Below are 144,179 nucleotides of genomic sequence, written 5' to 3'. Positions count from 1 at the left end.
TAACATTATAGCAGCATAATAGTACTATATGGAGTTCATATGCTTAAAACAGTTTGTAATTCTTTATGTTGATGGGCAGAAGATATCACACTCTCCTCCCAAAAAGGTTTCTCCCATTTCTGTGTCTTAACCAGGAATCTGCAGAAAGCTGAATGGACAAGGGTAATCCATCATTTGCATAATGCCCTTGTTTGTTTCCACCACTTTCTACATTTCTTCTTATTTGTAATGTTTACTGCTCTCTGGAGAAGGAATTTCACCTCTCCCTAGCATTTTTGACAAATGGCTGCTGGGCTTTGGGAGGACACATATACAATTAAAACATAAAGTAGGAAAAGCTTGGAATATCGAAAGACCTCAATAATCCACAAGACTTCCTTGATGTGGTGTAGTCCTGAAATGTCAAAAAGAAGGTAGGACTCTGAAATAACAACATTAGAAGCTTCCCTATGGCTTTTTGTCCCAGTGAGTCTGCTCAAATTTAATTTTTTTGTTAGCATTTATTTATTTTTGAGACAGAGAGTGACAGAGCATGAACGGGGTGGGGGGGGGGGGAGGGTCAGAGAGACAGGGAGACACAGAATCTGAAACAGGCTCCAGGCTCTGACCTGTGAGCACACAGCCCAACACGGGGCTCGAACTCATGGATCGCAAGATCATGACCTGAGCCGAAGTTGGACACTCAACCGACTGAGCCACCCAGGCGCCCCAAGTCTGCTCAAATTTTAGGATATGATTATTGATGAAAATTATAAATGACACAAACAAATCTATATAGAAAGGGAATCATGTGTAGAATTCTTTGGGAAAGATTATTTCCTTGAATTAATCTGGAAACAGAATTGGCTCTCTTCTTATGTTATAGCTGGACATCATTAGGATAACGAGATCCAAAACTCTAAAATTTAGAGACACCTCATTCAACTCCTACTCCAGACCCTAAACAGTCATTACTATGGATAGGCTACTGATGAAAGTTAAAACAACAACAACAACAACAACAAAAACCCTCCAATATTTGTGCTAGACTATTTTTGAATACATTGTAACTCTTAATTTTTCATTGATATATATTTTTCTCAGTATGATGAGACATTGCTGCATCTGTCTGTATTCCACTCTTGTACAAGTGCCTTCTTGTCTCAATCCACCCTTCACTCCCATCAAATAAATCAACAACTTTATATAATGTTGGATTCCAGTTCAAAACATTTTAGGCAAGACCCTCAAGTTACTTCATATTTTATCTGCAAAATAAACTTTATGGGCTTTATGATAGCTGTTTCTTTAGTTTTTCTATCTACTTGTGAGAACACAAATGGACAGTGGTTGAGAATTTTCTAAATTCCAAACACTAGCTAGATAACATGGCAGTCAAAGCTATATCATTACATTTCGCATAAAGACTTATTCCAGACTGTAACTGAGAGACTACTAAACTAGACCACTAGAAGTCAAATACTTGGGGTTCCTGGGTGGCTTAGTTGATTAAGCGTCTGACTCTTGATTTCAGCTCATGTTGTGATCTCACAGTTTGTGGGTTCCATCCCTATGTCAGACTCCATGCCGACATTGTGGAGCCTGGTTGGGATTCTTTCTCTCCCTCTCTTTCTTCCCCTACCCTACTCATGCTCTCTGTCTCCCTGTCTCAAAATACATAAACATTATTTTAGGTTCAAATATCAAATACTGACATCCTTACAGGTAACCTGTATTTCTATAAATTCCAAGAAGACTCAGATCAGCTGGTCTAATTGAAACATGTAACATTAGGATTTTAGGAGGCTTCATCTAAATTTTAGAAAAATGTTTTGCAACCAGTATAATTTAAAATAGCATATTTAGGGGACACCTGGGTGGCTCATTTGGTTAGGCATCCAACTCTTGGTTTTGGCTCGTGTCATGATCTCATGATTTTGGGAGTTCGAGCCCCATATCGAGCTCAGTGCTAGTGGTGTGGAGCCTGCTTGGGATTCTCTCTCTCTCTTTCTCTGTCCCTCCCCCACTCACACTGTCTCAATCTCTCAAAATAAATAAACTTTAAAAAATTAAAAAAATAAAGTATCATATTTATATGCAATGACAACTAATTCTTTTGCAGTGTATTGGTGGGACAAATATATATATATATATTTTTCATTCTTTCCATAAATATTTGTTGAAAACCAAGTATGTATCAGGCATTGCCTGTGGTTCTGAGGGTACTGAATCAACAAGAAAGAATGTTCTTGATCTCAAGAAATTTACACACTGTGGGAGGAAAAGTCTAATAAAAATAGATTTAAAAAATTCAGAACAAACAGGGTTGATGGGGGATGGGAGGGAGGGGAGGGTGAGTGATGGGTATAGAGGAGGGCACCTTTTGGGATGAGCACTGGGTGTTGTATGGAAACCAATTTGACAATAAATTTCATATATTGAAAAAAATTCAGAATATGATGAAGTCTACAAAGGAAATAAAAATGCCTGTCAGTATAATGAGGGGCTGGACCAAGAGTAAGAGCTTACTATGAACAGAAGTGTCAGGGAAGGTCTCTCTCAGGAAGTACGCTTAGCTAAGACCTGATTAAATTTTCCACTTTAAGTATTCAGCTATCATTCAATGTAAACCAAAAACATTTTGGCATTTAAAAAAGTTTAGAAAGAAACTAAGCACAAACGAGGGTGGCAAAACTCAAAGGAAATGAAGGTAATGTAAAAGACACATTTGTGTTATATAATAGTGAAAATTCAGGATTTGTTTTTTAAAGCAGACTTCATTGTATCGATGAACATCCACTGGATGTGATTGAAAGCTCTAGTGAGTAAGTTATTACAGGAAGATACACTCTGTGCACATTAAAATGATGGAAGGTAGATAAAAAGCAGAAGTCTTATTAAAAATCACCTATCTCTATTTTTGCTTGGGATGACCCATATTTTCTGTCCAAATCACCTGCACATAGGAAAATAGGATTTGTCATGCTGGATTAGAGCATCACCCTATTACATGTGCAATGGCGAGTCCAGCAAGAGTCCAATAGCTATTGCATCATATGAAAGCAAAAATTTCTAAGATGGTTTGTCATACTCTCTGTGCTTTCGACAGGAGCCAAAATTCCATGGGGAGCTCTGACTCACTGGACTTTCATTTTAGATACAAGATATTTTATTCAAGAAATTTAAGACAACTTGTTTTATGAAGTTCTGTATAAATGTTAATATGGTCACATTTTCTGGCCTCCTTTCTCCTCTTCTAAAATAATTTTCCTTTATTTAACATCTGTACTCAAGTTGGGTGTCAGGGAAGGTGGAGGAGACCTGAAGGTAAAGAACTAGGGAGCTCCCAGAAGTGTGGTTGAGGCAACCACCATATTCGTCATTCAGACTGCCCTATAGAGGTTTTCTTTCTGCTTCAAAGAAACATCTTGCAGTTTATTTTACTCTGTTTTACTGCGATGTATTTTAGTACAAAGGATGCAAAGTGTGATTTACTGTGGTCCATGAGCTCCCAGAAGTGGCTCCATTATCATTCTTTAGAACCTACTCTGGCTGAAATGCCAGAAGATACAGAATGGACCCTACTCATATAAAAAGATGGTTAATTGTGAATAGAATTTTTTTTATGCCTAGTTAGGGATTAAGTCTTATGTCTCTGTGCATGCTAGCCATGCTTGCTTTACTTCCATATTTTCTTGCACATTGTAGGCATTCAATTAACTCTCTCTATAACAGCCTGTCAAATTTGATTTTTATTTTTTTTTAAGTTTTTACTTATTTATTTTTGAGAGGGAGAGAGTGTGGGCAAGGGAGGGGCAGGGAGAGAGGGAGAGAGAGAATCCCAAGCAGGCTCCACTGCCAGCACAGAGTCCAAGTAAGAGCTTGATCTCATGAATCGTGAGGTTGTGACCAGAGCCAAGACCAAGAGACTAATGCCTAACAGATTGAGCCACCCAGGCACCCCAAATTCGATTTTTCAATTGAAAAATTGAGGTTGTTTAATAAGAAAACTGGTGTGTTTGATTTTGTTATCTTATATTGAACTTTCTATTCTTCTGTTTTTCCTTTGGCATTTTCCATTCCTATTTACCTTTTTCTATAATGAATTTTCTTTTTTCCCCCTTCTACAGGTTTGTCAGTTATAAAATATATTTCCATATGTTGGCATTAATTTGGTATGTTTAACATATATATTTAAGTCAACAAAATTTAGAAACAGTCAGCATGTTTACCTACAGTCAAAACTATTAGAAGCTTTAACTCATCACCCTTTCTCCCTTATATTCTAATAACTAGTATTTTAGGTTTATCTTGTTTAAATTTAACTTCAAATTAGATACAGTTACTAATTTATATAGTCAGTGTTTGTATTTATTCACATAGATATGAGTTTTGTTCACCATTCTTTCTTGCATTAAAGGCTTTCCTTATGAAATCTGTTTTATTTCTTCTGAGGTATTTCCTTTAGTAAGAGTATGTGGGTAACTAACTCATTTTTGTTTGTCTGAAAATCTTTGTTTTACTCCCATTTTAAACATATTATTTCATTTTATAATACTCTAGCATTTCTAGGTTGTAGGGGTTTTCTCGCATTGTTTTGAAGTTATTATCCCACAGTTTTCTGTTTGTTTGTTTTTAGTTTCTATTATTTAAAGTATATTATTTAGTTATTATTTCTATTATTTATTTAAAGTCATCTGTCTAACTGCTTCTCCTTTGTAGGTAATTTGTCTTTTCTCTATGGCAGCCTTTAAGATCTTCTGTTTGTATATGATTTTCTGCATGCTCACTCTGATGCATCTACCTTTGAATGCCCTTGTGTGTATCATGTTTAAAATTTCATAGAGTGCCTGAATCTGAATCTCCAATCAGTTCTGGAATTTTTTGAGCCATTATCACTCTGCATATTATATTTTTCTACATATGCTGCTTCTGGAATTGAGATTAAATAATTGTCGAAATATTTCATTCTATTATTAATTTGATTTAACCTCTTTTTAATATCCCATCTCTTTTTCTTAGTATTTTCTTCAGATCTTTCATCCAATTTGTTAATACTTTCTTCAATTGTGTCTAACTTGTTTTTTAACTCATCTACTCTTCTTCATTATGACATAATTATATACTTAATTTGGGGGTATTTTTCAAAACTGTCAGGACAATATTGATAACCTCTATTCTACATCATATATTCAACATTTACCTTTATGTCTTTAAATATTTTAAACATATTTTTTGTGTCTGATTATTTTCTGATATTTATCTAAATTATCTGATTATTATAAATTATTTGAACTTTCTGTTTTACGTTCTCTAACGTACTTGGCTTCTACCCCTTCACAGTCCTTTATAATACAGTCTTAGCAACTGCTTGCTCTACCTGTTTCATTGGTCTATATCTTCCCACTTAATTTTAATCTTCTAGTAATTTTTTTCAAATCTTTCATTTACTGATGATACTTATTCTCTTTGCCATTAGGAGCTTATTTCTTTTTGTACATCTATACTTTGTTGAAGAGGATGGAAAGAGTGAAAAGGCAAGTGTTTTTATTCAAACATCTGAAGTGCTCTCTATTTAAATACTATCAAAATGCATCCTATTTAAATGAATTTTACAATGGATTGATCTGCCTTATCACCTATGTAACTGCTTTATATGTTATAAATATGTTTAGTTATCAAATGTTATTATGTGTCTCATGAGTGTTTGTTATGAACACGCATAGCTTCAAAGGATAAGAAAACATCTTCCCCGGATTCTTGTAAATAAAAATTATATTCCATTTTTTCTACGGTATTATAACACAGTCATTTACTCCTCTGGAATTTTGACTCTTTATCTGTTAAAAGTTAAGCCATATTCTTTTAACTAAATTTTCTCTTAAAAATTTAAATTTTATAAATATTTGAAAAGCTTGTATTATATAATCTATTGATGTAAGCATGGGAGGTCATAGATAATTTTTTGATGGTAGTTTTTGTTTTTCCATATTTGAGCTTTTTAGGCAACATAAGTTTTTTCATGTATTTGTTTCTTCTTCATTCCAAGACTATTTGCATGAGGTTAAATGTTTGCCTAATGGTGAACTTGTCAGAGGGGAATCCAGACTGCCTCGTAGTCTGAAGACTGAATAGTGGAAACCATGAGTATAGATAAGTCTTTCATGCAATTTGATATGAAGGAAAGGTGAGAATCAAGAGAATTAAGTGAAAGAGGACATGGAATCAAGCAGGGTTACAGTTTCAGGATGAAACATACTTGAGCATGTCAAAATGCAGATAGTGATTCACTATTAGAGAGGGTGAGATTAGAGATGCCAAAGAAGTTGTGACAACATCTAGAATGAGGTTCCAGAGAAGGTTGAAGAAAATGAGATCTAGAGCACAAGTGGATAGTGGAAAGATAAAACTTAGAAGGGGAAATATTTAATTTATTTTCATAAAAATTTAATAGAAATAAATAAGCAAAGGATTGGCGATTAATTGATTGAGGTAGCTGGATACTGCAGAAAGCCTATACCACAGCTCAGTGGCTCAAAATAACTTGTATCTATTTAGTTCACAAATCTGAAAATTAGCTAGGGGTTGGGTGAGATTAAGTTTAAAATCAATTACAAAAGACCACCTGGAAAGCAGAAAATATTTGGAAATTGAGTAATACTTCTAAATAAGCCATGAATCAAAGATGAAAAAAACAAAGGAAATAAATTATTTCAAATGAAATGAAAATGAAAACTCCAGAAAAGGCAAGTGGTGGGATGTATATAAAACTGTTTAAAAGAAAATATATAACCCTGAATGCTTATATTAAAAAAGAAAAAGTTCTAAAATCATAGATTATGCTTTCACCCTAAAGAGCTAGAAAAGAAATTTAAAGTACATCCAAAATACATAGAAGGAAGGAAATAAAGACTGGAAACAAACTACCTAGAAAATAACAATAGAGAAAATTAATGAAACAGGAATTTGTTTCTTAAAGATTAGTAAAATTTATAAGCCTCTGAATAGATTTATCATGAAAAAAGAAAACATACTAGCAAGATATAAATGATACCACTATCAAGATTGAGTGAAGCTACTTGGCCAGAAAGGCCAAAAATATTACAAGGATAATAAGGAAATACCGTGAACCACATTATACCAATAAAATTGATGACCTGAATGAAATGGACAAAGCCTTTGAAAGACACAAATTTCCAAGCTGACACTGAAAGAAATAGAACATATGAATATCCCTGTATTATTGAAGAAATTGGACTGTAATTGAAATTCCCCTCAAAAAGAAAAAAAGAAAACTTAAGTCTGGATGGTCTCACTATTAATTCTATCGCAAATCTAAGAAAGCTTTAACAGTTCAAAATTTCTTTCATAAAATAAAAAAAGAGGCAATGCTTTCCAATGTATTTTATGAGGCTAGCATTACCCTAATACCAAAATCAGATGAAGGCATTATAAGAGAAAGTAATCACAAATCAATACATGTTATTACTCCCCCTTATTGTTCTTGTACCATTTTACTGCTATGGAAAGTATGGCTTAGAATAACTTGTCTAGGATCAGATAGCTAGTAAGTGACAGATGTGGGGCTAGAACTCAGGAAGCCCTGCTTTTAATAACTAAACCTTTCTGCCTCTAAACGTTGCCAATGTTTTCTCCCAAAAGCAATGATTTCTAGTCCTTATCAGATTCCAGATCTAATGGCCTGTAATATTAGTACCTCTACAAATATCTGGTACGTGATACATTTTGCAAAATAATTGTTGCAATTGGGTATAGAAGTACCCAGGGTTCTCTAAAAACTGGATGTCTTACAATAAATATATGTATAATTTCCATTAAAAATACTAGAATTCTTTTCTTTTAATGTTTATTTACTTATTTTTAGAGAAAGGGAGAGCAGGAGTGTGCATGAGTGGAAGAGGGGCAAAGAGGGAGAGAATCCCAAGCAGGCTCTGCACTGTCAGTGCAAAGCCCAACGCAGGGCTGAACCTCACAAACCACTAACCATGAAATCGTGACCTGAGACAAAACCAACAGTTGGACGCCTAACCAACTGAGCCACCCAGGCACATCTAGCATTCTTTATTTTGGTTACTAGTTTTTAGGCAAGGGAAACAAAAGCAAAAATAAACTTTTGAGAAATCATCAAAATAAAAAGCTTCTGCACAGTGAAGGAAACAATAAAAAAAGTTAAAAGGCAACATACAGAATGGGAGAAGATATTTGCAAATGATTATCTGATAAAGGGATAGTATCCAAAACATATAGCAAACTTATAAAACTCAACTCTCCAAAATGAATAATCCAATTAAAAATGGTTAGAAGACATGAATACACACTTTTGCAAAGAAGATATCCAGATGTCCAGTATACATGAAAAAATGCTCAACATCACAGATCACCAAGGAAATACAAATCAAAACTGCAATGATATACCACTTGGCACCTGTCAGAATGGCTAAAATCAAAAACACAAGAAACAAAGGTGTTGGCCAGGATGTGGAGAAAGGGGAACTCTCTTGCATGTTTGGTGGGAATGCAAACTTCTCCCAACACTCTGGAAAACAGTATGGAGTTTCCTCAAAAAGCTAAAAATAGAACTACACTACAATCCAGCAATTTTGCCACTTGGTATTTACGTAAAGAATACACAAAATACTAATTCAGAGGGATACGTGCACCCCAATGTTTTTAGCAACATTACCTACAATAGCCACATTATGGAACCAATCCAAGTGTGCACTGACTGATGAATGAATAAAGAAGTTGTGATATGTACATATATCTCCACCATAAAAAAGAAAAATCTTGCCACTTGCAATGACATGAATGGAGCTAAAGAGTATTATGCTAAGTGAAATATGTCAGTCAGAGAAAGACAAATATGATATGATTTCATTGACATATGGGCGTTAAGAAATAAAACAAATGAGCAAAGGGAAAAAAGAGAGCGAGCGAGAGAGGGAGGCAAACCAAGAAGCAAACTTAAAAGTAGAGAACAAACTGAGGGTTGCTGGAGGGGAGGTGAGGGGGATGAGTGAAATATGTGATGGGGATTAAGGAGAGCACTTGTGATGAGCCCAGGAGCAGGGGGTGGGGGTGGTTATGAAATGTTGAATCACTATATTGTACAACTGAAGCTAATATTACAGTGTATGTTAATTGGAGTTTAAATAAAAATTTAAAAAAATAAATTAAATAAAGGAATTAAAAAAATCACGAAGTCTTAAATGCAAAAACTTTGCCCATTTCTGTAAATTTTTAACAATACTTGGCAAGCATAATAGAAATTAGAGTTGGAGAAAAATTTAAAGAGCGATTAGCTCATCTATTCCATTCAATAATCCCTTCAGGCAATTCCATGACATTTGAAGTGGGTAGTTTTTTTTTTTTTAATCACCGTTGATTCTGAAATTCTAATAAATAGTCACAGTTTCAGTCAAAAAATGAAGTTCTGAACTTTCAGATTTATCCTGTGTCTTGAATATGCCAACATGTGTCCTATCCCATGGCCCACACACGTGGAAAATGAGGAAATGGAAGAAGAAAACCTTACATTTGTAAGGGAGATACAATTCATAACACTTTCCATGTCAATTATATTAGTTGATCCTCAGAACTGTGAATGTGCCAGAATGGTTAGTTTCTTCCATTTTCAGAAAAGTAAATAGAAATCCAGAGATATTCAGTAGCTTGCTTGTCTAGGATCACGTAACTAAGAAGGAGCAAAAAGTATGGCAGAACTCAGTCTTTTTAAAGTTAAAATTTTTATTCGGCAATGTATGTCCACCGTCTCCTGATTTGATATAAGGATTTCTCAGGTTTTTCTTTTCCAAGAAAATAATCTGGGCATGGTTGTAGAGAGCTTATAATTTACATTTTGCACACTGAACATGAAGTGAAGTTATCAACAGAGGAAAAGCCTCATTGTAACTGATACTTCTTCAGAAACCAGGGCATAGTTACAGAGATGGCAAGCGCCTAAGTATTCGGTGAAGGAGTAATTTCTGGTCACTGCTCTTATATTTAGAAAAAGGCTGATCTGAACTGATGCCTGCTTTACTGCTGCACTTCTGATTTTTAAGGCTAGGAGCCCACTTTTCAGTTTGACTTATGAGTAGTAGGTATGTACTTTCTAACTGCCATGAACAGTGAAGGTACAGATGTCTCCTTTTGCTGTGTTTGTAAAGAAATCAACATACACTAGGAGCATACATGATGGCAAAGAATTCTCTCGATAAGAAGGGGAATAAAATACAAATAACTCTGCTATATCCAGGTGCATGCAGAATATATTATTCGTATCTTCTACTTGAAGCTAATAGCTTCTGAATAGATTACAAAACAATATTTCAAAAGATAATTTAACAAAACTGGCTAGATGAATTTAGTTTTTTTGATACTCAATCCAGTGCAGCTTCTCCTCCCTAATATCACTGGAAGCAAGCTAGGAGAATGTAATTAGTTACAGCTGACTTTGTGAGAATACTCCCACCAATCAAACAAATGGAGTCCTTTTTTTGGAAATACAACCTATTCCAGACATGTGAAACCTTGACCACTGTTGTTGCATTCAAATTAGTAATTTGAAAGCTATAAAGGTTTATTCAATAACTTGATTTAATGGTTCACTAATTATCAAAACGATAAAAATGTATTCATTTTTGTAATAAATGTTTTTGATGACAGTTATATAGAAAGCACTATAAAAGATTCTGAGATGGAGAGGACATCTGTCCCCAAAAGAGTTTACAGAAAAATAAGAGATTTGACAGTATCTGTCAATTACCATAACGGGAGACGGGGTATGATTAGAAGGGATGTACAACAGGGGATGGTTCGTGATCAATGGTGAGCAGGGAAGTTTTTCTGGAAGAAATGCCATTTACATAGGATCTTGCAAGATAAGCAGCTTTCACTAGGCAACAATCAAAGAGAATTCAAATGGCAGTTAAAAAAAAAAAAAAAGAAGAAGATAGCCTGAGAAAGGTGGACAGCGTAAGGCATTTTGGAAGACTGTAGCATAATAATGCCTGGACGTTTCTTTCTGAGGTAACAAATATACTTGATAACATGTAATATCAAATTATGTAATGAGTTATTAAATGTATGGTTCACATTGAAACATAACATTTTGGCAGGCTTTACTAATTTAAACTAATATCCTGACCCAACATTTTTATGAGCAGGCAATTAAATCTGTACCTGAAAAATAAAATTATAATTTTAATTACAAAGTTTTACTAAAATATTACCTGGCTCACTAGTGATGCTGAGTGTATGAGCAATCAGATACATCAAATCACTGTCTTTCCACCAGTATTGCATTTCTGACAGACATAAAAAGTCACAGCCTGTGAAAGTTCCAATTTCCTCATAAGTGCACTCAGATTAGAAGTATTTTAAAGAGGGGTGCCTGGGTGGCTCAATCGGTTAAGCGGCCAACTTCAGCTCAGGTCATGATCTCACTGTCCGTGAGTTCGAGCCCCGCATCGGGCTCTGTGCTGACAGCTCCCCTGTTCATGCTCTGTCTCTCCCTGTCTCAAAAATAAATAAAACGTTAAAAAAAAATTTAAGAAAGTATTTCAAAGAAAGCATCAATTTTATAAAGGATAAATGAATATGAATCAAGATGCATTCTGTTTTTGAACTCCACAAAGCAAATATTTATCTTGGTTACAAAGAATCAAAAGTTATGGCCATTTTCATGGTGAAAATAAATATTCATATTCCAATTTTAACATTAAATGAAAATAAAAAAAAAATTATGAGGAACCATTTCTAGGTATTCAAGGGAATGTAAACTAGTTTAGGTCTGAAACCTCTACTCCATTCCTTTGGTACCTCCTGACTCTGAGGGCACCTCTCCCCCCTCAGCAGCAGCATGAAGCACTGAATCTTGTCCAGGCCTGCCTGGCTCTACATCCCTTTTCTGAACATCCAGTTTATGGATCTGGTCGTCCTACCTCAAGATTCAATATTCTCCCATTCCACTTCTGCCTCTCTTTCCCAACTAGAAGAAAATAGTAATGAGGATTATTATATAGCCTTCACTCTCCTGATTCTGTAAATAAAAATAAATAAATAAATATGCCGCGGCCCTCAAAGTCAGCTCCTGGACATAGACAAGGGGTCTATCAGGATTTCTTGAATCTCATTACATGGTCTGAGGTAGACCTACTCTGCCAACTACAGTCTAAAGAACATTGCTTTCTTTTATGCTTCCCTAAAATATAGAACCTTCTTTCTCTCTCCTTTGGCACTTGCCATCTATGACTTTTGTATGTACTAAGAGGTCACCTTACCCTTTAAAATGTAAAGCTAGTATGTTTGTCATTCCACATTCAGTGCATGGTCTAAGAAGTCCCCTGTGAAAACTTCTGTGTATTTACCTAGGGCACATTCTCTCACAGGAACTTCTGCCCAGTCTCTGTTTTGGTGAACTTGGAGCTCCGTGAGTGCATCTCAATCTGTTTCCCTCTTTTCAGTCCTGACCCACATGGAAAACTTTGTCACTTTTCCATGATCCCTCTCTTTGCTTTACCCTGCTCAAAAAAAGAAGTTTAAATGATATACCAGCATTTTGTAGGCAGACTTGACTGTTCCAGACCTGCAGGTTGTTCAACCCCCTCCCCTCAGTCCTCTCCTTGCAGCCTTGTATTACCAGAGATCCTCTGGCTCTGCTAGGAAACTCATTCACTTTCCTGTTACCGGGCTCAGTAATTTAGCTCTTGGCCACCTCATCGGGGTAGTAGGGTTTACTTTTGTAGATCCAAAAACCCATTAATGTCTCTTCCTTTAATAGCCAAGAAGAACTGTCAGGGGCATTGCTGGCCCCCTTCCTCCACCAGTCTCTGCACAGGAAAGAGAGCAATAGGGAGATTTATTTTCTCACTGATGAAAATTTTGCCCCTGCTCCCATCTTAGATGGCTGCGAGAGGTAGGGTAAGTTTTGGTTTTAAATAACGTATTCCTCCATTGCACTTGTATGCCAGTTATTTGAGGGAATGTCCATTTTTCTCACGACAATCCTAGCTCCTTGAAGAAAGAGTGAGGGACTTTGCAACATGCAAGCACCTCACGGCATAACAAGGTGCTTTGCATAGAGTATTTCTTGAGGGGGAATATGAATGCATGGGTAAATGGATGAATAAGGAGAGGATTTTGCAATAGTGCATATACTCAGCGTACACTTAATACTTGATTAGTGGTCTGTGTGAGCAGTAGTTTGTGGGGTGGACAATATCCAATTTGTATGCTGTTCTTATGGTCTGTATGAGCCACTCAGTGAGATCACTTCTTAATATATTTAAATGCTAAATATTTATAGAGAGCCATTAGGAGAAATAATGGACATATAAAATTATACTGAACCCTCATAACATGAAGGATCTAAATAGAGTTCTTTACTTTCTGATGTAGTATAACAAAGTGATTAAGTATATGAAAATGAGAATAAAGCAAATCCAGTGCAAATCTTGACCTGTCACATGTAAGCCATGCAACTTTGATAAGTTACTTAACCCCACTTTTCTTACCAGTAAAATGGCTATCATCAAAGAAGAGGTGCCATGAAAATTAAGAGAGAAATAATCAGTATAAAGCACCAGTTCACTTAATGTAGTGTTTCCTATATGATCAGCAAATACAGTAAGTCACGCATAATTGTCATGACTACTATTATTTGCAAAGAACAGCAATAACTTGACCAGTTGATGATAAAGAACGTGCTATGCATCCATCTGAGAATTTTTTTTGGCTTCCACTGACAGAACTTACTAATTCTTCTGATTATCTGTAAAGTCAAATGAAATTTTGTAATTGTCCCTCATTCCAATTATTTTCAGCTGTGTTCAAGAGATACAAACTAAACTATATGAGACATCTGTAGTTCAATGAGATCAAAAGAAAAAAATCAAAATATTCTCTTATGTTACTGGCAAAAAAAAAAATGTCAGATTAGTCCAAGTGTAATTCAGTCCATGGCACACTTATATATATTTTACTCTAAATTGTGAACAGGAGCCAGTTGTACAGTTCATTGTAGCTTTTATTGCCAACCATTGGGAACATGGATAGGCAAATTATTTCAATGATTCATTTAACTGTCTTAAAATTATATCAGAAAAATGTGAGAACTCTCTTAAGACAATGATATGAAAAAAAAAAAAAAGATTTAATTCAGTGAGTGGGCTGTACTGTGATAATGTGCTGTCCAAAAACTATCGCTGGATTTCAAGATTGCTGTGTAAATTTTCACTGGGACTCAGTCATCTTTTCCCTTTCTGCATTTACGGTTGCCAAAAGCCATGGTGATTAGTATTTGTGGGCCTGATGGAGGTTTCGCTGGTCTGCAGGGTGCTAACTGCCTCCACTTTGTCCCTTTGTATTGAAGTCTTTATCCACAACTGTGTGGACCTCTTAGCTCCATATAAATCCTAAATCCTGTGAGAAATACGACTTCATCAAAGGGCAAACAGGATCCCATGCTGTTCTCTCTCCTCACATTTATGGATAATCAATGTCCATTTCGTTGTGTTCTCTAATGCATGGTGTCTGCCCCATTACATAAAATGAAGAATGTGAATAGTATTTATTAAACTGTTTCTGATTTCATAAAGCTAGAAAGGCAATTTTTAAACGCAGAAAAAGAAATTGGTAATTGCCAATACATATAATTCCTTTCATATCACAAATATATAAAAAGCATATATTCCTAAATAAGTACAATCTTAAGTGTGTCAAATCTCCAGGAAATCTCTATCAGAGTTAGATGAAAGATGGGAAAGAAGCTATATTTGGAAAGCAGATGAAAACTCCTACAAGCAGTCAGCTGCTTCCTATGAACAGTGTATCTGGGGAAAGACTCCTGTTCTTCTTTTTTGTGAAAAAACAACATTAGGTTTGATTCTTTTCTAGCCTGATTCATGTCCCACCATCCATCCCATAAGGACTCGGTGAAAGGGGAAAAATTCAAGAATAGAGAGATCCAGAACAGGATTTAAGGAAGGGACTATAAAGAATGCGGGAAAAAATCCTAACAATTAAATAGAAGAAACTGACCTCCCATCATGGCACATGGCATGGCACATGGACAGATGAGAAAGAGAGTGAGTCATAAGATGAGTTCACACATCCCTTTACATGCTCTTCCAATAAGTGTTCATATTTCATACAAACAAACAAGAGAGAGTAAGTGGGAATAGCTAAAACTATGTAGCCTATACATTAACATAGGTTATCTCAGGAGCCAATAGATTTTTATTTGATAATACAGAACATATTCATGAAGAAATACATCACAGTGTCATGGTTGGTCAACAGGTAGAAATATTTTGGGGTGCCTGGGTGGCTCAATTGATTTAGCATCCAACTTTGGTTCAAGTCATGATCTCACCGCTTGTGGGTTTGAGCCCCGTGTCGGGCTCTGTGCTGACAGCTCACAGCCTGGAGCCTGCTTCCTTAAACAGAAATTACCTGGAGCGAAGTATAATCCTGATATTTTTTTATCTTTGCGACAGAAAAATCAACACATAAAAGATTATTGATTGCAGTTTTGACTTTCTAGTCCAGACCTCAGATCTGAAATCAGATAGCAGTATTTAAAGCAGGTTTGTTTGTTTTAAATATTGTTTAGGTTTGTTCATTTTGAGAGAGATGGGGACAGGGTGAGCAGAGGAGCGGCAGAGAGAGGGAAGAGAGAGAATCCCAAGCAGGCTCTGCGTGATCAGCGTAGAGCCCAATGCGGGGCTCGAACTCTCGAAACTGTGAGATCGTGACCTGAGCTGAAACCAAGAGTTGGACACTTACCAAACCGAGCCACTCAGGAGTCCTTTTTTTTTTTTTTTTTTTAACATTGTCTAATTACTTTTGCTCCAATCAGTTCTTATATTCAAGCAAATAGTTTCTTTTTTTTTTTTCTATTTGAAACAGCTCATGTTCTCTTGCCTTAATATAAATTATTTACATTTCAAAACACAAGGTAGAGTATCTGCCTGCAGTTTCCTATTATAGCAATTCCTTTTCCTGTTTATTTTTTCTTTGAGAAACAGCCTTTTGTTTTATGCACGATGCAATGCTCAAACCAAAGGTAATTTGTATTACTTTTTGACACCATATGCTCTAAAACTGAGTTCTCAACACAGAGTTCCAATATGATAGGAAAAAATATGTTATTTTCCTTACTTTATAAAAGAAAGAGCACACTAACTCCCAGGAAGGTTAAGTCACTTGCTCAAAAGCATGTAGCAGGGAGGAGAATATAATTTATCATCCCTAAACTAGTATTTTATGAAATCTCATTTCCTCTTAACTCTTTTTTTTTTTTTTTTCAACGTTTTTTTATTTATTTTTGGGACAGAGAGAGACAGAGCATGAACGGGGGAGGGGCAGAGAGAGAGGGAGACACAGAATCGGAAACAGGCTCCAGGCTCCGAGCCATCAGCCCAGAGCCTGACGCGGGGCTGGAACTCACAGACCGCGAGATCGTGACCTGGCTGAAGTCGGACACTTAACCGACTGCGCCACCCAGGCGCCCCTCCTCTTAACTCTTAAAGGCATTATATTTACAGCACTATCATTCTGGGTCCTTTTGTTCCTTCTGGAATAATTATTTTTGATCCATACCTATGATAAACATTGAAGAATGGCATATTAGACCAATCTCATAGAAGAGGCAAAATTAATATACAATATATATCTCCTTAGTAGAATAGGGGGAAGTTCCTTGTAGTACGGTACAGTTGAAGACATACAAATCACCTTGGCATCCTGTAAATGTCCAGCTTGTAAAACCAATATAATTAATGAAAAAGTATGCATTTACAGAGTATTAAAAGAAGTGAAAAAATAATGGTTAGATTACAACATAGTTCAACATGCAACCATCTTTAAGAATGCCTTATTTCTTTGTGTTGTTCCAGGGCTCTTAGTTTCTGACAACAGAATCCACCTTAGCTAGTTTAAGCAGTAAGGCATCTATAGAGCTATACTGAACCATCACAAAGAATCATTAGGAACATCAGAAACATCTACTACAGATCTGACCTGAGCAGATTGCTTCAGACTCTAATGATGGCGCAACAATTTTGATTCTGCTATAATTGAAATTTTTAATTTAAGATGCTGCGTATTACCCACTTCCAGCCCCAGAAACACCATGCTTAACAGGCTCGATTAGGAACTCGTCACTCTGTCGACCCCAGAAACAACCATCTGATTCTACTACCTAAGCCAGCAAAGGACATTTTCCACATCGAGTCTGTTTGTTCACTGAGCCCAATTACAAACCAAAGGTCGGGGAGATTTGGTCTCATTGGAGGAAACTATATCATCTGTCTCACACTAATGGGAAGGGAAGATGAGGAATATAAGTTTGTGCATTCTACCTTGAGAAGGCAGCATTCAATAAGGCTATCAAAATGTGAGGAAAATGTTTAAAAGACTTTTGACAAATGGTCCTTTACAACTGTGCAAAAATACTGCTCTCATTTGTAGATGTATATAGAATAGGAAGAAAAAATTAAGTACTAACCATCTACTAAGTTTTTGCATGTAGATTACCCATAGCCCATTGGCTGTCAAATCTTCCCTTGGCAAGAAATTCTGAAGCAAGCTTTATTTTAAAATTGTAAAAGGTGTTCATATGTTTTAGTTGTAGTTATTTCAGAGAGTAGTCAAAGGAGACTTCTAAACTTAACGTTCTTCAAAGCGTCAAAGTATCTCTGGAATTAGTCGAAACAAATCTGTTTGACAGGGATGTGGTTAATGAGGCATATTGCTTTCTCAGCTTTCACAGTTGCACTTTTGTTAGGCTTAAGGTACAGTGCTAAACTTTATTTGCTTCCCTTCACTATAGACTTCTAAGCTTGCACATTTTTGGGGGGGTAAAAGTTTATTTTTTTTTTAATTTTTTTTAACGTTTACTTATTTTTGAGACAGGGAGAGACAGAGCATGAACAGGGGAGGGTCAGAGAGAGGGAGACACAGAATCTGAAGCAGGCTCCAGGCTCTGAGCTGTCAGCACAAAGCCCAGCGTGGGGCTAGAACTCACGGACCGCGAGATCATGACCTGAGCCAAAGTCGGCCGCTTAACCTACTGAGCCACCCAGGCGCCCCAGAGTTTTTTAATGTATATTTCTTTATTTTGAAAGGGATATAGAGAGGGAGGGGCAGAGACAGAAGGAGAGAAAGAATCCCAAGCAGGTTCCACGCTGTCAGCGTAGAGCCTGACATGGGGCTCAAACTCACAAACCATAAGATCACAACCTGAACTGATATCAGGAGTTGGACGCTTAACCAACTAAGCCACCCGTGTACCCCTCTGTGTTTTTTAATGTTTGTTTATTTATTTTGAGAGAAAGAGAGAGAGTAAGCAATTTTTTTTTTTTACTTTAACAAACTGCTATTTCCAAGTAGTTTGTTTTGGAAGATATTCTTCATCAATGAAGAGATGTTATTTTGCCTTGCTAATTAATCTAATCTGTGATCTATTTTCTCTCTCTCCTACATGTTGGTTTGAACACATAAAGTTGAATAATCAGGGATGCCTGAGTGCCTCAGTAGGTTAAGCATCTGACTCTTGGTTTCAGCTCAGGTCATGATCTCATGGTTCATGAGACCCAGCCCTGCCAGTGGGCTCCATGCTCAGCATAGTTTCTCTTAGTAGTCTCTCTCTGTCTCTCTCTCTCTCTCTCTCCCCCTCTCCCTGTCTCTCTCTCTGCCCATCCCCCATTTGTGTTCTCTCTCTCTCTCAAAATAAATAAATATTTTTAAAAATAAATAAAGTTAAATAATGAGGGAAAGGGGAGAATATTACTATCCAGATACTATCAACCATGGGATCATACCAGCAAAATCTTGTTTTGCTAGGAGGTCTGCTTTGTCTAACTGGCAGAGTATGTTTCCTGAGTTGCTCGTTTGTACTTTTGGATGCTAGTTTCATTCCATTATTACATGAATAACATTGAACAAATCATTTAAATTTTGTTATATTTTTCTAGGGCAGTAAAAGCTAAAGCTGATATGCGTGAGTTTTGCTTCCCAAGAATGTTGGTAAGATGGAATTGATAGCATGAGCACATGTTCTGTGTTCTTTTCAAGGAATGTATAAGACAAATACTGAACTGGGTTGGAAAAGAAGGTCCCACCTTTGGGTTGGAAAAGAAGGTCCATTCTTCTGTGTTTCTGTTGACCCTGCATCCTCCCTCTTTTCCTGGGTAACGGCATTCATCCTTGTCTTTGAGGATATCATCTTTCATGCTTCATATATTTCTGAAGGGGTTACCAAAGACAGAATCTCATTGCCGTGGTCAGGGGTATGAACATATACTTCAGGCCAAGTTTATTACATTTTTTTTTCTAGTTCCATGACTCTACTCATCCATCCAAAGGTTTGAGACATAACTAAAGCCAAGTCAATGTGAGCCTCTCCCTGAGATTGTTGTATGCCGGGGGAGACTGTCTCTTTCTTCTAGGGCAACGGTTCTCTCCAAACGTCAGTAAACTTCAGGATCACCTGGAGGGTATATTAAGACACAGATTGAGGATGGGGAGTGCAGGTCCAGGGTTTCTGAGTCAGTAGGTCTAGGATGTGACTCTGACATTTGCAGTTCTAATAAGTTTCCAGGTGTTGCTGATGCTACTAGTTCCAGGGAAACATTTTTGAGAACCACTCCCCTGGGGTCACTAAGATGCTGTGAGCCTAAAACTACTAATGATCAATTCCTCTGCTACACGGATAAACTCTGTTCACTTTTTTGGCATGTACTGAGGCCAAAGCTTATAGAGGTGGAGGAAAGAGAGCAAAGAAGACATGAGATAGAAAGAGAATGGTGAGGTCACCACTTAGGCTCTGGATCCGGTTGACCCAATACCTGGTTCCATCTCTACTTTTCCCAGTGATGTAAATAATTAAGTGTCTTGTCTAGGTTGTTCTAATTTGAGCTGACATTCTAGTTTTTGAAAATAAACAAAAATTCATATTCCCTTGGTTTCCAAAAAATAAAAGGAAATTTAATTTGGTAAGATCATTTAATGACACAAGTTAATTTAAGTAAAGCTCTGGAAAAATGTATGGCACTGAGGCCCTGTTTGACTATGCAGGAAAAAAATGGTCAGGCAGCTTTCTATATTATAATATTTTGTACCAAAGTTTTTCAAGTAGGTTTGCCACTTCATGTGTCATATGCTGGAATATATTAGATAGTCCACAGGATCAGTGCACCCCTGATTGGTTTCTTAAGAAATAGATACACGTAATTATTTTGAATTACCATTAAAGATGATATTTAATTTCAGCACAGCTTTTTCTCTGATCAACATTCTCAGTTGGGTTTTGAAATAGTTCATCAACAGAGTTCAAATTATAATTATATAGGGGCAACATAATATTTCACTCACTCACAAACACACTTCTAGGGCTCTCACTTGGAAAATACCCAAAAGGAGGGGAGAATCTGTCATTTTTTGCATATCTGCCCTCTCCATTTTACTAATTCTTGAATGACTCCCATCTGAATCTATTCAGAAGTTTAAATTCCTTTCCAAAAATAAAAGTAGAAGGGCATAAGAGAGTGGTGCAGGGAAGGTGCAGAAGAATTTTGATCATACTGCTAGGTAATTAACACAATAAGCAATGCCTTCTTTGCATGAGCTCTCAATCCCCCTACAGAGCCAATATCAAAGACTTTTCATCTTTTATTTTGCCCCCATTTCTAAGGATCTTTTCTTTACACTTTACTGAAAAGTCCTCCATTTCTCATTAATGCTTTGAGTACAAAGCCAGCTCGGGTGATGATATAATTTTTTCCAAGTCTAAATTAGGTTTCATACAGAGCATTACAAAGTCAAAAGGCAGAACTCATGCTGCTCTGCTATTTTACCTAGGGTTTATACAAACTAAGAAGCATGGAGTTTCAGAAGTTTGCTTTTTTTATTTTCTTTTCCTTTTTTAAATCAAATTTTTGTAGTTAACTTAGCATTTGTTAGAGCAAAAATAGCACAAGTGGTCAGTTTTGACTATTTTTATCATTAGACTGTTTTTCCTGCATAGATTACAAAGAATACATAGACTTTCATTCAATAGAAAATATTTGTGTATGTGGCCAAGGAAAGCTATCTAAATTTTAGCAAAAACCTTCTGTGTATTTGCATCATATGAGACTCTACTAAATTCTACCATGTGCTATTAAAACCCACTTTTTATTGGTTTCTTGTTGTTCTGGAGTTTTGATTAAACAAAATCATCTCATTCTACAGACATTGCTAGTACTAAACTTGGCCATATACTGGAATGCGCATCAGAATTTTGCATCAGTTCTTTAACATTCAGTGCTTTAAAATGTTGGCCATTCATCAGCAAATATATATGAAATATCTGTTTAGAATTAACATTATATTAAGAACAGTTGAGGATATAAAAGTTTCCCTTTCAAGAAAGTTCCAATCAACAATGAAAACAATATACACTATACATGCTAACACACACAGGCGCACACACACACACACACACACATACGTACACATATATACATAAAGCACATTTTTAGTACTTTTGTGATACTGTTTAATTTTTACTCAATTGTCCATCCAATATATGGGCAAATAATGTAATATTAATCAATTCTTTGTACACAATCATTTCTATTTCAAAATTAGTTGATTATTTTTCTCTTTCCTGATTGCTTTCTGGAAACTAATTCCTAGGACTCATTTAGTCTGCCTTGGAGCATTGTATGGTAGGAGGATGGGGAGAAAGGTATTTAGACCTCATCATCTGTATCTGTTCGTCCTGGCATATGCTGAAATGATGCTCATTCTCTTATCTGGTCTCAGGCAGAATCATCCCTCAATCTTTTGATATGTCCATCTCACTGTCAGTCTCCAATCTATTCTCATTTTGTCTGATTCATCCAAACTTAGAGGCCACTTTTACTAACTTCTCTTGCCTGTAAATGGGACAGGGAGTCTTTCAGTCTCTCCTATGTCACTCCAGGACTGTGGAGTGGCCAGCAAATGTGGCCATACCAATTTAACAAAACCGAACGTCAGCTCTTGGTTTTATGTCATTGCCTGCTTTTCCTCATTCCTCCACAGCTCAGTGAGTGACACCACTATCAATCCAATTGATTGAAAATCCAATTGATTTTCCTCCAGGAAAAACCTAGAGGTCTTGCCTAATGACATACCTAACTCTTCTTTCTTTCTACTTCTCCTTATTTCCCAGTCTTTAGTTTCTGCCCTGAACTGAGTGAGCCTCTATTACTTCTCACCAGGACTACTGTGATAGCTTGTTTACTGGTTCTCCTTCCTTGTCTTTAGTTGTCTCCAGCCCATTCCCACAGAGCAGTTAAAGTGATAATAGTTGCTCAGTGATTTCCCACTGTACTGAGAATAACATTCAACCTCTTTGCAGAGGCCTCCACCAATCCACATGAATTTGTCCTCTGCTACGTTACCAAAATTATGCTGGTCCATCCCCCATCACAACCCACCCCACTCCACACTCTGCCTCCCCTCCAAAAAGTTTTCTATGTATGCCCACACTGTCGGGTGGATCCTCCTTCCTCTGTTTCCATTACTTTTCCTCATTGAAGCCTGTTTTCTTTATGGTCCTTAAATGCTAAGTATATTTGCTGTTTTTTGTTTGTTTGTTTATCTGTTTTCTCACTTGATGATAAAAACCATATCCATTTTCTTCATCCCTATGTGACTAGGACTGTTCTCAACACTCTGCAATAAAGTAGGCCCTCAAAAGTATCTGTTGAAGTACGTACCAGATGGGCTGATGCAGAAGAATCACACTCAGCAAATTAACATTCTTCCTTCAAAGCAGTATTTCAAGGACAAATTCAAGAAATCCTGGAGAGTCACTCTGAAAATCCCTGAGGTTTAATTTTGTTGAGTAACCCAAAACTTGAGAGTCATTCTAGAATCTCCTCTCTCCCTCATTCACCACACTGGTCCTCAGTCAAGATCCTTAAACATTTTGCAGACCTGGACATTTCTCTTCTCTACTTCCCTAGTCTGAACTATTGCCATCTTTAGCCCCACGCTTCACAGTGGACTGCTGACCAGTGTTCTTGTCCCTAGTCTTGCCCTCCTCAAATCCACTCTCCAAACAGCAGTTAGGGTGACTTTTTAAATCTTGTAACATCCCCCCCCAACACACACACAAATTGTTTTGGGAATAAAGGCAAAACTCCATAACATAATTTTTACAGCCCTTCACAGTCTGCTTGCTGTCTTCATTTCTGGAAGCCTCGATGCTAGTCTCTCTCACCCACTTACAAAGCACCACTACTGGACTTCTTTGACATAACTCCTCCCTCCAGCCCTGCCTAAAACGTAATTATTTGCCATGTAGGCCTACTTTCTCTGGCCTACTCCTACTTTTCCTTCAGGTATCAACCTAAACATTCCTCTTGAAGACACCTTCACCAACATTAAATTCTTTTTTTTTTAATATGCAATTTATTGGCAAATTGGTTTCCATACAACAAACAGTGCTCATCTCAACAGGTGCCCTCCTCAATGCCCATCACCCACGCTCCCCTCCCTCCCCCCCCCCATCAAACCTCAGTTTGTTCTCAGTTTTTATGAGTCTCTTATGTTTTGGCTCCCTCCCTCTCTAAGCTTTTTTTTTTTCCTTTCCCTCCCCCCTGGTTTTCTGTTAAGTTTCTCAGGATCCACATAACAGTGAAAACATATGGTATATGTCTTTCTCTGTATGACTTATTTCACTTAGCATAACACTCTCCAGTTCCGTCCACAATGTTACAAAAAGCCAGATTTCATTCTGTTTCATTTCTAAGTAGTATTCCATTGTATGTATAAACCACAACTTCTTTATCCATTCATCAGCTGATGGACATTTAGGCTCTTTCCATAATTTGGCTATTGTTGAGAGTGCTGCTATAAACATTGGGGTACAAGTGCCCCTCTGCATCAACACTCCTGTATCCCTTGGGAAACACCAACACTAAATTCTACCAGTTTCTCCTGTTATAGCCCCTGGTCATGTAGAATTTTCCATCAAAATACTCCTCAGAATGTATTATAATTATTTATTTAATGTCTATTGCTTTCGTGACAGAATGAAATCTGACTTTTTGCCCAAAATATCCCTAGTACCTGGCAGAGTCTAACACAGAGCAGGCCCTCAATAAATTTCTATTTAAATAATAAACTCCCAGACTTAAACATGAAAGAACCCCTACCTTCAATGTTCCAAAAAGCCTGTGTACGTGCGTGCATATACGTGTGTGCGCATGTGTGTGCTCTCACCATAGGAGACATCACAATATGGAAACCACTGGCAACAAATGAATGTTGAGGCCATCCTCCCTACAGCAGCAAGCCCTGAGAATCCCGGAAAATGGGTACTTCCATTTCCATCTCCTCAAATAACATCATATGTATTTACTTACAAACTCTATCTGGCAATTAAAACCCTCCTCTCCTCACCACACACACACAAACACACACACACAAACGCACACACACATGCAAACACACACACACACACACACACACACACCTCCCACTCCCACCCTATTCCTGTCCCAGGTAATCTTTGGAAGATAACTTGAAAATTGGCAGAGATTTGATTCTGCCTTTTTAGAGGCCTACACACACAGTATCCATGGATCCCAGATTTTCTGGAACAGTCATAATGTCTAATAGACTATTTCATTACCTCGCTAAGTGCACTTGTAACTGGGCATTCTGATGGCTGGTTCAGAGAATACAGACACTGGACTTACAAACAATTACTCTGAAGGCAAGCTGCCTACTCTTAGCCACCTGCGGGATTGGCTCTTCAGGAGTGAGAAAACAGCTTCAAAGATATGGGGAGATCTGTGTTCTCTCCCCTCTGCCTTCCTGGTATCTGGCAACATGTTAGGACACAAAGAAAGACACTCTGTGATTAAAGGAGATATAACCTATGCCCCCTTTACATTGTATCTTCTTGAGCCGCATAGAACACCTACTAAAGTAAGAGACTGTATGAATAGCACTTATTCTACCACTCAGTCCATAGCAAAGGCTCAAATGAATGTTAGTAGGATTAATATATTAACGGTTGAATATGAAAAAATAAAATAATAGAGATTTGTAACTTCCCAAAGCTCTTAAAGCTACTTTACCTGATAATTTATTTCACAGGTGCCTGTCAACACTACATTAAAATAGGAAAAATGCTATTCTTATTTTCAACTAGTAAGTACATCATCTTAATCATTCTATAATCCTTTTAAGTAGTGTTCATATGCATAACAATATGTAAAGTATTCTGACAAGTAACCGAAATGGATTTTTTTTCAACCATGGACTTATTTCAATTTCAAATTAATATTTATTTCAAAGAAAGATATGTCATGTTAATTCATTAATCAAAAACATAGATTAGACAGAGTTGGTCAAATGCTAAAGAGATTATAAATGGCAATTATCAATAGTAATTGCAGTGATAAGAATAAAGTTTCCTTCCTTTGGGTAAATATCTCTTTTCTTTACTGAGAACTTACCTGGGAGCTCAACATACCAAATAAAAGAAAAATAACAAAATCTGAAACTGACTTTTAAATGCCAAAGTCATTTACATCTTGGCTGCCTTTCTTGCTATTTTATTTTCTTTGTCACTGTAGGAAACTAGTGGGCTAAGGAGGGAATGATCTATAGCTTGTACTTCTTGAAAAAGAGGTTATCACCTGAAAATCGAGAACTAACACGTAATAGCCTGCGCATGGAGAATGATTCTCCCTGGGAACACGGCTTTCATGAGTAAATGTATCTGTGAAGTAACCTGTTGTGAGTTTTCTAGTTTCAAATATATATTAGAATCTAAATGAGTAAAACATGTTTCTTGCAACACAAGTTACCTCAGTGAAGCTAGTTATCAAGTCACAGTGTTGATATTATGCTATAAAATTATTTCTGCATTACATTTGTAAACTCACTGAATAGAGATGATCTTAGATAGTACATGAGAAATAAAATATAATTGGTGTTGATGCAATTTTTCTCACATTTGATTATCTAAAAAATATGTTTTATTTATTTATGTATTTATATATTTATATAAAGTTTATTTATTTTGTGAGAGAGAGAGAGAGACAGAGTAAGCTTGGGAGGTGCAGAGAGACAGAGGGAGAGAGAGAATCCTAAGCAGGCTCCACACTGTTAGCCCTACAGGGCTTGAACCCATGAACCATGAGATCATGACCTGAGCCAAAGTCAGATGCTTAACTGAGCCACTCAGGTACCCCAAAAATGTGTTTTCTTTTAAAACAAGCAATTATAAACAGTTAAAGGAAGCAATGATTATACTGAGAGGCATCATTTAGAGAGCACCGTACTTAATAAATACTTAAATTAGAATACAAGAAAAGCTCAAAATTAAAAAACTAAAAATCCAATCTAAGAAGATACAAAATAGTTATAAATTTTAAAAACTTTATAAATGCAAATAATTAGGAAGAAGACAATAAAGATGAGAGCAGTCATTAATTAAACAGAAAACAAAGGCACAGAAGAGAATACAATCAAACCAAAATTTGTTTCTTTGAAAAGGAAAATGAGGGGCGCCTGGGTGGCGCAGTCAGTTAAGCGTCCGACTTCAGCCAGGTCACGATCTCGCGGTCCGTGAGTTCGAGCCCCGCATCAGGCTCTGGGCTGATGGCTCGGAGCCTGGAGCCTGTTTCCGATTCTGTGTCTCCCTCTCTCTCTGCCCCTCCCCCGTTCATGCTCTGTCTCTCTCTGTCCCAAAAATAAATAAAAAACGTTGAAAAAAAAAAATTAAAAAAAAAAAAAAAAAAAAAAAAAGAAAAGGAAAATGAAACAAATCTCTGATAAACTTGTTTAAGAAAGTAAGAGAAAGAGAGATGCATAAATTAAAGAATGAATAATATTAGGAAGGAAAAGTAAGAAGTAAATGAAGATCTGGAGAGATTAAAATATTAATAATATGAATAATATAAACTAATATATTCCAACAATACAAAAACATGAAATACATATACATGTATACACACATACATATATATACACATATACATTTATTACTTGTATTTGCTACAAATATATTTTTCTCATTTGTCTTGTCTGTTTCCTTTATATATTGTTTATTTATGGAAGCAGTGTTCTAAATTTCATGTAGCAAAATGAAGCAAACTTATTAATTTCATGGTTAATGCTTTCTGTGTCTTACCAACTATTTGTTCTTAAGTCACTTTGTTATGTATATTATACATATTTATTATATATATTGCCATCATATTTATATTCATATATTATATTCATCATATATAACATAAATATTTTATACAGATATATATTATATAATTATATAAGTTACACGATATATATTAATATAATTTTATACAAATTATATAAATATGTAAATTTGTGTATATGTATATATTAAAATTAAGTGACTCAAGATCAAATAGATCATAAGACACAGAAAGCATTAACCATGAAATGAGTAAGTTTGCTTCATTTTGCTACATGAAATTTAGAACACTGCTCACCAAAAGAGAGGATAAGGAAGTGAACAGACAAGGCAAATAATTCAAAACACTGAGTACATAAGGAACTAAATTTCACTGCATTCAAAAAGATTTTCTATGTTTAATGAGTTAAGAAACCATTTGTGGTAAACCAAAAGAAAGTTATACACTTTCTAAAGAAAAAAATGTTAATGATTTTTGTAAATAGAAACAAAATCTCCTCAAAATATTATATATATAATATATATAAATTTTAAAAAAATTGGTCAGTAAAAATTATTTACTTCAGCCACTGTGCTAGGGCTGGGAATTACATGAGTTTGTTCCATGCCCTCCAGGAAATGATACTGTAGTGGGGGATACAGGGAAGTAAAGCAGGAATGACAAAGTAGAATAAGTAAAAAGCAGATTTGTTCCAAAACGATGCTTTCGATGTTCATTCACTTAATAATTCATTTAGCAAACATTTGTTGTATATAATCTGTGTTTGTACTGTTCACAGGAATACTGAGGAATAAGACATAGTCTTTACCTTAGAGCAACTTATAGTTTACTGGATATCATCTTACCAAGCTCTTGTGATGATCAACATACACAAAATATGTTCTTAAAATTGGAAGATTTAACATTTATGCTTTTGTCATTCCAAAGAAAGTTGTAGGTCAATGACTTGTACAGTTTTGATATCCCTGATGCAAGGATTTAAGTACTGCAAAGTATGACCCAGTTGTGAGAATAATTATGGCATATACTAAAAGAAAGCCACCTACTAACGCTGACCTATAAAGTAGGGGTAATCAAGAGGGAATCTAGCTTTGTAAGATTTGACTGACCTGAAGAAAAAGTGAGCAGTCTAGAAAGATGATGGCTCTTAGTCATTAACCAGAAGTCTATGGGTCCCCTTGGTGGCTCAGTCCATTGAGTGACTGACTCCTGATTTCGGCTCAGGTCATAATCTCACAACTGTGGGATCCAGCCCCACACTGGGCTCTGCGTTGAGTGTGGAGTCTGCTTGAAATTCTCTCTCTCTCCCCACACCCCCCGCTCAGCTCCTCCCCCATGTGTGCTCCGTATCCTGATGGCTATTTGATTTGTAAGAACTCTCATGTACAAAGCTGAGCTAAGGGAAGGATGCCATATGCTGATATCTGAAAAGAACTCGTTTTTAATTATCACTATATAAATTAGCATTATATTCCATTTATATACCATTCTCTCTAAAAAAATCATCATCTATAACTTATACAGTGGAGGATTGGAATTATTGGTAGCTTAGATTCTAAGATTCCTTCTACCATAATTATCATAAGGGTAATGACGATATTGGTGATGATAATAGCTATCATCTATTTACAAGTGACTCCATGACAGGAATCACACAAAATACTTTGCACATACTCTCAATTATGGCTCATGACAGCAAGGGTTATAAGTATTTACAACTCCACTTTAAAGATTCAAAAACTGAGTCTCAATGACTATAATTTGTTGACAGGGGGCTTCCAGCATCTATCTTACTGCCCTGCAGAGGAAATGTCCCTGGAAAGAAGCCATATGGAGTCAAACAGAGCTGAGACCTTGAGAAAAAGACAGATTGCTAATGGAATCATTTAAACACCTGGAACCAACCATGTGTAAAGCTAGATCCCCCTCTTGGTCACCTTCATTTCATAGGTCAATGTCATTCCTTTCTGGCCTAAGCTAGTTGGACTCAGGGTTCTGTACCATACTATCAAATGAGGTCTAGTACGAAGAGTTGAACATTCACAACCTTCTTGAGATGTATCCCTCACAGACAATAATTTTTGTCCTTCACTGGGTAAGTGTAGGAAATCTTTGTAAGGATCACTGGAATCTTGGGCTGTCCTTAAAACACGCTTCATTGAAGCACAGTTTTCTCACATATTTTAGTGATATTAATACACCACAATCTTGGGCTTTCTATACCAGTGCACTGTCATAAGACATTTCAGACTGGCTCAGACCTAAGGTACACCCAGCCTAAGACTGATTTCTGAGAGCAGCACCAAAGCTGATTTGTAGATAAAGGTAAATGTTCCATCAGGGCGCCTGGGTGGCTCAGTCGGTTAAGCGTCTGACTTCGGCTCAGGTCATGATCTCGCGGTTCGTGAGTTCAAGCCCCGCGTTGGGCTCTGTGCTGACAGCTCAGAGCCTGGAGCCTGTTTCAGATTCTGTGTCTCCCTCTCTCTCTCTGACTCTCCCCTGCTCATGCTCTGTCTCTCTCTGTCTCAAAAATAAATAAACGTTAAAAAAAATTTTTAAATGTTCCTGCCATATTAATACTCAGAGATTAGGGTATACCAATTTCTCCCTAAAAGCTGATTGTGGAACTTATCATTCAAAACTGTATTTAGGTCGGTGTCTGCCAAAGTTCATTTTGTGAAAAGAGTCATTTGTGAGATAAGACAGGGCAGGAACTGTCCCTGAGTCTGTGGTCATATGTGGAGCCACTGTATCTAAGTATACTTGTTGGTCACTGCAGAAGAGTACCTGGCCAAGGTGAATGAGGACTGAATCCAGGTACTGCTTTGCCAGACTTTACAGTGGCCTGTGAACTGTGAATCTTTAAAATGGTGGCTATAATACAAGATGAATCTTAAATTCTATGCAACTAGACAGACAGTTATTCCCCTTACGATCTCAGAAGAAACAAAAACAGCTTGTTTTTACAGGGGTGGTGGTTAGAGAGAGGGGACAGAAGATAGAGGGAAGAGTATTGCCAGCCACTCTTTTTCTAAATAATGGGAGTTTTACTGGTGGTGTCTCAGGAGAAATCCCCCTCTATTGGATATATCTGTCAATGACTTTTTAATTATTTCTATCAGATATGGTAGCAAAGTGATGTTCAATATTGTTCATGGCTTAAGATAGAAAAGCTTTCTCCCTTCATTCAATCATCCATTCTTGATAGCATTAGACTTTTTTTTTTTCTTTTCCACCTTCCTTGACTTTTCTGGGGAGGGAATGTCTGTGTGCCCTTTCTGATTTGGTGGCACCTGACAGACTAATGCTTTTCTCTCTTGAAACATTTCATAAAATGGCAGTTTGTGAGATAAAACTCACTTTTTCCCCCTTTTTGTTTATTTTGAAAATGGAATCAACTTCCACCCAAAGAAAAATAAGTGTCTTGAGATCAGATTACCATAATCGTAGACAATGACGTTAAAACAACATAAAAAGTCCCCAGAAATTACTGGGAAGAAAATGGGAATTTTTCCCTATAGGGAATATAGTATATTCCCTAGAGGTCAAAGAGTTTAACAACAACAAGAACAACAACAACAAAAGCACATAGCATCAAGCATTTCAGTACTTAAGATACATGTGTTAACAGAGGAACTGAGTTCATGAGCAAATCAATCACTGGGAAACTGTTCTTTACGTAATCTTAATTTCCATATCTATATGGAACTAATCAAATATGTATTTTTTGTGTTTATCTTCTTATTTGTCCTTTGCCTTTACTCTATTCTCTTCTGCATCTGGTAAAGGGTAAAATCTGGCCCTGACAGCTTAGTTTAGTTTCATAACCTCCTGTATTGGTTATCTTTCAGCAGCATCAGCCAGTGAGAGGCAATGATGACAGTTTGGAAGGTGTGAGCAAGGGATATGCCTCAGTGTTCATCGCCCTTCCTTTCTGTCTAAGGTGGCAAATGGGCAATTCCATGTCTTTTCATAACTTCCCCTCCCATCGTACTGGTCAGTCATGTTTCCATTTGCCAGCAAGAAAACCAGCCCCTAGATTCCAGTAGTCACTGCTTGACTTTCTTCCTTCAGGGGATGATGACAGCTTCCCACTGTTGTTCATCTTGGACTGGTTCACCATCCTCTATTGTCTTCTCTGCTCCTCCATTGCCTATGTAACCAATTCCTTTCATTATATTCCTTCTGTTAAAAACACTTACAAGAAGTTCCCTTTCTTTTCAGGTGAATACCAAATTTAATTCCATTTTATGCTTCTTTTTTCACTTTATGCCTTAAGACAATTTGTGAATATGTATTTTAAAACCTGGGGAAGCCTTCTCATTGTTTACAATAGAATGAGATAAGACTCAAACATTGTAAAGCAGGACAAGGCATGAGCTCTATCTTCAAAGTCTTTCCCACTTCTTTCTTGAGTACGTTTCCTAATAACACCCAAAGAAAAAAGCATTATTCAACTGGGTGGAGAGAGCAAGTTTTAATTCAATGTGCCATATTGGAACGATCTCCTCTTTTTCCAGGAAACACTATACACAATAGCAAGTTTCAACTGGAACCCACAAAAAGTGTGTAAATGGCACAAACTTCTGATTGAACAGGAAGAAAACAAGGTCATAGTGCTCACAGTGTTATCCAATCTGAGATATATTGTTCTGGATGAGTTAAGTAATCTTTATGAACAATGTTTCCCTCATATACTCTTAACACAAAACAAAAAGACTACATATATACAAATAGACTGGTACATATACAAATATGCACCAAACGTGAGGTCTTTCTCATTGCTCATTCCAAGCTGAGGCAAGTAGGTATACCCATGGGCCTAGAAAGCCACAGTAAAGGAGAAACCATCCAGTCATCAATCAAATCAATTCTGCAAATAGTCCCAAGAATTGGTGAAATACTATGCCAACCACTATTTTCTGAAGGTTGATTCAGGGCCTTTGGATAATAAAGAGAGCCAAAGATGCTCTTTAAAGTTATAAAAATGAGGGGCCCCTGGATGGTTCAGTTGGTTAAACATCCAACTTCAGCTCAGGTCATGATCTCACAGCTCGTGAATTCAAGCCCCGCATCGGGCTCTGTGCTGACAGCTCAGAGCCTGGAGATTGCTTCAGATTCTGTGTCTCCCTCTCTCTCTCTCTGTTCCTGCCCCACTCACATTCTCTCTCTCTCTCTCTCTCTCTCTCTCAAAAATAAACATTTAAAAAAAATTTTTTTAAGTTGTAAAAACGAGAAGAAGCATCACTCAGAGAACGACACTGACTCCACAAACCTCAGGAATAGTATTTTCCTTGTCTCACCGGTGTGCTTCTGTCCCAACTAGTCTTGGCCTCTTCTTTAGATCTTAGTCTTACTGCTGGAAAAACATATCTTGTGTCTTCCTATGGGGCTTACTATTGTGATATTTTCTTTGTTTTTTCTTCAAATCTCTGGGATTAATTTCATTATCAATTGGGATCCTCAGAAAGGTGGTAAATTCTAAAACAGCACAATCTAGGCCTATAATCTAGACTCACAAACCACAATGAGAAAATCAATTCCAACAACTTTTATCCATTTACCTAACAGGGAAAAGGTTGTATCAACACATTCCCGTAGGTGTTTTTACTAGCGAGGTTAGTCATCTGGCATTTTAATGCATTGTCATTTGTTATTTCCTTAGTCTTTATCATCTGAAGAATGTTTTAAAATGTGTTAACACCTGTGGCAGAGACACATCACCTCACCTGTGCCATTTCAGTGGCCATCAGCCTGACATCCAACACCAGAACTGCTTTTCTTTGCCTGTTGGTTTTTTTCTTAACTGCACAACCTGCCAGACCAGACCAACCAGGAAACTCATGGCCTTGTGGAGCAGTGCTCAACCAACACACATCCTTCTTGGGTGAGATCAGAACACATTACCTGTCATACCATCTGCTTGGTAACATAGCCTTTGTTGTCTGCCTTCGGTGATCCTACATCACTACCCACTCTCTTCAGTGTTCCCTTCCCTGCTCTAATTATGTGCACTCAAACCTTTGCCTCAGGGGCTGCTTCTAGAGGAATCCAAACTGAGACAAAACCAGATTATTTCTCAGCCCACTGGGGTAAATTTGGCCAATCCTAACAAGGAGAATCAGTCCTGTGGGTATAATCTAGGGGGGAACTATGTGCATAGAACTGCTTCTGATGAAGCTGCAATGATTAATGGAGAAAGAATCCGCAGCTACACTCACCGTTCTGTGCTCGGCTTCCTTACATTTTCAACTTGTATGGCTTATCTAATCAGGACACCTTTGGGCACAAAAGCACAGAAAAGTTCCACAATGAAAATTCAGATGACAGAGTGTCCAGAAGTTGAAGACCATGGATAGCCCACCGTTGTAATAATAATTGGCTATGCTCACTTACTGATCAGCTTTGCTTTTTCATTTATGAGTTTGCCATTTAAGATGCCAGTGAATTATTAAAAGATTTTATCCTTTCCCAACCGTTATGAGGATGCTATTTTTGTTTCTCTGACTATAGAGAACTAAAATAAAAATTAGATGCAAATTAGTGCCAATTTAGCTTACTTTTTAGAATCTCGAGTACTGAACTGTGAAATGGTTGTGATAAAAGTCTATTTATTCTTTCTGACTCATGGCATCAGGTTGCTGTTTTCAGGGGTAAATATGTTATATTTCCAAATACAGCTTTGCAACTCGTTTTAAATAGACCTTATACAAAGTGTACTGGCTTCTAAAATTGTGTGTGTGTGTGTGTGTGTGTGTGTTAACACTCTACTTCCATTGTTAGCCTCTAAGATTTCCCATTACTTAACCAGTGATGGGGTTCAGGCCAGAATATGCCACTTTGACATACAGATTACTTTGAATTAAAGTTGTTTGAGAATAGCCAGTACAATGACACTCCTCTCTGTCCCCCTGAAAAAAGCAAATTAATCTCCTATGTGAAAAATACCCTCCTTGAACCAGGAAATAAACAGACATTCTGATCACCAGGGATGGGATATTCAGGGCTGAGCAAATGATGTGAACAAGGTCTGTTTAGTTTCTTCACTAATTAGTACCCAAACTTAGGTTTCTTTGTCTTGTCAATTCTTCAGAAATTTATGTACATACGTATGTATGTATGTATTTATTTATTTATTTATATTGTCTAAGAGGTATAAAAGCTGCCTGCTTCAGTCCCCTGTTTGAGTCTCATATTCTTATGGGGCCCCTGTATATACATAATTCCATTTGTTTTTCTGTTGCTCTGTCCTTTTTTTTTTTTTCAACTTTTTTTTTTTTATTTTTTTTATTTTTGGGACAGAGAGAGAGACAGAGCATGAACGGGGGAGGGGCAGAGAGAGAGGGAGACACAGAATCGGAAACAGGCTCCAGGCTCCAAGCCATCAGCCCAGAGCCTGACGCGGGGCTCGAACTCACGGACCGCGAGATCGTGACCTGGCTGAAGTCGGACGCTCAACCGACTGCGCCACCCAGGCGCCCCTGCTCTGTCCTTTTTAATTTAATTAGTACACCAACCAAAAGAACCAAGAGAGGAGGTGTGAATTTTCCCTCCCAGACACCAACTTCTTTAGAGCACAGGCCATTACACAGTATAATGAGTAAACTACCATAAAGAATAGTTATTTCCTATGGAGAGTTACTTTCCTTTTTAGTTAAGATTGCAAGTTAGGTTAAGACAAATGAAAAGAAACAAAATGTTAGCTTTTTGAGAGAAACAATTAATCTATTTCCATTGCTTTTGGCAAATTATCAGCAAGATTTGAATAAAGACAGCACTATTTGCCTGAAAACAAAATCATGAAAATGGTAAATTGGTATTTCCATTGCTTTTTTTGGTCTGAAATCCTCATTTGTTAAAGACAGAAACTACTTCATTTCTACAAAGGAATACCATGAACTTTTAAGACAAGCACTATTACACTTTTGTGAACTATCAAAGTCAAAAAGAATACTATCTTGAGAGGAAGAAAAAGACAGTCAGAGAACCGTAAAGCCATTTAGCTACTCTGCTGTCCTCTGTTAGTGTTTTTATATACTTAGTGATATGAAGGAAGCAGAAGCAGGGAGCCTGGGGTGAAACAAGAAAATAGGCACATTATAATAACAATGTGGAGAGACAAAGATTCCACTGTCACAGAGAACCTTACTTTGCTTAATTTCAATTTGAGGGGTTACTTAAGTGCACGGCCTTATGGAAATTTAATGATATGTTATGGTTCATCTGAACTTGTCAGTTGGCCCCAAGCTGCGATAATCAACTTTTCAATGTCAGATTCATTTACTCCTCGAAGAATCCTGAAATAGCCATTCTCTCCCCATGACTTTCCCCAGGAATTGGCAGCAATCTGCAGAAATGAGAGAGAGAGAGAGAGAGAGAGAGAGAAGATGAATATCATAGTTGGATATTTAATCCTGACTATAAAAACACAAGGAACTCATGTAGCTTTAAATGCTTTTGACTTATTATAGATCACAATTATTAAGAGCCTAAATATTTTCTAAATAAGAATAAAACAGTTATAGTATTTATCAGTTACTTTAATATGCATGCACACTCAAGTTCACAATAAGTAGACTTGGTATAAAACCTCTCAGTTCCCATGCGTATAATGGTAACATATATTTGTAATGCCATATCAAAAGATGTCAGACAAGCTGCAAGTGTCTCCTATGTGATTTGCTCTGTGCTAAGCACCAGGGGAACGAAGATAAATAATATCTTATTCTGTGTTCAGGGAGCTTAAGCTAAACTAATGAAGGACAACAACATAAGCCAAGTACTCGGGTAGAACTATGCACAGGGTGCTACTGAAGACAGCTGAGGGGCATCTCATTTATTTGGGTGGTTCAGAAAAGTCATCATGGAAGAAGTGCTATATGTGATCCATATTAAAACCTGGGAACAAATGAACCAGATAAAAACAGGAGGAAAGGAGATTCAGGTAAAGGAAAACAGCAAAAGCATAAACAACAGCAAAGCATGGAGCAGCATGAAGCCCTGAAATGAAGCAATGAAATTGTTGTAATTAGATCATAAAACAGAAGCAGGCTGGTGGGTTATGAGGCTGAAAGGGAGTTAAGGAAATACATACTGAGAAAATAATGGTGAAAATGATGACAAGGTCTTAAGGTACTTCCAGTAGGAGAGCAAGGTGGACAAATTTATATTTTGATGATATTACTCCATGTGATATGAGAAGGATGGATTTAAGAGGGTAAACACAAGAGGCAGGGAGACTAGCTAGTAAACTAGCCAGTAAGTCTGATGTCTTAACAGGGGCGGGAGGACTAGGAAGAGAAATAGAGAAAGTATTTGAGAAATATTCAGGAAGTAAATTCAATAAGAATTAAACATTTTCTTTCTACTTTTATTTTTTATTTTAAAATATGAGATTAACTAAAAAGTTAGAGTAGGTCCAGAATGTCTCCTGGGGTTTAGAGCTTGCCTGAATAAGTGTTTGGGGTAGGGGGTGAAAAACATTAATGGAGTATATAACGATTAACCTGAAGACTGGAAGGGAGTTAGTCCATAAGTAAATGTAGCAGAAAAAGCCCTGAAGGATATATTCCCAAAAGTGGGATTACTGGATCATATGGTAATTCTATTTTTTTAATTTTCTGAGGGAACTCCAAATTGTTTTCCACAGTGGCCACACCAATTTCCATTCCCATCAACAGTGCATGAGTGTTCCTTTTTCCCCACATCCTCGCTAACACTTGTTTTCTCCCGTCTTTTTGATATTAGCTATTCTAACAGGTGAGAAGTAATATTTCATTGTGGTTTTAATTTTCATTTCCCTGATGACTAATGATATTGAATACATTTTCACCTATCTATTGGCCATTTGTATTATTTCAGGGAGAAATTGTCTATTCACGTCTTTTGCCCATTTTTAGTTGGATTATGTGTGGTTTTTGCTATTAAGTTGCATGAGTTCCTATATATATATTTTGGATAGTAACCCCATATCAGATAGATGGTTTGCAAATGTTTCCTCCCATTGGTTGCCTTTTTAGTTTACTTACTGTTTTGCTAGGCAGAAGCCCTTGTTCCACTTGTTGATTTTTGCTTTTATCTTTGCATCTTTGGTGTCATATCCAAACAATCTTTGCAAGGATCAACATCAAGGAGATTTTCCCCTGTGTTTTCTTCCTGTATCTTTGTAATTTCTAGTCTTACATTTAAGTCTTTCATCCATTTTGAGTTCATTTTTATGAGTGGAGTACAATAGGGTTTCAATTCCATTCTTCTGCATATGGTTAAACACCTTTCTCAACACCAGTTATTGAAAAGACTATCCTTTCTCCATTGCCTCTTCTTGGTCTTTTTGTCAAATATCAGTTGATTATATGTAAGTGGGTTTTTTCCTGGGCTCTTGATCTTGTTCTATTGGTCCGTGTGTCTATTCTTATGCCAGTAATGTACTGTTTTGACTATTAAAATTTTGAAGTAAAATTTGAAATCAAAATTTGTGATGCCTCCAGTAATCTTTCTCAGGATTACTTTGGCAGTTCAGAGTCTCTTGTGGCTCCAAACAACTTTTAGGATATTTTTCATTTTTGTAAAAATTGTCATTGGAAATTTGATAGGGATTGCATTGAATTTATAGATGGTTTTGGGTAGTATGGACATTTTAACAATATTAATTCTTTTGATCCATGAACATGGGATATCATTTCATTATTTGTGTCTTCTTTAATTTCTTTTATCAATTTCTTATAATTTTTATTATACAGATCTTTCACATCCTTGGTTAAGTGCATACTAATACATATTTTTTATTTTATCATAAGTGAAACATTTTTTAGAATAGTTCACCATTAGCATATAAAAATACAACTGATTTTTGTATGTTGATTTTGTATCCTTCCACTTTGTTGATTTATTAGTTCTAATAGTTTTTTTGATGGAGTCTTTAGGATTTTATATATATATGATCATATCATCTGCAAAAAGAGACAGTTTATTTCTTCTATTCTGATTTGGATGCCTTTTGTTTCTTTCTCTTGTCTAATTGCTCTTTCTAGGACTTCCAGTACTATCTTGAATAGGATAAGAGTGGACATCTTTGTTTTGTTCCTGATCATAGGGTGAATGCTTTCAATCTTTCACTATTGAATTTGATATTTACTCTGTGTTTATCACATATGGCCTTTATTATGTTGAGGTATATTCCTTCTAAACCAAATTTTTGAGATTTTTTAATCAGTAAAGAATGTGAATTTTGTCAAATGCTTTGTCTATATCTATTGACATGATCATATAATTTTTATCTTTCATTTTATTAATGTAATGTATCACACTTATTGATTTGCTTATGCCAAACCATACTTACACCCCAGGCATGAATCCTTTTGTTCACAATTATGATCACTTTAATGTACTGTTGAATTCAGTTTGCTAGTACTATTTGGCGGGGGGGGGGGATTTTTGAATTTTTATTCATCAGGGATATTTTATTTTCTTGTAGTGACCTTTTCTGGCTTTGGTATCAGGGTAATGCTGGCCTTGTAAAAAGAGTTTCAGAGGGTTCCCTCCTCTTCAAATTTTTGAAAAAGTTTGAGAAGGATTTGGTGTTAATTTTTTAAATGTTTGCATTTAAATTCCAGTTAGTTAACATACAATTTAATACCAGTTTCAGGTATACAATATAGTGATTCAACACTTTGATACAACACCTGGTGCTCATCACAACAAGTGCACTCCTTAATCCCCATCACCTATTTTCCCATCACCCCATCCGCCTCCCCTCTGATAACTATCAGTTTGTTCTCTATAGTTAAGAGTCTGTTTCTTAGTTTGCTCCCTCCCTTTTTCCCCTTTGCTCATTTGTTTTGTTTTTTAAATTCTACACATGAGTAAAATGATATGGTATTTGTCTTTCTCTGGCTTTTTCCTTATCATAATACTCCCTAGCTATAAAGCAAATGGCAAGAATTCATTCTTTTTTCATGGTTAATATTCCATTACACATATATAGCACATATTTTTTATCTATTTATTGATGGACACTGGGCTGTTTCCATAATTTGGCTATTATAGATAATGCTGCTATAAATATTGGGGTTCATGTATCCCTTTGAATTAGTATTTTTGTATTCTTTAGGTAAATACCTAGTAGTGTAATTGCTGGATCACAGGGTAGTTCTATTTTTAACTTTTGAGAAGTCTCCATACTGTTTTCCCGAGTAGCTGCACCAGTTTGATTTCCCACCAAACAGTGCAAGAGGGTTCCCATTTCTCCACATCCTCACTAACATTTGTTGTTTCTTGTGTTGTTGATTTTAGCCATTCTGATGGTGTGAAGTGATATTTGATGGTAGTTTTGGTTTACAGTTCCATAATGACTAGTGCTATTGAGCACGTTTCATGTACCTGTTGGCCATTTTTATATCTTCTTTGGAACTAAGCGTATTCAGATTCTTTGCTTGTTTTTAATCTCATTATTTGTTTTCTTGCTACTGAATTGTATGAGTTCCTTAAATATTTTGGATATCAACCCCTTGTCGAATACATAATTTACAAGTAATTTCTCCATTCCAGGTTGGCTTTTATTGTTACTTTTGGTTTTGTTTTTGTCTTGCTGTGTGGAAGCTTTCTAGTTTGATGTAATCCACTTATTTATTTTTGTTTTTGCCACTTGTGCTTTTGGTGTCCTATCCTGGAAGTCATTGCAAAGATCAATGTTAAGGAGTGATTCCCCGTTGTCTTCACAGTTTCAGGTCTTACACTTAAATCTTTAACCCATTTTGTGTTAATTTTTGTAAATGGTGTGAAAAGGGGGTCCACTTTCATTCTTTTGCTTGTGAATACACTTTTCTCAACATCATTTATTAAAGATATCCTTTCCCCAGCCAGCTGTCAGTTAGGCTATTTTTTCTGAGGTTAACCTATCATTTAAAAAGCTCTACCATTTTTAAATTTTCCTTTTTATCATTTACTTTCAATTGTTTTATTATTAAATGCCTGGGCATAGTTTTTTTGTTTTTTGTTTTTTGTTTTTTTTTATTTCTCCTTCCTGGAGTTTATTGAGCTCTCTGAATTTTTGGGTTCATGTCCTTCAGTTTTGGAAAACTATTGGCTATTAAGTTTTTAAATATCGGGGCGCCTGGGTGGCTCAGTCGGTTAAGGGTCCGACTTCAGCTCAGGTCATGATCTCACGGTCCGTGAGTTCGAGCCCCGCATTGGGCTCTGTGCTGACAGCTCAGAGCCTGGACCTTGTTTCCAATTCTATGTCTCCCTCCCTCTCTGACCCTCCCCCGTTCACGCTCTGTCTCTCTCTGTCTCAAAAATAAATAAACGTTAAAAAATTTTAATAAATAAATAAATAAATATTGATTCTGACTCATTCTCTCCCTCTCTCTCTCTTTCTCTCTCTCTCTTAATCCTTCTGAGAATACAATTACATGTCTGTTAAACTGTTGATTGTGTCCTACCCTTTGTATTCACATTGTTCTGTATTTCCTTCTTTCATTGTTTTTCTCTGTGTACTACAAATTTCATTGACTTTTATTTAAGATCACTAATTCTGTTTGCCATTTAACCCATCCAGCAAGTTCTTAATTTCAAACATTGCACTCACAAATTCAATAATTCATTTATATATATATTTAAGTCCTTTGTTAAAAGTCTCCATCTTTCATGGGGCACCTGCATAGCTCAATCAGTTAAGCAGCTGACTTCAACTCAGGTCATGATCTTGTGGTTTGTGAGTTTGGGCCCCATGTTGGGCTCTGCACTGACAGCTTGGAGACTGGAGCCTCCTTTGGATTCTGTGTCTCCCTTTATCTCCACCCCTCCACTGCTCACACTCCGTCTTTCTGTCTCTCAAAAAATGAATATTAATTTTTTTAAGTCTCCATCTTTCATCCATATTTTTAAAATGATTTTTACAATGGCTCTTTTAAAGCCAACATCTAAAGTATTATCTATTGATAGTTTTTCCCCTTAGTTATTGGTCACATTTTTCTCCTTCACATATTTCAGAATTTTTAAATGTAAGCTGGACATGTTGTCCTAATAATTATAGATTGACCTGGGTATTATTTTCCTAAGAAGTTTAGCCCTTTCTTCTCCTAAAGAGATATGGTGAGGAATTAATCACCTCAATTTGTGCAGAAACTGAGTCAGGTCAGGGCTGGAGATGAGCTTTCATTAAACTCATTCCACTCCTGGTTTTCTTCCTATATTTGGGGTTTATGCCTATGATGTGTGTGTTTCAGGCTCTCTTCCAGTGGGACTCCTACTACAATATCTTCAAGGCTGCAGATTTCACTCTGCCTTCTTATTCCCCTCCTTAGCTACTCACACTGTTCTAGCAACTTATTAAATATTCCATGGAAAGAGATGGCTTTGTGTTTGGGGTTCATCTAAATTCTAATTCAGCTGGATTTTCTATCTCCCAGAGGTCTCTCTCTCTCTCTCTCTCTCTCTCTCTCTCCTTATTTGAAATGTAAACTTCAGCTTAAACCCAGACCTACCGAATGTTCACAGTATGGAAAATTGTCCCCATATTCAGCTCTCTCGTTTCTATAAAAATATGGTTTGGTATCTTTCTTTCTCTATGTTTTCACTCTTACGTGGTTCCTGAGAAACTTAACAGGAACCCATGGGGGAGGGGAAGGAAAAAAAAAGAGGTTAGAGTGGGAGAGAGCCAAAGCGTAAGAGACTCTTAAAAAATGAGAACAAACTGAGGGCTGATGGGGGGTGGGAGGGAGGGGAGGGTCGGTGATGGGTATTGAAGAGGGCATCTTTTGGGATGAGCACTGGGTGTTGTATGGAAACCAATTTGACAATAAATTTCATATATTTTAAAAAAATAAAAATAAAATAAAAATATGGTTTGGAAAATTAATTCTGATACTATTTTCAACTTATTTAGTGGTATATATGGCTTATTGTTATGTATTAAATTTTACTCAGTAGTGGAAGTCATCTACTTTTTAAAATTTTAATTTACTATATCATAGGCCTACATGTAAATATTTTAAAATGTTCATATATAATTGTGGGGCAATAAAACTTTTCTGAACTTCTCAGTGCCCTTGCAAAAAAAAACCTCTAATCTACTGGTGCACAAAGGGTGTATATGATATAGAGACACAGAATATTTGCTTTCACTTCTGCCAGAAATATTTTATCTTCACATTCAATGAGAATTAGATCTGTAGCCATTTGTCTAGTTAATTGATCTGATCCAAAAGGGTAATAAAACTTCTCTTATCTCCCCAAGAGGGCCAAAGAGTCAGAGACCAGACAAGGTCTTAAATTAAGCCCCATGGTGCCAGGAGTACTGGAATATTATCTCTCTTGGTTTTTACATGTTAAAAAAGGATGAAGTTCAGCATTTGGAGACATTATCTGTATTCATCTGACCCTTGCAAAGACATATTTATATTCCTAAGGGAAAGGGTAAGAACATAGGACCCTTTTCATCCCATTTTAATAGAATATTTTTTTTTTTTGTTCCTTGCAGAAAAGGAGGAGATTGCCTGTCTCCACTATATAAATGGAGAAAATCCATTGTTCTCTGTCCCTCATTTATGAGGTATCAGCTGCTACTTGTATGGAAAAACATTGTTGCCTCTTATCACTGCCAGACTGAAGTGTGAGGACTTATGTGGTGACATCTGGCTACTGATCTGGATGTAAGCATCAGTAAAGTACTCTTTTCTTCTGACCCATGTTTCTTAATTCAAGTAGGATAACATCTCAGACCCTTCATAATTCTTGCAAAACAGTAGTACTAAGTAAGAATTTCATATTTTAATTAACCCAAATATTAATTTTTATATAAAATGAAAACTATTTTAGTGACCTGACTAATTTTTCCTGATTGCATAGATCAATGTTATTCATTCAGTCAAGCAACAAGCATTGCGTAGATACCCATTATGTATCAGTCACTCTGCTCTGTCCTTTGGATACAGTAGTTAGTAAGGCAGACACAATACTGACCCAAGATGAGGATACAGTTAGGTGGAGAAAATATTAACTAAAATGTTCAATTTAATAAAATATGATAATTTTTAAATTTGATTCTTATATTCCTACCACTGATATTAATCAATTTATCTAAAAGAGTCACAGCAGAAAGAAATCCTGATTTTATGCCCATGAAATAGTTTTCTTAGAAAATTTTAGATAAGTAGTAAGTTCAGAATTGATAGGAATTGCAACAAAAGTAATCTAAAAGGATGGCATGCATGTATGTGTTGAATATATGAGAATGAGCGAGTATATGTGCATTTGTGTATGTCTGTGTGTGTGTGTGTGTCTGTGTGTGCGTGCATGTGCATGTATGTGTACACCATCCATGAGGCTCTAGGGAGGAAATGATGAGGTTGAAGGTGAGAGGGTCACAGAAAGTTGTTTGTTTGTTTGTTTGCACTTTCATTCATATTCACTCCACAAATAGCTATCAGGTGTATCAGGTGCTAAATGCTAAAAACTGTTGTGAATTCAATACATTAACCAAATTATTTGTTTTTGCCTGTAAATATTATATTATTATGATACTGAATAACTGTTTAAACTCATTTAGTAGTAATCCTATATAGAAACTTAATTGTAGGCATTCAAACAACATATCCCCTTTCACAAATTATGAATTTTAACTATGTAGCATTAATGTTAATTATTGGCTACTGCAAACTTTCTTTTCGTGAAGATAATGATATTTAAGAAAGTTAAGGTTATTTTAAGTTTATTTATTTTGAGACAGAGAGCACGTGAGCGAGAGCAGGGGAGGGGCAGAGAGAGAGAGAGAGAGGAAGAGAGAATCCCACACAGGCTCCACACTGTCAGTACAAAGCCCAATGCAGGGCTCAAACTCACCAATCATGAGATCATGACCTGAACTGAAATCAAGAGTCAGATGCTTAACTGACTGAGCCACCCAGGCGCTCCAAGAAATCTCAGTTTAAATACAAAGAAGCATCATTCTACTTAAAAGCAAAATACTTCGATTTGTCAACAAGACAAATATAAGAGGTGACCACATATGAGTCACTGTGATGACTATCACTCCTAATATTTAGGTCTATAAGTTATAATATGCTCTCTACTGTATATATTCAAATTCGAATTTCATAATAATTACCATTACCTATTCATTCTATTTCTGCCTTTTTGCAGAAATTAAAATTAAAATGCATATAATATAAGGACCTGGAACAATTCATCAAAGTTCATTGTAATTAATTGGATATTTGAGATAATATGTTCCAGTCCTCTTTAAAATGTTTCTTATGGGGGCGCCTGGGTGGCTCAGTAGGTTGGGCAGCCGACTTTGGCTCAGGTCATGATCTCGCGGTCCGTGAGTTCGAGCCCCGCGTCGGGCTCTGTGCTGACTGCTCAGAGCCTGGAGCCTGTTTCAGATTCTGTGTCTCCCTCTCTCTGACCCTCCCCCGTTCATGCTCTGTCTCAAAAATAAATAAACATTAAAAAAAAAAAAAATGTTTCTTATGTGTAACCTTCTATTAATTTTTATACTAGACATTGTTTCTTTCTCAGTGAAGGAACATGTATTTGTTATAATTGGCAAAAGCAAAAATAAAGCACTTTACCACTATGGGAAATATGTATACTTTATATCAATACCTAATATTGATACTAACATTACAAAGGCACCATCCATAGCAAAAATAATGTGAGAACACAAAACTGACATATGATAGAAGTCTAGCCATTCCTTTAACATGGATGAAAACAAAACAAAATGTTTTCCTGTTGATTCTTGCTTTGAAGAAAAAACACTTTTTCTTCTTTTATAATGTGAAATAAGAGGAACTGAGGAAAACTGTTACTTTAATACAAAAGATTATAAAGAATTTTCTGCCGGAGAAAATACCATTATTACAAACAATATCACTGTAACTTAGAGTGACTAAATAACACAAACCAGGAGGTAGAGACACAGATGATTCTAAAATAGTCACATCACAGTAGAAATGCAGTTGGAAAGAGGTACCTACCCAGAATTTTTCTTTCCGTCCTTGTGCCCCTTTCAGTGTGCCCCATCTACAGATAATAATAAAAACATATTGACATGGTTAAAAATGTTTGATTTGCATTTTGATAAAATGTTTCCACCTTGTTTTACTATGGAAGTGCCATCATTGTCCTACAAAAATGTGGCCGCACAGTTTTCATTTTTACCATAACCTTATTTACTTGCTCACAATATACTCCTCTATGTCCAAATGGCTTAAAATCATACTCATTTGTCAAAGAAAATAACTGTAGGACAACTGGGGCATGGAGGTTTTTAAAGTATTTAAAGATGTCTCCCCTTCACATCTAGCTCCCTGAAACTCTACTCTAAATGGCATAAACTAAAAATCTCCAAGACGGCCAACAAGCATAATATAAATACAGATGAATGTCCTCAATAAAAGAATTTTTCATGAAATATGTATATGTGTGTATTATTTTATAAAATGGGTAGGTACCTAATGTGGACTTTCTGTTCACACATGTAGGTATGGAAAGCCAATGTTTTACTCCTAGTACTGGTCCATTTTCAGTGTGGCATGTAACAACCCACAAAGAATCCAAACTTACCAAATATCTCATGTTTTCTCTTGACTAAATCCAGTGATGGAGATGTTAGTAACATGTTCCATCTACTAATGACATAACAAGACTTGTCTGATATCACAAAGTGGGAGGTGTTAGGCACAGGCTCCAAATCCCATGTTCTCCTTCATGTTATATTTCTCTCTAATGCATGTTTCTCTCTAATAAATATACAGTCCCCAACTGCAGCATGTCCTGAACAGCAACAGTGATATGTGGAGGAACCATGTGGACTCCCACGTTCATGTGCTCTGATGGATTGTGAGACTACAATTCTGCCCACACACAGCCCTGCCAGTCCATCTCTAGTAGTCCAGATCTCAACATCAGAGTTCCTTAAAGTTAAATCCCTGTATCCTATATCTGGAAGAGATACACATCCATTCAAATATTTTCAACATGTCCATTTGCCAGAAAGCTGTTTTTAATAGGGTACAGAATAAAATGATGGCACCATAGCACAGAGGTATTGCCTTAAGAAGGCAGGTTTATGGTGGAGATCACGGCATTCAAGAAAATACATTAATGCATTTAGATCATTTGACACAAAAAAGGAGGGGGGGAAATGATGTGGAAGTTGGGATAACACTGAAGAACAACTTTCCTTCATTTTTTTTCCGATCGAGGCTAGGAGTGTTCATTGCCCTGGTCCCCATCTCTCTCTTGGTTTTCTGCTACACACAGGGATAGTAGACTGGAATAGTTTAAGGTTTCAAATATTCTGGGCAGTTTAATGTGTAAGTTCAAGCTAGTTTAATTCTGAAAAACATTTTGCAGGGTTTTTTTTTAATTAATTTTTAAAATTTTTTAATTATTTTAAGAGACAGAACAAGCAGGAGAGGGGCACAGAGAGAGGGAAAGACAGAATCTCAAGCAAGCTCCACACTGTCAGCCCAGAGACCAATGCAGGGTCTGAATTCACAAACCGTGAGATCATGTCCTGAGCTGAAGAGTCGGACACTTAACTGACTGAGCCACTCAGGTGCCCCTATTCTGCAGTTTTAAAATTGTATTTACATCCTTGTAACTTTTGTACAAAAAGCTACCACGAGGGGCGCCTGGGTGGCTCAGTCGGTTGGGCGTCCGACTTCAGTTCAGGTCACCATCTCGTGGTCTGTGAGTTTGAGCCCCGCGTCGGGCTCTGGGCTGATGGCTCGGAACCTGGAGCCTGCTTCCGATTCTGTGTCTCCCTCTCTCTCTTCCCCTCCCCCATTCATGCTCTGTCTCTCTCTGTCTCAAAAATAAATAAAATGTTAAAAAAAAATTAAAAAAAAAAAAAAGCTATCACCAGTGAAAATTGTAAGTGCCTCCAGACCTTCAAAGGTCATTCCCGTACTTCAAGGAGTAGGTCATATCTGAAACTTCAAGTTGCCCATTTTCTACTCATTCATCATAACTATCCTAACAATTTCAGAAAGCATTTACCTCAATCAAACTTCCTTCCAGGTGCTCCGGCCACTAGTTACTTTAGCTATTTACATAAAATACAAGAAAAAATTAGATGTATCTAAGGACATCTAAGATGTATCTCTCCAAAATAAAACAGGCAGGAGAGGAATCCCATATCTGAGATTCCACCAAATATGGTGAGAAGTTCAGGGCACTTTGGTTTGAGGAAAGATAGAGCCTTCTAAGAAAGCAAGCCCAAGCAAAAAAGAGGTATCCAGACAGGACAAGTTTGATCCAGTAATTAAGCCATGATCAAGAAACAGTAGGAGTTGGGGCATCTGGGTGGCTCAGTCAGTTAAGTGTCCTACTTGGGCTGAAGTCATGATCTCATGGTTCATGGGTTCAAGCCCCACACTGACAGCTGGGAGCCTGGAGTCTGCTTTGGATTCTGTGTCTCCCTCTCTCTCTCTCTCTGCCCCTCCCTCACGTGTGCTCTCTCTCTCTCTCTCTCTCTCTCAAAAATAAATAAAGAAACATTAAAAAAAGGCAGGAGGAACAATTGAAAGGATAATTCTCTGTCACTCAGATCTGTCCAAGCTCAGCTCTCACACTGGATTCAGGTAAATTTAAAAACCAGAGACGGCTACTGCACTACAGCTACATATTGCATAAAACACACTAAATACCACTCAGAAGGGAATACCCCAAATGTGTCCTTCCCCTTTTCTAAGATCTTTCTAACTTCTTGGGCTCCAACGCATTGACGACTGTGCATGGGAAGACAAAGTAGTCCTCGACAGAGGGAGGTAAAAAGACACACAAGAATAATACGCCCTAAAATGATACTGCGTTTGTTGTCTAGTCCATTTCAGAGGCCCCTTCACACTCCCAGAACTACTGAGACACTGGAGACAGAAAATCGACAAATGCACGTGGGGTTAAGATTTAGCAAAATAATAACTACACATAATTCCACTACCAACAGATCAGAGACTAAATTTAAGGAAACAGAACATTTTCTCACAAGGGAGAAGACACTTAAGAATGTAATTGTTTGGGGGCGCCTGGGTGGCTCAGTCGGTTAAGCATCCGACTTCAGCTCAGGTCATGATCTCCCGGTTCGTGAGTTCAAGCCCAGTGTGAGGCTCTGTGCTGATGGCTCAGAGCCTGGAGCCTGTTTCAGATTCTGTGTCTCCCTCTCTCCCTTACCCTCCCCTGTTCGTGCTGTCTCTCTCTGTCTCAAAAATAAATAAATGTTAAAAAAAAATAAAAATTAAAAAAAATAATGTAATTGTTTGTCTTATTCTAGTATCACCAAACAAATCAAGAGTCGGACGCTTAACTGACTGAGCCACCCAGGCTAAACTCAAGTAAACTACCTCAGTTTGGAGACATCTAAGAAATACAAATGACTATTTTAACTTTTGTTCAATGGCTCGTGTTTTTCATACATTCCCTACATTTTGTTGAGATTATCTAAATAATATTTTCAATGATATAATAGACAGCAATAATTCTTGTTTTGCAAATCTATCAATGTCTTGGGGTTGCTATACGCCTCAGGAAACACTACTGCTTGTTACAACTTTACAGGCATTAGTTAAAATACTTTTGTAGCTCAGAGAGAATGCCAACATTCAGAGTATTACAAACATTCTCAAAATGGACAGAGAAGAAAATGAAGTCTTGAAATAGAGGTGAGAGAGGAAGAAAGGAAGGCCGCTGACTTTCAGAGTTTCAGAAACTAGGATGCTTGTGAAAGGAAATTATATACAAAAGATACTAACCATTATGCAAAATTCAGATAAAGAGAAAATATCACACCTCACCAAGGAAGCTATTGTACAGTTCCCTATGTTACAGCCTCTATGTCAAGTGACAAGCAAGGTCCATCCATCACCGGGTCTAATGTTTGCACTGCAAATTTCAGTTATCTTTTCTTGCCTGTATCTTTTTTACACAGTTTCTAAGATGGTAATCAACCCATAAAGTCGCAGTGGGGTATTACAGAGAAATACACCTATGGGTTGTTTTCTAAATATCTCATGGCCTCTGAAAGGCTGGAAAGATCACTTTGCCCTAGGAGAATTCCCACTGCTATCATAGCAAGTTCATGTAATTAAAACCTTTACCCAAACAAAAATAAAGGTTAATTGGTACAAAGCAAGAAGACTACTTATATTGTTCATTTATAGGAGAGAGTTCCTCTCTTCTTGGTCTATGAAGGGCATTTCTCTCTCCCTCTCTCTCTCTCTCTCTCTGTCTCTCTCTCTCTGTTTCTCTCTCTCTCCCTCTCTCTCTTTCTTTCTCTCTGTATATATGTATATGTATATAGTTACAGTTATATTTCTGAATTGTGGTACTAGACTTTGGCTTGCCATTATACCAGTAGGCTGAAATTTCTAGAAATAGTATTTATTTTCACAGATATCCTCTTATAAACCAATGGCTATCTCTAAGGACATAAGGGTCTTCATTACATTCATACAGACTCTAAATTATTTATACTCTTCTTTATTCAGTTATACAATTTCATTTTAAGGACTATTCATAAACATTTTAGTTAGACCAGGACCATAACCTTAATCTGTTGAGAATGTTTCCTTAACCCTGCTAATTTAAAACAAATTATACAATAGGGTCACAAGTTTCAAAGATCTTGATAGTAGCTTTTCTTCAAAAACTTCTACTTCACATGAACTTTAGATTGTTCTTTTGCATTTTTCTACCCCATTAAGTTAAACTGTTCCAATTATTTAATACCCATTAATACTTCTTTTCTCACAAACTTTAGTGACATCTGGAAAAATGCTACTATTGAGAAAAATCTGGCCAACTATTGTACTGCATTTGTTGAGGACGCCTGAGAATGGATGGTGAGTCTATGTTTACATTTCTCACTTCAAGCATGTGATCATTTAAGCTCTTCCTGTTGTATTCATCTTATTTGCCCACTTTTAGATAGCTCTGGAAATACTACTTTTTGCCTAATATCAAGAGTCTTTCTGGAGAGACCATAAATTCTGTGGAGTGAAACTTAAAACCCATTAAAGAATGATGTAAAATTTTGTATCGCTCAGGTACTAATGTTATGAATTTCATTATACATGTTCTCTTTAACAAGGATTTTGTTCTTTTCAGATAACTGTGCTAATCAATACTACATTTTCTAAAAACCATATTTTAAGCTATTTCTAGATACTAAAATTATTGGATCTGAATACTATAACTACTTTGAATATGATTTTAAATCATAGTCTTGCTGTTGCTGTTGCTGTTGTTGTTGCTGTTGTTGTTTGTCCCTTGGTTTTGGTTGATTTTTTTTGTTTGAGGGCCATACATTCAGTGGTGGTCATACTGGATATGGTGACCCAGAAAACCGCCAGAGGATTAGCAGAAGGGAGTCTCCGGAGTCAAGCGCAGACTAGAGGCCCACGGAAGAGGGTAGGAAGGGCGGCGAGGCGGTGCGCGCTCCACGGACTGGCGGGAGGGAGCCGGGGCGGAGGGGCGGCTCGCCGGCCAAGCGGAGCCCCCGAGTCTGGCTGGCAAAAGCGGAGGGGCCGGACAGACTGTGTTCCGACAGCAAGCGCGACTTAGCGTCTGGGAGGTCATAAGTTAACAGCTCTGCTCGGAAAGCGGGAAGGCTGGAGGACAAAGGGAGGGAGAGCTGCTGAGCCCCCGGACGGCAGAGCTCAGCTTGGCGGGGAACAAAGGCGCCAGCGCCATCTCCCCCGCCCATCCCCCAGCCAAAATCCCAAAGGGAACCAGTTCCTGCCAGGGAACGTGCTCGCTCCGCGCAAACACCCAACTCTGTGCTTCTGCGGAGCCAAACCTCCGGCAGCGGATCTGACTCCCTCCCGCTGCCACAGGGCTCCTCCTGGAGTGGATCACCTAAGGAGAAGCGAGCTAAGCCTGCCCCTCCACCCCCCGTGCACCTTGCCTACCCACCCCAGCTAATACGCCAGATCCCCAGCAACACAAGCCTGGCAGTGTGCAAGTAGCCCAGACGGGACACGCCACCCCACAGTGAATCCCACCCCTAGGAGAGGGGAAGAGAAGGCACACACCAGTCTGACTGTGGCCCCAGCAGTGGGCTGGGGGCAGACATCCGGTCGGACTGCGGCCCCGCCCACTAACTCCAGTTATACACCACAGCACAGGGGAAGTGCACTGCAGGTCCTCACCACGCCAGGGACTCTCCAAAATGACCAAACGGAAGAATTCCCCTCAGAAGAATCTCCAGGAAATAACAACAGCTAATGAACTGATCAAAAAGGATTTAAATAATATAACAGAAAGTGAATTTAGAATAATAGTCATAAAATTAATCGCTGGGCTTGAAAACAGTATACAGGACAGCAGAGAATCTCTTGCCATAAAGATCGAGGGACTAAGGAACAGTCACGAGGAGTTGAAAAACGCTTTAAACGAAATGCAAAACAAAATGGAAACCACAATGGCTCGGCTTGAAGAGGCAGAGGAGAGAATAGGTGAACTAGAAGATAAAGTTATGGAGAAAGAGGAAGCTGAAAGAAAGAGAGATAAAAAAATCCAGGAGTATGAGGGGAAAATTAGAGAACTAAGTGATACACTAAAAAGAAATAATATACGCATAATTGGTATCCCAGAGGAGGAAGAGAGAGGGAAAGGTGCTGAAGGGGTACTTGAACAAATTATAGCTGAGAACTTCCCTGAACTGGGGAAGGAAAAAGGCATTGAAATCCAAGAGGCACAGAGAACTCCCTTCAGACGTAACTTGAATCGATCTTCTGCACGACATATCATAGTGAAACTGGCAAAATACAAGGATAAAGAGAAAATTCTGAAAGCAGCAAGGAATAAACGTGCCCTCACATATAAAGGGAGACCTATAAGACTCGTGACTGATCTCTCCTTTGAAACTTGGCAGGCCAGAAAGGCTTGGCACGATATCTACAGTGTGCTAAACAGAAAAAATATGCAGCCGAGAATCCTTTATCCAGCAAGTCTGTCATTTAGAATAGAAGGAGAGATAAAGGTCTTCCCAAACAAACAAAAACTGAAGGAATTCGTCACCACGAAACCAGCCCTACAAGAGATCCTAAGGGGGATCCTGTGAGACAAAGTACCAGAGACATCACTACAAACATAAAACATACAGACATCACAATGACTCTAAACCCATATCTTTCTATAATAACACTGAATGTAAATGGATTAAATGCGCCAACTAAAAGACATAGGGTATCAGAATGGATAAAAAAACAAGACCCATCTATTTGCTGTCTACAAGAGACTCATCTTAGATCTGAGGACACCTTTAGATTGAGAGTGAGGGGATGGAGAACTATTTATCATGCTCCTGGAAGCCAAAAGAAAGCTGGAGTAGCCATACTTATATCAGACAAACTAGACTTTAAATTAAAGGCTGTAACAAGAGATGAAGAAGGGCATTATATAATAATCACAGGGTCTATCCACCAGGAAGAGCTAACTATTATAAATGTCTACGCGCCAAATACCCGAGCCCCCAGATATATAAAACAATTACTCATAAACATAAGCAACCTTATTGATAAGAATGTGGTCATTGCAAGGGACTTTAACACCCCACTTACAGAAATGGATAGATCATCTAGACACACCGTCAATAAAGAAACAAGGGCCCTGAATGATACATTGGATCAGATGGACTTGACAGATATATTTAGAACTCTGCATCCCAAAGCAACAGAATATACTTTCTTCTCGAGTGCACATGGAACATTCTCCAAGATAGATCATATACTGGGTCACAAAACAGCCCTTCATAAGTTTACAAGAATTGAAATTATACCATGCATACTTTCAGACCACAATGCTATGAAGCTTGAAATCAACCACAGGAAAAAGTCTGGAAAACCTCCAAAAGCATGGAGGTTAAAGAACACCCTACTAACGAATGAGTGGGTCAACCAGGCAATTAGAGAAGAAATTAAAATATATATGGAAACAAACGAAAATGAAAATACAACAATCCAAACGCTTTGGGATGCAGCGAAGGCAGTCCTGAGAGGAAAATACATTGCAATCCAGGCCTATCTCAAGAAACAAGAAAAATCCCCAATACAAAATCTAACAGCACACCTAAAGGAAATAGAAGCAGAACAGCAAAGGCAGCCTAAACCCAGCAGAAGAAGAGAAATAATAAAGATCAGAGCAGAAATAAACAATATAGAATCTAAAAAAACGGTAGAGCAGATCAACGAAACCAAGAGTTGGTTTTTTGAAAAAATAAACAAAATTGACAAACCTCTAGCCAGGCTTCTCAAAAAGAAAAGGGAGATGACCCAAATAGATAAAATCATGAATGAAAATGGAATGATTACAACCAATCCCTCAGAGATACAAACAATTATCAGGGAATACTATGAAAAATTATATGCCAGCAAATTGGACAACCTGGAAGAAATGGACAAATTTCTAAACACCCACACTCTTCCAAAACTCAATCAGGAGGAAATAGAAAGCTTGAACAGACCCATAACCAGCGAAGAAATTGAATCGGTTATCAAAAATCTCCCAACAAATAAGAGTCCAGGACCAGATGGCTTCCCAGGGGAGTTCTACCAGACATTTAAAGCAGAGATAATACCTATCCTTCTCAAGCTATTCCAAGAAATAGAAAGGGAAGGAAAACTTCCAGACTCATTCTATGAAGCCAGTATTACTTTGATTCCTAAACCAGACAGAGACCCAGTAAAAAAAGAGAACTACAGGCCAATATCCCTGATGAATATGGATGCAAAAATTCTTAATAAGATACTAGCAAATCGAATTCAACAGCATATAAAAAGAATTATTCACCATGATCAAGTGGGATTCATTCCTGGGATGCAGGGCTGGTTCAACATTCGCAAATCGATCAACGTGATACATCACATTAACAAAAAAAAAAGAGAAGAACCATATGATCCTGTCAATCGATGCAGAAAAGGCCTTTGACAAAATCCAGCACCCTTTCTTAATAAAAACCCTTGAGAAAGTCGGGATAGAAGGAACATACTTAAAGATCATAAAGGCCATTTATGAAAAGCCCACAGCTAACATCATCCTCAACGGGGAAAAACTGAGAGCTTTTTCCCTGAGATCAGGAACACGACAGGGATGCCCACTGTCACCGGTGTTGTTCAATATAGTGCTGGAAGTTCTAGCATCAGCAATCAGACAACAAAAGGAAATCAAAGGCATCAAAATTGGCAAAGATGAAGTCAAGCTTTCGCTTTTTGCAGATGACATGATATTATACATGGAAAATCCGATAGACTCCACCAAAAGTCTGCTAGAACTGATACATGAATTCAGCAAAGTTGCAGGATACAAAATCAATGTGCAGAAATCAGTTGCATTCTTATACACTAACAATGAAGCAACAGAAAGACAAATGAAGAAACTGATCCCATTCACAATTGCACCAAGAAGCATAAAATACCTAGGAATAAATCTAACCAAAGATGTAAAAGATCTGTATGCTGAAAACTATAGAAAGCTTATGCAGGTAATTGAAGAAGATATAAAGAAATGGAAAGACATTCCCTGTTCATGGATTGGAAGAATAAATATTGTCAAAATGTCAATACTACCCAAAGCTATCTACACATTCAATGCAATCCCAATCAAAATTGCACCAGCATTCTTCTCGAAGCTAGAACAAGCAATCCTAAAATTCATATGGAACCACCAAAGGCCCCAAATAGCCAAAGTAATTTTGAAGAAGAAGACCAAAGCAGGAGGCATCACAATCCCAGAATTTAGCCTCTACTACAAAGCTGTCATCATCAAGACAGCATGGTATTGGCATACTGGATATGGTAACTAAGAGAGCCGAAGGTACAAATTTCTTAAAGTAATATGTATATTCCCATAAATATCTCTTTCAAAAAAAAAAAAAAAAGCACAGCGTGTCTTGTATACTTCATCCACTTATTTCTGCCTTTATTCAGCAAACTATTGTGTAGTACAAAGAAGATATATCTGTTCCCTTCAAGAAGCTGACAATCTAATGAGAGTGATTGTTTCAGTTATTTAAGACCCATTGATACTTCTTTTCTCTAAAAATTGAGTGATACCTGGGAAAATGCTTGTTTTGAAAAAATCTGGGCTGCTGTCATACCACGTTCCCTGAGGATGTCTGAGATCTATTGGCTTCCAGTACGGAATGAGAAATATATCTAATGGGAGGCAAATGAAACATAAGTAGAAAATAATTTGAACCCAAAATTCATTTGAATCCATAATTGCTGCTTTTATAAAAGCATGTTTTATTTTTATTTTTCTATTGGTTGCAGACATAGAAATTAGCTGTCTGCAGAAGGCAAAGACAGCTCCCTTCACAGAACTGAGTAGAAATTCTTGAGGTACAAATGGAAGTGTAGAGTTTTAGGCACAGTAAGTGCAAAGTCAAGCAAGAGCCAGTAAAACTTCATCTTAGCCTATTCTAAGAGCAGCACTTAGTCCTGTGGGACTGGAGAACAGTGAAGGGAGCAGCAGGAAATCAAGTTAGGAAAGCACATTTATCTCAGGCCATCATGAGAACTCATAACCACCAACCTTAGCATTTATAAAGTTGGGGACAAGAGTCATTCTAATATGGTAATGACATTATCCAGATAGTCTTTCAGAGAGACAACTGTGGTGTTAGCATGGGAGATAGATTCCAGAGGAAGGAAGGCAGCATTAGATGAATGTTGGTCATTAATGCAAGATATAATGAAATTCTGAATGAGAATGTAAGACCCATAAATGAAATATTGTTCATTCTTTTAACCCCTGTATCTCCAACACCTAGAACAGTGACTGACATTCAGAGTCAACCCTAAATATATATTTGTTGAGCAAGTGAATTGAACTACACTGGCAGCAAGTGAATTGAAGTGAATTGAATGAACAGGAGGACACATATTCAAGAGCTATTTTGTAGATAAAAGTGGTGGATAGTATTATGCTAAGTGAAACAAGTCAGTCAGAGAAAGACAAATACCACAGGATTTCACTCATATGTGGAATTGAAGAAACAAAACAAACGAACATAGGGGTAAAAAGTAGAGAAGCAAACCAAGACTCTTAGCTATAGGGAAGAAACAGATGGGGAGGTGGGCCAGGGTTGTGGGGGAGGGTAGATTAAATAGGTGATGGGGATTAAGGAGGGCACTTGTGACGAGCACCGGGCGTTGTAGGTAAGTGATGAATCACTGAATTGTACACCTGAAAATAATAGTACACTGTGTGTTAACTAACTGGAATTTAAACAAAAACTTTAAAAAAGTGATGGAATTTGTTGGCCAGTTCATATTGATAGAAAGGGAGAAGAAAGAGTCAAGATTAACTCTAGGATTTCAACGTTGAATGAACAGGTGCATCCAAAGTGTTGTTATGTGCACTTCACATTGCACAGAGATGTGTTCCTGATGATCAGGTCAACGTGTCATTGCCTAATACTGTAATTACAGAGCGGCTTCATCTACTTTTGAGTTCTCTCTACTTACAGTGATTCTGCATATTAACCTTTAAATGCATGACTTTTCAGGGTTTCTGACAGGTAAAATACTGTAAGAACCAAGGAAAGCTTATTATATAAAGAAATTGTGAAAGAGCCTTTCTAAAGATTGTGGAATTCTTCTCTGAGAATATTATCTCTTAACTCACATGTCAAGATCACCTCTGTTCAAGAATCAAGTTGTTTAAAGCAGATCTAACATTCATCTAAGAATCTGGAGTTGCAAGGAAAAAAAAAAGTTTTATTTTATATTGATGGTAGGTGTAATACACTGTAGCAGAATCATCTAGACCGAAATGTTGCAATGCATCTGACAATTTACCACTTCTGGGATCCCAGCCCAGTCTATTCTGGGCCCAGTAGACTGACAATAGGAATTCAAATTCATGTTTTCTGGGCAGACCAATTCTGTATTAGTGATTATAGATCCACACAGATAAAAAAGAAAGTTTTGGACAGTGAATGTGTAAAGAAATCTTATGCAGTACATCCTACTAGAACAGGAAATTTAGGAGGAAAACAGGGAACAAATATATAAGAGAGCCTGATATGGAACCCTTCTTATTAAGGAAATGAAAGTCAGATAGGATATAAGTATAAAAAAAAAACCACCAAATGAGCCTCAAACCAGTAACAATGATATGACTACTCTGGATATAGAATTTTGTTTTTAAAGGTGAGATTGTAGATAGATAGACTCTCAGCTCCGTTTACACAAACATTTGGAAGATTAGTACAGTAAGAATGAGGCAAAGATAAGCAGACTTTTGTTGCCTTATGAATGTTTTACCAGAGACACTTTGTAACTTCATTCAGAAAAATACTCAGGCCTAGTGAGTATAGCAATGTTGAACAAGATAGAGAGCTTTAGGGGGTACTAATTAATGCTAGCTCAAAGATGAAACAAAATAGATTGTACAGGAAAGCAAAATCAGATGAGGGCATTCCCCATCTCCCTTCATTTTCTACTGAAGCAAAATTAAATCAAGTCAGGTTTACTCAATCTAAGATCAGATACTTTTATTGATATGTTCTGCCAAGGGACTACCAATTTTGTCATAGTTTGGAGAAGCAGATGGAGATTTGTGAAAAATAAAATATTTTTTTGCATGAAAATGTCAGAGATGATTGTGTATTCCTAATATTAATTAATCATTTTACCAATACTATTTACTGAGTTGCTGATATATTGCTTATCCTATTCTATCCTGATATTTCAGGAAGCGAAAATATTGTAAGTATAATACCACACATAATTTGACCTATAAAAAGGAGTATAAAAGAAAAATAACAACATAGTTGTACCCAGATATGCTCTGGTCATAATGGTCTGCTGGGGTACTAAGAGAACGAAAGCCCTGTATATAATATATTGACAGAATACAGGTAAAGATGTTCACAATCATGTGAAATGTACTTAGGAAAGAGAGTACAAGATCAAAACTATCCATCGTCAACAATGACAATTAACTAGGGTAGTATCTTATGAAGATATACTTCAAGGGAAAACTTCAGTCCTTTGATGTTAGGAATAGAAATGGTTGATGTTAGGAATAGAAATGGTTGATCTTCTCATAAAATCTCAGCACTTAAGGAGACTCGGAGATTATAGTATAATCCAGGCTATGACTCAAGCTAAATTTGACCCACTGCCTGTTTCATAAATAAAGTTTTATGGGAAAAATAAAGCTCATTTATTTACATATTATCTCTGTGAGCTAATGGCAGAGTTGAGTTGTCAAGACCAAAAGGCACAAAGAATTAATCTGACTCTCCTCCAATTTCTTTTTTTTAAACTTTATGCATTTAATTTGAGAGGCAGAGAGAGAGAGAGAGAGAGAGAGAGAGAGAGAGGGGCAGAGAGAGAGGGAGAGAGAGAGAATTGCAAGCAGACTCCCTGCTGTCAGTGTGGAGCTGGGCATGGGGCTCAATCCCACAAACCAGAGATCATGACCTGAGCCGAAATCAAGAGTTAGACCCTTCACCAACTGAGCCATCCAGGTGCCCCTCCACTCCAATTTCTTTGCTTCATAGGTAAAGTAACTAAGGCTTAAGGAAGTTAAGTAACATTTCAAACTATACAGTAAGTGAATAAATTGGTACAAGCACAACTAATAACACAAGCAGTAAACAATAGGACTAGCAGAAGACAGAAATGGGTGGAATCATTTATAGTTGAAATGAGAGAAGGCATACAGGCCTTGAATAGCTTGTAGATAATGCCAAGAGAAAAGGAGGAGAGGCCTGAGAAAAGAGCATGAAATAACGCCTAGAGCTACTCCGTGCGCATTCAAAGAGGTATCACGAAAGGTTTGGAAGGAGGAGGATTGTAAACAACCATAAAAAGGTAAAACTGGTGATGGTGAATAAAGATAGATTAAAATGGAAGAGTATAGGGTTGAAGGCACAAAGAACAGTTTGGCCATTATAACAATATTCCAGTCAATGTTGTGTTCATCATACCTAACCATCTCACTTGTATCCTGAAATTTAATGAATATAATCATAACAATAATGGGGATAGAAAATAATATTTACTGCATTCATTTGAGGCTCAAAATAAATCATCAAAGCTGTCACTTAATATCACAAGTAGTATTCATTTAGAAATTTATACTTAAATTTATATTTCTGCAACCTTTCCCTTTTTATTGTAATGTAGACTTGGCCTGACTTTCTTTTTAGTCTTACTAAAGTAGTCTGTTATATCCTACATGTTTCTGTTTAGAGAAGACATTGTAAATTGCCATAGCAACACATGCCTTTTAACAAAACCTGCCAATCCATTCATTCATCAGAATTGTCATATGTATCATATTCCTGGAACACAGGATAAAATCTTGATCCTAGATTCTGAAGAGGTAAGCGTTTAATAATTTGCTTTCTAAAAATTACAGTGATTACCCTGAAAGTGCTCTCTTCTTCAAGGAACAACTGTTCCATACTCCAGCTGACAGAAAGAAGTCAGAAGCCCCTGTACTTCCTATTCCTGATATCCCCTCCCCCACCACACATCTCTAGAAATCCATAAACATTTATTTTACTTAACCTCCATGTAAATTCTGTCACATTTGAAATTTTGAGGGGAACACCTACCAAAGAAAGTATTAGCTTATAAAACAAAATCACAAAAAAGAATTGAAGCTAAATTTAGAAGGAAGCACTCTACTGGGGGCTAGTAAAATGCCATCACATAGGCCCCCCAAGCTCGAAGTATCCACAGACATTAACACTTATTCACCAAAAGGTAAAGTATACTTTCCTGATTACTAAAAGCCGTTCTCAGCCTTGGCATTACCCATTGCCCCAGTTCTTCATAAATCTAATAAATTGCCTATAATCATTTCCCTCAATGCAACCATTTGTTTATGTACTGTCTTTCCTTCATGTTTACCAACAAAGAAATTATTCTTTCCAGCATGCTGATTTTACACAATCCAGTAGAGTTAAAGGGTCTGTGACCAAACTCCTACTACTTATATGGCCTTCTCGGTACAAAAACAATCATATTATCTAAGGCCATGACACTTTTATCACATTTACCAACGAAATTAATCATTTGCTCTTACAATCACATTTCTCCTTCCCATCTCATCCTTATTCACCTACTTGTGTTCCCCAAGTAAACTGGATCAAAAAAATTTTCTTAATAATAAATTGAAATAATAAGTGTAAAGGGGTATATCATAGATAAGTACTCATTAATGCCATACTTAAATCAGCTCCAAATTATAGTTTCTAAAAATAACTCTGAAAACAGGTTCAGAGTAATAAAAAAAAGAAAAGTATGAACTTAAAAAAAATTAAACAAGTATGAAGTGAGTAGTCGACTAGGTGGCACACAGGCTGTGTCATATTTAATCCTGTCTTTTGATTAAATTATTGTCCAATGTAATCGATGAGCAAACAGATGTATAGAGATTAACTTGTCAGATATCACCCAAAGAGAAGGACAGCATTAGCATTTGTATCTAAACTTGACTCCAAAACACAGTTCTTTATGCTCTGTAGCATTACCCCCACAAATTGTACTGAAGCAAAAATGATTTTAGAGACCTTTATGTGTATATGTGAGTATGGGTGTGTGTATGTGTGTGTGTGTGTGCGTGTGTGTGTACATATACAATGTAATATATGTTTTATTTTTTTTAGTGTTTATTTATTTTTGAAGGAGAGAGACAGAGCATGAGCAGGGGTCAGGCAGAGAGAGAGGGAGACATAGAATCTGAAGCAGGCTCCAGTCTCTGAGCTGTCAGCACAGAGCCTGATGCAAGACTTGAACTCACAAACCACGAGATCACAACCTGAGCCTAACTCGGAGCTTAACTGACTGAGCCACCCCAGCACCCCTATTATATATGTTTTATAAACCATGTTCTTATGTATGTCAAGTGAGCTTTCTAAGAATTTATTTATTTTATTTTATTTTATTTTTTTACATTTATTTATTTTTGAGAGAGAAAGAGAGAGACTGAGTGCAAGCTGGGGAGGGGTAGAGAGAGAGGGAGACACAGAATCTGAAGCAGGCTCTGAGCTGTCCTCACAGAGTGCAGCACAGGGCTGGAATTCATGAACCGTGAGATCATAACCTTAGCTGAAGTCCCACACTTAACAAACTGAGCCACCCAGGCGCCCCTCTAAGAATTCTTTTTAAAACAATGCTCCTACCATGCCTGCACCTAAATAAGAATTGGGCTTTTTTTTTTTTTTTTTTTTTTTGGCTACTGTTGTTTTGTTTTATAAAAGGTCAGTTTGTAGTAACAGCAGTTATAGAGTAGAATGGACCTGGTCAGTGTTTGAGATGTCAAATCAATGAGACACCAATGTCAAACAAGAGAAAACAAATGGAGCACAAACAGTTCTGCCACTTTGATTCAGTACTGACATACAAAGGCAACACGATTCAATCAGGACTGAAAATAGAAGAAAAATAAAACTCATTTATCAGTTTCACCATCCCCAGGTCCCTTTCTACAGAACCTCCCAGTGGTGTTTTTGAATGATTGATTGATAGTTTTCATCGTTGCACCAAATTAGTAGGTCTTATTTTTATTTTACTTATTAAGGCTCTTCATGTTATTCATATCATTATCCTCAGCATCTAGCCAGGTGTCTAGTAAATAATCATTGCACAATAAAATTGATATAAATGTTCAGTTAAGAATCAATGTGGGAGGGGCACCTGGGTGGCTCAGTTGATAAAGCACCCAACTTTGGCTCCAGTAATGATCTTGCAGTTGGTGAATTCGAGCCCCACATTGGGCTCTGTGCTGACAGCACAGAGCCTGGAAGCCTGTTTTGGATTCTGTGTATCCCTCTCTTTTTGTCCCTCCCTTGCTTGCTCTGTGACTCTGTCTCTCTCTCAAAAATAAATAAACATTAAAATGTTTTATAAAAAAACTTAAAAAAAAAAAGAATCCATGTGGGAGGCATTTTTAAGTAATTTAAATAATTACACTTTTTTTCAAAAAGTTAAAATATTCTTGGAAGCCATTCGATATAATAGCCAAAGGATTCTTTTAGCCTTTGTATAATCTTAACTAATTAGGGGTTTTTATCATCAAGTTTAATTCACATACAATTAAAAAAAAACATATATGAATGCTAAGTAAACCCACATAGGAGAAGTCAAATCTGGCAGCACTTAAGATGGAGATCAAAAATATTTTAATGTGATTTGCACCTGCAATTATAATCATGGACACAAATGCAAAGATTTAGCAAGAAGAACCAACCGCTATTTATTCTTTCTTTTTCTGAAGACTATGATATCACCAAGCCCAAAGGGCATTTTCCAGTATCTGTTTTCTGTAACCTCTAAACATTTTATACTATTAACCATTCCTGCCTTCTTGGAACATTCTCTTCCCCAGGTGTGTGTGATAGCTAGCTTGGTCCCCCATCTCATGATTTCTGCCTAGTCTCCTTGACTAGCCCCTCCTTCTCTATTTCACCTTGAAATACTGGAGTTACTCAGGTTTTGATCTGCAACCCTTCTATCCCTTCCCACGGTTTCAGCTACCATCTAAATGCTAGTCATTTTCAATGGCTTCTCTATGAGTTCATAAAATCTATGGTTTCACTCCAGAAATACACATCATTGCTTATTTCACCTTTCCATTTCAATGTCTCCAGAAATCTTGAATTCAGTAATCTAAGTTGAATTCTTGATCCTTCTTCTGTTTCCAATAAATGGAGCATCTGTGCAACCTCTTCCTCTTGAAGGTTACTTGGGACTTGTTTGTGACACCTACCTCTCCAATCAACATCCATTTCAACAAATTACCAAGTCTTGCCAATTGTACAAAAAAGATATATCTCACACTCATTGATTCATATTTAGAACTACCAACCCAGTCCAAGCTACCATTATTTCTTGATCAGAGCTTCTGACATTAATTTCCTAAATGATCTTCCTGTTTCACCTTCAACCCCATAATTTCATTCTCTAAGCATCACATATAGTGACCTTTTTTAAAAATGCAAATTTTGGAATTTTCCTGTTGAAAGCCCTTGAAAATAACTTCTCTAAAGCTTCGGGTGAGGTTCAAAAGTCTAACCATAACTACAAGGCTCTGCAATCTTTGTTCTATACCTACTTGTGTATGTAAAGACTTGTCTTTCAACTGCATTATCCGTACTTGTGGTTATCCTAAGCCATTCCTAGAAATTCCCAAAAGACATAAGGATGGTGACTAAGAGGAGATAGTGAAGCAAAACATTTGAGGCAACATAATCCTTAAAAGAAAGTGTAATAATTGGCTGTAGAGCAGGAACATTTATCCAGTAGTGATGAACACCGATAGGCACTTAGCACCATGTCCCATATTGGTGCGGTAGAGCTTGAGCAGAAGCGTCAACATAACACAACAATGGAGCAAGGAGCTGCACATGTCAACCTGTACTTCAATTCAGAATACAACTGGGGATTGTACCAGAGACCAAGATAGTGAGTGAGGCGAAGAGTGACCTACAACCCTGTCTGTTGGCAACCACAGAGTCTGGATAGATTTCTTTTAGTTCATGGAGAAGGTAAAAGGGAAAAATTACGTGAGAGCAAACACATATTCATGGTATATAAAACATTATCCTATGCTCTTAGAAAAAAGACAATACCTCAGAAAAATTATTAACTAAGAGAACTCTCTTATGCAATTGAATTTGTATTCTCAGTGGATTGAAAGAAAATTTGGCTTTTATGCACTGATGACATGAGCAGAGTACACGTTGAGACATATGGGTAACAAGATAAATAAAGTGTAAGTATTATGAACAAGTTAAAAGGAAAGCAGGTAAGGCAAGGAAACTAGTTTCAATAGCATATTTCACACGTGAGTCTAAGGTTATGGTGAGTCAGAACTGATTCTTCAGGAAAATAAAATAAAGGTATAAAGTGTTCATTTGATAAAACTTCACACAATGCTCCATGGTATCTTGAAACAAGACACCAGAAGTTCAGCAAATATTGTTGTTTTCCTCAGCAAGTATTTTATGACAGTTTTCCTGATAATTTATTATGCTTTTTACTTTATATAAATTTGATGGTTGAGGACTCCATTTTTATAAGATTAATATTTAATTCTGTTACTTAAAAAAATTTGTTGGTTTTGATTTCACACTTTATGAAATTGGGTAACTTCTCCTTTATTATCTTTTTCTTCACACTCGAATGATTCAACTTTGTGTATACTTTTATTTTAAGAATTCCATATAATAACTTTTTGAAAAAAAGCATAAACATATATAGGAAGCTCTATATATATTATATAAGTAAATATAAACATAAATATAATCCACTGTTTTCGAGCCAAAATATCAGAATCTTGTTATTAAAGTGCTTTTTTAGTTATACATCTTTTGAGAATATTTTTAACTGTATAAAGGGTAGGATTATGCTGTTGAGTTCATGTATGTGAAACATTAGAACAGGGCCAATAATTTAAACACTACACAAAACAGTTAGCAACAACTATAACTATTTTGCCAACATAATATTATGATAATCAATTCACCAAACTCAAAGAGTTAATTTTATGGAAAAATATCAATTTAATCAAAGAGTTGAAAGCCAGATTAAGTAAATGAATGTAAGATACACTAGTAAAGGTATAAAATAATTATTACCCCCCTAATAGCTTTAGAATCAGATAGTTTTAAGGAAAAGTTTCCTTATATTTATCTCCAGAAGTTTGAAAGTTGCTGAAAATTATCCAATTTACTTTATGAGACTATGGTAATGTTACCAAAATCTGAAAAGGTGATAATATAAAACAAACTTTATTTTTGGTTTCTTGATAACTAAAATTGTAAAACTTGAAATAAAATGCTAACAAATCATGCACATTGGTGTATAAAGCCTATGAGCATTCTAGAATAAATTCTAGAAGTATAACTGGTTAACTTCATAAATTCGTTGATAGAATATAACATTACATCTATTGAAAAGCATTCACTTATCTCAACATATATTAACAATTTATAATACATTTTTAAAACTCATTATGATCAAAAGTATTTTTTTTAAAGTAATCTCTAACCCAATGTAGGGCTTAAACTCAAGACCCTGAGATCAAGAATTGTATGCTCTACAGGCTGAGCCAGTCAGGCACCCCTAACCAAAACTTTTAAAACTCAGGATAGAAAGATGCTTCCTGGCTTTAAAAACAAAAACAAAACAAAACAAAACAAAACAAAACAAAAAAAACCCTGATCTTTATTCAAGAACCAACACATAAAGATTTAACTTCAGAAGTATTTAATTTAAAGGAAATAAAAAATGGCAAGTCCTCTATCCAAGCTAGAGAGTTCTCGAAATCCTGGACAATTTAATACACATGAAATAAGATTTTTTTTTGAGTCAGTTTGATGTGCACAATAGAATACTTTCTGTACCTATCAGTGCACCAAAGCTAATTTCCTTTCCAAATTTCACTAGTTTTCTCTATTACCTAATATAATCTTTTTTTCACACAAAAATCAAGGGTTATTAACTGTTATTCAAAAAATGTAAATCCATGTTCTGCCCAGGTTTCCCCCAAGAAAATCAAGGAATAGTATTTAATCAGATGTCTTTGCTAGAACCCAAGAAACCTCCAATTATATTTCTAACACATAAAAGATATTTTACCTAATTTTCTCTAAAACTTTTGTATCTTTTAGGAAAGTAAAAGTATTTACTTTTAGGAAAGTAAAAGTATTTATAGAAACCAAGTAGTATCACTGAAGCTAATATTTTCAATGAAATTCATCCAAATTTTGGAAAACATCAAATTGCACAATGTAATTCCACATTCCATTCCCCAGCAAAATTCATTCTGAAGTCAATTACCAAGTAGCAATTGGGAGGGGCCTGGGTGGCCTAGTGGGTTAAGCCTCCAGCTCCCGATTTTGGCTGAGGTCATAATCTCACAGTTTGTGAGATCAAGCCCCATGTTGGGATTCTCTTGCTCTCCTTCTGTCTCTGCCCCTTTCCTGCTCACATTCTCTCTCTCTCTCTCTCAAAAAAAAAATAATAATAATAATAAAATAAAATAAATAAATAATAAACAAATAAACTTTAAAAAGAAATAGCAATCATGGCTTTGCTTGAGAAATCTTGAAATAAACTTGCGCAATGTTATAACTATATTATAATGCATAAATTTAACATTTTTGAAAGCATTAGAAAAGGAACACTGAGTCAATTTTTCAAGAATTTTTTAGATAATTTCACTTGTTTATTATGTGCATGATGGTTTTATTTTCCATATAATCAGGTAAATTTCTCAGATGAGAAGTTCATCTTTCATTCACAAGGGAAGAATCTGAATAACATAATTTGAGAGTGTCATTTAAAGATTTTAACCTATTTCAGGGGTGCCTGGGTGGCTCAGTTGGTTAAGCATCTGAGTTCAGCTCAGGTCATGATCTCACAGCTGGTGAGTTTGAGCCCTGCGTCAGGCTAAAGCCTGCTGCTGACAGCTTAGAGCCTGCAGCCTGCTTTGGATTCTGTGTCTTTCTCTCTTTCTGCCCCTCCTCTCCTCCTTCTCTGTCTCTGTCTGTCAAAAATAAATAAACATTAAGAAAATTTTTTAATAAAAATATAAAAATTTTAACCTATTTCAAAATGTTATAGATTTGGGGCAAAATATAGCAAATTTAAAAAGTCATTACAATATATATATATCCATTTACAAATATAGCCCAAATGATTCCTACTTTTGGTATTATTCACTAATAGTAGTTAACATTTATTAAATGCTTTCAGATACCAAGTGTACAAATACTGCATCCACGTCTCATTTATTCCTCACAAACACCCTTTTATCCTCAGCTTCTAAAAGGCTAAATAGAGCTAAACAAATGTCAGTCCTATGATTCAGATGTGCCTGACTTCAACACACACTCTTAACACTATGCTGTGTCCCAGTAGTTTATCAAAGAAGATTAGAATTGAAGTGGCTTGAACTTAGAGTTGGTTCTGCAGCTAACCAGCATGTAATCTCTGGAAAATCTATATCCCTATGTCCTCTTCTTTTACATTAGGTTATTTTTTATATAAAATCCATGGTCTTTTATAGAGCTTAGATGGACAAAACATTTTAAGTTTGGAAATTAGTAAATTCTTTAGTCAGTTTAATCAATTATTATTTTAACATTTCTTTTATTTTTAACCTTACGTACTATTGAAATACTTAAGGGGTGCCTGGGTGGCTCAGTCAGTTTAGCATCTGACTCCTGATATTGGCTCAGGTCATGATCTCATGGTTCATGAGTTAGAGCCTGCACTGGGCTTTGTGCTGATAGCACGGAGCCTGCTTGGGATTCTCTCTTTCCCTCTCTCTCTATGTCCTTCCCCCACTTGCATGCTCTCTCTCTCTCTCTTTCTGTCTCTCTCTCGCTCCCCCTCTCCTTTTCCCTCTCCTTCTCTTTCAAAATAAACTTTTAATAAATAAATAATTCAACCTGGGGAATAGAAGTGAAATAGAATAACAGCTTAGCAGCCAAACAGCCTCATCTCTGAAAGTTGCATTTATGAAATATATGAAAATCCCAGGATATATAGAAGAGAAAAAAGGAATATTATAAAAACAAAATTCTTGAAGAATAGCATTTCCCTAAAGAAAAATAAATACAGGGTTCTTAATAATAGCCTTTAAAAAGTAAAAACAAGCAAACCTATGCTATATTCTTTATAAATAAAACAAGTTCTAATTTAAGATGCTCTGAGGTTTTTTTTTTATCTCATTGGAAAAAATAAACAGGAAAAATAACTGGGTAAATATTGAAAAAATGAGATCAATGAAGCAATGCAAACACCATCTGGTATTAAAATAAACTGGTAGATGTTGAATAATAGAAGGTGAGTATTTTGAACAGCACAACCTATAAAAGCAATTTATATAAGAATTTGATAAGCAATAAAAATACATTATAAAGAGTAAAGAAGAAGTGGGTAGTTCATTACATGGCCTTGATATTTTTAGCTCAGAGTTTGGAGGAGAAAAAATTAAATCGTCACCATACATCATTTACCTAAATATCTTTCAGGTATGTTTTTCACTTAATTTAAAAATATTTTTTTTTAATTTTTTTTCTTTTACATTTATTTATTTTTTGAGAGACATAGAGAGACGGAGCACAAGTTAGGGAGGGGCAAAGAAAGAAGGAGACACAGAATCCGAAGCAGACTCCAGGCTCTGAGCTGTCAGCACAGAGCCTGAGGCGGGGCTGAAACTCACAAACCCGTGAGATCCTGACCTGAGCTGAAGTCGGACGCCCAACCGACTGAGCCACCCAGGCGCCCCTAAAAATAAAACTTTAAAGGGGTAGAATAAAAGCTAAAAGTATTGTCCAGGTCAAAACCATTAGATATAAATTTCTAAAAGCCAACAATAAACCTGAGTTTAGTCAATAATGTAAAAGGATCGATGCTTTCAATGCATGACGAGCTCATACACATTCAGATTTTTAAAAATTAAGACTATTAGAAAAAATGAATAAGGGGCAAGAGTAAAGAGTTCACAGGGAAATGCAAAAGAATAATTTATTTATTCACTTTTATTTTAGGGTCATTTCCTACTTTGCTCCTCACTTGTGCTATCTCCAAAGAACCTGCATCCCCCTGGGTGAGGCTCCCTTCCTCTGTGCTCCTCTATACTTTCCTGTTCCATTCATTTCAGAACCAATGCACTTACAGGTGCATAACCAATAACTTATGGTTACAGGAATGTCTCCACCACTAGACTGTAAACACTTGAAGGTCAGCCAAGTGTATGTATGTATTTCCTAGAGCTCAGCTTGGCCATAGAGTGCAAAGAAAGAAAGATTACTTTTCCTTTTTAAACCCTATTTTAAATCCCATTGAAATCCCATTTCTTTTCTCTGGCATTGCTGCTCTCAATTCTATCTCATCTCAGAGTAGAATGACTCAGAACTAGGATGCTAAACTGAACTGTTTGTAAATGTGAAAGACTTATCTTGGTCTCTGTACTGGGAACACCATTTCACAGGATATGGGGTGTAGAGATGTCACATAGACACTTTTGGGAAATTTTATTGTAAAGGAAGCAATGTTGCTGAAACTGAAAAGACACGTAAATTAACATAGAGATAATGGTGGAATGTGAAACAAACTCAGAAGGTGAAGCAGTCAGAGCCAGGCTGGGCTTCTTGGGATAAGTAAGAAACCTTATGATTTTTTTTTCTAAAGTTTATTTTTATTTATTTTGAGGGTGAGAGAGAGAACAAGCAGGGGAGGGTAGAGGAGAAGGAGACAGCCAAAATCCCAAGGAGGCTCCGTGCTGTCAGCATAGAGCCAGACGTGGACCTCGAATCCATGGACCATGAGATCATGAACTAAGCTGAAATAAAGAGTTGGATGCTTAACCAACTGAGCCGCCCAGGTGCCCCAAGAAAATTTATGGTTAAATAGAATGCCCCTCTCATTTGGCTACATTTTAGTCTTATATTTTTACTGGATTCCTCCTTGTTCTACACTCAACCCATATTAAAGTCCTTCCAATTCCTTAAATATTCTCACTGTGAGATTATGCATTTGCTACCTACTTTTCCTGAAACATGATCTTCCCTTCCCATATACTTTTAGTAACCCCCACTTGCTCTACAGAAGGAGCTACCTCTTCCAGGGAGTCTTCTCTGGCCTCTGAATTGGGAGCTATGAGCCTTCCTATATGATGCACATCCTCACTACTCAATATAAATTCCTATCCTATTTCCAACTCTACACTTAAGACACTGTGTGTTAGCACCTGCTTCTCTCTCCTCTCTCTTTCTCTCTCAATTTACTTGAGGACAGGGCAGTATATAATTGGTATTTGTATTCTTAATGCCGTTAACACGGCACCTGACACATATTACAGACTTAAAAAAAGTTTCTTGTTGAAAAATCAAGCAGAAGTCTTTATGTACAGATTAAATATGTGTGGTCAAAGTAAGTGAGGTTAGGAAAAAAAGATACATTTATTTTTATCCTAAGAAAATTTTTAGTAATGGGGCACCTGGCTGGCTCAGTCAGTAGACCATGAGACTCTTGATATTGGGGTTTTAAGTTCGAGCCTCACATTGGGTGTAGAGATTACTAAAAAAAATACTAACTTAAAAAAAGAGAGAAGTTTTAGTAAAATAAAATATAGCAATTGCTTCAGAAAACCTATGTGGTAAAAATACATCGAATGAATCTTGACACTGGACTTTCCTTGTAGTATTGGTAGGATATTCTTATTGAAGCCAAAAGGAACTGAAAGTTTTGTTTTGTTCTGTTTTGTTTTAACATTCTGTCTCTGACTTCTGGTAGAATAGAATAATAATTCTCATCTCATAAAGATTTTCAAGTATGAGGGTTATGCAATAGTACTACTTTAGTGATTATGGGTAAAGTTGGTACCAAATACATGTATTAATTTATTCAATATGAAGCAATGATTCTCAAAATTTTTCAATGAATATTTTCTAAAAACAGAACACAAAATCACAGAGGGTCTGGCAGATGTGGACGACATCAGCTCTCCACAAACTCAGAATTTGTGCCTTTGGTTTTTTCTTTTCTTTAAGATTTATGAAAATTTGGAATTCTATTCCAAAATATAACTCTATTTATTCTGATATTAAAATGTTCCTGTCAATTTTTTTACAGTCTTCAGCCACTTTTGCAGTCAAGGGGAGCCATGTGAATGAGTTCTAGCCAAAGAAGCGTGAATGAAGTGATAAGTGTCAATACTAAGCCAAGGCTTTAAGTAAATATAAGAAGCCCTCCTCGTGTTCTTCGTTTTCCATCAGCTATTTGAATAAGATCACATGTGACCCTAAGAGATGGCAGAGTGACAACGTGTAGAGAGCTTGGGCCCCAAGACCATGTGGAAGAGAGCTACACAGAAACTGGGATCACCCGTCTTGAACTATTATGTGAACAAGAAATTTTAAACATCTATTTGTTGCAACAACTACTGTTATTCGAACCAGTAGCCCCCCCACCAAAAAAACAAACAAACAAACAAACAAAAAAGAACTAAGCATTTGGCAGTTCAAAGATATCCTAACCCCCAAATGAAATGTTTTTTTTGTCTATACTAATTATCACATATTTATTTGGATTTTTGAAATAAGTGCTGTTGAAATGTTCTTTCAACTGTCTTAGACTTTGCCATGCATTAAAAACCTCTAATTAAAACATCTGCTCAGAATTTCTCAATTTGCCATAGGTTAAAGCAAGAAAATTCAGGCTTAATATTTAGTTTTTATTCAGAAAGGAAGAGGCAAAAAAAAATAAAAAAGAAAGGATGAATGGGGAAAAACGAGTGGTGGCCCCCCTAAAGCTATGTCAAATAATTTGTAATAGCACTAAATAATGCTCATGGAATCCTTATTATTTATTATATGCATAGAATATATGGAAAAATGCTCACAGAATCTTGTTATTTATGATATGTCTAGAAAATATGGAAAAATATACTAGAAACCTCACTCTGAAACATTTTTATACTTTCCTACATGGCAAGTATCTTTGACTGGATGGAGGGATCAGTGGATGGACAGATATATATAAATCAAAGGCTTATTACTACAAAGTAGACAATCATTATTAACATAATTAGTCACCAAGATAAAAATTATGACTTTTAATTACCCTTTAACACTGTATTCATAATCTGTAAAATATTATTGCCTTACTATTACATGGTAACAGTTTTTCTCATAAATAATGATTTAAAAATCTAAAAGAATAAATTAGAGAATCATAAAAATCACTGAAATTAAAATCATCATGACCTCTCATCCCGATTTTTCTATTTTCTCCAAGTCCATCAACCCTTCCTTTTCATCGGTCTTAAGTCTTCTGCCGTTTGACCCATACTTAGGTCAATACTCATACCTAAATCCCTTGTTTTTTTCTGACTCTTCATTCATTATACTCATCTGGAAAACTGCCCATACTGAATGAATTCAACTACCTGTTTCTCCCTGCAAACACTTAGCTGACTACAACTGCAGAAAACATACACGAGAGGGCTGAAGGGTACCATTATCAATGTGTAGTGATTTCTTCAGGTTCCTCTGGGCAACTGCTTCTCCTAAACATTTAGAAGACCATTGCCATATATCACCATTCTATACCTCAAATGTCTGATAATGTGACCCTCCTACCACCTCTTCCCTCTACAGATAACCTTACCTTCTACATCCTGAAGATAAATAAAAAATTTAGAAAGGATACTTTTATAGGAATTTTGCTCAATTTACCACTATCTTAAACGTTAAAACAGTTTCATCTAACTTCAGATTCTCTGCCTTCTTTCCTCATATAAGAGGGTTGCCACCCAGTCTCTTTCTAAGACCAATCTCTTCACTTACTCTGGATTTGAATTCTTACAGCTTTATAGCTTTCTTGGATATATTTAAACAAACAAACAAACAAACAAACAAAAGGATTAAAAAATGTGCTGGCCTCTCCTTTCCTTTCTTTGTAGACGCATCATTTTCTAGCCAGTCATTAAATATTGGATTTTCCCATGGTGTAATCTTAATCAATCTTTGCTTTTTTTCTTATTCTGTTTAGTCCCATCCATCTTTAAACCTTATCTCTCCTATGACATTGAGATCAGTATATCTGCTTCTCTGATGCCTATCTGCATATTTATATCTTAAAGACACCTCAAAATCATCAGGCCCAATAGTGAACTCCTTCCTCATCTCACTCTCCGTGTTCTATTACAAAACTATCACACCTTCCATCTTTTCTCCCTAAATCCCTCTTTTTTTTCTTAATTTCTTAATATTTGTTTATTTTTCAGAGAGAGAGAGACAGAGTGTGAGCAGGAGAGGGGCAGAGAGAGAGGGTGACACAGAATTCAAAGCAGATTCCAGGCTCTGAGCTGTCAGCACAGAGCCCCCAATGCAGGGCTCAAACTCTTGGACCATGACTCGGATCATGACTCTCGGGTCATGAGATCATGACCTGAGCCGAGGTCAGACACTTAACCAACTGAGCCACCCAGACGTCCCTTTCTTTAAGCATTTCTTGATCCATTCATGTCTCTTCAACTCCTCCACCATCTTATCAAGTCCAGACTGAAATCTTTAAAAAAATACAAAGAAAGATACCACCTTACTATTTAAAACACTTCAGTGACTTCCCACTGCTCAAGATCCTTAACCAAATTCTTAACATACTTGACTACATTCTGTAAAGTGGGCTACAAATCCCTGCCTTCTGCGACTCAGCAAACATGATGCTCTTTGTATTTATATAACATTTTGCATCTTTCTGAATGTAGAACCTTTTTACAAGTTGCCCCTTAGCCTGGATCTATTCAGCCCATACATCTCAGTTCATACATTTCTGCCTCAGGGACATTTCTCAGATCTTCAAGTCTATTTCAAGCATTGTAAGTTCTCTTACCACTCTCTACCCTGTCTTTGTAAAATCTATCATATGGGTTTTTCTTTAATATCTGGTTGTAGTGTGAAGACAAGGAGTGTTTGTTTTTTAGTTTTTCTCACCATGTGTCCTATTCAGCACAGAATCAGGAACAACAATACTTATTGACTATATAGAAACAAGAAATTTAGAAAGCATTCTATTTGTACCCAGTTTAAGTCATAAAATGAATTTGCATTAAAGTTTACAGACAGCTCTGACTTGATTTTTTTTGATGATTCACTCAAACCAGATGTCTTCACAGTTATGTATGGGAGATATGCCCAATTTCTATCATTTTGCCTAATTTCTTACACGTTCAATTTAATTTAAAAAAATTTGAAGTTATCATTGACAATCTACTCACAAACCACCTTTGTTATTCTTCAATCTATTCTTCTTGGACTGTTGCTGTGTTTGCTTTTCTTCCAGCTACCATTTCGCACTAGTTTGTTTCCTTTCTCTCTGGGTTACTATATAATATTTGTAAGTAAAAAAGTTGATATGACTTTTTAATTTAAGCATAATTAACAGAGTTACATTAGTTTCGGATGTACAGTATGATTCAACATTTCTATACATTACTCAGTGCTCATACACTAAGTGTATTCTCAATCCCCTTTATCTATATCAACTGTCCCACGCCAAGCTCTCCTCTGGTAACCACCAGTTTGTTCCCTGTATTTCAGAGTTTGGTTCTTGTTTGTCTGTTTCCTTTTTTTCTTTCTTAAATTCCACATATGAGTGAAACCATATGGTATTTCTCTTTCTCTGTCTGACTTACTTCACTTAGTGTTTTACCCCTAAGATCCATCCAAGTTGTTACAAATGAGAAGACCTCAAAAAACAAAAACAAAAACAAAAATCAATGACACCAAATACACACACACACACACACACACACACACACACACACACACACACAATGTTTAGCACCAAAACACTTTTTTTTTTTTTTTTTGCCTAATAGCTAAATGTCAATTAGTAGACTATAAGTTTAATGAGGTTCAGGATCTGTGTCTACTGATATATCACTAGCACATAAAACAATTCTTAGAACATTCAGATAATCAATAAATATTTGTTGAATAAATGAACTTTCACCTAAGACATTATTGAACAATGGCAAAATACATCCTAGAATTATTTTATCCTTCTCTTTTGGTGACATATAGACCATTGTATCTTCATGAAAATTCTTTCCCATAGCAGGATGACAATATGAGGAAAAGTCAATGTTTATCCCAATAATTTCCTTTAATTTTCTAAAGTTTATAACTCCTGGATATTTTTAAAATTTTAGTTCTAGTAGTGATTCTTGAGATCATATGTAAATGTGTTAACTACACTACTTTATCAACCTCTGACTGAGGGATTAAAGAAAGCTCAGGACCTTTGATAGACAGAGACATAAGATACTGTAATGATATGTAGATGTGGAATAAGATCATAATATAAAGAACATTGGCCACGATAAAAAAATCTCAAATACTACACACACACACACACACACCCCACATTTTAACACCTCTAAAGTTGAAATACATCTAACAATCAGTGGGTTTCTTAGTTTAAGTGGTAATATTTTCTTCTTCGTATTGGTGTATAAATAATGCCATATCTCAAAACACATGGCATTTTTTTTTCAATTAAATCCTTTTACAACATAGTATCCATAATGGGGGTGAACAAATGTTTCGGAAAGGGAAGAGAGAGGAGTTAAATAAGATTATAAGGAGCAAAGGAAGGCATTACAAGTGTTTTTCTACCTACCACAATTCTGTGTTTATATGTATGGAAATACATAGCTTTTATTACCATATGCTAAAGTCAATCATGAATATGTCTACTTCATTCCTTAAACTCCTTAAGAGCAGGACTATGTGTTAATCCTCCTTGTATTCCCTAGAGCTGGGCACTTGATAGAAGTTGAAATTCATTTGTTCAAGTAAGTTAAATCTAATAGCTTTGTCTTCTACAGAAAGGGCAGCAAATAGAATTTGTTGTGATAAATTTGTAAGGTACTTCATAGGAGAATATTAAGCTCTCTGATAAGGAACATTAACTTACTTGGGCTATTTGATTACTCTCTAATTCACTGATGCATTAATTTTCTGAATGCAGTAATTACCGTCAGGAATTACTAATGGAGAAATGAATTAAAATCTACTGCTCCAGGGCACCTAACAATGCCCCGGTGACCTGAAATATTTCCGAAAAATAAACATATTCTCCAAAAGCAATTTGCCTACAGGAAGAATAAGCCTTGCTAATTGCCACACATGTGAGGGAAATTTACAAAGGTCTCCATTTCCTAGGAGTTTATAAAAGTGAACACATTACTGCAACTGACATACTGAACATGGAAGATACACAAACAGTGTCTGTGTAATTAAATATAAACACATTTATATCTTGTTCAACCCCAGCATGAATGAATTTAAGAGTAGAGTGAAGAAAACATGACCAGCATGGCTAAATAGGGAGTACAGATGATAAGTCATCAGCTCCAATAAATCAACAAAGGCTCTGCATCAATGTTGGCATTTTCAGAGTTCTCTAAATGAGAATAAACATCATTTCAATCACCAAATATGTGCTAGGAAAATTTTTCCAAATCAAGAACATTACTAGAAAAGACAAAAATTAATAATGAAAATACATAGGAAAGGGAGGTTTTGAAGGAATATGACTTTCAAACTAAAGGCAAACGGAACTCAAGCAAAGCTGAATTTCTAGTTATAGTGGAAGTGCAAAGGCATTTGTATGTCATTTGCCTTCCTGAAAACTCATACATCAATTAGGAATGAAAAAACAAAGTAGACAAAATAGACTTTTAAATATCAGTACCTACTTTCTATCTTTAGTGAGCCAAAGAGCTATAATCCCAAATAGCAATTTTGAGTAATAATGAAAAATACATTTTGTTCTGTACCCAAACTAGAGTAGATACTGAGTAACAACCCTTGCCACTACTCTCCCGTTCGTCTCCAGACCTTCACAAGTACATTTTCCCCTTAAAAGTATGCCAGGCAGTCCAGAAATACCTCTCAAGATCTTTATAATGAGGGCCATGAGCAGGCCATGGAGATCACATTTCAGTCCCTTCCCACTAGACCCATGGAAAGTCAGCTCAACAAGAAATCACACTGGAAGCTCAATGGGCTGCTGAAGTCCTGGGCAAACCGCCAGAGACAATGGTTGAAAGATGGAGCCAGATGAAACAAAAATAAAGGCAAAGAGTAGCATATGGCAGCAAAGATATTCACAAGGGATTTATTCTGAGTCCCACCAAACTCTCTGGGCTGTGGACTAAGGACAGAGTTGATCTGACGAGCGTGGGCCCAAGAATTACAAACTTCAGGTTAAAGCAGAGGAGTGCCTCAGCTCGTTCCTGCAACTTCCCCTCACTCTATTTCTCAACAAAGACCTGCTTCATTTAAAGATGAGGCCTGAACAAGAACTAGCGTTGAACATATGGTAAAAATATTCATTCTTTGGATAGGAAAAGCATTAAATGCATGATGGGTCAGCAGTGGATTAGGTGGTTTGACAACATTGATGAATAATATAGGCACTTCCTCTCACAGAGTTTCATGAAAGGGGAGACAGAGATCACAATGAACATCAAAAGCTGGTTAAGTTAAATAGTAGGTGAGAAAGTGATCATTGTTATTAAAAAAATAAATACATTAGGGAAAGGGTATCAGAAGTGCTAGAGGAGAGGGCAGGTAGCAACAATGAATAGGACAGTCAGGAAGCCACACTGAGAGGATGAGATCTAAGCAAAGAGTAGATGGTGACATGGAAACGATAGAAAGCATTTTAGGCAGAGGGAGAGAGATGGGGTGTGGATTCCTGAAACATTAAAGGATACCAGATCAGGAAGAACAAGATACAGATTAACAGAAATTGAGACCAGAAAGTTGAGGGGGATGTTGGCAGGCAGATGGGGGAGTCCTCAGATCAGGTAGACCTTTGTAAAGGCTTTTACTCTGTGGGAACTGAGAAAATTACAGAGTTTTGAGAAATGGAGTGACAAGATCTAATGTTCTAAAAGGAACATTTCTCTGTTGAGAATAGACTATTGAGGGCAAAGGTAAGTGCAGGAAGACCCATGTATAAGATAATGAGTAATGGTGGTTCAGGCAAGGGTGGGGGTAGTTCAGACAATGAAAATTGGTTGGATTCTAGATGTAAGTTGGAAGAGCCAACAGAGTTTCTGAAATTTGAAGTGAGTTGCAAGGAAAGGAATAAAAGATAATTTCAAGGGTTCCAAAATTTCCAGCCAGAGCATATGGAAAGATGTCATTGTCATCAGTAGATGACAGATGACGATAGATGATAGATACTGTTCAGAAAGTAGAAAGGGGAAGATTGGGAGTTCAGTATTGGAAGGGCTGAATTTGAATCATTTATTAGGAATCTAGGTGGGGGTGTCAAGTAGACCATGGAATGTATGAATCTGGAGTTCAGGAGAGAGATCTGGACTGGAGAGAAAAAAAGGGAAAATTGCTTCTGCATATTGTTGAATAGTGGAGAGGGCCTGGGGTCTACAATACAGCAAGAGGGATTGAGGTAGGAGCATTATCTATGTAAGAAGTGGGAAGAAAGAGTGGAAGGAAAGCTATGCGGGTGTGTGGTATCTGTGATACTGGGGGTTGTTCTCGGATTGCTTTAATCTTTTTGGTGAAATAGAATTCAGGGTTATGGGCTAAGAACACAAGGATGTAGGAATTTGGAATTCAAGAAAAAAGGAAAAGTTTTGAGATAATCAACCGAAGGGAGGGGCAATAGACAGAACAGGAATCCAGAATATGATTGTCTGGTAGTATTAAATAACAAAATACCTGATACAAATTAAATTCAAGGACAGAAAAGCCATCATAAAAAATATGTGTTTATCATTGATTCTATTAACATACAACAAAGTTTAAACAACCATTAATAGTATGATTTCAGAGCAGAATGTAAATTCTATAATCCTGTAATATGTAAAAATAATAAGACTACTAATAAATATAAGATGTACGAGAGCAAGAGAGATGGGGAGAAGTATAAGAATGATAAATTTCCTGGGTGCCTGGGTGGCTTAGTCGGTTAGACGTCCAACTTTTGATTTTGGCTCACATCACGATCTCACGGTTCATGAGATTGAACCCTATGGCAGGCTCTGTACTAAACATGGAGCCTGCTTAGGATTCTCTCCTTCTCTCCCCCCCTCTGCCCCTTTCCCCCAAGCGCTCTCTCTCTCTCTCTCTCTATCTCTCTCAAAAAAAAAAATGAAGAATTTCCTCATTTTGTTAATAACAAATATAATCCTAAATTGAAATGTGTAATTAAAAATGAATTATTGCTCCCATCTGTAATTCTCTTAACATATATTTTTTCTTAAGTGTAAATGGTTCTTTTAGGAACTAGCATTTCTTGTGTTGAAGTACCAAAAAGTCTCATTTCATTAAATTCAAGTAAAAGTAACCTGAATATTAGTATTTTTAATTTTTTAATGTTTATTTATTTTTGAGACAGAGACAGAGCATGAGCAGGGAAGAGGTAGAGAGACACAGAATCTGAAGCGCGGCTTGAACTCATGAGCTGTGAGATCATGACCTGAGCCAAAGTCTGATGCCCAACCAACTGATCCACCCAGGCACCCAGGCCCCTGAATATTAGTATTTTTAAGTGTCATTATCCTATATTGTCTATTTTTGTTTGTCTCTCTTTTCATCAACACAGAGAGAAACAGAGAATTACTTGACATGCTCCTCACCAAACGTTAATAGTGAGATTAATCTAATTTGGGAGGATTTTTTTTTACTGTCTTCTTTTTAGGTAATACATTTTTTATCATATATATACTGTATAATAATTTAATGAGCATGTATGCATTTTTTAAAAATTTTATTTTAGAGAGCCAACTAAAACACCCAGAAGCCCCTGTATTTTACCTTTTTTTAATGTTTATCTTTGAGAGAGAGAGCACAATTGGGGGAGGTGCAGAGAGAGGGGACAGAGGATCCAGAGTGGGCTCCATGCTGACAGCAGAGTCCAATGCGGGGCTCAAATTTACCAACCGTGAGATCATGACCTGAGCCAAAGTCCAATGCTCAACCAACTGAGCCACCCAGTTGCCCCTATTTTTTAAGTGATACTTTTGAAAAAAATTAAGGCAAACACCCTGTTCCATATAATCTAAAATGTAGGGTAATCAGAAACTATCTTACCCTCGAAAGATGAGCAGTGTTGAGTGACCAAAACTATACAGAATAATCTATTAAAATGGAAAAGCAAAACAGCCAGGATTTAAAGGGATACTGAGAAATGCATTCATATATGTTGCTAATGAATACTCTAGCAATGTTTCATTTGTCATAAAATTTTAAGAACTTCCCTATCTCATTTTCTTCTGATAGACATTTAATTGTCTAGCCACCTCTCTCCCTCTGTGTATGTGTGTGTGTGTGTGTGTGTGTGTGTGTGTGTGTGTACACATATACATATACATATACACACAACTAGGAGGAACATAAAAATATTCCAAACTCTCAAGAAAAGTTACCTCTGGATGGTGAAATTATCGTTACATTTTCCCCCAACTGTAGTTTCTCAATATCCTATATTAACATGAAATGCCATATATTTCAATTCTAATATACACATATTTTCACATCCCGGAAATCAAGACAAGTCATAAAATTAGTAGTAGCTTAGATTCAAAGAAATATGGTAATTTTGTAATTGAAATATAAGAGTATTTAAAATGAAGGAGAGATGACAAAGGGACATCACAGAAGATAACTTGTCTACAGTCCTTAGAGTTGACTCGGAATATTTGAAAGATCAGTAAGAAGGAGGTGGTGATTTGGTTGTAGCTCAGGTTGTTTTTGTGCAAGCTTAAACAAATTTAGAGAGGAAGAACATGTTCAACAGGAATAAAGTCATTTACTATGATGGCAAAATGAGAAACGTGAGGGTTTGGATGGAAATGAAAGAAAAAGACACAAAAATCTTTCCTGTAGTATTTCATTTGAATTGGAGTGAGACATTAGGAGAAAGAGCTTAAAGATGGGGCAGAGTCAGAATGAGTTGGAGAAGACACTGGGGAAAGTGGCCTCAGATGACCACACTCTCCTTTTGACTAGGGTCCATTTGTGAAATTACTTACTCTTGAAATGCAACCAAATTTTGAAGTTATTTCTTGCCCTGGTGGAGATGAATATATTTTACTCTCAAACTGGTGAGTGTAATTTCTACAATTCTCACATAAATATAAAAAATAATTTTGGGGGTGCCTGGGTGGCTCAGTGGGTCAAGCATTCAACTCTTGATTGGGCCATGATCTCACAGTTTGCAAGTTTGAGCCCCATGTGGGGGTTCTGCACTGACAGTGCAGAGCCTGATTGAGATTCTCTCTGTCTCCCTTTCTCTCTTCCCCTCCTCCACGCTCTCTTTCCTTCTCTCTCTCTCTCTCAAAATAAGTAAATAAACTTAAAAAATAATTTTGTACTGAATTAAAGGTGACCCTATTCTTTCTGTTTAATCGTTACCATTTGTAATTCCATCTAAAACCATCTCCCCAAATTCTAATATACTTTGGATTTGTACCCTTCCTTTGCTTATGCCATATACAGAATTCATTCCAATAATATATTTTCCTTGCCCTTAAAACAGATCTTTAGAACACGCTCACAAGTGAGAGACAGGAAATGGTCATCTTTACCACCTGAGTGACCCCTTAATTGGACTTTAAAATAACAAGTAAATAGTGCCAAGGTTTGGATAATTTTTAATTTGTATGGAAACCTCTCATACCAAGGTGAATTCTGGTACCTGTATGCACTATATACACTTATTTTCAGTTTCATTTTCCAAAAGCATTAAATGAAGATTTTTAAGGAATTGTCTTACCCAGTGAGTTTGACGGCATGTGTCTGAAGCTTTCGATATTTTCCTGATTCTTCATTTGCTTTTTTGGTAATATGTCTATATATCCCTGTCTTATAATGGAAGAAATCCTCATGGACTTGCATTATGGCTAAAATAAAACCCAACAAAATAAATGCAACAGTTTGACACAATTCTCTTTAAAAACCTCTAAAATTCTCACAGAACAATCAGTGGTTCAATTGCCATGAGAGTCTAAAGAAGAAACTTTGCAATTCAGCCTAATTTTCTTTCGTACTTAGTTTAATTGCTGCAGTATTTTTTTTTTTTTTGGTTCTCTTATAAAAACAGCTTTTAGCTATTTAGAATATTACTTAAGTACACATTCTACCTTTAAAACACCATCTATTCCTAATTGACAGAAGCACTATTACCAGGAATTGAGACCCTTGCAGGCAAGCCCCCCTACACTTGGCTAGTGATTCCTGTTTCTCCATGAACTTGGGGCTTCACCAGGAGCCTCTTAAAACTCCAATTAAGCTGGCAGTGAAGGGTGAACCCAGCAAACAGGGCTTAAAGTAATTGTCCTTAATCCCTGCAAGTAAATACAAACCTTTCCTTGGTGAGTTTGAATAAAAAGCAAACCCTTGGCAAAAGAATGCTCTGACAAGATTTCATCCTCCCGGCTCTGAAGAGCTAAGCCACTGTTGTATTTTTTTAGAAAGTAAGAGCTTATACTTGATAAAGCTCTCCTTCATTCCCTCGCTTAGATTACTTCTTTTCTGTATCACGCGCTGCTTTGTTGAATGGCTAGGATAATTTAGGGTGAAGGCGTTAAAGTTTTAGAAGACATGCACTGAAAATATTTTTAGTTGGGACTAGATAAGTATATGTTGATAAGTGCACAATGCTTGTCTATATTAGTTTGACATGCTTTTTAAATAAAATAAAAACTAAGGTCACAGGCATTTGATAGATCCTAAAATGAAACTTTAACTCCAAAGTCAAATATAACTTTTTAATGTTCCACCTTTTATTTCTTTTTTTAATGTTTCATACCTTTCCTGATGCTGTTTAAATATTCTCAAAAGCAGTTAACTCTTTTTTATCTGCTTTAAAATACTTTCCCATAGGATTTTAAGAATTTATGTAACTGTACTTAATGCAGATCTTCTTTAGCTCTCTTTTCAGCACCTAAAATTACTTGCAATTCTATAGATTTTAGAGGGCTGCACACAGTATTATTTATTCAGCATTCTATTGCGTTTTACATTCTTTTGTAGTGAGAGAGGAGAAAATGAGGCAACATGTTGCATGTACAGCAAGATGAGTCAACCAGCATTTATCTAAATGTGAAGATACTGCCAGGGGTTTTTCCCTTCTAGAGAACCATTGACCCCTTCAGCTCTTCTCAACTCTGCCTAAGCACCATGAATAAAATATACACTTCACTGCTAAAAAAAAGAGTGCCAAGCGAAGTAACATGGGTGAGAGATCATGATCAACTTGAGGGTGGCTCCTTCCTTCAGACTTGATGAACCCATAAAGATATGACTGTATGTTACTGTAGTGCAATTCCACTTTGGGAAAACTGCAGCCAACTTTAGCACACAGAATTATAACAAGGTATGAGGGCAGGAAGGAGTCCACATTGATTCAGCTCTATCTTCCGCTCCTGACTCAGGCTGGCAGGAGGAAGGGTCTTGACAAACATTTGTTGAATGACTGTGGAATAATTTGGATTTCAACTTCACTGTTTTCAGATTTTTATTTTTGATTCTTACTTTTGATCATTTTTGATTCATATGTGAAATTCATGAACATTGACGTACTTGAGCCTTAAAAAACAAACCTAAGGTGTTCTCAATTTTAAAGAATTATGCTCCAAATTTCTTCTGACTGATTAAAAGAGAGAGAAACTGGAAACATTACTACAATGATCTGAAGATAAAGAGAGCTTAAATAACTTGCCCCAAATCATTTAAGGAGCAAAGGTCAAAGGTGGAATTTTGTATTCAGCCTTGAGTTCTAATGCCTGTGCTCCTTTTAAATTTGTCACAAGAACTCACCTTAATGAAGCATGCATGTAAATCATACATGAATCTCCCACTCTTATAACAGTCAATAAAAGTTACATAATTACAAGGAAAAACAATTCTCTTCATTCGTTTCACGTTTTGTGTAAGGTCTCAGGATTTTTCGACTTAAATTCAGGACATGTTTAGTGGAAGCTCTGGCTTCCCAATAAATGTTAAGTGGTGATAATGATCAGTAATAATTCTTCCAAAATAACTTTGAAACCCATGGTTCCTGCTAGATGTTGAACCAATACTAATTAGGTCAGCATTCAGGAAAACAAAAGCAGGTGCTGGCCAATAATTCCTTAAGTATATATCAAATGTTTTAATTTAACTTTGGTTAATTTAAATTTATTTGATTCATTCCACTGCACTGATAATACATTTTGGGCTCTTCATGTGTTCACAACCTGAAATTCCATTTTAGGCCTCGCTAGGTTTGTCCTTCCATGCTTTTCTAGGCAATGTTTAGCACAGGGAACATGCTCTATAAACTTATCTTCATCCATTGCAGTGATGCAAAATGAAATAGATAAGCAGAGGAACTATGTCTTGGAGATGATATCTTAAAAATCAAAGTCAATATAAAGTCAGGGTATTATTTTCTTATTTACTGTTAATTTACTATCCCTAACACATTTATAAAATTGATCAAAACAGAAGGCATGTTATAAAACACAAAAGCACACTGGCTTCTTTGATTTCTTTTGACTTTATAGAAAAAGGAAAGTATTTATATTTTTTTCTACTGCTAATTCTTAATTTTTTTTTCCAATCCATTACCTAACCCCTTGAACATGAAGATGGGAAAATTTCTAATACTTAATACTTAAATATGACTAAATAATTAAGTGAGCTCTGCCACTAAGCATTTCATGTTTGACTGTCTGTTTGCCTGTTTGGTCCATGATCCCTTTTGGAAAGACTTAGCAGACTTTCATCAAATGTGCCACTAGTATTTAGAAATTCAATTTATGAATGTGTCTATCTTCTTAAAATGAAATGGCAAATAATGAAGTCATTTGGTGAGCATATATCCTATAATTGCACTGATCTCAGAACTGTTGAAACTTTATGAACACTCTAAAAGTAAAAAATTTCTTTTATTTAGCTCCTTTTGCATGAAATAAAATGTAATGCTGTTTATTAAAGAAAGAAATAAATCACAACCATATCTCATCCAAGCTTACCTTGAACTGGTCCATTTTGCATGATTTCTTTCATTATCTCAGTTTCCTAGAAGGAGAAACATCATTGAACATCATTATTGTTATCAGAGCATACTAAACCTACTATTTGGTGTATAATGTTAGATATTATGTAATCAATTTAAGAATTCTACAATCCAGTGTGCCTTAACCACTTATAATTTACTCTTAATCATGGCTTGAAATACTCACATGTGAAATACCACTTTGATCAAGTTGCTAAAGACAAGATGCACCCATGTGTTTTACTGACTTTTACCAATAATATTTTCACCAATACTAATTTTTAATTGTTATTTGAAATAATAACTTTTGTGGTCACAAATAAGAAATAATTAATTAAAACCATGTTTTATCAGTTTATCCATTATTTTGATCACAGGAACAACCTCAGGTGATTGTTTAGTGAGGTACCTCAGTGTAGGTTAGTATATAAATATTTCTACGTTGTTACTAAGTGCTGTGTAATGCAGCACCTAGTAAGAACGCAGGTCATTAATTTACTCTTTAATTCATTCATATATGCACATTGGTCACAGAGTATATACCAAAAACTGGAACAGAAACAAATATTGACCCTTTACTTGTCCTCAAGGGATTTACATTTTGGTGGAGTAGATGGAGAATAGCACAACTAATTGCATTATGATATAATAAGTTACATTACAGAGATAAGCACAAAGTTCCTAGGGGTGCAAATGAAAAGGGAAATTAATGTTATGTAGGAGTTAAGAAAAGTTCACAGAGAAGATGAAGTTTTGACCTGGGCCTTGACACATGTGTGGGCTTTTACCAGATGGAAACACGTGGGATACCCACTTGGGTCAGAGGAATGATCGTGCGGCTAAGAAGGAAGCATGAGAGAGCATGATGTATTTATGGAGTGGACAGTAATCCTATTTATCAAGAGCATTAGGAGCAGGTGTAGGGGTAGATGCTGGCAGGACAGAGTGTGTAAAGGATTCGGTCAGAACCGAATCATGGAAGACCTATATGCCATTATAAGAATACTGAACCGTAGGGTCGCCTGAATGGCTCAGACAGTTAAGCATCCGACTCTTGATTTCATCTCAGGTCATATCTGACGGTTCATGATATCTAGCACCTCGTCAGGCTCTGCACTGATGGTGCAGGAGCCTGCTTGGGATTCTCTCTCGGCACCTCCCCCACTCTCACTTTCTCTCTCTCTCAAAATAAATAAATAAATAAACTTGGTCTTAAAAAAAAAAAAAAAAGAATACCAAACTTATTCTGCAAGTAACTAGAAGCCACTGAAGGTTCAGATATTCTGAAAGTGAGCAAGTCTGGGTAAGACTGATATGATGGAGTTAAATTTGTCCAGGCTTTCAACATGAAAAACTAGAATCTAAGGGAGTCATGTTCCCATTTTGGCTGTGCCTACTTCAATCATTTTGTGGAGTAAGGCAAAGGATTGATACAATGAGCTACTGCCACAAAAAAGTCACTGAAAAAAAGGTATGATTTAGCTCTTATTTGTCAAGTATGGAAATATATATCATATAATCATTCATGCTGCTAATATTACAAAGATCAGAAATCTGAGAGTCTTTAATGGACACTTTAAGAATATAAAAAATTATCCCTCGAAACATAGCATCATTTTAGAATATAATAGTTTTTAAATAGTTTTAATAACAGCAGAGCTATATATTTTTGAGAAAGTTAACCATTGTTAATTCTTGCCATTTAGACTTACATTGGAAGAGACTCTGTATGGGGGAGAACATTGGTAGATCCTGTTTGATTTCTCAATGTTGTTGGGACATGGCTTTGTGGCATGCCGTTTTCCCCGCCCATCAGACCTACTCGCCATGGCACAACCATGATTGGTAGCATTTTGGTTCTTGAAAAGTGGATAGCATGCATGGGATACCAGTCTATGAGGAATAAGCAAAGAAGTGAAAGTAGTACTTAGGAAAATGCCCTAATATCGAATCTATGCACAAGTTTACTTAATTAAATATTTATAAATTTTCCAGAAGTTTACTAAGTTACATGTGTAACTTTCAATGGGTTGATTAAATCTAATACACCAGTTCAATATATTACACTCTTCCCTGCTCCCTCATTTTTCTTTATTACAATTTTAAAAGTCTTGTTTCAACCTACTTTAATAAATAATTTATCTATGGTATAGAATTTCCTGAAAATGAAAAGTGACTGTCAATAAAATCTATGGTAATATTCATACAGGAAAGGCTTCTTCATTCTGAATATTTAGTTATAATGTAGAAGAGCCAAACTTAATATGAAAAAAACCAAGGATTTTATTATGTTGAGATGGGGTATTTTGATGAATTATGTAAGTTTCAGAGTTAAAGCTGTTTTGTTTCTGTTTTTGCTTTTACATTTTTATGAAGTTATAAACACCTTCTCATAAGATCTAAATTATGTTTATGTGGTTCATTTTGGGAGAAATACTATATACTAAGTAGAAAGTTATCAGATGCATACATTGTACAAAAGATAAAGAAACTAATTTTTATTTCTGATTTTGAAATTGAACATAGTAAAAAGCAAAAATTATTTGATACCAAAGCTATGTAATTTATTGAATATAGAAGAAGATCATAAGGAAAATGATAAAATTGCTTTTATACATATTTAGCTTGAATTAGCCATAGAAGTATCAAATATGATTGCTTCAAAAAAATTCAGTAGTGTTCAACAGAGTAAGAGAATGTGAGCAAGGAACATGATGAAAGTAAAGCTGTTAAAGAACGCTTAAAAAATTCTTGCATAATATGTATTACTTTGGGATAATAAGTGCCATGGATTGAATTGTGTCACCCCCAATTCATGTGTTAAAGCCCTAATTCTAAGGTGACGGTATTTGGAGGGGGCCTTTGGGAGATAACTAGCTTTAAATGAAACAATGAGGTGGTGCCCTGACACTGGCTTTAGTGCCCTTATAAGAAGAGGAAGAGATATTGGTGCTCTCTTTCTGCCATTTGAAGACACAAAAAGGCAAGTTAGGAAGAGGTTTTCTCACCACGACTAGATAAGCTAATATCTTGATCTTGGACTTCTCAGCCTCCAGAACTGTGAGAAATAAATGGTTGTTGTTCAAGCTTCCCAGTCTATGGTATTTTGTTATGGTAACCTAAGCAGACCAATACAGTAAGATTTAGTTTGGTCTCAAAGTTCATTTATGTTTGGAAGCTTCTAAAGGGTGTTAATTTTTGCCACAGTGTAAAACAGAAGCCAATTGGGGCGCCTGGATGGCAGAGTCGGTTAAGCGTCCGACTTCAGCCAGGTCACGATCTCGCGGTCCGTGAGTTCGAGCCCCGCATCAGGCTCTGGGCTGATGGCTCGGAGCCTGGAGCCTGTTTCCGATTCTGTGTCTCCCTCTCTCTCTGCCCCTTCCCCGTTCATGCTCTGTCTCTCTCTGTCCCAAAAATAAATTAAAAAAAAAAAAAAAAAAAAAAAAAAACAGAAGCCAATCAAGCACCACTGTACCAAAAGGTATCAGTCCAAGTTGTCCATTCGAAGCACCACCTTATTAAGCAACATGCATGAAAAATTTTTAAAGAAATTTATTGCCACCCATCAATATCTGACACCCACGCTTTCATACTACCTGACTGGTCTAGAGCAAACCAAGAGCACTCAGTGGATGATACAAATACAGGTGAGCAATACATATGTACACTACTCGTTATCAGCTGCAGTGTCCTTACCTTGATAACTTGGGTTTTAAGTAGATTAGCCCTTGTGCAGCAGGTATCAGATTACATGAGATACATAAAAAACAACCTGCCTTTCCTCATTAAATGGAATGGTAACCCAACGATAAATTACTAATTTTATTCATCTCGTTCTTAATCTAATTTTTCCCTGGCATTACCCATCTACCTGGGTAAATGAAGACTCGGCAGAGGTATGAGCAATATCAACTACTCTATTCCCGTGGGGACTCAGTAAAGCCATTTGGCTCAGAGCAACCAGGAGACAATGCTTCCTTGAATCCTTCTATTCATTTGGCCAGGAAATATATACATTCTTCAAGTAATGGCTTCCAATAGCTTATAATCTTAGTAGACACCAAATACAGTGTATATTTAAATGTAATACAGGCATTTATATACGTGTAGCACATATGTTTTTTGGTAAAATCTTAACATTCATTTGTTTCCTTCTTTTAACTCCGAACAGAACTCAGAAGAATACTACAAACATGTTGGGCAGCTATTTACCCACGTTTTCTCAGGAACCACCAAGCCCTATCGATGCTTCCACTATTGCATCCGTGACGGTTCTTGGGACAGCAAGAGATCAAATTCTGAGGGGATAGATTAGCTGTGTATCGACCTTTGGACTGAATTGCTATTCGGTCAGCTGCCACACCTGTTTCAAACAGAATAGTGATTAATATTCAAAGGGCATATGACATTTTTAATAATTTACATAGCCTTTTTTTTTTTGAATCCTAGTTGCCAGAGCTTTATATAATTTAAAATTAAGGCCAATGTCCTTAATATATCATGCATACCAGCAAAGTCAACAGGGTCATAATTTTGGTCATAATTTTTATCCAGTTGTGGTATTGCTCAATCGTCTTATTAAATTCAAAGACTTTTCTAGTTCCTTGTTCTTTTCTAGTTCGTTGTTCCTTTCACGTTCTATATACTTATGAATTTTTCATTAAGGAATCTTTCAAGTATAACTCCTTGAGGGCAAGAATCACATCTCAGTTACATTTCTATCTCCTGTACCTCATGTATAGTCATGGATAAATATATAACTTTTGAAATGAGTGAAACTAAACTGAGGAAATCAGAAAAGCTTATAGAAATATTAACTGGAAATTCATCCATATTAATATGATATATTGGAATGAATTGAATCCTTGGTTTTTAAACTGGTGTCCATGTTAACCACTTGGGAAACCATTCATAAACTAATCCATACTTATATAAATCTTATACAATATCTAAAAACTACAGAGCATAATTCACCTTATTTATACATGGTATAAATTTATATCGATATAAAATTCTCTAGCATGGTTGTGGCTAATCAGTTCATTCCTTTTCCCAACATATTACTGGCTGCCTGCTAGGTGATAGGCACTGAACTAAGTACCAGAAATTACAGTGATGAACAAAAATCATAATGATACCCTCATAGAATAATAGGCTAGGGAAATTAATCCACCATTGGACAAAATGATAATCCATTATCATTTCAATTATGTTACCTCGATAAACTAATAAGAATGACAAGATCATGAGAAAATTGGGATGGGTGCCATTTTGGTACAAATTTTTGTTGTTCTTGGATGGCTGGTATAGTTTGTTCTTGATATTTAAACTTACTTTTATTTAAAGGCAACAATGCCATAGGCTTTCTTCTATCCATCCAATGTTTTCAGGAGATGTTATAGCTTTTGCTCATCAAACTTGTCCATATAATGGAATTTCTCAAGGTGCTAATTTAGAATTATCCTAAAATAATTCATTTTTAAATAATTCACTTACATATGTATTTCTGTATGTACGTGGTTTTTATGTAACTATAGCATATGTATAATTCTGTAATGCAATTGCTGGTACATTTTAAATGCTCAGTATCTGTCCAATCTATAACCTCCTACTTCCTTCTCAATTCCCATCTCTTACTGTGTTGGGATAAATTTCATAAGAGAAAATGACATTCTACTATCACCTCTGCTATTCTCAAGGAAATAATTCCTATTTCATTGAAGAAAATAGAAATTTTATGATGCTTTGACTTTCAGTACAGGGCTCAGAATCAAATGTAAACTTGAAAATATTAGTGTAACTATTCTCCAGTTCAAAGAACACTTTGACAACAGTAGTCAAGGAGTCAGTAACCTGGCTTCCAGGATCATTTCTGAGATTGGGTAGGTCATTTTATCTATTTGTGCCTATTTTATAAAACCAGAAGCTTGAAAAATGTGACCTCTAAGATTCCTTCTAGCCCTATGAATCTGTAGATTTCAACTCAAGGATAAATATTTTGAATTCCAATTGGACACAGTATGTTCCTCTTATACAGACATTTCTGAACCTCAGTGAATGTTTAGTACAAATTAACTTGAAATAGTTAAAATAAGTCAGACTTAAGAATGGCTCAGTTCAGCAAATTGTTTTCCACCTCCTTGTGAAAACTTTTATTGGCCTTTACCCGTGAGACACCCTATCATTTGACCTGCTTATTTTACTCTCTCTCTACATTTGCTCTGTGACAGGTATCACCCCTGCCATTCCAAACTCCTTCACCACTTCAGCTTCTGAATCTTGCTTGAATTTTGTTGGTTGCATAACTATTGTTTCATATGTGTTTATTTTTAAATATCTTATTTATTCCATTTTATAGTTTTTAGATTCTTTGCAAAAACACGTTTTTATTGTAACTATATCTTCTGTCATAATTTTCTAGATCTTTAAGAGAATCTAGTTTACTCTTTGCTATGCTTAACACACTCAAAACAATAAATAAACAAATAATATGTGCCTGATTTGTCATACTGAATACACAGGATATAAAACCATTGCATCTGAAACCACAAAAGTGTTGAAAACCCTCTTCCTGGTATTTTGGTATATTAGGAAGGGGGACAAATCCAGAGTTAGCCCTGGCCTGAGCCCATCTCTGGGGCTGTGACTAGGGGACACCAAAATACACCATTCAAATCAGCCTAGCAAGTTGCTGTCACTATCTAACCACCAATATCTTTTCTAAGACATCTTCAGAAATTCCAGTCTAACTTAAATTTAAAGCAAAATTCTTACACATCACCTAAGAGGTGTAATACATGAACCACATGAACATAAAATGATAAAATATTTATATTATTAAATATTTTTCCACCCATGTGAAACAAGTCTCAAATAGGTCCTCCATGCGGATCCCTAACAAGCAAGGACAAATATCAGAAATCCAGGGAGCATTTGTTCTAGAGTAGGAAGTAGCATAGACTTAACAGATGGAGCCATTCCAGAGGTAAGCCTGGCGAAAGGCATCATTTCTAAAACAAATTAGCTGATACTATGAAGCAGTGATATGTGGACCAATTTATCAGTACTTTTCTGTCCCAAGGAGTATGACCCTTCAGAGCTGACTTCTCTAAGAGCCTATGCTCTTATTTTACAATGCTTTTACAATTCTTGGAATCATCTTCAAAGCCTAGAACATAGTTTTATAAAGATCTTTGATAGTAGCCAACCAACATCATGTTAGGCTTATGTTATTTGCTGGAATCTAACCAACACTCCTTTGAGGATAATTTAGAGACTAAATCTTGAAATTAACCTGAGTATTGATTTACTGGACTTGTGAACTTATATGAAAGTAGCTATAAAAGAAGTATTCCTTACACTTTTGAAGTAACAGCAATATTAATTTGGAAACTACTCTTATCAATTTAGAGTCAGAAGCTACAAATTTGCTTTTATCTCAGATGAGATAAAACCTATTTAATCCATTATTATTTTGTTCTGAAGTGTTTCCTTACATCAAAGTAGTTTAATAATTAAGCATATTATTGCAAATTGTATAAAGAGAAAAGAATAGGATAATTACGTAGGTATGTGAAAGTTCATATTAATATTACCCATAATACTATGAATAAAGAGGTATCTTCTACTCTTATCATGTGGATTTAACTCTCAAAGGACAAACAAATTTTGGAAACTTTTCTTTGTTGTTCGTTTGATTTATTCTCCATTTAAAATTATACCCTAAAAATCAAGACCAATTTTCAGAGTGAAAATGGATATTTATATAATCTTCAGGTTGCTTTCTCTGGTCAGAATAAAACTTTATTTAAATTGACCAAATGTTAACATTTAAATATTCTAAATTTAAAAATCTTTTAACTACTGTCCCAGAATCTTGAATCAAAGGGAGAATTAGAATGAAGTAATCAAAATGACTTTATTACTTGCAGTAGAAAATGCCCATGATGCAGCACAATTTTTTTGATCCAATGGGCCATGAGTCCATCCAGGCCATTTATAAGAAGCAATAAAAAACTCCGGAAGGTCAGTTGTTGCAGGTAAAGAAGCCTAAGGAAGAGAGGCAGACATGTCAGATTTCTTCAAATGTATCCCAATAATCATTTTAAGAAAATGACATGAACTTTTATAACATTTATCATTATTTTTTTTAATTTTGTACATTCGTGTTTTCTGAATGACACCCCTGAAAAGCATTAGTAATGCGGCATTTCTATTGCATATATGTTTAAAAATTAATTCAATGCAGGGAATCCGAACATAGTGCAAAATCATAAGAACAAGATGTCGAATTTTTCTGGGTTACCATGCAGAACAAAAATTTTGGCCAATGTTTCTTCTTCTTGAATCAGAGTTTGAGTCACTCATATGAAAGACGCATGGTGTTATTTAAATTTGACTTCATAAATAACATTTACCTTTAGGTCTCTTTTATGTTGGAGAGTGTGACTCTGTATGAAATTAATTTTGAAACAATGCATATGTGGAAGATGGCGGCGTAGGAGGACGCGGGGCTCACAGCGCGTCCGGCCGATCACTTAGATTCCACCTACACCTGCCTAAAGAACCCAGAGAACCGCCAGAGGATTAGCAGAAGGGAGTCTCAGGAGTCAAGCGCAGACTAGAGGCCCACGGAAGAGGGTAGGAAGGGCGGCGACGAGACGGTGCACGCTCCACGGACTGGCGGGAGGGAGCCGGGGCGGAGGGGCGGCTCGCCGGCCAAGCAGAGCCCCCGAGTCTGGCTGGCAAAAGCGGAGGGGCCGGACAGACTGTGTTCCGACAGCAAGCGCGACTTAGCGTCTGGGAGGTCATAAGTTAACAGCTCTGCTTGGAAAGCGGGAAGGCTGGAGGACAAAGGGAGGGAGAGCTGCTGAGCCCCCGGACGGCAGAGCTCAGCTTGGCGGGGAACAAAGGCGCCAGCGCCATCTCCCCCGCCCATCCCCCAGCCAAAATCCCAAAGGGAACCAGTTCCTGCCAGGGAACGTGCTCGCTCCGCGCAAACACCCAACTCTGTGCTTCTGCGGAGCCAAACCTCCGGCAGCGGATCTGACTCCCTCCCGCTGCCACAGGCCTCCTCCTGAAGTGGATCACCTAAGGAGAAGCGAGCTAAGCCTGCCCCTCCCCCCCCCCCCCCCCGTGCACCTTGCCTACCCACCCCAGCTAATACGCCAGATCCCCAGCAACACAAGCCTGGCAGTGTGCAAGTAGCCCAGACGGGACACGCCACCCCACAGTGAATCCCACCCCTAGGAGAGGGGAAGAGAAGGCACACACCAGTCTGACTGTGGCCCCAGCAGTGGGCTGGGGGCAGACATCCGGTCGGACTGCGGCCCCGCCCACTAACTCCAGTTATACACCACAGCACAGGGGAAGTGCACTGCAGGTCCTCACCACGCCAGGGACTCTCCAAAATGACCAAACGGAAGAATTCCCCTCAGAAGAATCTCCAGGAAATAACAACAGCTAATGAACTGATCAAAAAGGATTTAAATAATATAACAGAAAGTGAATTTAGAATAATAGTCATAAAATTAATCGCTGGGCTTGAAAACAGTATACAGGACAGCAGAGAATCTCTTGCCATAAAGATCGAGGGACTAAGGAACAGTCACGAGGAGTTGAAAAACGCTTTAAACGAAATGCAAAACAAAATGGAAACCACAATGGCTCGGCTTGAAGAGGCAGAGGAGAGAATAGGTGAACTAGAAGATAAAGTTATGGAGAAAGAGGAAGCTGAAAGAAAGAGAGATAAAAAAATCCAGGAGTATGAGGGGAAAATTAGGGAACTAAGTGACACACTAAAAAAAAAATAATATACGCATAATGGGTATCCCAGAGGAGGAAGAGAGAGGGAAAGGTGCTGAAGGGGTACTTGAACAAATTATAGCTGAGAACTTCCCTGAACTGGGGAAGGAAAAAGGCATTGAAATCCAAGAGGCACAGAGAACTCCCTTCAGACGTAACTTGAATCGATCTTCTGCACGACATATCATAGTGAAACTGGCAAAATACAAGGATAAAGAGAAAATTCTGAAAGCAGCAAGGGATAAACGTGCCCTCACATATAAAGGGAGACCTATAAGACTCGTGACTGATCTCTCCTTTGAAACTTGGCAGGCCAGAAAGGCTTGGCACGATATCTACAGTGTGCTAAACAGAAAAAATATGCAGCCGAGAATCCTTTATCCAGCAAGTCTGTCATTTAGAATAGAAGGAGAGATAAAGGTCTTCCCAAACAAACAAAAACTGAAGGAATTTGTCACCACGAAACCAGCCCTACAAGAGATCCTAAGGGGGATCCTGTGAGACAAAGTACCAGAGACATCACTACAAGCATAAAACATACAGACATCACAATGACTCTAAACCCATATCTTTCTATAATAACACTGAATGTAAATGGATTAAATGCGCCAACTAAAAGACATAGGGTATCAGAATGGATAAAAAAACAAGACCCATCTATTTGCTGTCTACAAGAGACTCATTTTAGATCTGAGGACACCTTTAGATTGAGAGTGAGGGGATGGAGAACTATTTATCATGCTCCTGGAAGCCAAAAGAAAGCTGGAGTAGCCATACTTATATCAGACAAACTAGACTTTAAATTAAAGGCTGTAACAAGAGATGAAGAAGGGCATTATATAATAATCACAGGGTCTATCCACCAGGAAGAGCTAACTATTATAAATGTCTATGCGCCAAATACCCGAGCCCCCAGATATATAAAACAATTACTCATAAACATAAGCAACCTTATTGATAAGAATGTGGTCATTGCAGGGGACTTTAACACCCCACTTACAGAAATGGATAGATCATCTAGACACACAGTCAATAAAGAAACAAGGGCCCTGAATGATACATTGGATCAGATGGACTTGACAGTTATATTTAGAACTCTGCATCCCAAAGCAACAGAATATACTTTCTTCTCGAGTGCACATGGAACATTCTCCAAGATAGATCATATACTGGGTCACAAAACAGCCCTTCATAAGTTTACAAGAATTGAAATTATACCATGCATACTTTCAGACCACAATGCTATGAAGCTTGAAATCAACCACAGGAAAAAGTCTGGAAAACCTCCAAAAGCATGGAGGTTAAAGAACACCCTACTAACGAATGAGTGGGTCAACCAGGCAATTAGAGAAGAAATTAAAATATATATGGAAACAAACGAAAATGAAAATACAACAATCCAAACGCTTTGGGATGCAGCGAAGGCAGTCCTGAGAGGAAAATACATTGCAATCCAGGCCTATCTCAAGAAACAAGAAAAATCCCCAATACAAAACCTAACAGCACACCTAAAGGAAATAGAAGCAGAACAGCAAAGGCAGCCTAAACCCAGCAGAAGAAGAGAAATAATAAAGATCAGAGCAGAAATAAACAATATAGAATCTAAAAAAACTGTAGAGCAGATCAACGAAACCAAGAGTTGGTTTTTTGAAAAAATAAACAAAATTGACAAACCTCTAGCCAGGCTTCTCAAAAAGAAAAGGGAGATGACCCAAATAGATAAAATCATGAATGAAAATGGAATGATTACAACCAATCCCTCAGAGATACAAACAATTATCAGGGAATACTATGAAAAATTATATGCCAGCAAATTGGACAACCTGGAAGAAATGGACAAATTTCTAAACACCCACACTCTTCCAAAACTCAATCAGGAGGAAATAGAAAGCTTGAACAGACCCATAACCAGCGAAGAAATTGAATCGGTTATCAAAAATCTCCCAACAAATAAGAGTCCAGGACCAGATGGCTTCCCAGGGGAGTTCTACCAGACATTTAAAGCAGAGATAATACCTATCCTTCTCAAGCTATTCCAAGAAATAGAAAGGGAAGGAAAACTTCCAGACTCATTCTATGAAGCCAGTATTACTTTGATTCCTAAACCAGACAGAGACCCAGTAAAAAAAGAGAACTACAGGCCAATATCCCTGATGAATATGGATGCAAAAATTCTTAATAAGATACTAGCAAATCGAATTCAACAGCATATAAAAAGAATTATTCACCATGATCAAGTGGGATTCATTCCTGGGATGCAGGGCTGGTTCAACACTCGCAAATCGATCAACGTGATACATCACATTAACAAAAAAAAAGAGAAGAACCATATGATCCTGTCAATCGATGCAGAAAAGGCCTTTGACAAAATCCAGCACCCTTTCTTAATAAAAACCCTTGAGAAAGTCGGGATAGAAGGAACATACTTAAAGATCATAAAGGCCATTTATGAAAAGCCCACAGCTAACATCATCCTCAACGGGGAAAAACTGAGAGCTTTTTCCCTGAGATCAGGAACACGACAGGGATGCCCACTGTCACCGCTGTTGTTTAATATAGTGCTGGAAGTTCTAGCATCAGCAATCAGACAACAAAAGGAAATCAAAGGCATCAAAATTGGCAAAGATGAAGTCAAGCTTTCGCTTTTTGCAGATGACATGATATTATACATGGAAAATCCGATAGACTCCACCAAAAGTCTGCTAGAACTGATACATGAATTCAGCAAAGTTGCAGGATACAAAATCAATGTGCAGAAATCAGTTGCATTCTTATACACTAACAATGAAGCAACAGAAAGACAAATGAAGAAACTGATCCCATTCACAATTGCACCAAGAAGCATAAAATACCTAGGAATAAATCTAACCAAAGATGTAAAAGATCTGTATGCTGAAAACTATAGAAAGCTTATGCAGGTAATTGAAGAAGATATAAAGAAATGGAAAGACATTCCCTGCTCATGGATTGGAAGAATAAATATTGTCAAAATGTCAATACTACCCAAAGCTATCTACACATTCAATGCAATCCCAATCAAAATTGCACCAGCATTCTTCTCGAAACTAGAACAAGCAATCCTAAAATTCATATGGAACCACAAAAGGCCCCGAATAGCTAAAGTAATTTTGAAGAAGAAGACCAAAGCAGGAGGCATCACAATCCCAAACTTTAGCCTCTACTACAAAGCTGTCATCATCAAGACAGCATGGTATTGGCATAAAAACAGACACATAGACCAATGGAATAGAATAGAAACCCCAGAACTAGACCCACAAACGTATGGCCAACTCATCTTTGACAAAGCAGGAAAGAACATCCAATGGAAAAAAGACAGTCTCTTTAACAAATGGTGCTGGGAGAACTGGACAGCAACATGCAGAAGGTTGAAACTAGACCACTTTCTCACACCATTCACAAAAATAAACTCAAAATGGATAAAGGACCTGAATGTGAGACAGGAAACCATCAAAACCTTAGAGGAGAAAGCAGGAAAAGACCTCTCTGACCTCAGCCGTAGCAATCTCTTACTCGGCACATCCCCAAAGGCAAGGGAATTAAAAGCAAAAGTGAATTACTGGGACCTTATGAAGATAAAAAGCTTCTGCACAGCAAAGGAAACAACCAACAAAACTAAAAGGCAACCAACGGAATGGGAAAAGATATTTGCAAATGACACATCAGACAAAGGGCTAGTATCCAAAATCTATAAAGAGCTCATCAAACTCCACACCCGAAAAACAAATAACCCAGTGAAGAAATGGGCAGAAAACATGAATAGACACTTCTCTAAAGAAGACATCCAGATGGCCAACAGGCACATGAAAAGATGCTCAACGTCGCTCCTTATCAGGGAAATACAAATCAAAACCACACTCAGATACCACCTCACGCCAGTCAGAGTGGCCAAAATGAAGAAATCAGGAGACTATAGATGCTGGAGAGGATGTGGAGAAACAGGAACCCTCTTGCACTGTTGGTGGGAATGCAAATTGGTGCAGCCGCTCTGGAAAGCAGTGTGGAGGTTCCTCAGAAAATTAAAAATAGACCTACCCTATGACCCAGCAATAGCACTGCTAGGAATTTATCCAAGGGATACAGGAGTACTGATGCATAGGGGCACCTGTACCCCAATGTTTATAGCGGCACTCTCAACAATAGCCAAATTATGGAAAGAGCCTAAATGTCCATCAACTGATGAATGGATAAAGAAATTGTGGTTTATATACACAATGGAATACTACGTGGCAATGAGAAAAAATGAAATATGGCCTTTTGTAGCAACATGGATGGAACTGGAGAGTGTGATGCTAAGTGAAATAAGCCATACAGAGAAAGACAGATACCATATGGTTTCACTCTTATGTGGATCCTGAGAAACATAACAGAAACCCATGGGGGAGGGGAAGGAAAGAAAAAAAAAAAAAAAGAGGTTAGAGTGGGAGAGAGCCAAAGCATAAGAGACTGTTAAAAACTGAGAACAAACTGAGGGTTGATGGGGGGTGGGAGGGAGGGCAGGGTGGGTGATGGGTATTGAGGAGGGCACCTTTTGGGATGAGCACTGGGTGTTGTATGGAAACCAATTTGACAGTAAATTTCATATATTAAAAAAATAAATAAATAAAAAAAATAAAAAAAAAAAAGAAACAATGCATATGTGGCAATGTACTTGGAGCCCTAAGGCACACCAATTTTACACAAGACATTAAGAAGCAAAACTGGGATGAATTGGTTGACATTTATAAAATCCTTGAAGATTGAAAGGGTTTCAGAAAGTGTGGAATGCCAGATGTACAATACCATTGTTTCTTCAGAGCCGATGTTCGAGTCCTGACAGAGTTAATTTCAGCTGCTGTCTTTCCAAGAATGTAAATTAAATGTTATACCTTGCTCTGTTCAAGTCACTCAAAGAAAATCTCAAACACAATACCCTGTTTTTTTCCCCAAACTTTCTAAAGAGTGATAACCTTCACTTGAAAAATAATAACTCAAACCAAATAAGGATTTATTAATTTTTATCACTTAAGCATACACACACATTCACACACATTTTTGATAGTGCTTTAAAGTTTTCAAAGTGTTCTAACAATCAATATTTTATCTTCGCAATAGCTCTAAGTTGTATAACCATGGCAAATAATTTTTATTCTATTTTATCAATTAAGAGACAAACTTCCAAAAGTTAAATGACATGCTAAAATTAAATAAGAAATATCCCTGAAACTAGATTCAGGTTTTGGAATTTAGAACTAAGCTCCATTTATCATTTCCTTACTTTATCAGAAATATATTGATATTTTGAAAGAGAAATAAAATGTTTATAAAAGCTAAAATTTTACCTATTTAAAAGTTTTATAATTGTGCATTGCATTCAGCAAGTCAGGTTACTGATCCAATATCTTGCAAACAAAATTACTTCTGACAAGTATATAATTGCTTCAAAGACTAAAGAAAGATTTGGAATTTACATGTCGGCCTAAAAAGGTATCCATCCAAAATATTTATAAACTTGAATTTTGATTAGAGAGTTCAGTTTTGATTTAAAGAAACTACTATCACCTGATAAGAAAGTTATTAAATCTTGAGTTCCATTACTAAAAATATTATTTAGATGATGGAAGAAAAGTACAGAAAATGCCAAGCAGATCACAGTAGAGTGTCTGCATGATACCTTTAAGAGAAGTATCATGGAAATCCAGGTGATGTTAGATCCTTATACCATTAGACTGACCACACTGCAGAAACCTAGAGTTGAAGCTCAATCAATTTATGTTCTGAATAGAGAGTTCCAGAGATAGAGCTTCAGTCTCCAAAAGAGTCTTTCTAACTAAAATGGAAATATACCTATCTTATTAATTACTAATACTTCCCAATTTTATTATCATTGGCTCATCAATGAGCTCTTAAACATTTATAATACTAAGTTGTCTCAAGTTTTCAGAAAAATAGGTGCAGTGTGAGTTGTTACTTTACCACTTCAGAATTACAATTTAATAACATAGCTAGGACATTTCGCCTCTACTCTGTTAAGGCAATATACAACCATTACATTGAACACATTTCAGCCTGGTTGAATTATTTAGAATTTGACTTCCATATTCCAAAGCCTACCAGAATTCTTTGCACACAGGAGGTATTCAATAAATACCTCATAATAATGAGGAGATATAGATCTAACTGGTGGATTTCATCTCTTAAAAAATTATTTTCCTCTTTAGGCACATTAAGTTAAATTATAAACACCAGTCTGCTTTTATTGCTTTTACAATTTATTGCTTTAAAAATACTGGTCGGGGGTTAAGATAGTGGAGTAGTATAGGGGCCCCGAGCTTGTCCCATCCCTGAAACACAGCTAGATGAACATCAAACCATTTTGACCACCCTGGAAATAGATCTAAGGATTAATGCAACAATCTGCATAACTTGAGCCAGAGCTTGGCAGGTACATGGTTGTGGAGAGGTGAAGGAGGAAGACCTGTGAAGGGTAGGGAGCCCTTTTCATGGAGAGAGGACAGAGAGAGAGAAAGAGAAAGGGAGAGAATAAAGCACAACAGGATCATGCAAGAAAAGCACTCCCACCAAAAGTATCTGGTGAGAAAGAGAGAAAGAGTAAAAACACTCTCAGTGGACTGAACAAGAAACTTGTTCCCCAAAACCTTTGGGAGAAAGAAGAGAGTTTCAATAGCACCAGGATTCTATAAACAGTGGAGTCCAGAGTCTGAAGGTTCAGATTTCAGTGCCTGGTGATGCTCTGGTGAGGAAGCAGGGCTAATCCCCAGTAGCAGGCAGCAGGGACTGAGGGGTCCATGTGCCACACAGCGAGAAGCGGTTTCCCTGCTTGGAGTGCATTTAGTAGAGGCCATATGGCCTTCCCACTAGCAAAATTCCCAGTGGACCCTGGAGAGAAGCCACGTTTACTGACACTGGAACAAAGATGCCAGAGGGCACCAAAACCAAACCACAGAGGGCTGTGTGGGGTGATTTACCATAAACCTCTGCTGCTGTGCCATCGTGCAAACATTTTCTGAGACAAGCCAACACCAGCCACTGCTCAGTGAGAACTTTCCCCAGAGAATTTGCATGCATCCAAACCACAGGGGTCTCTAAAGTGTGGAGTTTTGACATGCCATCTAAGATAAAACTCTGGAGAGAGGTGCAGGCAGACAGCTTGGACGTGGATAGGGGAGAAGTGGGATAGACGGAGGCCTGAGACAAAGGAGGGGTGCCTGATCGCAGGTCAGTGAAGGTGTGGCATTCCTGCACCAAGAGTAAGGAACTGGGTGAAGCCATTTTCACCTCTAGCGTGTGAATACACACAGGGATTGACCCCAATAAGCTATGCAGTGTCATCAAGTGGAAAAGGGAGCTGTTACACCAAGCCCTGCCCATCTGTGGTACATCCCCCAAAAGACCAGGACAAATCCCTTCCATCTGCTGATTAGTCTACAGACTATAGGGTGCTTCAAAGTTTCATTTCTAGGGGAAATGATGTAACTGCATTCAGTTTTCATTCTGTCTGCTGGCTCCTTTATTTATTCGTTTTCTTCACTTCTGTTTTTGCTCAGGTTGTTTTCTTTTTTCTTTCTTTTCTTTCCCTTTCTTGGATACCAAAAGAAAAAAAATTATTTTTATGTTCTTATTTTTTAATTGTTTTATTCTATTTTACTTTCTTTATTTTATTTTATCCTATTTTAGTATTTAATTTTTTTTTTAAATTTTAACTAGGTTTTTCCTTTCTCTTTTTTCTCTGTTCTGTCAAGTTGCTCTCAACAAGCAGACCAAAACACACCTAGGATCTTGCATCCTTTATTTGATTTATTTGTGATTTTTTTTAATTTTTAAATTTTAATTTTATTATTTTTTTTTCTTCCTCCAAAGTGAAAAGATGGAGGAATTCACCCCAAAAGAAAGAACAGGAAGGGGGCATCTGGGTGGCTGAGTTGGTTAAGCATCCAACTTCAGCTCAGGTCATGATCTCGCAGATTGTGGGTTTGAGCCCTGTGCCAGGCTCCATGCTGATTGTTCAGAGACTGGAGCCTGCTTCAAATTCTCCCTCTCTCTCTGCCCATCCCCCCATTTCTATCTCTCTATCAAAAATAAATAAACATTAAAAAAAAAAAAGAAAGAACAGGAAGAAATGACAGCCATGTATTTAATCAATACTGATATAAGTAAGAAGTCTGAATTGGAATTTAAAACCACGATTATAAGAGTACTAGCTGGAGTTAAAAAAAAGCATAGATGACACCAGAGAATCCCTTTCTTTGGAGATAAAAGAACTACAAGCTAGTCATGCCAAAATTAAACATGCTGTAACCAAGATTCAATCTCTAATGGATGCCATGACAGCGAGGATGGCAAAATAGAGCAGTTAGTCAGTGATATAGAAGATGAAATTATGGAAAATAATGAAGCAGAAAAGAGGGAAACAAAGGAAAAAGATCAATATACAAGACTTAGAGAACACAGTGACTTATTAAAAATGAATAGCATTTGAATCATAGGAGTCCCAGAGAAGACAGAGAGAGAAAAAGGGGGAAAAGGTTTACATGAGCAAACTATAGCTGGAAACTTTCCTAATCAGGAAAAGGGTACAGACATCAAAATCCAAGGAGCACAGAGAACTCCCATTAGATTCAACAAAAACTAACCATCATCAAGGCATATCATAATCAAATCCACAAAATACACAGACAAGGAAAGAATTACAAAGGCAGCAAGGGAAAAAAGTCCTCAACCTACAAGGGAAGACAGATAAGGTTTGCAGCAGACCTATCCACAGAAACTTGGCAGGCCAGAAAGGAGTGGCAGGATGTATTCAATGTGCTGAATCAGAAAAATATGCAGCCAAGAATTCTTTATCCAACAAAGCTGTCATTCAGAATAGAAGGAAAGATAGAGTTTCCCAAACAAAAATTAAAGAAGTTCATGACCACTAAACTAGCCCTGCAAGAAATTTTAAGGGGAACTCTTTGAATGGAGAAAAACAAAACAAGACAAAGACCAGAAGACTAGAAAGCACCAGAGAACCAACTCTACAGGTGACACAATGGCACTAAATTCATATCTTTGAATAATCACTCTGAATGTAAATGCACTAAATGTTCCAATCAAAAGACATAGAGTATCAGGATGGATAAAAAAAAAACAAAAACGACAACAATGACAAAAAACAAAAAAACCACAACCTGTCTGTATGCTGCCTGCAAAAGACTCATTTTAGACATAAAGACACCTGCAGATTGAAAGTAAGGGGATGCAGAGCCATCTATCATGCTAACGGATGTCAAAAGAAAGCTGGAGTAGCCATACTTATATCAGAAAAACTAGATTTTAGAATAAAGACTGTAATAAAAGATGAAGAAGGGCATTATATCATAATTAAGAGGTCTATCCACCAAGAAGATCTAACAATTGTAAATATTTATGCACCCAACTTGATAGCATGCAAATATATAAATCAATTAATCACAAACATAAAGAAACTCATTGACATTAATACCATAATAGTAGGGGACTTCAATACCCCACTTACTACAACAAACAGATCATCTAGGCAGAAAATCAACAAAGATATAATGTCTTTGAATGACACACTGGACCAGATGGACTTAACAGATATATTTAGAACATTCCATCCTAAAGCAGCAGAATGCACATTTTTCTCAAGTGCACATGAAACATTCTCCAGAATAGATCACATACTGGGTCACAAATCAGCCCTCAACAAGTACAAAAAAGATCAATATCGTACCATGTGTATTTTCAGACCATAATGCTATGAAACTTGAAATCAACCACAAGCAAAAAAAAATTGGAAAGACCATAAATACTTGGAGATTAAAGACATCCTACTAAAGAATGAATAGGTTAGCCAAGAAATTAAAGAGGAAATTAAAAAGTACATGGAAGCCAATGAAAACAAGAACACAGCAGTCCGAAACCTCTGGTGTGAAGCAAAGGCAGTCATAGGAGGGAAGTATATAGCAATCTAGGCCTTCCTAAAGAAGGAATAAAGGTCTCAAATACACAATCTAATGTTACACCTAATGGAGCCGGGAAAAGAACAACAAATAAAGCCCAAAACCAGAAGAAGAAGGGACATAATGATTAGAACAGAAATCAATGATATCGAAATCAAATAAAAGAAAAAAACAGTAGGACACATCCATAAAAACAGGAGCTTGTTCATTGAAGGAATTAACAAAATTGATAAACCCCTAGCCAGACTGGTCAAAAAGGAAAAGGAAAGGACCCAAATAAATTAAATCACAAATGAAAGGGGAGAGATCACAACCAACACCAAAGAAATACAAACAATAATAAGAAACTATTATAAGCAATAATATGACAACAAATTGGGCAATCTGGAAGAAATGGACAAATTCCTAGAAACATATAAACTACTAAAATTGAAATAGGAAGAAGTAGAAAATGTGAAGAGACACATAACCAGTAAAGAAATTGAACCAGTAACCAAAAATCTCCCACCAAACAAGAGTTCAGGGTTTGACAGCTTTCCAGGGGAATTCTACCAAACATTTTAAGAAGAGTTAATACCTATTCATTTGAAACTGTTCCAAAAAATATAAAAGGAAGGAAAACTTCCAAAGTCATTCTATGAGACAGGCATTACTTTGATTCCAAAACCAGTCAAAGACTCCACTAAAAAGGAGAATTACAGACCAATTTCCCTCATGCACATATTTGCAAAAATTCTTACCAAGATACTAGCAAATAAAATCCAACAATACATTAAAAGAATTATTCACCACAATCAAGTGGGATTTATTCCTGGGCTGCAAGGTGATTCAATATCAACAAATCAATCAACATGATACATCACATTAATAAAAGAATTAATGCTTCTTTCTGCTTCTTTTTCAACAGAAGCAGAAAAAGCATTTGACAAAATACAGCATCCTTTCTTTGTAAAAATCCTCAAGAAGTTAGGGATAGAAGGAATAAACCTCAAGATCAGAAAGGCCATATACAAAAGACCTTCAGCTAATATCCTCCTCAATGGGCAAATACTATGAGCTTCCTGGTAGGTCAGGAACACGACAGCGATGTTCACTCTCACCACTGTTGCTCAACATATTGTTGGAAGTCCTAGCCTCAGCACTCAGACAACAAAAAGAAAGAAAAGGCATCCATATCATAGAGGAAGAAATTACACTTTCACTCTTCACAGATGACATGATACTCAACATGGAAAACCCAAAAGACTCCACCAAAAAACTGCTAGAACTGATACATGAATTCAGCAAAGTCACCGGATACAAAATCAATGTACAGAAATTGGTTGCATTTCTACATATCGGTAATGAAGCAGGAGAAAATCAAGAAATCAATCTAATTTACAATTGTACCAAAAACCATAAAATACCTAGCAATAAAGTAACCAAAGAGATAAAAGATCTGTACCCTGAAAACAATAGAAAGCTCATGAAAGAATCTGAAGAAGACACAAAGAAATGGGAAAGAATTCAATGCTCATAGATAGGAAGAACAAATATTGTTAAAGTGTCTATACAACCAAAGCAATCTATACATTCAATGCAACACCAGCATTCTTCACAGAACTAGAAAAAAACAATTCTAAAAATTTGTATGGAATCAGAAAAGACTCCAAATGGGCAAAGTAATGTTGAAAAAAAGAACCAAACCTGGAAGCATCACAATCTGGACTTCAAGCTGTATTACAAAGCTGTAATTATTCAGACAGTATGGTACTTGCACAAAAACAGACAAACATATCAATGGAACAGAATAGAAAAACCAGAAATGGAGCCACAAACATATGGTCAACTAATCTTTGACAAAGCAGGAAAGAATATCCAATGGGAAAAAGACAGTCTCTTCAGCAAATGGTGTTGGGAAAACTGGACAGTGACATGCATAAGAATGAACCTGGACCACTTTCTTACACCATACACAAAAATAAACTCAAAATAAATGAGAGACTTAAGTGTGAGACAGAAAACCATCAAATCCTAAAGAAGAAAACAGGTAACAACCTCTTTGACCTAGGCCACAGCAACTTCTTACTAGACATGTCTCCAGAGGCAAGAGAAACAAAAGCAAAAATGAACTATTGGGACAAATCTTCTGCAAGACAAAACCTTCTGCACAGTAAAGGAAACAATCAACAAAACTAAAAGGCAACCAAAGGAATGGGGGAAGATATTTTCAAATGACATATCAGATAAAGGGTTAATATCCAAAATCTGTACAGAACTTATCAAACTCAATATCCCCAAAAAACCAAATAATTCAGTGAAAAAATGGGCAAAAGACATGAACAGACACTTTTCCAAAGAAGACATCTAGATGGCTAACAGACACATGAAAAGATGCTCATCATCTCATCACTCATCATCAGGGAAATACAACATCACTCATCATCAGGGAAATACAAATCAAAACCACAATGAGATGCTACCTCATACCTGTAGGATGGCTAAAATTAACAACTTGGGAAACGAACAAGTGTTGGCAAGGATGCAGAGAAAGGGGAACACTTTTTCACTCCTGGTGGGAATGCAAACTGGTACAGCCACTCTGGAGAACAATATGGAGGTTCCTCAAAAAATTAAAAATAAAACCACCCTATGACCCAGCAATTGCACTACTTGGTATTTATCCAAAGGATACAAAAATGCATATTTGAAGAGGCACATTCACTCCGATGTTTATAGCAGCACTATCAAAAATAGCCAAAGTATGGAAAAAGCCCAAATGTCTATTGACTGATGAATGAATAAAGAAGATACGGGGTGTACAGGGTGTGTGTGTGTGTGTGTGTGTGTGTGTGTGTGTGTGTATACTGTATATACATATATATATACATACACATACAATGGAATATTAGTTGGCGATCAAAAAGAATGAAATCTTGCCATTTGCAACAACATGAATGGAACTAGAATGTATTATAATAAGCAAGATAAGTCAGAGAAAGATAAATATCACATGATTTCACTCATACGTGGGATTTAAGAAACAAAATAGATGAATATGGGTGCCTGGGTGGCTCAGTCCATTAAGCGTCCAATTCTTGGTTTCAGTTCAGGTCATGCTCTCATGGTTTGGAGTTCAAGATCCATGCCAGGCTCTGTGCTGACAGCATTGAGCCTGCTTGGGAGTCTCTCCCCACCACTTTCTCTCTGCCCCACCCCCGCTTGCGCTCTCTCTCTCTCTCTCTCTCTCTCACTCAAAATAAATAAACAAACATTAAAAAAATTTTTAAAAAGAAAAGAAACAAAACAGATGAACATAGGGTAAGGGAAGGAAAAATAAGATAAAAACAGAGAAGGAGTCAAGCCAGAAGAGACTCACAAATACAGAGAACAAACTGAGGGGTGCAGGAGGGTGCTGGGTGGGGGGATGGGCTAAATAGGTGATGGACATTAAGGGGGGGCACTTGTTAGGATGAGCACTGGATGTCATATGTAAGTGATGAATCACTAAATCTGCTCCTGAAACCATTATTACACTCTATGTTAACTACCTTGGATTTGAATAAAATTTTAAGATAATACTAATTGTCAATCTTCCTCAATAAAATAAGGCAATAGAGAAATAACAAGCAAAATGACATTTTTATTGAAAACATATTTACCAACCCACTAAGCCAGATCCAATTCATAAAGCTCACCTATTGGATCTTTCAGAAATTTATCACTTATTTACTATTGCTTTTCCAAAGAATAAGCCAGTAGGCTTTGAAGATCAACAGGCAAATACTATCTTACAATTTTATTTGCCTTATGATATCAGCTAATCTGATGTAATAAGCAAAAAGCAAATTTTTTATCCCATTATTCCATGATTATTGCATGTCTGTAATGTAAAAGTGTTTTTAAGGGCTTATAAACTAAGGTAGGCATCAGAGAATAATAACTTTTAGGAATTGATAATAGAGGTTGAGCTTTAACAAATGCTAATTTTTTTGTTAAAGGATGCTTAATAAAGCAAAAAAAGCAAGACTATCAGCTGTGAGTGACAGAAATTTCAAAGTGACAGTGGCTTAAATAAGATAGAAATTTATTTTTAAAAATATTTACACTTTTGCAAGTGGGCATTTTTAAATTTTTTAACTGTAATGATGAAAAAGTTTCGGTCATAATATAGCTATTTTTTAAATTAACATTAGTCAAATTTGAAGTTAAATTTGAACGGTCTCCCTGCTTCAATATTTCTATGTAAAGTTAAAAATTAAAGATCTTGTGAACAAATACAAAAGTCAAATGCAATGGTGAACACTGGAGAATTTTTTATAGTATTTCCTGCATTTAACTGAATCAAAATCTCTGAAAGAGTAATGCAAACATAATCACAGACCAGCTTGAGAACACTCTAGTCAAATTCTAGACATTCTGGACATTCTTACTAGGAGCCCATATCTCTACAATATCCACTATGTGAGTTACTGCCTCTATTTCTGGCTGCACTTTCCTCCACTTAAATTTGGATAATCAGAGTGATCTGAGAATCAAAAGAAGGCAACAGAGAATATCATTTTGTTCTGACCTTCACAATCCAAGGCCATGAATACCAAGAAATTTCCTCTAAACTATTTGATGTTGGAGAGGATAGGCAAATTTTCTGGTTGCTAACAGCAAAATGAATTTTTCAACTTTAGCAATATTTGTCATCAGTCCTTTAACTCTGGAAGAATTAGCTTGGATATTTCTCTAGTTTCTATTTATACGGTAATTTATTTAGTGATCTACTTATAAATATCAGTATTCCATGATAACACTATGGAGGTAGTGCTAATTCTCCAATCCTCCCCCTTTCCATAGGATTCCCTTCATTCAGAGAAATAACAACTTTAGAGGTGCCTGAGTGGTTCAGTCGGTTAAGCGTCCAACTTTGGTTCAGGTCATGATCTCACATCTGTGGGTTCAAGCTTCACATCGGGGCTCTGTGCTGACATCTCAGAGCCTGGAGCCTGCTTCGGATTCTGTGCCTCCCTCTCTCTCTGCCCTTCCCCTGCTCATGCTTGCTCTCTCTCTCTGTCTCTCTCTCTCTCTCAAAAATAAACATTAAAAAATTTTAAAAAAGAAAAAGAAATAACAGTTTTAGCTCATCACGTGCAGGTCACAAAAATGACTGCCTTCCCTAGCCCCCATTGGCTTCTAGGCATGTCCCCTTACTAAGTTCTGTCCTTATGGGATATAAGCCTAAGAGTCATCAGCAGTTTCTGAGAATTTTCTTTCAGAGATAAATGATACTTCACTTTTACTTCTTTTTATTGATCTTTTTTATTTTCCTGCTAGCAGAAATTAGACATGGAGAAGCCTTCTTGAATGATTACATGGCCTTGGATAGAAACACTCTGGAAAACAGAACAAGAAAGAAGAAGCCTGGGTATCCAACACCATGGAGTGCAATTCTAGAGGAAGACCACCCATTTCCAGATTTGCTGGTGATAGGTCAATTTCCATGATATTTAAGACACTATCCTTTTGAATTTTTGTCATTCTCAGATGAGTTTAATCATAATTATAATAGCACACATAACAGACATTAAAGTTGCCACAACAGTCCCATATTTCACTGAAGCCAGGACATTATCAAATGTAAGTAGCATCCCAATTTCAGAGGTGCAAAAAAGTGAAGAAAATAAGCATCTAGAAATTGATGAACTATGATACTTCCTAAAATGAGTTTCTTAGAACACTAATTCTGGGGAATTGTAATAGATAATTATAAAAGAAGGAGTTGGTTAATCTAACAGTTCTGAGAAACACCGGTTTTGAAAATTAAATAGATTTTTTTCTCATTACTTTTTTTTTTACAAGCTACCTAAGTGCTGTGAGACTCTAGGAAATGGAAATAACATGCATGATTTTAAATGCCCATGACCCAATGCAAAGTATTTTATCTTATTTCATTTCATTTCACATCATTTTGCTTGTGAAGCAGAGCAAAGAACGTGCTCTGGGAAGAAGCACAGAATGGACTAGATAACCCAGGTTTGAGGGTAACCCAGAGAGCAGGTGCTTGCTCTACCAACACACCAGATCGCCTCAGGAATCTACTCTTGTGACAGCACCAAATATTTATTCACAAGGAAGGGAGAAATAAATTTTCACATTTCTTTTTGGAGAGCTGCCTTGCAGTGATCAATTCAGCCTCCCAGTGTTGTTCGAGTCACATTCAATTATATCACAGTGTTACACACCAGATTGTAACTAGCACAGAAAAATAAAACTGAGAACTAAAAACTCAAAAACTGACTTGAGAGATAAGACACTCATTCTACCACAAGTTCAGCTGAATAAGGAGGGAGGCAGTATGCGTATTTTCTAAAGTTTCTCGAAGGCTGTGGGGTTCCATTCTGAGACGGAGGGAAAGGAAGGAGACATAAGCACATGCTTTGGTGCTCTTTGAATTTTAAAACTCTTAATTTGGAGACAGCAAGAACTGGCATCCTAATCTGTCCCAGGCTCTTTACCTACATAGATGAGACGATTCTGAGATGAACTGAGGAAAATATACATGTAAACAGACTCCACCAGATAGATATCTGGCCGTGCCCCTCTTATGCAGCATCACTGACACCTGCATTTTACAGTTATTATTCAAGCCTGATGCCATTTGCCTATATTCATGTATGTGGGAGCTAACCATCATTTTTATGGGGCAAATGTTCATTTTTGTTTAAAATTATGGAAAGAACAAAAACATGTAACTCTGTTCTTCATGTTTCTAGATAGTGTTTCATTTTCTACAGAGGTTTCTGTTCACACAGGTGACAAACACTTCTGGAATCAAGTAGATTATTTTTAATGAAATAAAAAATTTCTATAGCCTATGAAGGGTTAAAAGCTACACTTCATTATATTCACTTTGATTTTTTTGCAAAGGTAATTCTCATCCCTCCAGTACTTGCTGTTGTTGAATATATTTCAGACAGGAAAAAACAAATTCCTCCTGTTATAACGAATCACTTAGAGAAATAAATCCAGTCAGTTAATACTGTGTTTTAGCTAGAATGGTCAGGTATCCAGATGATTAAGTAAATTTTCATTTCTCATTTCAGTGATTGGTGGCTTTAAAAGTTACTATATAAAATATTATTTTACTTTTAACTTCCAACAAACCATAGAGAAAGACATCGTTTTTCCTTTATTATTAATACCAACTAAAATACACCAAAATCATTTATATTGAATGACTGAGAAAAGATGTTATACTAGTAAGGTATAAGGTTCACAAAAAAATTTTTAAAACATCTATCATAACTTGGTTAACTTTATTGTTCTCCCTGGGGAATCAACAACAACAAAACTATTTAAAATTTTTTTGAACTATGCCAAGTATACAAATGAACTCTCAATTTCCCCATTTCTGTCTGAAAATACTATTTTTAAATCAAAATATTTGTAATATTTATAATAGAATATAATGCAATGAAGCTTCTTGAAGTTATCTCCCAAATTCAAAAGCACTTGGACATTATGTCTAGAAAAACAATCAGGTACAAAGCTGATGATTAGATCATATCAGATTAGATTAGATTTAATTTGATTTGATTTGATTTGATTTAGGAGCATAGTAGAAAAATTTTCAGGTTCACCAGAAATATGTAAACTCCAATAGGGCCAATATTTCCAGAACTACACCTTTTCTTTATGAAATAAAAATCTCCAAGTGATGAAGTTTTGGATAACTTTTTCTTATGAAATTGACCCTACTCTTCTCCCATGGTTAAACTAAAGGAGAAAGAACAACTTTATACAGTATAGAATAACATTTCTGTTATATATGCAATATAGTATATAATAACTACTTCTCTTTCAGAATTCATGGCTTCTTACAACTGTTATGAGCAAGGTAGTACTGCTGTCATTATTTCAAAGAGGAGAAAATGGAGACAATAAGTGAAGGAGCCAGATTGAGACCCAAGTACACTGGCTCCAAAGCTCATGTTCATCATGTTTGGTGTATGGAATGGTACCCACATGGGTAAACACACTGGCTTACTCGTGCCTATTAACAGACTTCAATAGTGATGTTTCTGCTGGCTCAAAAGGACCTCAGCCATTGCCAGCTTTGCATATAGTCATAATAGCTGGTTGTTTCCATTGTTTGCTTTCTGAGACACTGAGAAAGTTCTAATTTATCCCTAAATGTACTTCTGCTCTAGTGTGAATTTTCAGAAGGAAAATACAATGCACAATTTCACAAATTTATTTGACCACAGATGGGACATCTTTTAACTTATTGTTTTAAAGTTTATTTATTTATTTTGAGAGAGAAAGAGGTGGGGAGGGGCAGAGAGAGAATCCCAAGCAGGCTCTGCACTGACAGTGCAGGGATGGAACTCACAAACCACCAGATCATGACCTGAGCTGAGATCAAGTCAGATGCTTGGGGCGCCTGGGTGGTTCAGTTGGTTAAATGTCTGACTTGGGCTCAGGTCACGATCTCACCGTTTGTGAGTTCAAGCCCCACATCAAACTCTGGGCTGACAGCCTGGAGCCTGCTTCAGAATCTGTGCCTCCTTCTCTCTCTGCCCCTTCCCCACTCGCACTCTGTCTCTCTCTCTCCTCTCTCTCTCTCTCTCAAAAATAAATAAGCATTAAATATTAAAAAAAAAAAAAAGAGTCAGATGCTTAACCATCTGAGCCACCCAAATGCCACCAGATGGTACATCTTTACTCCCAATCTTGGAAGATTGGTGGTCCATGGAACAAATGTCAAGAAATATTGAAATAAGGGTCAAGCTGTGTCACAGCCTGCTTTATACCACAAGGAGACAAAAGACTCAATGGGCAGAATTTGAAGTTCTTGTGGGGAGCTTTCTGATGGCCAGCTTCCAATCAGTCACATTGTGATTCTATTCATACAACATACACAGCTTCAATGGACTGCCAGAGAATTGTTGATTCATCTAATCGTTCATAAAATTTTTAGTGTAGAACCATTACGAACAGAACTGTTCCATCAAGGTATTGCTTTGAACAATACCAATCTAAGAAAAACATCAAGAAAAAAAAATAAAAATATGCATGCATTCACCAGCCAGCTTTTGTTGACCTGACATCAAACATAATTAATTCTAATGTGGGTGAAGTGAGTCTTTCTCAACACCAAGGAGTTGTATGGTCTAAACTGCCTTCTTTCTTTCCCTTTTTCACTTCCTCCCATCTACTCTGACTGTACCCAGAGAAAACAGTAAGTTTATGTTTTCTTCTGTCTGTCCTCACTTAAGATTGCCATCCAGGAAGGGCTCCCTAAAACCCTGAAGCTAACTTTTTCCAATCCTACACTCTCAACATCTTTTTATTCTTCATTGTTATTAACCACACTCTACAAATATTCATTTGAATTGAATAAGCTCCTATAGATTAAACAAATTTTGCATATTTATGTGATCATGGAACACTCTGCACAATGCCTACTGGCATTTCTCTAACTCGCGCTCAGCAGACACATTATGGGAATAGTGGATTAAACCAAGGAATGAAACCAGGAATCCAGCCAGGGAACAGAAGAGCCTTCCCAGAAACCAGGAATGACTCATTGCTCATCTGTTCCACCCTGGAAAAAGAATTTTATAAACCCTAACTCTCATTCAGGTAAAACTGTCAACGAAAGGAAGTTTTGGGAGTGGGGATGCAGTGGAGTTTCTTACTAAAATCATTCGCACTATTGGCAACTGCCTACTCTAACTCTACCCATAGATCATCCTATGTTGAAAATGATATTTAAAAAAATATATCTGGGAAAGGTAGTGGGGGGGGGGGAGTTATCCAGAAGCATATCCACAAAGAAAAAAATTCAATTCATTGTACTCAGAGGCAGGTTGATGTCTTGAGGTATTTTCTATGTAGTCACCAGACTGAGAATTGACATATTTTGTAGCTCTTTCTGTAGCAACCAATTCAACTCAGTTCACTTCCTAGAAGTACTTGTTATATTTCTGATTTTCTTCCATATCCATATATTAGGACACCTCCAACACTTGGAAACTTTTTGAAAGGCCCTCAGTCCTCAAGCTACTACACCCTAGAAATAAGAAGCTATTTCCTTACCTTACATCATGAGTGGGTAATGGAACTCTTACAGATCAGCCAGATTTTCCTTATTGCTTTCCTGGAATAAGCTGGCAACTGTGTTCCATTAATTCAGAGCATTGGGCAATTTTAATTCTCCCAAAGTACTAATCATTAAGATTTTTCATGTAAATATCTCCACAACGATTTTTATGCAAACAAATCCCCAGCAACTAATAAATGAATTAGAATTAGATTTCCTTTTCTATACTGTGGTGAGTGGCAACTTGGGAAAGGAACACAACTCATGTCTAGAATATAAAATATTCCAAGTTGCAAAAATTAAATCTTAAAAAGGAAATGTTAGAAATAATACAGAGAAAATGTATATAGACACCCAAATGAGTATTTGACTGACTGGAGCCCTTAATAAAAGCAAGCGATAAAACAATCCTTATAAAAGGAATGAATTTATTCTTTCTTGAATAATAATGCCTCTTTTTTTTCCCCCAGATGGTGATAAATTAAAAAAAAAGCAGCCAGAAAAAAAAATAAATAACACTTCCAACTGATCATAGAATTAGGTCACTAAAAACCATGAATCTGAGCCACATCTCTAAAGATTTTGTATCTTACTCATTCTAGGAAAGATCCAAAAGTATCTCTACAGCTGATCATTTCATCAAGTTAGCTCTGCTTTTTGTTATTTTGAACCTGAGCTGGCCAAAGCTAACTGATTCTACTGGAACGTTAAGAGACAATTTGGGGGCCCAGATATTTTAAGATGGCCTGTCTCTGCAATTTAAGTAATTCTGTGGTGGCTTTTCACTTCTCCCAATCTCAGTGTGACTTAACCTCCCTCAATCTCACTTTTCTTGTCTTTAAAATTTAGATAATCATAGTACCCACCTCATCAAGCTGCTGAGGAAATTAGAGGAGATAACGTATGATAGTGTTTATAAGAGCGTTTAACACACGACTACTCAATACATGGTGGCTATTTTGATCTTTTCTGATGTTGGTTATAATTTAGTAGAACCCATTTGTGGAATTTGAATTGGTATAGGAACTCAGGGGACCACATCTCTTGAAAGCAAAGTGCATTAAATGCTTCATGAGAAACCTGTGGATTTACACCTCATCCAATGGCAAACAACAGCCCTGCTCACTCCGGAGACACAGAGCTTCCAGGCAGCCAGGACCTGAAGCCTGCACTGCACTGAAGCCTCCAGCCACTTAGGAGCACCTCTCAGCCCAGGGCAGTCGTACAGGCCCTTGAATACAGTCAACATCTCAGCTGGAAAGTATGTGTGCTCCACACAACACACATCTGGTGGTCGATCTGCAGTTCTACGAGTTAGAGGTCTGTGACCCTGGAGACCTAGAAGCCTCTTATATAAGATACCTATTATCAGATGACAACGTCTCTTAAAAACGAAGGGGAAAGCCAATACAATAGTGCAAAGTGTAAGAGTGTAGGAAACGCAGCAATTTCACGAAGGAGTTTGTGAGGTCATCTGGAAAAATTTGAAGGTGCTCCCGTAGTGGAAATTTTGAGGATGCACCTTTACAAATTACCATAACATACATGTCTGCAGTTACTGCCATTTACCTTAGCCTCATGTGATAATGGCTAGCCCCAAGACAGCAGAACTCTGTTTTGATGAATTCAAAAGATATCTGTGTTTACTGAAAAAAAGAAAAATATGGACAACTAATGCCTTGCTTGAGCACTGGGTCACTTAATGACTAATAATCTGAAATATGAAATTCTATGAAATCATTAGTGTGCAAATGAATACACGATCATTGTTAAAGGCAGGAGACTTTCTCTATTAGACATTGGTGAATGTTCAGAGTTCACACGAAACTTCTGAGGAAGGTGACAACCATTTTGGTAAAGATTTTCTATTTTTATGACAAAATTTAACTCTGAAAGCTCAAAATTCATGATTTTAGTTATTTAAAAAATCTTCACATGCACATGCAAACATGTGGTGAGTGGCAACTGTTCAAACACATATATACTTGAATCAAACAGAGAACACTTACTGTCACTTCATTCATACTCAGAAGCATGGGACTAGGTGGCAGGGTGCCAAGACGATACTTGAAACCTTCTTCTAAAGTCATTCCCCAGAATTGGCTGTAGTTCTGGGCTGTCCATCTGCATTCCAAATGAAAGAGAAAAATTGGTACAGGTAATGTAATATCACTTTTATAAATACATGTTTGCTTATATTTCTGAAATTACATAACATCAGAACGATTACTGTAAGCTAGATAGCCTTTATATAAAGAATGCATTATTGCTTTCTCTTATAGTAAAACATATGAGGCATTTCTTAAATTATGTCTATTTCAATAGATTTTCATGACTTAGATGAGGAACCTAAGGCTATATCAATATACACTAAATTTAAGAATATGAATCTTTACATATCATATGGGATTAAGTGGCAAAAACCAATATATACAGTTTCATTTAAATGTCATAAAATGAATTTTAGGAAGAAACCTGAAGGGTGCCTATGTGGCTCAGTCGGTAAGGTGTCTAAATCTTGATTTCAGCTCAGGTCATGATTTCGCTGTTCATGGGATCAGATCAAGATCTGTGCTGGTACCATGAAGCCTGCTTAGGATTCTCTCTTCCTCACTCTTGGTCTCCAGCCCCTCTCTCTCAAAATAAATAAATAAACATTAAAATAAACAAAGAAGCTTGGATGTACAGAAATGTACTTATAGATTAAACAAGGTAATTGTTTTATACATAATTTATATTTAAAAATAATTTGACCATGTAAAAGGAAGTATCCATGAAAAATTGAGGATAAAATAATTATGCTTAAAAACATACTTCAGTGCTTATTAATTTTATTAAATATTTTATTTAAATACAGAAATATTCTATCATATATTAAAGAATTAATTTGTATAAGTGCTCAATAATCTTCGTTATTATTAATGATGGTATAAATTCAAATGATATGAAATTAAATAGCAAAAAGTACTTATTTTTTTAGAGACAATGTTTGTGCCCTTTTATAGGAAAAGAAGCTTTGTTTTCAAAATCTAACATTGAAATTTAAATTCAACAAAAAAATTTATTTTTAAGGGTTATTTTATTTTATTTTATTTTATTATTTTATTTTTTGAGAGAGCAAGAGACAGCATGAGCAGGGGAAGGACAGAGAAAGAGAGAGAGGCACAGAATCCAAAGCAGACTCTAGGCTCTGAGCTGTCGGCACAGAGCCCAACGCGGGGCCAAACTCATGAACTATGAGTCAGGACCTGAGCTAAAGTTGGCTGCTTGACCAACTGAGCCATCCAGGCACTCCTCAACAAAAACTTTCTTTAGAGATGAAAGGAGATGAGAAAGATGATAGTAATTTAATCATTGCTTGTTTGAATTATTTACAACTTGAGGACAATATATTTTCAGTACTTAAATCAAACTAAATTCAATCCTATTGTGCTAATTACCAAAATTGCTTATAATGTGATATACTATCATGCATGATGGAAAATACAACTCGATGTTCAGTAATATGTCTACCAAGTTAATGCTTTTTTTAAATCTGTTAGTTAATAAAACCTTAAGCAACTGTGAGCCACAAGCTTATTTATTTTTTATTTTTTATAATTTTTATTTAGATTCTAGTGCATTAACATATAATATAATATTGGTTTCAGGAGTAGGATTTAGTGATTCATTACTTGCATTTAACACCCAGTGCTCATCACAGCAAGTGCCCTCCTTAATACCCATTGCCCATTTAGCCCATCCCCCCACCCATCTCCCTCCATCAACCCTCTGTTCTCTATCATTAAAAGTCTTTTATGGTTTGTTTCCCTCTCTCTTTTTTTCCTCCCTCCCCATATGTTCATCTGTTTTGCCTCTTAAATTCCACATATGAGTGAAATCATATGATATTTGTCTTTCTCTGACTTATTTTTGCCTGGCATAATACCCTCTAGTTCCACCCACGTTGTTGCAAATGGCAAGATGTCATTCCTTTTGATGTCTGAGTGGTATTCCATTGTACATATGTGTCACATTTTTTTTTTGCCCATTCATTAGTTGATGGACACTTGGTAAGCCACAATTTTAGAGTGCAATCTCCACCACCAAAGGAAATCTTTGACTATGTTAGATACTGCCCCACATTTAAGAGACCATTAGGACCAGCCATAGACAAAACCATGACATCAGTAAAGTATGTTTTTGGTGCCCTACAACTGGTAGTTTTCAAATATTCAGATACATTTGTGGTCATTTAATTAATTACTCAATTTCATGAGCAGGGATTGTTATTTAAAAAAATAAATAGAATACAGGAGAAATAATGGGAAATATTAGTTTATTGCACATAGTGAGGGTAAGTACTATTTTTATATATGTAAGTGTGTGCATGTATAGCATTTGTTTGTACAGGTATGCATGTGCACATGTATGCATATTAAATCACAAAGTTAAATGTACTTTTTCCTGTGAATTATGCTCAAAACAGTGTGAAAAGACTACTATTCTATTCCATCCTCTTTGATCTAGACTCATAACTTTTCCTTCAATCCAATTTAGCATTTACTGAACATTCTTAGTTTATCTTATTCTCTCTTAGAGCTTAGTAATAAGTAAATTTCTCTCCAGGAGCTCAGACCCTAAAAAGACTGCAACGATAGAAATGACTTCAGTATGTGTCATTTATTAGCAGTATGCCAAGGTATGATCAGAGTAGAGGATTCAAATACAACTCTGCCTGAAGGAATTGGCTTTTTTTTTTTTTTTTTTTTTTTTTTTTTTACAGAAAGTGACTTTCGTGCTCAGTCTGGAAGGATGAGAATGAGTTTGATGAGCAGGTTTCAAAGAGGACATTTATTCTTAAAAAAAAAGGCAAAGTATACAGGTTTGAAACTGGGTAGCACATTTAGCAAAGAGCAGATATGTTTAATGTTAAACCTATAGAAGGGCCTAGAGAGACAGAAACGGGAAAGATTGTAAAAAATAAGGTAGTAAAGCAGTATTTGGGCCAGAATGTTACTTTTGTCAAGGAGTATAATGATATTCTACGAGCAATGGAGTATCATTGAGGATTTTTTTAAAAGTGAATAGCAGAATCAAAGCTTTGACTTAGAGGGATAACCATGAAAGTATAAAGGATTGGTTTCAGTTTGATGAGACTGAAACAGAAAAATCAGGTCATCTCAAATGAGGCCTGATAAAAAATTGCACTTAAGGGGTTCCTGGGTGGCTCAGTTGGTGAAGCATCCAACTCTTGATTTCGGCTCAGGTCATGATCTCATGGTTCCTGGGTTTGAGCCTCACTGGGCTCTGTGCTGATAGCAAGGAGCCTACATGGGATTCTCTCTCTCTCTCTCTCTCTCTCTCTCCCTCTCTTTCTCACTCTCTCTCTCTGCCTCTCCTCCACTCACACTCTCTCTCTTGCTCTCTCAAAATTAACATACTTAAAAATTTTTTTAACTATGTAAAAAATATAAATGCACTAGAATATAGCAGAGGGGCAGAGAACACAAATATCTTAAAGAAACCATGAATGCAGATATTATGAGAGACTAGTGACTGCCAGTGAAGAGGAAAGAAGAATCAAACTAATTTCTGATTTTCTGGCTTGGATGACAAGGCAGAGGGGAATCCAGTCACCAAGGACAGGTGGAAGTGGTAAATCCTTTTGGTTTGGGATATGTTGATTTGAGAAACTATTGAAAAATCAAAGGCAACTTATCCAAAAAACTAAATTTTCAATTCATAAAAAAAAAAATCAAGCTTAGAGATGTGGTAGATCATAAAGGGTCACAAATAATTTGTGATTTTTTTCAAGAAGTGGATCTATTTCCCCAACATTTGAATATAGGCAGGCATAGGGACTTGCTATGCCCAACAGAAGGCAAGAGAGTTGATTCTGTACAACTTGCAAACTTAGGCCTGAAAAGCAGTCAGCTTCCCCTCATGCCCTGTTTGAACCCTGGCATTATGTGGAGAGGCCACGGCTAGCCTGCTGGAGACACACAGGCCCAGCGACAGCCAGCACCAACCACAAGGCAGGGGAATGAGGCCATCTTCCACAGCTGGGCCCCAGTGGAGGCTCCAGATGCCTGTAGACATACGAGTAACTGCGGCAGAGATCAGGAGAAGAGCCTCAGCTAAGTCCTTCCCAAGTTCCTGAAGGGAACAAGTGAAAAACTCATGGCTTTAAGCTGTTAAATTCTGGAGTGGTTTGCTGTACTACATCAGATAATTGAAAGTTATCTATCTCCCTTTGTTCCACTAACTTGCTGATTATTATACCTGTACTAATTTGGCACTTGCATACGGCCCTATCTTTAGAAATCCTTTCACAAACTGATGACATGTTGACTCCTCAGCTAGACTGTAAATTCTTGTAAGACAGAAATTATTTATTTGTATCATCAGCAGTGCCCCCAAAAGAAACACATTTTGCTAATATTAATTGATTGCATTGAAAAAATAACACAGAGAATAAGTATGCACTCAAGTAGCTTATGTAGAATGAATAAAGACTTGGATCTAAAACACCACCAAGATGAGAAAAAATAAGTATTTTAAGGCAAAGAGAGTATATATTTGCATGTAGGCTATTTTGAAAACCACTTAGTAAGTGTTGAATAATAGGATTCTCATTTCACACATGAAAACAATTTGAACATCAGGAACAGAAAAAAATCTGAGTGCCAGAACTTTTATTTGATTTTTTAAAAATACTTATATATTTTTGAGAGAGAGGGACAGCATGAGTGGGGGAGGAGTAGAGAACAGGAGGGAGACACAGAATCCAAAGCAGGCTCCAGGCTCAGAGCTGTGAGCACAGAGCCCGACGCGGGGCTTGAACTCTCGAGCCGCGAGATCGTGACCTGAGCTGAAGTCTGACACTTAACAGACTGAGCCACCCAAGTGCCAGAGAAGCTTTTAAATTCAAGGACTCCCCCTGCCATTTTTTCTCCTCTGGTAGTAATTTTACTTTCACTCCTTTTCTTCATAGCTTGTCTCTTTTATCAACTTTTTTTCTTTGGGCAATGGATGTGTCCTTTCACTCCAATTATACTTCACTTTTTGTCTTTTTAAGGTCATCTGTGTTTGCTACAAAAGGGAAGCCCATGCCTCGTAACTAGTCCTCGAGTTATCTCACAGTGAACAAATGATAGACAGAAAAAGAATTCTCTTCCTACCAGCTTCTGTATCTTATGTGTATTTTCCACGTTGCCTTTGACTGTGGTTCCCGGTGAGTTCTGTGATGGTGGAAAGGCAGGCTGCTGCTGCTGTCTTCTTGGAAATATGTGCTCAATAGGCCAAGCATTTGAATTATTTTAAGAAGCCAATTCAGATCATTTCTTATGATGACACACACTCTTATGTTGTTTTAGTGATGTAAGTATCACTTAGCCACAGAAAATTATATTTTCCCTAGAAATACTTAAAATGTCATATTATCACCTAAAATATTGGTTAAACACGTGTACACACACACACACACACACACACACACAGGAATTGAGCATGGTTGAAGAGTAACAATGTCAAAAAGACTGTAACTTTCTAAATTTCATGTCTTCCAAGAAGATATATGGGGTACGTTGAAATTCAGTGTCATCACTGTGTTGGGAAATATCTGCCCTGTCGTCTCATTCGGGGAAACTGATACTTCTAAGTTTTAAAATTGTATTTCAGGATTTAATCATTTTTATAGTTCCTTGATAATAGATCTTCTTATGTGAAATCCTCTCCAGAATGTGGAAAATGTTACTAAGGGAATATAGAGATTTGATCAATGGCAATGGAGAAATCCTGAGGTGGATACCACCCAGCTATCTCTCTTCCTTCCAGCTGAGTAAAGAAAACCAGTGTTAACACTGGTTATTATGACATCATAATTCCCTCTATGTAAACAGAGAAGCCACCTAATTTATTAATCTTTCAGAGAGCATCAAACCATTATTTCCTATGTTTAGGCATCAGTGAGCCTTATGTTTACTCTATTAGCAAAGTGAAATGGCTCAACTTGTCTTGTGATTCAACCATAAGTGAAACTGGCTACAGAGGTCATGTCAGTGAAATTGTCTAGATGACTGGTTATTTGGGGAATCATCAAGATTGAATATTGACCTCTTACGTTCTGATTCTCCCAGGCTGATTGGCTGGGTCAGGACAGCACCAGAGGGAGAGATACGGTTTATAAGAATAAATCAATGTTTTGCCTTCTTCCTAATTTTACCCAAATAGTTATCCAAACCAAAGCTTCCTCTACTCCCCTCATTCACACCATGACACTGCTCCTTCCTAGACAATTTATGACCCTGTTCTATATTTCTTTGTGCGTTTTAATTTTTAACTATTTAAGATCTAACTACGTGCATTCCACTCTTACATGTCTTTCTATTTCTCTTCCCATTTTTCTCCCACTCTTTCTTTTGAAATAGTGACCATTTTTAGAAGTAAATGATAAGAAATACATTGTTTGAAACCTGAGAAGTAATTGAGACTGCCAAAGTCTAGAAAGCAAGATTTTTCTCACCCATAGTCTCCTTTATTGACACGTTCAATTAGTTCTGGTTGAACAAGGCATACAAGCTGGGAACATTTCCATTGCTGTCCTGAGCATGTGCTGCAAAGATACAAAAATCACAAAAGTGGCCTACCCTTTATGGAGTACATTTATAAAAGGAGTAACCAGAATTGTACATTGTTAAGGCATAAAACATATTCTTGATTAATGATAGCCACATGCCTATTTGATTCTTGACAAAAATAAAATAATAATACATGCATTAGCTACCACTCAATATACTCTTAACTTCTGCCCTAGGCAATTAATAAATGAAATGACCACACAGTCAATGAATTTTGAAAACATAAGATAATTTAGACAGTAGATTCAGTGTATTTGTATTCAGAAACTTTCTGTGGAATAATCATTTCAAGGCAGCCTGTTTTTATATGTTGTTACTGTGATCAAAGAAACACGATTGGCCTCTAGCATATCTTGCCTGTAGAATGCTTATAATTAAGACGTAAATTTAATGCAGGCCTGCTATATAATAAAGGCCACTGTCATGAACAACAAACTATGGCATTCAAAGACATATCTGTGGTTAGATGTTTCAACATTCATTAAAATGAAACATGCTTATATAAAGCTACAGATATGTGATATCCTAGGACATATGATTCTATCTGTATTTAAATATCAGTTTTATTTCACAATATTCCTTTTATTTGAAGAAAACATACACCGACAGTAGAATTCAGTTGTGTGCCACTTAAATTCATTACCAGGAATTGCAGTTTTCCTTAATTACTGATCCTTCTTCATAAGGTTGGCCATCTCTGAGGCAACCTGTTAACATAACATGTAAACAAATGAAAATTCTAAATTGAATAATAAAGTGCATTAGCACAAGTAACCTAAAATTCGGTTTAGTTTCTCAAATATGCAAAAATACTTGGTGCCAACCTGATGAAAATTCACATCTGGTTTGTGTCAAGGTTTACATATAGAATTTTTCTAAGCTTGTTTCCATGATCTTTTATCTTTAAAACTGCACAGTATGTTTCAACAAAGGGTTTATAAAGCATGAAAACTAGATTAAAAAACAGAATTAATTACTAACCACACTGAAAAAATAATGTGTTTAAATAGGTGAGCAATAAAACAGCACTTGAATAAATTTAAGGCATTTCTCATTTAAAATTCTAAACAAGTCTCAAGTGAATATGACTAATCATGTATGACAAGGTTAAGGAGCTCAGAGTTTTGGACCAAAATGTGAAATTGTTTCATTGAATTCACCCTTTAAAGATAAATTCTATTTTTTTGTTCAGGATTTGGATCAGGAAAAAAGTTCATGACCCAGTAAGATTGTAGCCATTTGCGTTCCAAATCCACACGTTTCTCAGTTAACTAAAACTAGTTGTTAACTAGTTTACCAGATTATATAAACTACTCAAAAGAGATCAATGGAATATTATCATTATATGAAAAGCATCAATAAGATAAGGTGAAATTAGTACCTTTGTTAACAAAGTAACCAGGGGCCTGTGAGGAAATAGGGAATTCACGCGAGAGTAGAACCTTAGAAGCAAGAGAAAAAGTATTTCATAAGCAGGGGTGGTCAGCTATGTGAAGTACCACTGAGAGGTCAAGAAAAGGAGAACAGGCACGTGAATGTTGCATTTGACGATGTGAAAGTCTTTGACCCTGCCAAGGGGGATTTTGGTGAAGTAGCAAGGAATGGCATCCTGTGGGAATGGATTGAATAGAGACTTGGAAGTCAGGAAGCAGATGTTTCTTTTAGCTATTTTACCATTAAAGAAAAAAGAAAAAAAGGAAATGAGACAGATGCTAGTTAAGAACATGGAGCCAAGGGAGGGCTTTTTCAAAGCTGGGAACTAGAAAAAACATATTTTGTAAATTGATAGTTGATCCAAGAAAGAAGGAGGCGAAAATGATGCTTTAGGAGAGAAAGAGAGAAAGAGAGGGAGAGAGAGAGGATTTTACTAGTGAAGATCTTGAAAAGACAAGACAGGACAGGATTCAGAGCTCAAGAGGAGGAACCGACTCAGTGTAGGCAGTAACCCAGAGGGAGGGAGGTTGAAATTTAGGATGATGGAGATGAGAGAATTACCAGTGGCTTTATTTTCTCAATGACACGTGTATGCAGCACCTCAGAGTGAGTTAATCAAATTGGTTACCCACAGAACATCTCGACAAAAGAAAAAAAAAGCCAATGACTGTTGAAATTAATAGAGTTTTGCAACTGAACAGTCATTAATCCAAAATAAGGCAAATCAGACATTTGGAGAGTGAAATAGTTGGCCCACTGATTAAAAAAAAAAAAAGATGATATGATGTCTGTAATTTATTTTAATATTCATCATAATGCATTATAATATCTGCACTGGTCTAAACCTCATTTTAGGGAAGGCAGTTACTTGCTCCAATCAGGAATCCACATCCCAGGCATGGACACTAGCATTCACCCTGAAAGGCCAGACTCCAGGGCAGCTGCTACAAGTGCTTCCATTATCCATTTTTGGATGCACACTAGAGTATCAGTATAACGAACATCAGAAATGGGCTTTCATTGGTAAAATTAGTGGCTTTGAATCAACATGATGGATATAAGTAATCAGCTGTTGTTGATTAAATTAATAGCATTGAATTTATGCAGATGAACTAAAATATTTAAAAATCATACCCCACTCTTATATCCAACAGTGTATATGTTTCTCTTAAGGTCAAAAGCCTTTACTCATAGACCTGGTGCCACCCTAAGATTGATCTTTAAAAAGTTCTACACTTCCAGCCACTGGGTAGGAGGCATTCTCATTCCTTGACACCCACTGTAAAGGTAACAGAATCCTACTGCTATTATTATACTGCTTATATTATATTATGATATACTGCTGTTATTATCACATGTTCCTCCAATAAGTTATTCAAGCGAGGAAGATGTGGGAACCTCTTAAGGACAGGGTCTTGAGACTTCATGAAGCTTACACAGGTTGCATGAATTGGTCTATGTCTGCTTACCAATACAGATTTTTGTAACTACCAGTATATGGCAGAATTTGGACTGTGACTTCTCTTCATTATAATGTGGTTAAGGAGCAAACAGCCCTTATCCAATTCAGATGTGTCAGTGGCTTACACACATTTTTTTTTACCAATATGAACATAAAAGTTAATCAAATTAACTTAGGTCTGTTTACAACAGATGGTATACTAGACTCTTTCTCTAAGATATGCTACACCAGAAGATTCATCTGAAAAATCCATTTTGGTTCTTTTTCAAACTCTTACCACTTTTTTTCCTGTATTTGACATTGAAACCCTGTAATTACTAGGAGTTACTATCAGAGAAGGGGGAAAAGAAAACATACACACACACAGAAGAGAGATATTTACCAGTATGCCCTAATCCAGTTTATACAAAAAGGACATATTTATTTTTATAACTCTTAAGATATTGTACATAGTTTTAAGTCACTGGTTGAAAAAGAGCTCCTGGGACAGTTGCAGTATAAAGAACTAGATATAACACCATGTAATTAGATAACTGAAAAATAGTATTTAGTATATCAGTGAATGAACAACTTAGCATCTCAGAGGAAAGTCACATTATACATGCACAAATTGGTATAAATAATATACCATTGTGTTTTTATTTTAATTTTATACGATTTTTAATATTGTGTAGTGCTATTTTCTTTCAACCAGCTACTTTCACAAGATAAAACAAAAGAAAACAAATTACCTTCATAGAAGTAATTATAGTCTAATGTGAACTTTTTACTACTAAGTAAAAATGATTAATTGCTTCCCTTCATAACAAATGGAATAAAAACTATACCTGGAATATAAATTCTACCTAAATCATAATGCTAAATTAAAGCTGTAGCAGAATTCTAGCTCTCCAGCAAAAATGGACATTGACAGAACAGTCATCATCTCTATCCTCACAACAAAGCTCCTTTCCTAAATGAGCTATATGTTTCATATAAGCTAAAATACACTGTAGCACATCAAAAGCACTACAGCTTATACATAATATTGAGACTCAACACCCATGAGGCCACCCCTATTCCCACTTAACATCTTTCAATGAGTCCTCACAACAGAATAAAATCTCAAATCTTTAATGTAGCCTATACATCTTGGCATAATCTGACCTCTACTTGCCTCTCAAACCTCATCTCATGTCACCTCCAAACCTCCGCTAACCATTACTCTCCAGAAATTGTGGCCTCATTCCAGTTCCTGGACCAAGCCAAGCTCCTTGTTCTCTGATCCACAACACATTTCTGTCAGTATTCCTTGAAATCAGCTCACTTCTCCTCACTCCTGGAGTCTCTGTTAAATGTCTTCCCTCACTGCCACTCTCCTCAGGCTGATGTTGTACTTTACATATTAATGTTGCATTCTCATATACTTTCACAGAACCCTAAATATTTCCTTCAGAGAATTTATCACAATTTACAATGGTATAGTGAATCTTACCCTCTCCCTGGCAACGTGACTGTCATTTAAAGAGAGTAAGATCTTGCCTTTTTCTTCCCCATTGTGGTCCCTGCACTAAGTACGATGCCTGGCATAGTGAAGATATTCTAGAATAATTTTTTTATGAATGACTAGAGTCACCATTCTTGATAAAGGATCTGCCACTTTTTTAGGCTAAAATAAATACTTGATGTTTTCTGAGCTGTATATTGGTAGAGGCAAAGGTCTTGTCTAAATGATAGTTCTGTGGAAATTTTAACCTATTACATACATGTTTTACCAGCAAACTCACATCACTGAGAATGCAGGCAATAGCATCCGAAATTTGAAATAAGGACGCCAAATCCTAGTTGATCCTAAATTGTCTTCAACTGTAATTTCTAGTCACCATAACTCTGCATTTCTGCTGAGGAGCTTTGATGTGATGGGCAACAACAACAACAAAATAAGGCTTTATTTAAGTATAAAAAGTGTGTTGCTTTGTGTTTTGTTGCAAATCTTGGATATATTGATTGCTCAGCATCTATAACCATTTTCCTATAATTAGACCAATATAGTACCTACCATCATCCCTCTTATGAATTATTTGTAGTTATGCACTCAATCTTCGACTTTTATACTTATTCTATATGAAGTTCTCCTTTGTTTCAATGGTGTAAAAATTCCCACATTAACAAAACAAAACAAAATAGAAATACACATGAAAGTCTATTTGGTATTACTTAGGCAGGTAGCTGACTTGACTTTGTTTTTGCACTGGTTTTACTGGCATTGCTATACCACAGGTTCTAATGCTAAGAGGTCCATTGGTTTTGTGACATAATAAGCAAAATGTTACACAAATCTGCCAATGACCAGGCCTGTGACCATGAGATCCCCTAAAAGGTTACACACAAAAACGCTTCAGAGCTTAAGAGTCCTTTTGTCAAAACATTTTAGAAAGACAGACAGACAGAAAGAGTTTTAAATAACCTTTATATACACTGAGTCAGTATTCACAACATGATTCAGACCAGCATTCATGGCCATCACACCAGAACTTTCTTGAAGGTGCTAGTACAATGCGGTATCTTGCATCTAAACCAAAGCACTTTAACATTTGAAAGGAAATTTATTTAATCATAATATTCATTTTTCACTTCATCTTAAAAAAGGGAGGAAGACAGGAAAGAAGAAGAGGTAAAGAGAGTTGGACAGATCTTGTAATGAACTAGGAGACTGCTTAAACACATTCCCAAAGCCTACCTTCCGGATACCAAGGTTTTGTGTGAGGAGGCCATTCTTTCTCTTCATTGCAAAATGACTTGTAATCAGGACAGCAATCAGAATTTTCCCTTTCACAGAATTTATCACAGTAACACAGTGCATTTGCCTCATGGAACTGAGTGGCACAGTCATCATCTCTATCCTCACAACAACGAAAATTTCTACAGTATTGTCCTTTGAAAGTGGATCTTTTGAATCGAGGACTTTCCAAAATGGTGTGATTCCTAGTGAAATCAGTTCCTTCTCTTTGAGATAAATACTGTTTCTCCATCCAAATTTCTGTGGTAAGATAGGAAAAGATTAAGATCTTATATCCGGTCCACATTCTCTAGAGGTCAGGTAGGGCTCCCACTTTGTATTATATCCAATACTCTTGGCTTTGGGGCTTCTCCTTGGAGCCTGAATTCTAATTATCAAGACAACTCAGCCTGAATCCTGAAATGGATCCTTTACTTGAACTGAGTATACTTCTTGTAGTTAAACATTAAACAAGAATTTCAATATTTGCCCAAGATAATGTAAGTGTTAAAAATAGATCCTTGTCATTTCTTCAGTTAAAAATGTGTAATATTTTATATGACACAAAAAATATCCATCACCATAAAAATAAATACATAAAATCTTATCATAGATGAAATACATCAAATATCGCTTGCCTTCAAAAAAAAATCTAGATTCTTAAATCAGAAACCTCTCTGGAATACACATGGCCCAAATTATAGCTGCAATAACCACTGGCAAGGTATAGGAAATTGGAAAGTCAAAAACACAATTATTCATTTCACCTACTTGCACTGCAACTAAAATACAGGCTTTCATGAGGCTGCCTGCTAGGATCTGTCATATCAGTAACAGTTGCTCTAAATCATGCCGTCACACACTGGCTTGATTTCCCATCTGTAGCCCATTTACCTACCAGAAGCATTTTGATTTCAAGGCTTAGTGGAGCCTAATTCAGCTAGAAATTCCCTGAGGGTGACCTTAGTTCTTTCCACCCAGGTTCCTACTTGGCATTGGTGTAGGAACCTGCAGTACCTGGAAGACGTGTTATAGTCAAGAAAAGTCAATCTCTATGCTGCTTAGAAAAAAGAAAGAAAGAAAAAGAAGAAGAAAGAAAAAAAGAAACTGCCAGGGGAGGGAGTCATGAAGGGAACCCAAAGGTCAAGATGTCTTTAGTGTTTCTGTAGAGCTGTGCATTTACAGTGGGTTTTGTTATGCTGTGTTTATTCATTAACTACAATAGCTCTCTTTGGATTTGGGATAAGTAACCAGTGGACGATGATTCAGCACAAGTGGCTGGATGGCCTAGCAGAAAGGACTTGTCTTGACAATCAGGAAACCTGGACTATGGTCCCTGGCTACTGTTTAATTGGCTTTATGACTTTGGGTTCACAATTTCCTTCTCTGGTCCTCAGTTATTTTCCTATAAAACAAGGATCTTCTCCAAAGCGAATTCATCATTCCAACTCTTCAGACTTGTTCCCTGACTTTGCCCCATAAATTATACAATTCGCACAACATTCACTCATATTTTCTTGCCCCTTCCTCTCTGGCTATAAACTAGTGTAAGTCCCTTTATGTTTTTTGCTTCAAATTTACATGATCTTGGCATCACTCTCCATAATCACTCTCATATCCCAAAATGAGTCACCAAACTACAGCAAAATTCTGTCAACGTTCTCACCACATGTGACCAATGGACCCCCTAACTGCCAATTCCCATACACCTGTGTCCATCGTTAGCATACATGAATCTTCTGCAGCATTTGGCACTATATTACAAACTGGAGCCTAAGAGACTAATAATGGAGTTCAAATCTTGTGTCACCACACTAGCAGCACGTCTTTGGCTTAATCTCTCAATGCCTCAGTTTCCTCACCTGTAAAATTTGAATTTATTTAAATTGTCATGTGGGTGGCAGATTTAAATGAAATAATACCCAAAGTACCTGGCACAATCACACATGCTAAATAAATGAAACCCACCATTAATAAGTATATTGTCTGCCTAGGAACTCTTTTCTCCCTTAACCTCATTCTTTCCTGACTCTCCTCCCGTTATTTATAAGGCTTTATAGCTGCTTACTCCTGAATTCCCTTTCCTTTTCAGTGATGATATAAATTTATTTTTGAGTGAGACAGCCTAAGTGGGGGAGGGTCAGAGAGAGGGACAGATGATCTGAAGTGGACTCTGTACTTCCACACAGAGCGCGATGTGGGGCTCAAACTCACAAATGGTGAGTTTGACCTGGGCCAAAGTCAGACGCTCAGCTGACTGAGCCACACAGTGCCTCTTCAGTGTTGATTTAAACTATGTGTTCATCAATGTTCTCAATTCTTTTCTTCTCTAGTCCTCATACATCATCTTCCCTCAAACAATTCCAAAACCAAATGAACCTAAAAGCCATGGGCTATAAGACCTTCTACAAGATGGACCTCTACCTTTGCTGTCTCTCTGGCTCAATTTATATCACTTTACCCCTTGTTCATCTTCATCCAAATGATCACACTATCCTTGCCATTCCTCAACATGTGGACCACACTCCTATCTTAGGATTTCTACACTTGTGTTTCTCTCTGCCTGAAACATGCTTAGCAGATATCCACCTGGCACCATTGCTCACCTCTTTCAAGTATTTTTTTCAGATGACAGCTTTTCAGAAAAACCTTGTCAACACTGTCTAAAATGACACTTTCTCAAGGCACCTGAGTGGCTCAGTCGGTTAAGCAACTTTGACTCAGGTAATGATCTCACGGTCGTGGGTTGGAGCCCCTCATTGGACTCTGTGCTGACAGCTCAGAGCCTGGAGCCTGCTTCAGATTCTGTGTGTGTGGGTCTCTCTCTGTCCCTCCCCCACCCATGGTCTCTCGCTCTCTGTCTCTCAAAAATGAATAAACATTAAAAAAAATAAAATAAAATAAAATGACACTTTGTCTCCAGCCCTCGCATTCAATATCCCCATTCTCTGTGCTTAACACTAATATACTATAATTTAATTCACTGATCTTACTTTCTGTATTTTTCCTCCAGAATGTTAAGTTCTACAAAATCACAGAATTTTTATTTATCTGTAATTTGCCTGTTAACTGTTTTATCTCTAGCATTTTGTGCTTGACACATATTAGGCACTCAGTAAATATTTATCCAATAAGTCAATGAATCCTACAATGTGCTTTTTCTGCCCTTGTCACACATCTACTGAGTATTGTTGGAGATGATCAAGGGCCCATAGAATTGGTGCCACTACACATTTTTGTATTGTTGTCTCAGCTAAGCTCTTAAATACTACTCATATTTCCCTAACCTATCTCCCTTAGTGGCCATTACAAACCTTACTTTCCTAACTTACTAGAGATCATCATTTTCTAGGGATGACCTCCTCTCTGAGGTTACCAAGAAAACAAAGAGAAAAAATGTTCATCACACACCTTCCTATAATCAAACCCATAAACCTATCTATATTTTCAGCCATCTTTCCCATCTTCCTTCCAGACTCGTAACATAAAGTATCATCCTGTTCTTAGGCAATTCTTCCACCTATAATTTTTAGTCTGCTGCCTTTATCTTATTCCTTCCCTTATCTCTTGGTTTCTATACATCAACCTCTCTATCATCCAATTCCTTAAATTTGTTAGTAGGATTGTATCATACATTGTTTTCACTCTGCCCATATTCCTATCATCCTTACCATTTTAGGACAAGAGAGCTGACATTCCCACTATATGAGTTAATGGCCACAGCCCACTCCTTCCCCACCACCCCACTGCATAACAAGTCAGAAGTAACAAAGAATTAATACCCTCGGTGTGACCCAGAAGCAATCTCTAAACAATGCCTAGAGGAGTTGGTGTATAAGCACCCTACTTTCCTCACTCTTTGGAAGAGTTATCTCTGATATCTACATGTATATAGCCCTCCTCCTAAGGCAAGAGTGGGAGTTCCATAATCAGAAGAGATGGATGGTGGCTCCTTAACTTTTTCTTTATAGCATATGGCTAAATAACTGTAGTTTACCACCATCTGGTGAGTCTATCTAACAGAATTATAATATCTTGCTTTTACCAACCCATCTTCTCTATGTTGACAAAAGCTTTAAAATATCTCTGCAAAGTAACTTCACACTGAAAGAACATATTTGACACAAGTTCTATTACCAATGTATTCTTTTAGACCAGTGGTCCCAACAGGGGTAACTTTGCCTCCCAGGAGAAGTTTAACAGTTTAACTAAAGATAGTTTAACTAAAGATAGTTTCTACTGACCTGACTGAAGAGGTTCCACAAACATCCAATGGGTAGAGGCTAGGGATGCTGCTGAACATCTTAGAATGCACAGGACTGAACCCCCAACAAAGAATTGTCTGACCAAAACCATCAATAATGACACCATTGATAAACACATATTGTTTATCACATTTACACATATTGTTGCAGGATTTTTTTACCTCAATACCCAGGGTTCAGTGTCTCGCCACTTTGGAGAATGGACACAAAATGAGCAGCAGGCAAAAGTTTATTAGAATGTAAGATCAGAAAGTAAGAATAGTATGAAAGCTCTTTATAAAGAGGGGGCATTGGAAGGTGAATACCCACGACTATAGGCAAGGGCTTTTGTTTTATAAGGTTCTGGTCGCCCCTTCATTCCCTTCCCCCTTGATCCTTCTCAGGTTCTACCCTGACTGGATGGATAACTCTGGGTACTGGGTTGTTCCTTCTTGATTGGCTCTACTCCATTGTGTGAGGAGTTAGACTGGTCATTCTGTTCCTCATGTAACATAAGTTTTATGGTTTCCTTTTTTTAGTTAGATATTTTGATTGCCAAATTCCTGAGGGTAACCTGAGGGGAAATAGGTGGTATCTGTTACATTCTTAAGAGGGACTTTATGCCTGAGATGGTTTGTTTTGGTCAGATGCTCCCAGCATTGTTCCAAAATATGTGTTTTTCCCCACCCAGGGTCCTCAGGTCCTAACCTTTCCCTCTCTTCCTCCTGAATCCTATATTTTCCTATCATAATATTACAAAAACTTTTCAGAGAACAGGAAATCAGAAAAAATAAAATTATTATGTTTACTTGCAATTTGGATTGATATAAATGTTGATCATTTGGACCTCAAATAAATGGCCACTTTGAGATAACAGCTAATGACAGCAGTATATATAGAGAGAGAGGTGTTATATAATATATATATATATATATATATATATATAGAGAGAGAGAGAGAGAGAGAGAGAGAGAGAGGTGTTATTTCAAAAATTTTGGGTTCAGTGTGTGTGTAACTAGAAAGGTTAGAGTCCACAATGCCACATCCTCTTCCAACTTGACCATTATCCTTGGATGAGCTATATTTTAGATAAGAAAAGTGCCACATTCCTTCTTGTGATTTTTATAACCTCCATTGCACAAAGAAGAATGGAGAGAATCAGAACCTTCTGATTTTTCCTTGGGAATAATGAAGTAAATCAAATAACTTTCTTAACACAAGATCTTGGATATTGTGAAAATGGCCTGGACACTGGAAGTTTTAGTTATTTTCATAAATGAAAGTTTGCAGGTATGCTTAAATCCATGAAATACAAACTTGAATGGGAGAGGGGAAGAAAGGCGAGGAGAGACAGAGAACAGAAAAGGGGCTTGCTGAAAATAATTTATCTTATTGGCTTAAATTCTATCATTAGATATTTATTCCTGTGAATTACGGAGTCTGCAAAAATGTCCAGTGGTATTAAGTGCTCTTTGGTGAAGTACTTAAGTAACATTAACTCCTCTTTGAGGGTTTGGGGCTTGAACCCTTCACCTTGATAAGAGACCTAGATGGTCTCATGAGGGACTGGTGAGGATGTAAGAAAGGATAGAGATAAGACTTGCTAAAAATGAAGTGTTCTTTCTTCACACATTGGGCCATCAATTAATTATTACCGTCTTTTTATTTCTACTCCACTGAGTTCATTTAAATTTTAGAATAAAGGATTTCAAAGAAACAGAAAGAAAACTTCTGACTACAAGGTACAGTTGTCTTTGGATCAGGCTGTGAGACATATTGGAGGATTTGACACATTATAATTACCATATACATTTATTATACATATATATGTCTGTATAAAACACAATGCATATTGTATGTTAGTGTATGCACACAATTTCTTTGATCCTTGCAACCATCCTTAATGGCAGCAGTTATAATTATTACCCTTACAATAGTTTATTTTTATTTTTATTTTTTAGAATGTGAGTGGGGGAGAGGGGCAGAGAGAGAAAGAGAGAGAGAGACAGAGAATCTTAAGCAGGCTCCATGCTCAGTGCAGAGCCTGAAGTGGGGCTCTATCCCACAAGTCTGAGATCATGACATGAGTTGAAATTGAGTCCGACACTCAACCAGCTGAGCCGCCCAGGCACCCCCCTGCCCCATATTAGTTTTTAATACATGAAGGCCTGAGGCTCAAGTGACTATGCAAGGCACACAGCCAGTGATGGAGTGTTTGACTCCAAGCTCAGTGCATATTTCCCTGCCCCATCCAGCCTTTCTGTCTAAATGTTCACCTTGTCTAAATCCTGGAGAAAGTATGTGAGGGAGTAAAGATCTAGGGAAGGATCATAGGGCTTCTCACTGATTGAATGTCCATTGTAAAAACACTCAAGTGAAACTCCACTCTTCTGTGAAGTTTACCTATTAATGCAGATTTGGTCTGTAATGATACATTACTAAGAACACTGAAAAGAATGAAAAATGTAGCAGATCCATGAAATGGAAAAGAGGATCTTGCAATAGGTCCCCAACTGACTCTAGGCCCAGGTCCAGGCGTTAGAAATTTTGCTCAAAACCTTCTAACCTTTTACAGTAATTAAATACGCTTACTTTTCTCTTGCTGTTTACTTTTTTGAAAAATAGCAATTTTAACATCCTTTTCCATTTTTTTTTAAATTTTCAAACATAGAATTGTATTTGCAGATTAAGATAGCTAGAGAGGATATTTTATGTAGACCATCAGGCACCAAAGGAAACCTCTAATGAGCCATGAGATACATCCATTTGGGCCTGGAAGCAAGAGAGAAAGAAGTCCTGATGAAGGCCTTATTTTACCCCCCACCACGTCTCCACTCTGGTTCAAGACCTCCTACATAGGTTATGTTGCCAGTTCTTTGTCTTGATGTGGACAAGGGAGGAGCCATCCGAACCTTATAATGACCAGACCCAAAAATAAACTTAAAAAAAAAAGGAAAAATAAAGGAAAATGCATGAAGGCAAAGGGGATAGTAAGAAACTACAATGGAAAAAAAGCTAACAGGGAAAAAAAAGTTATTAGATGAAGAAGTTGTGCATGTGAGTAAAAACAAATTTTTCTTTCACATAAAAACTCTAATTTCAATATTTTAAACAGGAAACAATGGAGAATGCTAAAAACTACCTCTAGAACTAATAAAACATTAAAGTTTTATTTCACAATAGGCATTTAAAACACATAGGCCTGATCATTCTCTTAGTGCACTTCTAGCTGTGTAGCTTTGAGGAAAGGCAGTTATATTCACTCTCTCTCTTAAAAAAAATATATGTTGAACTCCAAATGTATTCTAGATATAGCTAAATTCTGCAAATGCAGATTAATAAAACCTAATCCCAATACTTAAAGAACAACCCAGTATTTCCAGGGAAGCTAACTTGTTCAAACAAACATTTATTGCAATGAGACTTGTTAAGTGTTACAGGGACATAAAGAAGATTTAATGAGAGTAAAAAGAAGGTAGTGGTCAATGCTTCCAGGTAGAATTAGGCAAGACAACACTGAGGAAATTACAGTTCAGGGGAGTCTTAAAGAGCAAGTAGGGATATTTGTCATGTAAAGTGTTTCAAAATTATAGACTGAGAAACAGAAAACACATGATATATTTGAAAAACTGGTAGGGGCCAGATCATTTTAGACCTTGAATGACAAGAATATACTAAGCATAGACTTCACTTTAAAAATGAAAGGGGATAGGAGTCAGTTGTTATTGCTCACCCAACAATTCATAAAGTAACAGTATAAACTTTCCTTTGGAGATCTGCTCTTCTCCCATTCCATGTAGTCCTGGTGAAACCATCAGTCTTTTTTAACTTCACCACCTCCCAGAGGTCTCCAACGATGTAAGCTGAGCCAGTCACTTTCTCCTAAGAATTTGAATTTTGACTGGAGTGGTGGTATATAGGCCAGATGGAACTGAGCCATTCAGATACTGAGACTCCCCAAACTGCCCATGAACTACTAAGATCCCTGATCAGTTTTTCCTTAATTTCTGTTAATATCACTATCCTTCAAAAATCCTTTTGGGGGAACTTTAAACTAACCAGTCAGTGTCTGATACTTGTAAATAAAGAATCCTTGCAATAGGAAGTTATTCCAGATCCATAACAAGACAAAGATGTAGCCAGGATAGCATTTTTGGTAGATAATTATGTTAGAATAGAAGTTGGATCGGATGAGGGTGGCATTGAAGGCTGGGAGATTAGTCCGGAAACTACCATAGTCATCTAGGCAAAAGATCATGGGAACTTGCCCTTGAGAAATGGTTCTGAAATAGAAAGTAAATAAGAGACATATAAAGGAGCTAATGCTTATAAATTATCTAAATGTATATGGGAATAAAGTAATAGGGGTTGTCTAGCATGAGTTTCAGATTTCTGGTGTAAATGACCAGATAGTAGCATTAGCTATAGAAGAAGCAGTTTCGGGCAAAGTTTAGCTCAGTTTGCAAGTTACTGTTTGATTTTCTGATGAGTTATCCAGATGAAGATGTCTAATAAGGTGCTGGCTTCCATCTTTGCTAAGTGTCATTCTGGAAGTCATCAACATACAGTTGATGGTCAAAGTCATGAAAGTGAATGACATCACCTATCATCAGGCAGGGCTGAAGCATGACTCTGTAAGATATTTGAATAGTCTAAATGTGTTTGTAAACAATTTTATTTTAGAACTTCATGGACCCCACTAAAAGTTTCCTTAATCACTTTTTTTTTCATGAACTATAAGAAATTCCAAATGTCCCTGATGCATTTTTATGAGACATCATGGTAGATGAGAATGATTCTTAGCTTTGGATTCGAGTCAGAATGAAATTGAAATTCCTTACCAGACATTGGTCAAATTCTTATAATTTTGCTTAACTCAAATATCAAAATAGTAATGTTACAAAGGTGCTTTGAGGATTAAATAAAATGATCTATAAGAGTAGTGTAATCATGCAGAAGCTCCTTTACTTGCAAAGAATTAGGTTGCACAACGTTGATCTTAGGTCAATGTGTTTAAAATCCAAAGAGACTCGAAGGTTTTAGTTTGCAGTCCTAGACACATTTCCCTAAAATAACTTAAAACTAAACATAATCTTACCTTCTTTGCCAATATATATATTCAATTGGAAATCTTTTTCAAAATATGACTATTGAATCTATATGAAAATATGTCAATAAGATGAACCACTTTCATGATGATCTGTACACAGGTGAAAGAAAATTTATTAGCATATGGCAATAGCATTTACTGCCTCATCACTGGTTTTAAATTGTGAAATTTGAAGGAGCTTCAAGCCTGTAGAATCTCTACCAGCTTGCGGGGATCATCCTAACTTTACAACAGAGTACACTCAATGCTTAAAGCCCTTTCATTTACAAATCCATGGCCTCACTTCTGAACTCCTAACTCAGTAGTTTGCATGTTGGTTGCAGATTACAGTCACCTGGAAAGTAAAAATTATAAAGAATAAAAGCAAGCCAGTCTGAAGGTCTTATCCTGAGAAATTACGATGGGAGATAGGGTCAGGCTGAAAAACAACTGCTGGAGCCATATGCCCAAACACTGTTCCATTTTTTTCAATCACTTTTCCTCATCTCTTGTCTATTAATTTCAATGGTACAGACACAGGGCTTTCAAGTGTTTTATGATTTGTGATACATCCTTTGGATTCATTCTTACTGAAAAATGAGTCATTTCATACACTTATGCAATACTTATCGATCTCTTTATCACTTTTAATTTATAAAAATTATATCTACTTTCCATCCCATCATGAATTTTCTTTTTGGCACTTATTTTGCATTTATCTGCTATGATGGGGTTAATCATGATCATAAATTATCTCAAAACTAACACATGCAAGGCAGACTTCCTGTCTAGGATTCAAGAAATACAATGACTAACATGACCTAACATTACTACCTCCCCCATCTATTGGTGGTGGGTGCTTTTAATTGCAGCATAATTTTGTTCACATAATAAGAGCCCATAAATTGAAAATTTATAAGTAGAAAAGCTCTTGTACCAGATACAAACAGGCACTCCATATATATTAGTTTCCTCTCTAAATTATTTTCTTGCTCTGCCCCTCCCTTTCCTATCATTCACTTTTGGATAATAAATGCACAAGGCAGATCTTGTCTAATCTCTGAATTCTAATCTCTGGTGAGCTGTTAATATTCAGCAACTGTATTTCTTCCCTTTGTAGAATGGAAGAGAGTTTGCATTCATGAGCGAGGATCCTCAGGGTATTCACATCCCATTTACTCACAGAGACAGCGATAACGACCCATTCAAAAAGCATGATGTTTAATCAGAACAGAATGACGAAAATGACATGAAACATGGAGTGAGATAGATGTGTGTGGGTTGAGAAAGGGATGATGGTTCCAGACAAGGACAGGGCTCCTTTTTTTCCCCCCCATCAGAAAGAGGTAACTTTTGGTGCGTTATTCCAGGGTTGGATCTTTCCTCCACACCATGAGGCAGGAACCACTTCTGACTGGAAAAGCTGAGTCATTCTGAGCAGCTGCTCTAGCGAAGACCAGAAGAGGGAGAAGGAAAGTGTTTCCATGATCGCAAACAAAAGGGAAAATGGAAACTAACACATCTTTCTAAAATGTTTCAAAGCTCCAAGGATGGGAGGGAAGGAAGGAAGGAAGGAAGGAAGGAAGGAAGGAAGGAAGGAAGGGAGGGGAACACATCTCTTACGGCAATATAGAGGGATATAGATAACACATGTGAAATGACTTCATTTAAAACAGTGTGGTCAAGAAAAGAAAGTGTGGGATTTGGAATCAAAGAAAACCAAACCTGAGCTCCAGCTTTGGCCATTATATTTTGTTCCATTCCTTTTACAGGTCACTTAATCTTTCTGTGACTCAATTTTTCAGTGAAATGATAATAAATATAAATATAAAATATAAATATAAAAAACGTAGGTTATCTGTGTCAGGGACATCAACAGTTTAGTCCACATTTAGGGTGAACCAAGCAGAAACGACTTCGTTTCTTCCACTCTTGCAACATGGTGCAAATCTCATGCACGTACATTTTTGCTGCTGAACTCAGAGTCATTTTAGCATCTAGTGACTAATGTTAAGCAGGAATGAAACGTACATATGAACAATAATAGGCAAGAGTTCAAGAACAGTGCAGGCTGAATTTATAGCAGATCTGGTCTTATATTTCTATCCCCCACAAAGCAAAAAAAAGAAAAAAAAATCGGTAGCATTATAAAGCCTATTCCAATCATATAAAATTTACATTACCAAAAACCTCTCATAGCTTCTGTGTCTAAAATAGCAACATTCAGATGAATTTATAGTTGTCAACAGCAATGTATTGGTACTTATTTTACATTTGTGCAACCAAAGGATCCCTTTAGATAATTTTTCAAAACAACTTCTAATTGGACTTTGAGACATCACTTCAAGGAAGATAGAAACTGATTGCGGGTTTTTAATGATAATTGTTTGGCTTGCTTGCTCTGCTATGAAGTTGACTCTTCTACTTACATTCAAGCACGGCACCCTGATGCCTACGGTATGATGAAGTAGGAAAAAAACAGCTGTATAATGTATGATGATAAGGAGATTGGCTTATATAATAAATGTAATTTTAAAAGTAAAGGATAAAGTTTTCTGGAATTCCATTGCTTTCTAAAAGGAACCAAAAAGACCATGCAGAGGAAAATAATATGCTCAGATCATTTTAGATTGCAGTGTTTAAGAATCTCATCCCTCACATTACTTCATTTATTGGCTATTGTGCCTTTCAAAATCTGTTTCTCCAGCATAGATTTTGCTTCAAATGCCTTGTCCACACTTTAACTGCATATTGGACATGTCTACTTAAATATTTCTCAGTTATCTTGAACCCAACATCGTAATTTTTTAAATTTATTTATTTTGAGAGAGACAGAGACAGTGCAAGTGGGGGAGGACCAAAGAGAGAGGGAGAGAGAGAGAATCCCAAGCAGGTTTCACCTGCTAGCACAGAGTTCATTGCGGGGCTCAAACTCATGAAACTGTGAGATCATAACCTGAGCCCAAACCAAGAGTCAGACATTTATCTGACTGAGCTACCCAGTCGCCCCTTGGACTCAACATTTTAAAAACTCAATTTGCATTCTGCCTTTTCCACTCCCCTGTGTGTCCCCTGCCACACACACACACACACACACACACACACGACACAGGTGAACTGGGTGTTGCAGTATTTGTCAGGACAGACTAGCCTTATTCTGTGAGTACAAACAGCCTCCAAATCTCAGAAGCATACCACTGTAAAGTTTATCACCAGCTCACACAAGATCCTTCTCTCTTGACTGGGCAACAATCCAAAGCAGCTGTCCTCCATGGAGTGATTCAGGGGTCTCAGCTGCGTTGATTATGTGGCTCAATCATCTCAACATATGGCCCTCCTGCTTCTCACCAAAGAGGAATTAAAAGACGAGAGAATGGCACAGGGGTTTCCATTGCCTCATCCCGGAAATAGCATACATCGCTTCCATCCATATTTCCTTAGCCAGAGATAGTTACATGGTCCCTCCTTATTGCGAGGCTGTGGCCAAATATAGATGTTGGCATGTCAGAAAGAAGGAATAGGGCATGAACACCACATGGCATTGTCTTTAGCCAAATTTCCTAGTTTGGATTCCCAGGTCAGAAACTATGGTTTCATCTATCTTTCTCCATCACCCCCACATTCCATCAATCAATAAGTACGTACCATTAATTCCGCTTTCTCTTTAATTCTGCTTTCTCTGTATCTCCTGAACCAGTTCACTTTTCTTTATTCCCACCTCCACTTTATAAATCCAAACTCTCCTCAGGTCTCTCTCTGATGACTGCGACAACTTCCTTGCAGACCTCCCCATCTTCAGGATTCTCTCTCAAATCAATTCTCTACACAGCTGCCATAGTGATCTTTTTCAAATGCAAACATGATTGTATACACTTAAGCTCCTGCTTAAAACCTTTCCATAGCTCCCTGTTTCTTTAAAAAAAAGAAAAAAAAATGACAGTGCCCAAATCTGTAAACATGATTTCTAAGGCCCTGCATTACCTGGTCAGTGGCTTACTTCTCTAAATTCAGCTTTTGCGAACATACACGTTGTAGTGATGTGCCGCCCAGGCTCCCCCTTCAACTCTGAGGCACTTATTTCTCCAAATCCTGAAATGTTGCCAACTGATAGCTCACAGCTGAAACCCTTTTCCAGAAATTGCTTTCCACCAAAGGAAGTTGCCTCACCCAAAGTTATGCCTTCATCTTTGTGGCAACTTTTATCCAAGGTCAATGGAGAATGCAAAAGCCCTCCCCTTGCTTCAATTTGTGACTAATTTAAAGAGCCATCCCAGTTCCAGTAGTCACTAAGGGACAGCCTGAGATTTCTGCCATAACTGCTCATGATTCAGCTTCTCCCACCTCTACCCACCCCTCCCCCAACTCCCTGACATGTGTTGTCAATTAAAAGCATTGCTCCTTAACCTCCTATACAGACATCTCTGTCCTAGAGTCTGTTTCCTGCAGAACTTAAAACATGCGTCAAACTCTGTGCTGCAACCATTTGATATTCAGTACCAGGGCGTCTGGTGGCTCAGTCGTTCAAACATTCAACTTTAGCTGAAATTATGATCTCAAGGTTTGTGAATTCGAGCCCTACATCAAGCTCTGTGTTGATGGCTCAGAGCCTGGAGCCTGCTTCATATTCTGTGCCTCCCTCTCTCTCTGCTCCTCCCCACTCATGCTCTCTCTCTGTGTCTCAAAAATAAATAAATACTGAAATGCAGCACCAAGAATATGTTCTTCCTTGTAGACCTTTGCTCATGTGGTGTCTGAGACCTGGAATGGCAATCCCAGCTCCCTAATTTTTCCCAAATAATTCCTACTTATCCTTAAAGACTTGGCCATCACATCGTGTCAACAAAGAACATTCCATCTACAAATAAGTCCTCTTGTCAAGTCCATATTAGGGACTACATATATATCTTCCCTCTGCAAAACCCTACTCTCAGATATAAAATGACATCGAGTTTTAGGCGACGTGATGGACCTACCATAAAAACCTGAGATCCCAGTTATTTGGCTCTGGCCTTGAAGCCCAGAATACATAGGTTGTTTGTTTGTTTGTTTGTTTGTTTGTTTGTTTTGTTCTGATGTGTCCCTTACAGCTCTCCAGGATCATTAGCACCTCCTATTAATCTGGGAACCTCTGAATCCCCTGAACTCTGCAGTGGGGCCTTGGGGAGATGGAGTTCTGCCTGGATTCCTTCTGCAGCCACCTCCACCCAATCACTTACAGACCATGTGGCAACAAGCTGAAGGTTAGGATTCTTCAGAATCTTCAGCTTCGCCCATGTTACATCTTTCCCTTTTCTTCTCTCACTGACCTCAAGGTCAGGGGCTGACTCACTACATCCTCCCAAATGTGCTGAGACCTCTCTGCCCCTGGCATAGAGAATCTACCTTTTCAACCCAATCTTTCGTTTACCTCTTGGTTCGTAAGGAAAGGATAAAGTAATTTAGATAATGATTTCCTCTCTTATGATCTGTTACAGAGCTACTAACTTCCAAAAAGGGTCAAGAAAGTCAACTATGAAATTTAAGACTAATCAGTGGCCTCTTTTCTAAGCAATACCCTCCTTTTCATTCCCCTGAGCAGGAAGCCTATAGCTCAGCTTGATGTGGGGGAAGGCTGCAGGAAACACACACACACACACACACACACACACACACACACTTAGAAATAATATGAAAATGTGGGGGTTTAATATTTGCCAAGAATTACCCCCCCATCACATCTATTCATGTGTCTGCCACTCCAGAGTGCTTCCTGTCAGCTGTAAGTATTTTTATTTGTCTTTGCAAATTCAGTGACTAATATAGTGCACAGCACATGGCAGGTGGTCAAACATTATTTGTTGAAAGACATTCAGAGTATCTCTACCTCCAAGTGCGGGTCTATTATGTATGATGCTTCTCTTGTCCCAAAGACCTCCATCT

The 144,179-nt window shown here is 36.8% G+C and overlaps 1 protein-coding gene across 1 annotated transcript; it reads right to left on the bottom strand.

The window, feature by feature from the left end:
* Positions 1–34,478: 34,478 nt before the first annotated feature.
* TINAG (tubulointerstitial nephritis antigen) lies at positions 34,479–129,272 on the bottom strand. The gene is made up of 11 exons (XM_049653844.1): positions 128,889–129,272; positions 123,917–123,980; positions 123,159–123,248; positions 116,662–116,776; positions 92,716–92,839; positions 89,003–89,153; positions 86,503–86,683; positions 84,768–84,813; positions 81,524–81,650; positions 45,194–45,239; positions 34,479–35,562 (listed from the first exon to the last, which is right to left on the bottom strand). The coding sequence occupies exons 1-11, from the start codon at positions 129,232–129,234 to the stop codon at positions 35,428–35,430; spliced, it is 1,425 nt and encodes a 474-aa protein (XP_049509801.1). The 5' UTR covers positions 129,235–129,272; the 3' UTR covers positions 34,479–35,427.
* Positions 129,273–144,179: the final 14,907 nt, after the last annotated feature.

The sequence above is a fragment of the Panthera uncia genome (assembly GCF_023721935.1).
Source record: "Panthera uncia isolate 11264 chromosome B2 unlocalized genomic scaffold, Puncia_PCG_1.0 HiC_scaffold_24, whole genome shotgun sequence".
Taxonomy (NCBI): Eukaryota; Metazoa; Chordata; class Mammalia; order Carnivora; family Felidae; genus Panthera; species Panthera uncia.
This window is presented reverse-complemented; position numbering and strand designations above follow the sequence as displayed.

Coding starts and splice junctions, on each gene's coding strand:
- TINAG (XM_049653844.1), bottom strand. CDS start 129,234: ATGTGGACCGGATATAAGATCTTAATCTTTTCCTATCTTACCACAGAA. Junction 92,840..116,661: donor TGAGTATGAATGAAGTGACA/GTAAGTGTTCTC, acceptor TCTCTTCCTTAG/GCTTCTTTACCTGCAACAAC. Junction 89,154..92,715: donor ATGGGCATTTTCTACTGCAA/GTAATAAAGTCA, acceptor TGTTTGAAACAG/GTGTGGCAGCTGACCGAATA.